The sequence below is a fragment of the Botryllus schlosseri genome, chromosome 4 (genome assembly GCF_051294905.1).
Source record: "Botryllus schlosseri isolate E-star chromosome 4, Bs_hap1, whole genome shotgun sequence".
Classification (NCBI taxonomy): domain Eukaryota; kingdom Metazoa; phylum Chordata; class Ascidiacea; order Stolidobranchia; family Styelidae; genus Botryllus; species Botryllus schlosseri.
This window is the reverse complement of record NC_137239.1, coordinates 13,996,509-14,140,687: the sequence shown is the minus strand read 5'-3', so window position 1 is coordinate 14,140,687 and position 144,179 is coordinate 13,996,509. Positions and strand designations below refer to the sequence as shown.

At 41.3% G+C, this 144,179-nt stretch overlaps 4 protein-coding genes, 3 long non-coding RNA genes, 2 other non-coding genes and 1 pseudogene across 12 annotated transcripts in view; 6 read left to right on the top strand and 4 right to left on the bottom strand.

The window, feature by feature from the left end:
* LOC145438179 (C-Maf-inducing protein-like) overlaps nucleotides 1-18,136 on the top strand; it is a 173,054-nt gene extending 154,918 nt beyond the window's left edge. For all 3 annotated transcript variants that reach the window (XM_080315543.1, XM_080315541.1, XM_080315544.1), the window contains 17 exons: nucleotides 43-168; nucleotides 1,039-1,089; nucleotides 1,948-2,019; nucleotides 2,697-2,786; nucleotides 2,848-2,892; nucleotides 3,319-3,381; nucleotides 4,014-4,094; nucleotides 5,239-5,441; nucleotides 7,594-7,884; nucleotides 10,635-10,700; nucleotides 12,009-12,035; nucleotides 12,101-12,257; nucleotides 12,320-12,445; nucleotides 13,650-13,826; nucleotides 14,765-14,911; nucleotides 14,973-15,075; nucleotides 16,095-18,136. In XM_080315543.1, the coding sequence (XP_080171669.1) occupies nucleotides 43-168; nucleotides 1,039-1,089; nucleotides 1,948-2,019; nucleotides 2,697-2,786; nucleotides 2,848-2,892; nucleotides 3,319-3,381; nucleotides 4,014-4,094; nucleotides 5,239-5,441; nucleotides 7,594-7,884; nucleotides 10,635-10,700; nucleotides 12,009-12,035; nucleotides 12,101-12,257; nucleotides 12,320-12,445; nucleotides 13,650-13,826; nucleotides 14,765-14,911; nucleotides 14,973-15,075; nucleotides 16,095-16,327 (2,058 nt within the window). In that variant the 3' untranslated portion in view covers nucleotides 16,328-18,136. The remainder of the gene's footprint in view (nucleotides 1-42; nucleotides 169-1,038; nucleotides 1,090-1,947; nucleotides 2,020-2,696; nucleotides 2,787-2,847; nucleotides 2,893-3,318; nucleotides 3,382-4,013; nucleotides 4,095-5,238; nucleotides 5,442-7,593; nucleotides 7,885-10,634; nucleotides 10,701-12,008; nucleotides 12,036-12,100; nucleotides 12,258-12,319; nucleotides 12,446-13,649; nucleotides 13,827-14,764; nucleotides 14,912-14,972; nucleotides 15,076-16,094) is intronic.
* A 21,640-nt stretch (nucleotides 18,137-39,776) lies between these two features.
* LOC145436801 (fibrinogen-like protein A) lies at nucleotides 39,777-41,543 on the top strand. The gene is made up of 5 exons (XM_080314025.1): nucleotides 39,777-40,107; nucleotides 40,161-40,219; nucleotides 40,281-40,370; nucleotides 40,526-40,622; nucleotides 41,389-41,543. Exons 1-5 carry the CDS (start codon nucleotides 40,047-40,049, stop codon nucleotides 41,532-41,534), a joined length of 453 nt encoding a protein of 150 aa, XP_080170151.1. The 5' UTR covers nucleotides 39,777-40,046; the 3' UTR covers nucleotides 41,535-41,543.
* A 7,047-nt stretch (nucleotides 41,544-48,590) lies between these two features.
* LOC145437091 (dysbindin-like) lies at nucleotides 48,591-67,591 on the bottom strand. Its single transcript, XM_080314263.1, has 5 exons — nucleotides 67,457-67,591; nucleotides 57,041-57,101; nucleotides 52,078-52,343; nucleotides 49,723-49,745; nucleotides 48,591-49,081 (listed from the first exon to the last, which is right to left on the bottom strand). The coding sequence occupies exons 1-5, from the start codon at nucleotides 67,504-67,506 to the stop codon at nucleotides 48,972-48,974; spliced, it is 510 nt and encodes a 169-aa protein (XP_080170389.1). The 5' UTR covers nucleotides 67,507-67,591; the 3' UTR covers nucleotides 48,591-48,971.
* Nucleotides 67,592-68,368: 777 nt separating this feature from the next.
* Nucleotides 68,369-74,605, bottom strand: LOC145437090 (patatin-like phospholipase domain-containing protein 6 pseudogene; annotated as a pseudogene).
* Nucleotides 74,606-75,212: 607 nt separating this feature from the next.
* LOC145438175 (uncharacterized) lies at nucleotides 75,213-104,798 on the top strand. Its single transcript, XM_080315537.1, has 19 exons — nucleotides 75,213-75,468; nucleotides 75,534-75,634; nucleotides 75,720-75,854; nucleotides 77,816-78,007; nucleotides 78,990-79,175; nucleotides 79,664-81,773; nucleotides 82,824-83,020; nucleotides 84,327-84,529; nucleotides 85,763-85,946; nucleotides 86,162-86,796; nucleotides 87,608-87,950; nucleotides 89,493-89,645; nucleotides 95,287-95,448; nucleotides 96,304-96,382; nucleotides 97,601-97,704; nucleotides 99,903-100,110; nucleotides 100,538-100,613; nucleotides 101,426-101,573; nucleotides 104,565-104,798. Exons 1-19 carry the CDS (start codon nucleotides 75,342-75,344, stop codon nucleotides 104,670-104,672), a joined length of 5,451 nt encoding a protein of 1,816 aa, XP_080171663.1. The 5' UTR covers nucleotides 75,213-75,341; the 3' UTR covers nucleotides 104,673-104,798.
* A 6,228-nt stretch (nucleotides 104,799-111,026) lies between these two features.
* Trnaf-gaa (transfer RNA phenylalanine (anticodon GAA)) lies at nucleotides 111,027-111,099 on the top strand. Its single transcript has one exon. It is a non-coding gene; the product is annotated as a tRNA-Phe (tRNA).
* Nucleotides 111,100-112,421: 1,322 nt separating this feature from the next.
* Nucleotides 112,422-113,053, top strand: LOC145438223 (uncharacterized). Its single transcript, XR_013914885.1, has 2 exons — nucleotides 112,422-112,638; nucleotides 112,960-113,053. It is a non-coding gene; the product is annotated as an uncharacterized LOC145438223 (long non-coding RNA).
* A 7-nt stretch (nucleotides 113,054-113,060) lies between these two features.
* LOC145438224 (uncharacterized) lies at nucleotides 113,061-116,019 on the bottom strand. Its single transcript, XR_013914886.1, has 3 exons — nucleotides 115,690-116,019; nucleotides 115,448-115,622; nucleotides 113,061-113,274 (listed from the first exon to the last, which is right to left on the bottom strand). It is a non-coding gene; the product is annotated as an uncharacterized LOC145438224 (long non-coding RNA).
* Nucleotides 116,020-122,028: 6,009 nt separating this feature from the next.
* LOC145437089 (uncharacterized) lies at nucleotides 122,029-127,074 on the bottom strand. 2 transcript variants are annotated; one of them, XR_013914573.1, is made up of 4 exons: nucleotides 126,116-127,074; nucleotides 124,994-125,071; nucleotides 124,707-124,813; nucleotides 122,029-122,944 (listed from the first exon to the last, which is right to left on the bottom strand). It is a non-coding gene; the product is annotated as an uncharacterized LOC145437089 (long non-coding RNA). The 2 variants fall into 2 exon arrangements; XR_013914572.1 differs by lacking the exon at nucleotides 122,029-122,944 and having other exon boundaries at nucleotides 122,957-124,813.
* A 14,887-nt stretch (nucleotides 127,075-141,961) lies between these two features.
* Nucleotides 141,962-142,034, top strand: Trnaf-gaa (transfer RNA phenylalanine (anticodon GAA)). Its single transcript has one exon. It is a non-coding gene; the product is annotated as a tRNA-Phe (tRNA).
* Nucleotides 142,035-144,179: the final 2,145 nt, after the last annotated feature.

The following is a 144,179-nucleotide window of genomic DNA, read 5'->3' as shown; positions in this document are numbered from 1 at the left end:
AGTTTATTCTAGCATTCTTATTCTTCAATACTTGTTATCTAGGAAATCGGAGCCTTTTCCGAACCAATCCAATATGTTGACATCAGCGTTTGGTCGGCAACTGTCGTACCTCATTTGCCGTTCAGTTACATCAAACTGGGAGTTGGTGATTTGACGTACTTGATCCAGGTGTGCTCTTTTTCTGCATAGTATATAAACTTACATCCGGCACCCGATTATCGCCATACTACGTGATGTGATGTTAGTCATCACATTTTGCAAAGGCAATGCCAATGGATGGCAAAAATACTAATTAAAAACTGACTCTTGATGTGAGAAATTCCCTGTGTCACGAAATACTACATTATTTGAGTACGGAGGTCGAAGAATGTTCAAGATTCGAAAATTGCTGATGCCTAATCATTAAAGACATATTGTACATGATCCTATATATAAGAAGCACTGTTGCTTGGCACATGACACAAAATTATTGTTTGATTATAGATTACTAACCTACGGATAGATACGCAACTCCCGCAAAACCCGTCGTTACACTCGGGCAAGCGGTCTCTCTTATCGCTGAGCAATCTAAAAGCAGTATAATTGGTAGTGCTATAGCCTGTGACCCGATAGCTGAAATTTGATAAAACTGGTCTTAATCAGAAGCTAGTGTCGAAGTGATTCCGACAATACAAATTAAAATCTTGTCAGGGAAATGGGACAACCACGAAACAACCCTCAAAGTCTGAAAATCGGCATTGTTCCGAACCGTTGCTTGATGAAATTGACCATTGTTATGCTCATTGTGTTGCGGCGGGGCCATTGTTGGAAAAATGCCGATTTTCAGACTTTGAAGGTTGTTTTGGGGTTGGTGCATTGCCCTGACAACAGTTCAATTGATATTTACGAAATCAGTGCGACACTAGCTTTCGATTTAAGTCCAATGATATTAAATTTAGGTGCTTAGGCTAGTGATCCATAGTTTTACACCAGGGACTAATCATGATTCAATGAATTAATTTGAGGAATCACTGTTATCTGTTCTTCTTCCATGCACAGGCACCAGATACGTACCAAAGGGATAGGATCTTGCATTCTGTACAGTGGAAGGTATGTAATGTGGGATTCATTATTGTTGAAAATCTGCAGTTTTCCGTCGAGATATCCCGCGAAACTATGAATATTTCATGCTGATGTAGTGATCGGTAATGCAGAGCATATACTTCAGGCGTGATGCTTTATCTGACAAATCACGGCCTTGTTAATCACACAGAGCTATGTGAGTGCATCTCTACGTATTCACGCCCATCCATTTTTAATACGCTCGAAGCGATGGTAGCTTATCTCGTCATTTATCTCAATCGGATCATCTCATTCTAAATATAGTCGCGAATCGGTTTATGGGAATTGATATAGCCTTGGTGAGCTGCAGCTGATTTTGGCTGCAAACAGATGTTGCCGGTTTCGAAGCAATTCAATATTTTCCGAACACTTGAACGGTTTGCTCAAAAACTTGCTTGCACCATTGTTATTTTTTGTGGAATTGCATGTTTCAGAAAACAAGTTAATATGCCCCCTGCCTGTATATGAAGACAGAGTATAATCTTGAATCTGATATATTGGTTGGCAGCAGCAGGAATGTGATTTTTAAACTCCTTGAAAACTATTTTGAAATGAAGTCTACCACTTCTTATCTAGATCTAGTAGGCCTTTGACAGCATCAATGTAGTCAGTTCTAGTTCTAGCTTCGAGTATTGATAAGTTAGTAGTTCTAGTTGTAACTCTGGATGCGAATGTTGAAAACCGAGTTGTTCTAGTTGCGCATTTTGAAAACGCAGTAATCTGTTCATGTCTGCGGATAGCTCTAGAGGTGAATGAGTTGCAGAGCAAATTTGAGATGATATGAATTCCGAAAACCCGCCGGCGTCTTGGTTCGAGTTGGCCAGCGTGTTTTCTATATTTTCACAGATTGACGTGAGGAAATATGAAAAAGATTTGAACGCAACGCACGATCCCGACGCTACCCTGTCGCTTTTGCAGGTACGAGAATCTTTAGGAGATATTCCACTCTAAATCAACCAACGTTTTCCAGCTAACAGCCGACGTAAATTTTAGTCTGCTTATTGTTACTGATATCATTGTGATTTCGAAGTTTTCTAACAAGTGAAAGTGGACAATAATCTCTCCTGATTGTAATTCTTGGGTCATTCATATATTCTGCTGTCACGTTTTGCTGGGATTGTGTTCTTGTACTTTGTCGTTTATGTAAAGTACACGGAGTTGTTGGGTTAATAGTAGAAAATTGGTGTTTGGAATGTATTTAGGCTTCGTTTTTGTATCTAGAACGTCATTATTGGTCCATTATTACGTTCCGAACACGATGTTTTTGATCCCCAAATTCTTTGTCTGATCATTTGAAATCGACACCGTGTTTTGTTACAGACAACGGTTGACCATTTGAACTCGTTCCTAGTAAACGTAAATAGCTTTTTAAGTCCGTAGAAGAATTTTGAAGTCGCTAATGTGATAGCAATGTGGGAATTTGACTTTTAAACGACCATCTTCTGAATATATTTAACTCTTGACTTCTGAGCTATGCAACACGCACTCAAGTGTGCTGTGTGGCGTTGTACGCGTGTTTTAGGGGCCTTGATTTACCCTGGCTTCCTCTGAAATCAGTCCTGCTTTAATAATTATGTTCCGAGGGCCTGTTTCAGGATCTTATCAAACTTACGTTGGACTCGCCTCTGTACGTGGATTTCACGATTCCGACGTTGCTGGATATCGTCGGGAATTTACTAAATCAGGTAATTTCTTTGTTATGCAAAAACACCTTTACGCATGAGTCAGATCTGATTGTTTCTTCAGAAAAAAGACGACATGACTCCGAAATTTACCGAGGCGTTGATAATGGTAAGGAAAACGAGCTGAGTTTTTTAATTATGGATAGATGGTTTACTGCAATGTAATGTAGATGCGCTATTCACTTTTTACTGGTACACTCTGCAAGTATAAGTTGTATTATTATACCATTGTAATTTACTTTCCTCATTATTCAAGATAGAATCTCGCTTTCAGTTGCTATTCTCCATTATTGCTTTTTTCATTCACGAAATCAAAGGTTCGTGTCACAGCACATAATTTTGAAACCGAAAACATTGCATTTTTGGGCTATCCACGCGTGATTGTTGCTATTTCGGAGCTTATTTTGTGTTTGTTACTCTTTCGGTCAAGTGCGCTAAAATTAGGCTGTCGGAGAGTTGCTGCTGGTGATAGCGGTTTATTTATACTGTTTACGTTACCTGTGTTAAGTCTGGGATTAATGCTTTCTTTTTTAAGACTGTGGCGCCGATACTGGAGGAAGACCAGCCCTCGGAGGAGATATGTAGTTTCTTTATCAAGGTAGGCTGCTAAATTACGAAAAAACCTGCTACAAAGGATACTCGATGAAATTTTTATATCTGAATGTTTTTGTATGCGTCATTTTTTGTTCTACGGATATTGATTCGAATTAGATCAATAGCGTTCTGGTTGCGCGTAAATATTTTGGTCGATTTGACGACTATGCGTTGAACAGTGTCCGTCTCTTATCTTGAATTACGGTACGTCAAATTTTTCTTTCTGAAAGTTCACGAAATCCTGTGTTACATACTTGTAGAAATGTGTATTAAAATATGATGCATGCCAAATATGACCAGGAAATGACCTCACAATCACAACCAAACTATGGCATCATAATCATGATAGTATATCTATTTTTAATGTGCATTAAAAAATGTATAGTTTGACGTTTTAAGTAGGCTGTGTGATTTTATATCGTCATCAAGTGATTACGATGTATTGAGTTATTGATTTCATAGCTAAGCTGTAACGCCACCCAAATAATTATGTATTGAGGAAGTGACGTCATGTCGAAATTGTGACATCATGATCACACTCGCGGTGCAATGTTAAAAATAGTGAAAACTCTACAGCGCTGAAAATTCTCAGTATAATAATTGAAAATTTAGTTGCGACATTTTTTTTTATTGCAGCATTGTCGATCCTGCCCGAGGTCGCGCGTCGTGATAGATATTTTCCTGCCTGTGGTTTTGAGGATTTTGAAGTACAACAACGTGAGTTATAGGCTTCTAGAACAGGGGTGGGCAAACTTTTGAGCTCGCGGGCCGCATTCAACATCTGAATCCAGTCGCGGGCCGCACTATGTAAAATTGGAATTATAAACCAAAACGCAATGTTGGTATTTGATTATATAGTGAGGACAAGGAGATAATATATATGCTTAAAGCAAACCAGACATTGCTTTGATGATATTGACACGCGCCAGAAACAGTGGCGAGATTTCATAGGCTGATCGACCCCGATAACCAATTTGTCAAAGCTATAAACATGAAAGTCGGCTGTCCTGATCTTAGAACAGGATTGAAATTTAAATCTGTGAGCGTTCATAGATTTACTAATTCCACTTTTGGTTCAGTTCCAGGACACACAATGCTGACAGCATCATAACCATGTTAGCTTCAAACACGCTTCCATAGTGTGTAGATAAATATAAATATCCTAATTCTACGTATACAGAGAACGAATTTACCTAAGACGCGCGCGAATCGTTGCATCACTGAAATAATCAAAACTGGAGTGGCCAATCTGAAATCACACTCCTGATCCGAAATATGTCAATGTCATTTAGGATTTCTGTGATGCTTAGCTGTTTAACCCTCTCAAACTGTGTGGGCCTTGAGATCGGGCTGCCGCGCCAAAAATTGAACAAACTTTGTAAGACCCCCCCCCCCCCCATATGATTGTGAAAGACTTCGCGCCCCCTTTAGCTAGCAAACCGAACGGAAATTTTAATGGCATGGAATGTTACGACTGTGGATGAGAGATTCTTAAATATGAAATTGAGGCTAAATAACGAGCAATAACTGCAAATAGGACAGAAATCGCGCTAAGCGCGAAAAAATGTTTTAGTTCAGCTTCGCTTCCCCCCCCCTTCGGATGCCTTTACGCCCTCCAGTTTGAGAACCACTGCTTTAGAATTATCATGGTGAAATGTACTAAGAATTCGATTTTTAGTACGCATTTCATCAATATTTTTATTAAGTTTCTTTAGACTCTCGCGGGCCGCACAGAACGGTGTTGCGGGCCGCATGCGGCCCGCGGGCCGTAGTTTGCCCACCCCTGTTCTAGAAGTACAGAACATCAACATCGCAACAAACGATATTGTATTCGGATTGCTAATTATAAATTTTGTCTCAGAATTACGGAAAAAACCTGCTGCTGCGCAATTTCGTCAAGGAATACGTTCTGGCTTTGAGCATTCAAAACGACGGGGAGCGCGCGGTCCGCGAGTTTGTGCGCACGGTCCACGGGCCGCTGAGCTTTTGCCCGCATAAGAGGATATTGAACAACCTGTTCTCCGTCTGCCTGTCGGGGGTCTACACGAGCTTCTCTCCTTTCGAGTGAGTGCCGCGATTCAAAAATGTGTCTATTTCCACCTAATATTTCTGAATCGTTTTTCTTTTCAAAGCAAAATTCTGTTCCATATCTGAGATTACGGACCGAATCTTAATCCGGAATTATTTTTTGTGTTGTATAAATCTGTTTATCGGTGATGGAAATATTAAATTGAAAATCTATTTTTGAGTCTAAATCCGAATCTGGCTTTGTTAAAAATCGTAATTCCAAATCCAGTGAAATTTTCCAACCAAGACTCTATTCTATTGAGACTGAATCTAAGGTCATATCCGTTGACGACACAAAATTTCTTTCGATAGCAGCATGAAAATTTTCGGTCATTAGAAACTCGATGTCAAGTCTGAAGTTGATGAGTTGAAATTTTTCTCTGAAATTGCTTGAAGAGGCTTTTTACTGGATATCGAGTGTATTCAAAGTCCGATTTTATTTGATGACACCGAAATTCATGTCACAGCCGCATACCGATTTTCAGTCATGTCCCGAATCTGTACTTTTTTCATATCGTGTTCAAGTTTGTGTCGGTTGATGTAGCGTAATTTTCCTCAAAAAGTCGGAAAAAGATTTTTAATTATTTTTCTCGTGTCAAAATGTCAATAAAAATCTGCGACTTTGCGTGACATACCACGTCTTCAAATTACTTTGATTCAATTCGATGCAATCCAATGCAAGAATGACCAGATTTTTATGGCAATAGAAACCGTCAGCTATGCACTATTTATACTTTGATTGATAAGTTGTAATTAGGTCATTCCCACAGAGGTTTTATGACAACCTCCTTTGCAATTTAATTGAGGTCATTTATTATGGTAGGTTTGTATATACTTGCACATAATTATTAGTGTCGATCTTTGTTTACTAATATAATAGCCCCTGTTAATGACAAAATACTTGTGGGAGAACACACAAGTAGCATTAACTTTTGCTTAGCCAGCCGAAGTAATTTACAAATCTTGGCTAAAATGAACTTTTGTTACATTTCGAAAAATACTTGAAAAATAATTGTAGAAATGAGTGTCGCTGCCTACCTAACTAATGTATAATGGCTATTGGGACTAAAAAGATGTGCATTGTGCATACCTCCATAGCAGTACATATTGTAAACGCACAGGCAAGATTATACTAACAGCAAAACCATCAAAGTTTGTCGAGATAAAATCCAGCGACTACGCAATGAGCCATATAACTTTCCTTTTGAGATGTTTAGCAAAGAAATTTGAAATCACGGCTCCAACTCGTTCAGATGTTAAGCCCCGTGTCTATAGAGGATTATGTCCTGACCGCAAGATTACATCCACAATGTCAATTGTTGATAATAGATATTAATCTATGCTGAAGGGCATGCATTGCAGCATGTGCGTGCGTTATGTAACAGAAATAATTATACACTCGGCTGCTCTTAGTTATCAATATTTTTAAATACTCTTCTCAAAGCCATTAGAGTAGAGTTATTAGTAATATTTTGCAGTGGAAAATAATAAATTACTAAACAGCTGGTTTAGCCAACTAGGTAGAGATGGCACAAATTTTAGATACACTTGTAAAAAATTGTAATGCACCACGTCTAAATTTTGTTAAATTGGTATATCAAGTCTACAAATGGTTAGAAGGCTTTCACGCCGATTCAGACACGTTCGGATTACAATCAAAATTTAGAGTGTCGGGAAAATATGAAATGAATCTGTCTTTCATACTAATAATGATATTCACATTGAAAATTAGTTTAGTGAGACACAGTCTGTATTATCTTGATTTGGATGGTTTCTATTCAATAAACACAGGCCTGCGTTTTGATATTGCCTTATCGAATCTTGGACACAGCAACATCGTCTGTATGCCAGAAGAGTCTTAGTGAGCATTTGTGTATTTTTATTCAGTTTAAGCATTCTCTTCGCCCAGATTATTCGAAATTTCATGCCGGTGAAGTCATATGCTGTGATACGGTTGTTGATATGCAATGTTCCTTCCAATTCTCTACTAGCTACTGGCGATTACCCCTAATATTCGGGTTCGTTTCAATATGAATATAGGCCTGCTATTCAAAATGTGTAGGCTATATATGTATATTTGTATTTGTGGTGGGAGTTAGCTTGATTGACTTGATCGTATCAAAATTATCGTGGATTCCTTCCGTGTCAGGGAGAAGATTGAAAAATACGGAAAATCCGAAAGCTCCGACACCGACTCTGTCGAGAGCATGAAGGAGAATAACTGCGTAAAAGCGACCAAGCTGGCAAAGTCAGACAACGTCGACAAGCAACTGTGGGACTCTTCCGTGGCCAGACTCGCGAAAAGCAACAACCTGATTCAAAATAGCACCGACGAGGTGTTTACGCCGGGCGACACAAAGGTCGGAGAAAAGATGGCGGAGCTGGACTGGGCACCAGACGCGGGAAGGGCGCTGGTTTTCGGATGGGTGTTGGATGAAATGTAAGCTTTCCGTCTTAGTGGTTCAGCGCGTAGTTGGACTAGAATATCTTCATCATTCTTGAATTAGATCAGAATTAGAATTGCTGTATTCGCGGACACTCGGAATTTGAAATACATTCCGAATTTTTTTTGCACGATACAGTTCTCCTGTAGTATTTTCGGGAAAAACAGAAAGTACGTTTGAATGAAAAGTATAGAATAAGAAATGTTTCCCAAATTGTATCAGCATGAAATTGCCGGCATTTCGATATAAATAGAATTGAGTGGTTCAGTGGTTCTCAACAGCCAGTCTGCCTCAACAAACATATTTCAACACTATTATGGTTGATAATATATATATTGTTCTCAATTGCAAAATGTAAGAGGCTGATGGCATGTCCAATAATTAGAGCATTGAAACACCAAATTTGATGCTTGTTTGGAAGTTTATAATGTAATTCAGAACGCTTTCTGACATGGTATCGAGGTTATGGTCTACTCGTGACTTCCCTAACCCGAGAAGACTTTTTGAACAAAATTTGATGAAATTCGACTGTTATTAAGCGACAGTTGACGGTATATGAATGTAACACACCGTGAGGTCGCTTTTCAAAGGAAACCAGCAGCCATAATTGAGTAGTATATAAATGAAGACAGCAGCAAATTCTTCATTAAATTAGTGTTCCGATGATTTGTTTTGAGTTGTATACTTGTGTAAAAATGACATCCCGGGTCGATTTTTATTTTTAAAAGTTTACGGCCTGCTAAATTTATTTTAGTACATATTTAAGTTTACGAGTATGTGAGAATAAGAATTATTTCCAGCATAGAACTTTGCTGTGCAGTCACCAATATCAAACTCAAGATGAACTTTTACATTGTCACACCCCGACAAACCCGTTGTTGCCTATCGATATGGTAATAATATACGCGCGTTTGCATTCTTATAGCATTATAATTTTATGATTGGACGGTCGGACTATGTAAACCTGTCATTACAGAACCGTAATTTCTTCTCTAGATCACTGCGGTGAACCCGTTTCCCATTGTGGCTTAATGTCAGGAATCAGAATGGCTTTTTGCTGTGGTAACGATCAGACGTGATTGATATGGCACAGGCTGATCGGTTATTGATTGTCACCATGTAAACTGACTTGAGATTGCTACACTATCTTGAGACAGGACATTGTGAAATCGCGTTGTGGATATCACGTTGATTTATAACTAACTGATGACGCGTCACTGTGATAATACAGATATGTGGAATTTTGTTCAGAATGGTAGGTAATTCATTGAATGCTAAAATTGATGATAAGTAGATGTGACGTCACTGCTGCAGCGCTGAGATCACGAAAGGCTCATAGCGGACTTTTTTTTATTCAAAATCGCTACTCCTATTTGCAGTTGAGTAGAAATTTATGACATCACTTAGACTACCTCTGGTCACCTGCATATTTAATCGGGACGAATATGTAATACACGAATGAGTTTTTTTAATACCCTCCCTTTCAAAATGATGCACCACCCCCTTATTTCGTGGCTAGGCACACCCCTGGTAATCACAGTCGTTATGTTTGGCGCTGTATTTTTCCAAATTACATTGACCTACCCAACATACGTCAAATATGCGTGTGGGTTTGATAGGCTTCTAATCCAAATTTAGGCTAAGCTATTGATTTTCAGGTGATATTGTTACCTGGTAAAAGAAAATTGTCTATAATGGCTCGGCTGGATGTAGTTTAAAGATTTCGATATTATTCGTTCCCATGTGCAAGTCTAGCTAAATACTTTAATATTTATTTCAATCCGTTTCCAATCTATCATCTCACACATGTTTCGTGTCCCAAACCTTTGAATCCTTAATTGCAGCTTTCCATACTCTTGAGAATATTATTATTTTGACAAGGGCTGTCATGCATTGAATGAAATATTCTGTAATATGGGGATTTATTTTCGCCATGGTGTGTTATTGGATTTTCTGTGTCAGGATGCTTACGTGAGGGGCCTTGCGTGAACTTGATAATTAACCTTAGCGCTTTTATCTGTGCGAGGTCGGCCTAGGGCGAACCGTGCGCATAGTGTGATACGGCATTGTCATTCTTGACACTATCAATCAAAATCAATTTGTTGACAACAACACCGCCAAACTTTATTCGTGATTAAAATCTGTATTCCGAAGTAATCCGTTTCAATTTTGCGATGTCCCATGATTTCATCGACACGTGTCGATGATAATACTAACTACCTGAGGTATAAATAGCATTCGCCTGATTACCTCGATCTGATAACCCTTGTGTTATCGAAGCGCGTCCAAATATAGTGTGTGACATTGTTGCTGCGATGAATCAGATGAAATCACTTGATCTATTTTGAAATTTTGTGGCTTTTTTGAGTTGAAATTGGCTCTGAACATGTCATGAACTTGGCAGACTATATTGGTACAGTACAATTGAGATATATCCAAAAAATTGTTCGGCTACATACAGGTTTAGTCCTGTGATGTAACACAATACCTGTCAGTTTTGAGATGTTTTGTGTAGCTTAAAGGATACTGGGGATGTTTGAATGTATTCAAAATCTCCTACAAGGCTGGATGCGGACACAATGCCACGGATATGTTCCCGATTAAAACAGGATTGTTCCTCGATAAATCATGGAATTTAGCAGTGGTACATGTTGATGGTTGGACTATTGATCTGCGCAATGCACTATCTGCCATTATTATCAACACAATTGACTGTAGTCTGACAAACTTGGTATTTGTTTTGCAGATCGAAAATGACAGATTGGTTGCCGGGCCTTGCAATACTTCTTCAACCGATACCATTTCAAACTGAGTGAGTCTGAAGATTTGTTGAGACCTGTCTAGACTGTTATCATTGCGTGTTGTTTACATTGATATCTGAAAAATCGTATGTTTGTTATTGGTTAAATAAGTTGCGCGAATGAGCCTAGGTTTGTCGTTATTGCCGTTATCGATATTAAAATTTACCAATGAAATATTCCTTGAGATTGTAATGCTGTAGTTTTAATAACTAGATGTCGTGAATAGCAACACATATTGATCCTATTTTGAGCTATGTGAAACAGTTCAATACATGAACCGTACTTGATCACTGTCATAAACACATTGTGTGATAAATCTTGTAATTAAGTTGAAACAGTGAGCTGGCAGCGGGATTGTTACGAAGTAAACTATTTTCGGCTATCAAATTTGAGTGATTATAGGTTCATTTTTATCTATTAAGAAGTAATTATTTCTGATTGTGGTTATCGTAAAATGCCAAAGTGATTCATTGCTATTCTGCTACTTCTGTGTAAAATGGATAATTTAAGATATAATGAAGGTTTTTTATATTTTACTTTCTTACAACAGAGATTTAACATGTAGCACTTGTGCAGCATTCTTCGTAACATAGTGATATTATGGGGCCAGTCAAGGCATGTCACAAGGCTTGCAACGTTACATACAGCCCATGATAAATTCAGACTTATGTTATACACAGATGCTGCACATTGCAGAGTCTCGGATAGTTTCGCACAAACAATAGCCATCTTATTGAATAAATTTGAGCATGGCTGTAGGGTAGTGATATTATAATGCCAACCAAGGCATGTTGCGAGACACACAATGTCACTTATAGCCGAAGATGCTGTTCAATGTAAAATATTCAATAGCTTGTGAATTGAAATCGAAAACCTGCCTCTGAGTAATTTTCTATTTGTCATGGTTGCCACTCCATTTAAACGACACTGAAAAACTACAGTTTAGCATGGGACTTTATATAACCTTAAAACTAACCGTAACACTCTGAGATTAACCCTATTCTAGCTCCAACCACATCCTAACACAGCCAAAACCCAAAATTGAACAACCCGTTTTTATGCTCAATTGACGCATGCTGAAGTGACACATGCTTATAAGGCCAAGAACAAACAAAAGATTCACCCTAAATCTAACCCGGCCCTAAGACTAACTATAACCCACATGATCAAGTGTCAAATGCTCATTTTTGTCCAAAGACCATTTCTCATACAGCAAGTTTGAGTCGGATTATTTTACGAGTCTCTTCAACACTGCTGGAGCCCTTTGCTGTTAATATATTATATAAATAAATAACAATACCCTTATTTTTCCATTGCAGACCTATGCAAAACGAAGAATTTTTAAAGTAAGCAAACCTTTCCATATATGTAATATGCAACTTTGATCCAACCTTCCGCTTTATTGTCGCAGGATAATCGTACAAATCCTAGAGCGGGCTATCGCGAACAAGAACGAGAAAGTGATCGAATGCTTGGCCGGTGTCCGGGACACGCGGGACGGCTGGCTGCAGATCTTCAGCCCGCACAAAAACGTTTGCAAAGACGACGGGGAGATGTTCGTGAAAATAGTGAGTCCCGACAGCGTGACGCACGTGTCGCGTGGCACTAAACGTGCGGTTTCGTTTCGCAGACTGAGGCTTTGCTCGGGTCGGCAAAGGAGACGCACAAGGTGAAGAGGCTTATGAAAACGGTGGTGCGCACTTGCTTCGACGCGGTGCTACTGCTGGCGTTACGGGAGAGCCAAGTCATGATCGAGGTGGGGCTTGTTTTCTTTTTAACGTCTCAGCATAGTGGCTTTGTGAACGAGGATAATGCAACTGATATCATAGCCTGGTGGATGTATGCCTTGCGTAAGTTGTTGTGAATCGCGACACTAACCTGAATCCTAAATGTATGATGAAGAAATATACTAACAATTTGTTTTTGTTACTCCCACATACAAGGAAAATATCACAAATTTCACGATTGGATAACCTAGAAATACAGTGACTCGTCCTAAGATGTGCCTGCCTTAATACGTCATTGCATATTACCAATCTTATCAACTGCAAACCACTGATATTGATAAGATCACAAAGTCTGGTTTACCGTTCTTTGCGATTTCAAAATCACATTTGGCAGGATCTACTGATTAGTTTGCAAGGCGTTTCTCCTTAAAATATGTGCCTTCGTTCGTGGCTTGGAAGCGGATATTCGGCAAAATGTATTTGCCATTTCTCTAATTCACATCAAAGTTGATCAATTCGTTCCATGCAGTCCGGACATTCCCAACGCTTGAACTTTGTGATTTGATTCCGTCGAGTCACACATTGATTTATCAAGGCTTATTCCAGGCGTCTGGACAGTCATGGTAATAAGAAACTTCATGTATTACTCACAGTTACAGTTCCAAGCATGACACACTTCTGGAAATCAGGAGCCAGGTCGGTTTGTCTTCTTAGGTGTCATGTAAAACTGGCTAGCTCCATCTACGACCAGCTGTTCAGCGTTAATGTAGAAGTAATCAAAGCCATAGCTACTATGGTGCAGAGATGATCGAAGTAATCAGCATTGAGACTCGGGTAGAAGTATAAGTATCGATTTCCAACATGCGTCAAAAGTCCTCTGGTAATTAGTTTCAAAAAGTGTTGGAGGCGGCTGCTTTCAAAAGTGCATGACGTATTTTCACGGCTTACACTTAAAGTGGCACGTTACAAGTTGGTGCAATCTTAAAAATGTATTCGGTTACCGGGATACACGGGCTAATTCCTGCTGTTTTTGCAATTTCACTCATAGGAGTGATCACAAACTTATCTCAAAACCAATTTCTATTTTTCAAAACCAAATTGTAAAAGTAAGTGGTTTCATGTGAAAACTGTTCAAGTAGAAGCGGAAATAGTCTAACAACTTAACTGCTGGAGTAAGTGCAAGTGCGAGCAATCTGAAATTTCGAAGTGCTTCATTACTGACCACTATTGCAGGTACTTTGTTATATCCTGGAGTATAAGCTGGCGGACGAGCGGAACGAGCAGCAAATCGTGTCGACGCTGTGCAGCACGCAGTCTGGGAACCGCAGTTACAACGAGCTTTGCGAGAAGGAAATGATATCGAGGCAGACCGTCGGGCCCGCATGTTTCTCCTTGCCGCCGAGGTCCAAGGTGGGTGTCGGAACCGGGGTAGTGAAGTGTTTCGATCGCCACAAACTAGAGTCGGAGTCGCGTAAATGTTGTACTACCCAGGCTTTGTTAATATGCTGTGATTCCCGCTCGGGCTAAATAGACTTCACCAGTGGTTCTCAACCTTTTTGACTTTGCAGACTGGTGAACCTTCAAAAATCAGTATTAAACCATAATTCAACAACCGTATCAAACTATAATGTAATATTGGTAACATAATTTGTTGCCGCCTTTTTGAAAGTAGATATTTATACTTTGCCATTTCAGAGATGAGCATGGATTAGGAGTAGTATTTGAGAACATCGGATTCGTTTTTTAGCTTCCGTGTGTAGCTTGTCTGGAACCAGTAGTAAGCTACTTTTAAACATTTTCGTACAGGGAGTATCTATCTCTTATCTATCTAGTTCTTAGATATCTACAACACTTGCGAAACGCTATGCAGGAAAATGCCTTCCAAACTTGAAATCAATACAAAATGTGGTGTTTTATATCTCCAACTGAAGGACAAGTGTCCAACTTCTTGCGTTTCGGAATTGAGATATGAAATTCTAATATATTTGACGTGCCCGCAGGAAAGTTGCCACAGATCGGCGGGTGAGAACCACTGCCCTACGATATCGCTAAAAGTGCTTATCGTAAAGAAAATTAGATAGCACTGTAGGTAGGTTAATTATGATAAAATTGATTTGCTTACACCGCGGAAGCGGTTAACGCTTTTCACTATCAGTAGTATCCTCATGAAGGAGGCTTGTACGTTATTTGTGATAACGGCGACATAAAAGGACAGCGTAAACGTTTAGTAGGTGTGCATTGTACAATGACGCAGGCAATAAAATTTATAGCACAAACACCGCCCGGTAAGCTTTGGCTATCAAATTAAATTTAGAAAAAACGGTCGGTGAATTTTAATATGATCGCAGGACGAAGACCTCCACAAAGTGCTGAGCAACGGGAAATGCGGCAATCTCCGCGAGCTCAACCTCTCGTGCACCCTGGTCACGTCAAACTCGGCCGAGCTGATCGCCAGCCTGCCCAGGCTGCGCACGCTCAACTTGTGGTCCACTCTGGTAAGTTAGCTTCTTGCAGACGCTTTTTCGCATATGGGCTGATTGCGTTTTTCTTGCGCAGTTTGACGACCAGGGTCTGCGTCGGCTTTGCGAGAATCTCAACTTGGAGTCTTTGAGCTTGTGCGAAGTCGCGGTCACTGATGAGTCCATCGCTTATCTCAAAGGTTTGTCGTTGTGAATTAAATTGTCTTATTTTCTATTTTTTTATTTCATTTTTCGAATTTTTAAAAATTTGTTTTGTTTGATTTTATCCATTATTAATTTTGTACAGCTTCTTGGAGGTACAGAACTTCAATATACAATTGAATAGTATACAAGTGTCAGCCAAAAATATTCGGGTCCATTTCAAATATGAATATACTATTCAATTTTTTTTCTAATATTAATATTTCAAACGGCGTGTTCCAGACTTCTACAAACTACCAAACGTGGTTAGTTTATAGTTAAGTGGCTGCCGTTTTTTGAGTAAATATAGTTCTAATTCTGCTAGCTCCGAGTAATCGCTTCTAAAGTGGCGTAGCCATGGAACGGGATTCGGGGCTCCTTCCATTTCAAACTGGTAGCCCCGATCTTTTGAATTTCCAATTATATCTCCAATATTTTTCGTCTTATTTGTCATTCAGTAAATTGTATTGTCAGTTATTAGTAGGGCAAGTTTTTGCGCCTTTTTTGACACCTTCCGGCAGCTTCCTAAATACTCAGAAGTTATGTAGTATGGTGTTTTAAACTGTTTGAAGTAATCTTATGTTGCAACTTTTTCCAATTTTTTCGATTTTTCATGCAATTTATTGCAACTTTTTTCGATTTTGTATGCAACTAACTTTTTACTGGAAATATTGGGCAGTGTATGTGAATAGATCGCTTGATTATTTCACTGTCGTTTAAATTTGAGGTCCTTTCTGATTTGACCTACATTCAGGCTTAGACCGCCGATAATTATATTTTCACTGTGTCAATTTTTTCAGGCTATTGATTTTGTTGAAGTCGCCAACATTGAGTTTTGCTACAGTGCCATGGATACGGAACGATTCTAGTATCTCATACCCTAATAATTTCAAGGAACTTGACGATAAATGCAACTTTCCACGTATTTGACTGCAACAAAAACCTGCCATAGTTATTGTCAGTGCTAGTTCTAGTTATGAGTTATGACCGCTCGCGTAAGTTTTGATCTCTTTTCCAGAAATGACAAACCTGACGTACGTGAACCTAAACAGCACCGCGGTGTCGTCTGCTTGTTTTCAAGATTTACGCGAAAAACTACCAAACCTGAAATCCTGGGACGTAGCTTACACGGACGCGTATCTGGAAGGCAGCGCGGTCACGCAACCCGCGAACACAGGTTGCTTCAACAACAAGACTGATAAGGCCGAGCGTGCCGTGCCCAAGAGATTGGAGTTCAAAAAGAACGTGTAAACGACGTCGTCTCACCTTCGAAATTTTTATTCTTCAATAATCTTGTCTCTCTGCGTGTTATGAACGTGGACAACGCCGGTATTTTTTACCCTTCACATTTAACGTGTATTTTTGTCGGCCCTTTCTCGTCGGTCTGAACATCATGTCGGCTCGATGAAACGGTTTTTAAAACGTTCGAATACCTTCATTATTAAAATTTCAGGCCTCAACCTTGAAATCTGAAGATTCGGTTCGAAAGATTCGCCATACAATAGTCGAAACTCCTGTGTCCAACTCTTTAGACTTGCACTGAAAATCTGGATCGTAAAATCTGAACGCGATAACCCCCCGTTCTTCGTAACGCATACCCGGAGGTGGTCAGTAGCAAAGTACTCAGCTTGAAAAGCTTTGGGATTTAATGTATTTTCTTTAGTAAAATGTAATTTAAAGCACTACCTTTATGGAAAACTCAAGCTTTGACTTGCACAACTGATGTTAGTATGTTTTTTGACAACTTCTATTCCTACTTTTTGACTAGCTTTGGGCCGCTTTTAGGAGGGAAATTGTCATGACAACCGTCCGAAAAGTACCATTGTCATGGTAGCTTCACATATTTTCTGCTTTGAAGAGCTTCTTTAAGGTACGCAACTTCAATATACAATCGAACGGTTTATTCATATTGAAACGAACCCGATTATTTTCGGCTGACACTCGTCAGGGGTAATCGTCAGCGACTAGTAGAGAATTGGAAAGAACATTGTGCATCAACGATTGTGTTTTCTTATTAGGCGCGATTTTTATCTTTTCATTTCAAAATCAGCCAGCCGCCAATTAATTTGTAAAAGTGTATGATGCCTTTACCAAATCTACAATTTGAAACTACATGATCGCTTTCAGATCTACTTCTGCCTGAAGCAGTTTTTACATATTATGTGAATCGCTATTTCTGCTCGTAATTGAGCAGAAATGTGCATCATTAATTGTAGTTTTACTAGCGTGACAACTTTGACCACCTCTGGATACTGGCACCAGGAACGATTGCGTTTCGGCGTAGTGCGAAAAATTCTCTACGCTCTATTCAGTGAAGTCCATGCGTATTCAGATGCCCTTTCGCATGTACCGCGTATGTCCGATCAACAGTATTTCTTTAAAGCTGTGATTCTTTTTCGCGTTCGCAAAGGCGTAGAATCCACATGATGTCAACATTCTTTTTGTAATGCTGACAGATTTGTCGTATCTCCAGATACTTATAAATCCGAATTCAATCGAACAAACTTTTTGAAGGCGCATTGCAGCCGTATCACCAACGTACACACAAAATTATCAGTGTCATCCCGTGTAAAACTATTTTCGGTCAAAAATGATGTTAAGATTGTCGTTATGAGGACTTCGTAATCCCGTGCGTCGCACGGCTTATCACTCTTACTGCATAACTCTGTCCTAATGGTCGATGCGAAGTTTTTTTCATCCTTACCGGTAGAGACGCATACTGTGAGCTTTTTTGAAAGCAGTAACTTTAGCCGCGCAACGTGGCATATTTTCTTTCTTTTTTACTTTGCCGCATACTCAAGAGAAGGACCTCTGCTGTACATAAATCATCTTGGCGTGTCGTGCCGGGGAAAACCTGATTGAGCCGTGATGGTCGGTGTTTTTCGGAAGAGTGTGGCGTGTCTCGGTCGTGTTCTCGACGAAATGATAAGCTGCCGTCTCACCCCGTGTCGTCAACCCCGTTTTATTTTGTTATTATGTCCCGGTATGAAGATTTATTTATTGGGAGTGACTCTGTTTCGCTGATAAACCTCTGTTGCAATAAAACTTTCTGTCCTGATGCGTTTTTGATTGCCTTCATTACGGCGTGTCCGTCAGCTCTTGATGATTAGTCGGAGTTAACCTAAGATCATATACAAGACAGTGGTCAAATCTAAAAAGGGCATGTACAGGATCTGCATATGCACCAGTAGTAGACCGAGTATCGACTTGGCCGATATCTCTGAAACTTTCCCGATTATCGATATCGGCCTATGATATCGCGGCCGATATTTTTTATGAAAAAAGTTCACAAATACCGGAAACTCAATGCTTCGTGTTCTCAATCTCAAAAAGTCGCTGACGCAAAGGGCGATAGGGTCAGGGTGACGAATTTACATTGTAGGACAGGTTTAACTAGGTGATTACGCAGCAGAGGAACTATGCTTCCTGCATTATAATCTACCTCCACTGGACTGATCCGCAATTCTGTATCACATTTTGCTTTTCGAGTTAGTCCAAATTTCAATGAATGTTCACAATTCAGCAACAATTCTTTCTAATTTCAGTTTGCTCGTTTGTTGTTCGGCTTTCTGTGGCATGTCTGAGTGCCACATTGCCTAATATACGATATTTTTGACGAAATGGCTCTCTGCATATTAATATCGACCTATGATATCGGTTATCGGCCTTGTGAGTGTGTCGGTATCGGCCTGCAAAAATCAATATCGGTCGACCTCTAATATGCACCTTGTGACAAATAAATAACCGAGGTTGTCTGGTACAATCAGAACAATATCGATAACGGCTATTCTAGAAAATGTCGTGAGTGTCGTCTCAATTATAAGAGCGATGATAGCCATTATTATCAACATTTCCAAAAACTACCTTAAGTAGAGGTGCGAAATGAAACGCATACAACGTCTGGCTTTCTGCAGTCGAGGGCAGGTCCGACAGAAGACTTGCTTTAAGAATACAATATGAAAGTCAAGTCAAGAAATTTTACTCGTAGTAATGCTAAGAAGCACGCCAAAACTACCTCACGCACGTAGTAGAATATACCCGCTGTGAAACTTCACAAGTAGTCTAGTTGTGACAAGCAGTCATAAGTACTATAAGCAGGGTTGCCATACCGTCCTTATTTCTAAGATTTGTCCTTATTTTGAAGGGCCAGGTCTTAGAAAACTCGACTGTCCTTATTTCTAAGAAATGTCCTTATTTTCGTCACGCGTCCTTATTTTGTCTTATTTTCAACAACTATAAAGAACTTCGATCGTTTTCCTCTGGTATCTGTGTTTCATAATATTCTAAAATATAGCTTTTACGTCGAGATTTTATGACATCATAAATGAAAGGAACTCGCGTGGCGTCATAGTGGTGAGATATCTAGGGCATAGTGGGTGGCATAGCAGTTTCGGCGGTACAAACTATCGCAGCGGACGTCATTTTAGCAGTAAACAGCAGTACCAGGTTTATTATATTGCACATAATAACGTTAGCTAATAATAACGCTAAATCTGATTATTTAAAATGTGAAAGCGTAAAAACATTTTTCGTGACGATAATGAGAGAGAATTGAAAGGCATCAAATGGAGCTTGAAGGGCGCGAGTATTTCGCACATTGCAATATCTGTTATTGTGACATTAACCTGGAGTAGGGTTACCATATTTTTGTGAAGCAAATTCCGGACACTTTTAGCGCCCACTAGCGGATTTTAAAATGAGGTGTAACTCATTGACCGTCAATATGACGTCACACTGGCAAAGCATTGCCCATCGACTGTATACACCAAGGGCGGGCAAGTTATCCAGTCGGCGGGCCGGATATAGGAAAATTAAGTACTTGGCGAGCCGGATTGCTGAATCAATACGTACATTATTCGCCCATTTATCCACATATACAAGGAATAAATCGTATTTAATGAATGTATTTTAACGTCAGCAATGTCACTTCAAAGCCATTTCTCGCTGATAATGACGAATACAATGTGGATTTGAGAATAGCATTTTCATACAGGCGCCGCCAGCATGTCTGCTTCTCTCTGATCAATCAACACACGGTGCAATCCTTGATTAAGATTTCAAGGCGTTCGATAAGCCCGGTACCCCAAATTTACCAAGATATCAATTCATTAGGATTGAGTAGGTGACGAGATAGCGTCGTTGTTCAACTGTAAGGCCTAATTAATCTCGATATTGAATTCAGGCGGCCCGCGTCCTCTAAAAAATTTGAAAAGTGGCCCGCGACCCGTTTTGAGTTGGCGACCCCTGGCATAAGCGGTACCTTACAGAAGCGTAGACGTGTGCCGTGCCACAAGTCGGCGGTTACGGAATCATAAATAATAAATATCAGCCTGGTAAAGGAACATTGTATTCGACAAACACCATGATTACCCCAAACGACATTAGGATACGAGTACATCGTAAATGCCGATAATGCTTCTCGCTTCGTAGAACTTACGAGTTAGCTCCACTCTCGCACGCTGCGCGTACACTAAAATTTGACGTGGTAAGCAAGTAGTGGGGAATCTTGGCAGACTGGGGCCGCGGGCCACATTATCATGTATCAGTAGCTTAGAATTTATTACAACTGATATTAATCGAATGTGACTGTCACACTGATTCCGAAAATCCAGGGGCGTAGATAATAAAGTCAGCTGATCCGGGAGAATGCTAAACATGTAATTGAAAACTGCTAATCGGGACGCATCTAATGCGGAGATAATAAAGTTAGCTGGTCCGGAATATTGCTAATCGTGTGATTGAATACTGCTAAACTCATCAAGATGGAAAGGTTACGCCCGATGGTTAGTCGAGGTGTCCCGAGTTTTCAATCAAGTGGCGTTATCTGTTACATCATAATGCGAAAACGCGTTAAAGCAATCAGTTGTCAATTTGTTGAATGAAACAGCTACGTCTCATGTTACATGAAAATCATCATTTTCAACGACGGCAGCCTGCTGACAGCGACGCTGCCACTGTAATATGTCGAATTATCATAATCGCGAAATTAAGGTCGTGTCCAATTCGTTCGGTTCAGCTAAGAAATGGATTATAGAATATTGGTATCGCTCTGCAATGGCGGGTACATAATTAGTGAAGCTATTACCTAAGAGACCATTGGCACGGTCATTATTGGAAATATTTGTGCGTAGGAATGGTAAGCAGTTTTTATCGATAAAAAGTTATCTATAGTTTGTTCCGGTTTGATAAATCAAGAGATTAACACTAACTTTATGCGCTGCGATCAACCGGTTTCCTTAATCCTGGGTTGCTTAATCCTGACGAAGGCGACAATCGACTTTTATTGCCAATCCAACTTTATTACCTCCGCCCTAAATACTTATCTATACTTCTCCATTCTCAAAGTATTCGGCGGTAACATAACGTTGCGCTACACGCATCAATTTTTTTACGACACAGAACGTAAAGAAAACGGAACGTGGATAGCTATGGCGTTGTTTGTAATTCGAGTTTGTAATTGTGAATGTCACATCCACAGCAGTTCATTTCGCGCCGTAGATCAGGAAGACAATGTGTATTTGAAAACTGCGTTTTGAAATGGGCGGCGCCATATCTACTGTGCTCTTCGACTGAACGTATCGCACAATTCATGATTTCGATTCGGATACATCGCCAGGAGGTTTGCGTCAGAAGTCATTTCGATGGGGTGGGTTCGAATCCCATCGCTGCCACCACGCCAGGATACAGAGCATGTACTCCCTGTTGCACCACGAAACGATGTTGCCACACGATAAACGTTTATTACAGAAGAGACATCTTGACAGTACGAAGTCGTTATGTCAGGCAACTAAATTAATGGCGCAATCAGAGAACTAATCATTAGCGTGCCAATTAACAAGTGCCGAGATTCGGCTCCGGTATATTACAAACAATACCGGCGCAGGGAATTTGCGAGTGATATTGGCCGCCGGCGTGATAGTAACTTATATTTGATGATTTTGAAGAGAGGGGGTCCGAGCCCCTAAACCTGAAGACGGCATTGTCTTTACCTCTCAAATGCATGTTTATACTGCCACGAGAATAGTTATTTTGGCCGTGATGAAAATTTAGCAACAAGTCGCTGCGATATTGATCAATTCACTACAAAAATAAATATTTGGCAAAGAGCCATATCTCATACCCAAACGAGCCATATATGGCTCGCGAGCCATAGGTTCCCGACCACTGTGCTAGGGTCTGCAATAGATTCCTCCACGGGCAGGATGAAATCATCTGGCCGGCCGTGTCTGGCCTGTCAGGATTGTGATTGGCAGTCCTGCTATACTGTTAGGTCGGTGGGCTATCGGTATATGTGTTTTAATCAGATCCGAAACAACATTTTTCTAGTCTCCCCCCCCCCTCCCGCCCAAAAATGCACTGATCTTGGGCCCACCATAGGATTGTCGATGTAACTTGTTGGGCACTTACTATATGCATTTGGCTGTTAAAATTTATGTATGAATTCTGTCAATAATATTGATTTTTCCATATATTAGACTACTATAAAATGCACCAGCAGGTTGCACATCCGGTGATTTCCAACCTTTTATGGACGCGACCTTATTTCCCACTTGAAAATGTTCCGTGGCAAAGCTCAAGATCATCGCGATCCCCAGATAAAGACGAAAGCCCCCAAAATTTGGAACCACTGTCTGTGATTGAAGCATCCAATTGGCCTTAACCAACTGTAGGAATATACCGTTAGCTTATAATGGCGATTACAATCAAATTTATTTCATTAAGTGATGGTTATTTATATTACTTTTGATTGCAATTTTTGGAGAGGGTGGTGCCTGGCGCCCATACTAATATCATTATACGTTGCATTAACTCGCGGGCTGCGCGAAGAACAATTTTGAATATCATAAATCAGCTTGAAAATAGTATTGTTTATGTTGATTTACGTAAAACTTTTGAGCCTGCTTCAAGCCTTCGAAATTCCGGACATTTAGGCATATTTTAGAAATTCCTCCCGGACGCAGATTTTTCAGTGAAATTCCGGACATGTCCGGGAAATTCCGGACGTATGGCAACCCTAACCTGGGGGCCATAAGAAAGACCGCTATTTCAACTCACATTGACACACAAAAACACAAGAAGTGTGTCATACTGATTAATTCGAGCAAGTCGATGAATAATTTTACACAAGTCGATCAGCACCAACGACCACAGACTACAAGGCAGCTGCCCTACTGAGGGTATCTGGGCATTCCATACAGTCAAACACCAGCAATCATTCCTCACCAACGATTGCACGTCGCAATTGTTCAAAACAATATTCTTGCTCCATATGCTCAAAAAATGATTTTGTCTGAACTTGGTGTACAGCCTTTTTCCATCTCTGTTGATGCCTCTAATCCTCTAATCACAACGAGGAGGAGAAGTTCGGTTTATCACCTTATGAGGGGGGGGGGGGTTCAGGACCAAAGTGTTTTTCGGGGGGTGGTGAGACTGATGAAGTGCCCCGAGTAAAGGTAAACCTAGACCTGAGCTGTCGTAAGATCCATGAAGCACTTTCTAATAACAAGGAGTTGCTGGAGCATATTATTTCTGGCGAAAAGTATGGAATGTGATAGGCCACGGCTCGTATAAGTAGGCTATGTAGAAAACGCTTTTTAATGCTAATCTAATTTTTCGACTGTCCTTATTTTTGGGTCTATGTCGATGGCAACCCTGACTATAGGGATGGTGTGAACCTCCGAAAGGTTCTGGTTCGTGTGAACGCGAACGTGGACCTCGTGACGTCATATTACATTTCACTGAAGTGATAGCCTGCCGTATTATTGTATACCAGGGGCGGGCAACTTCTCCAGTCGGCGGGCCGGATGTAGGAAAATTAAGTACTTGGCGGGCCGGATAGCTGAATCGATACATTATACGCCCATGTATCCACATATACAAGGAATAAATCGCCTGTAATGAATGTATTGTAACGGCAGCAATGTCATTTCAAAGCCATTTCTCGACGATAATGACGAAGACAATGTGGATTTGAGAACACCATTGTCATACATGCGCCGCTATGTCTGCTTCTCTAGTCAATTAACACATGGTGCAATACTTAATTAGGATTTCAAGGCGTTCGATAAGCCCGGTACTAGGGGTGTTCAAAAATGACTTTGTTCTGAAATTGTATTGGCTACATGATAAAATTGTTAGGTTACCTAATTTAAGCCTACACACCAAATTAGGTTCAATTCCAGCCAGTAGCCAGCGCCCCACCAGTTCTCGGCAAACTAGGGCCGCGGGGGTAATGGTTTTCTCGGTATTGGTATAGACCCCGCGGCCATAGTATGCCGAGAAGTGGTGGCGAATCTCGGCAGACTAGGGCCGAAATTTTACTTTTTTCAAAATTTTCAAACTGAGAATACCGGAGGAAAATCTTTAAAAATGGTAGATTTTCCCCACTTCGTAGTCAGTAGACCAAAAAAAGGTCAACTTTCCGGCTCAGCTCCCGTAATAGCCGCCGGAGCGTTCCTTCAGTGCTGATTTACTGTATCTCAGTCGAATTTTGACCTATATTAAACCAAGATTCTCAAAAAGGAGGACAAAATCTCAAAAAGGAAGCAGTGGCGTAGCAGCCACTTGGCGGTTCTGGCTCTGCGCCAGGGGCGGCAGGCTCCAAGGGGGCGGCAAAATGTGGCTGCACACTCTGCACAGTGTGAGAGAGAGATATGGTATTCTTTTTCGCCTGCACTATCGAGACGCTCTGACAACGGAGATGCGAGACGGACTTGTTTTTATAATAAGGTCATCTAATCTGCACCCCCGTTTTTCATTCCGTGGTTGCTGAGCGCCTAGCGGGATAACCGGGGATACCAGTTTTCGAGTCTTTGGTCTGATCCGCCGTGGATCGAACCCACGACTTACCGATCATTAAGCCGGACGCATCACCATTACACTATCTCGTTCGGCACAGTGTACACAGCCGGCTAAAAGAAGCGTTAATTGGTAGTGCTATAGCTGGCGTCCCGTGAGCTAAAATTTAATAAAACAGATCTCGATCGAAAGCTAGTGTCGCGCTGATTTCGAAAACACGAATTAATATGGCGATGGAACCACTCCGAAACAGCCGTCAATGCCGATTGTTAGGAGAGTTCACAGAAAAAGGAGAATGCCTGGCGAACAATCAGAAGATGCTGGCCTCAGTGTTGTTGAAGAAGTTAGACCAGTGGTTCTCAACCTTTTTCGCCTCGCGGACCGGTAAAATTTCAAAATATATTCGGCGGACCGGTTGACTTTCAAAAATTGAAGTCAACCAAAAGTGTAAAGTGTGCAACAGTTTTTTGAAAGTATGGTGGTGCTAGAGAGTGACATATTGAGCACGTGATCGTAATCAATGATGTTCATGATGAGATCCATCTGATTTTACTGTAGTGAGTCTGATGAGTCGACCGCCGAGAGTCGTTTACAGTATTTCACGCCGAAGACCGTGGATTTAACCGACTAAGCCAATTCGAATAATATTCGTCTCCACCACCACCAAACGTAGGCTACTATGGCTACTACGAATACAATGTACGACACGAAAACGACAGACAGCAGCTACACCTGGTCATCCACAAAATCAGCGCCGAAAAAGCACTTCGTCGGCCCACGTCCAAAAACGTTGATATCGCTGTTGGATGGATGTTTTCACCAGTATTTATGAGCACATTCATTCTAATCAGTGCAGGCAGAGAGTTAATGTGTCTTAATCGCGCCAAGCGCGAAAATATTCTATAATTCATTACTGAATCTGTGAAAAATATTGGTAATTGCATTTGCATATATATTGTTATAAATTTCTATCCTCTCTGAATTATCAGAGTCGTCTCGGACAGGGCACGTCATTATTTCGTGACCTCTACCTCTACTGTCTGTTAAATAGTGAATATAAATTGAAATCTCCTAAGCGTACTAAACCGAAAGACGCACACGATTCCAAAATGGCATTTCTTCAATGGCAATTCATTTTTTGTCTGTTGAATGGCATTTGTCTTGTGGAGTACAGATTGCAAGGACAGCGAGATTCGGCGCCAGCCATTTAGGCGTCTATGGACAATTAGACATTAGACATATATATTTTTATCGATGTTTTCGGTCAACAAATGCCAGTCCTTTTCGGCAAAGGTTTTCTCGCTGACGAAATTTTGGCACTTTTCGGAGTCTCATACGATAGCCTAAACTTCATTATGTATGGATGCGTCGCGGCGAGGTAATGGTTGACGGCAAAATGCCTATTGCAATAAATCATGCGTTTTTGTTGGAGGAAGGAAATAAGACATTTAGTGACACCAAATCGCGCCTACCGCGAAAGATTTTTTGAAAAAAGTTGAAAAAAAAGTTCTAGAATACTGAATAATTTATGCTCATTCACGAAATAATTTTGGGTCTCCTTGAAGATCGGCCACCATCAACAAGGGGGTTTGGGATGCGGCAGTTACGGTCCTGCACAAAATAAATGATTCGAAAATAAATGATCGTGCAAACTGCGCGGTTTAGCGAGTCTGCTAGCACTTGTCACTCGCATATCGGCAAATGACACGGCTTGAACTTCAAATGAAATGTTTCCGGACTTAATGTTATCTTACGAAGCTATGAATCTGTTTAAAATTTGATCTTTAATTTATACGCCTTCAACATATTGCATCTTGAAATTAAGGTATAAATTTATAAACTACCTGGCGGACCGGCAGGAAAGTCGTCGCGGACCGGCACCGGTCCGCGGACCGGCGGTTGAGAACCACTGAGTTAGACGATGTATGTTTCAAGCTTTGGACAGATTTAAACTTGAAGCTGAAACTAGGTTTACCGGCATACACCACTTAAATGATATGCTTGGATTTTTGAATTCCCACGCGCTGCTGCAAAGCGAAAGTCACAATTCATTCACCAGCGCTTTTAGAACCACTTATGACAACGAGGTGGACTTTTTGGAGTTCGCTGCGAAAATTGTCATGCCTTATACCTTCAATTTAGGGATCATATAAATCAGAAGATTGCTAGCTTTTCGTACAAACCAATATGAGGCCTCTAGGACGAACACAAATTAAGATATGATCAATGTTCCCTCTAATTTTACAAGAGTCTGCGCAAACACGCCAACTCACTGCGCAGGACCACGGACAACAGTGCGCAACCACCCTTCAATAGGGTGGTAAAACTAACTACTGGGGGGCTTCGCCCCCCAGACCCCCCTACGGCTCGAGGCTTCTTCCGGTACTTATCATGTGCATTGGGTGCCCATTTAGTAGTAGCGTCCCTAAACGCGCGAGGCGCGCAAAATTTCTATAATTCATGATTGCATCGGTCAATATGACCGGGAATTGCATATATATTGCTATCAATTTTTATCCTCTCCCTGCTCACATAATCAGATTTACCGGTAGAGCTGATCCAGTGAGGTGTGTTGGAATAGATAGGCCCTCTAAATACTAATAAAACATCTTCGGGCGTACCCGTTGATATAATGACTTCGTTACATGATGCTATTTCGTGACCCCCTATATCTGCTATGTCAAAAGATATTGAAATCGCCAAAACGTACTAAGTAAAAGACATACACGATTTCAAATTGGTATTTCTTAACTGGAAAATAATGTTCCCTCGATATGGCATTTGTCTTGTTGTGGGACTCGGATCGCCAGGACAGGAACATTCGGCGCCAGCTAGTTAGGCGCCCGATTACATGTATATAATATCGCAGTTTTCGGTCAGCACCAGGCAGTCTTTTTCGCCCAAGGTTTTCTCGCTGCTGATCGTTCTGGCGCACTTCTTCGATTCGCCTGTTACATAGCCTTTAACTTCATATGTCTTGGCGCGTCATCGTGCGGTAATGACCGACGCCCAACTGCCGATTTCTATAAATCATGCCTAATTTTTGTTGGGAATGGGTACCCAATAATCAGATATCTTACAATATTAAAACGCGCAGGGCGCGAAAAAAAATTCCTGAAAAATTTTAAAAAATACACCATGATTTATGTTAATTCTCGAAATAATTTTAGACCCCCTTCGAGCTCGGCCCCTCCAATTGGGGGGTTTGGGGTGCGAAAGTTACGATCCTGAGTAAATCTTGCGCAATGTTCATGCCACGCGGAGAAGACTATCATTCGTTAGTTTCTCGCAGATTAACTTCGAGCTAGCCCATTGTTATTTATAACTTTGTTAAACCATGTTATTTCGCCATTCCCAGAAAATAATGCACCATTGAAATGATATCAGTATCGCTCACGTGTACGAGGCCATACTAAAAAAATATCTTCCGTGAGGCGCAGGTGATCGTGAACTCTCATTTCTTCACGGAGCGCAATAGTTACCTTTGCGAGGCGCACTTGTACCTCGGTTTCAGACTTCAGTGAGGAGCGCAATAGTTACCTTTGCGAGGCGCACTTGTACCTCGATTTCAGACTTCAGTGAGGAGCGCAATAGTTACCTTTGCGAGGCGCACTTGTACCTCGGTTTCAGACTTCAGTGAGGAGCGCAATAGTTACCTTTGCGAGGCGCACTTGTACCTCGGTTTCAGACTTCAGTGATAACTGATAACACTATTTGGCCCTGGCAATGTTCCATCTTAATTTTCACGAATCCACGCGCCTGCGTGGTCCATTGGACAACAGTGCGCAACAACTTTAAAAAAACATCATTTCTGATTTTTTTGTGCGCAGCGTAGATTTTCTGTGCGCAGAGACTGTTTCAGCACTGCGCATTTGCGCACGTGCGTAGCTTAGAGGGAACATTGGATATGATCATATGAAGTTGTTCAACTTAAGATTTTAAAAGGGTTAAGAGGCTGGTGCGGAGCAGTGAAACCACGTTTGATCGTAGTGCAACAGCTTTTGATGTTTTACAGTGGTTAGTTACTGCAAAGCTACTTGATTCGATATACCATATTTCTGCTGGTGTCTGAAACTCTTTATCTGACCATTGGGGTTTCAATTGCGAGCTGTGTGAGGCGAGCTTCTCAAAGCTCGAACTGATTAAGTCTTATTTACGTTCTACCATGAATGATAGTCGGTTATCAGCTCTATCCATTCTGTTTATAAAAAGAGACTACGTTCAAAAACTTGAATTTGTGGATATTATCGCAGATTTTGCTTTAAGGCGGCTATAGATTTTCTATTCGCTATTTCTTGTCTTCATTATTTTTGGCCTTATTAACGTTGAGACGGTGAGGCTGAGACGCGGCATATTGTTTGTAATTATTTTTATTGACACGGTTGCTTGAACATGATTCTATGTCGAAATTTGCTGCGGTCTACTTAGGGGAGGGGGGCGGCAATTTAGGCGAGAGCCAGGGGCGGCAGCACATGCTGCTACGCCAGTGAAAGGAAGACATTTAGGCGTCCTCGGAGGACATTCTCAAAAACCTGAAAAAGGAGGACAAATCCTCCTAAAGGAGTACGTATGGTAACCCTACAAAAATCTAACTTAATGAGAAGGCGTTATCGAGAAATTTCTATCTTAGAATCGACACCGAATGTGACAAAGCCGCCATGCACATGCACACGACCTGCATATATGCATAACATGCCTGCATTGCATACATTGCATTCTCGGTGGTGTCCATTCTAGGTAATGGCTTTCTCGGTATTGACCGGACACCGGTCGACGGGCCAGATTATCAACTAAGACCAGAAACTGTCCGCGGGCCGGACAAAATCCCTTCGCACCGTTTTACTGAAAGTACGACATGTCACCGCAGCCAAGAGTAGCGATATATTTAAGCCACAATCACCGTAAACGTTAGGATTAACTCGAATCGGTCATATATAATAATTTTGAATACACATGCTAAGTAATGGCGTCACTGTTTAGTATACTTGATATGAAACACCTCTTCATCAGAGATCCCTATACCCACGGTAGTAGGCTAACACTATCACGCAAGAATTCGTGGGCGCATCATCGCCGCATATCTGAAAAGGGTACCGTCATCACCGCACAGGCACATCGTCACCGCAGCCTACACCCACAACGTTAGTACACTATCAGTATCACACAAGAATCCGCGGGCACATCATCACCACAAGCCTATATCTGATACCAACACACAATCTTCCTAAGGGTCACCTCATCAGAGATAGGGGTGTGAAAGGGTGCCATCACCAGAGATGGTCAGTAACGAAGTACTTCTACTTCTTTGAAGTACTCAAGTAGTTTTCCTCTACTTCTAGTACTTACTCAAGTTGATCTGATTTTCGCTACTTCTTCGTAATACTTTGTTATCTACTTACTTACTTTTCGCTATTTTCAGCTGTCAAGTAGAAGTAGTTTAATCCACCAATCAGGAAGATAGCCTGAGGAATTTCGGGGTTGTTTTCACCGAGTATCAACATTTAATTTTCATGAAAGTTGAGTAAAGCCCAAAATTTTCGTCGCGCTTCGCGCTCAGTGGATACGGAGTAGCCATCATCATTGGTTTATTAGCAATTTTATCAGTTCAATACACCACAAAATGCGATACAATGAAAAGACAGGAAGATGTCGAAGCGACAAGGAGTAGTCTATGGAATCTGACACCCACCTTGGCCTAGGCGATGTAAAGAGGAGGCATGCACACTGAATGAAAGTAAAGAAGATAGTATAGAAAAAGAATGCGACAAGAAATAGGGCGGCATGTCATGGGAAGCGAGATCGATAGGTCAGTCGTGGTCCGGTAATCTTGAGAATGGACTGTATTTATTTAGTAGTAATTGCTTGTATTTCGACTTGAATGTGGACATGCTCGTCGACTGTCGGATGGCCGGCGGAATACTGTTCCACACATCAGGTCCGGCATATTTGATGGAGCGATGATCTTTTCGGTCGATCATATGATATTTGGACGACGTGGACGCGCGTGTGTTGTACTTGTGCGCTTTTGATTCAGAGGTAAAGAAGTCATTGAAATATTCGGGGCAACGACCGCAGTGAAACTGATACATAAACTTAGCGATTTCTAGTTTCCGCATATCTTCTATGTTTAGGACGCCGAATCTCTTCAGCAGCCAGTATGATTTCACGAAAGTACCGGTAAATATAATTTAGGTAGCGGGTTGACGTGGTTACTTTCACACTGGATTGTCACCCTTTGCCGATATGAAATATTTCATCACAGTATATATGGCTCATCATCACGTTTGAAACCATAGTTTCGCTATCTAGCATTTACTTATCATATCGTAATCTAGCACACCATGGCGTGTCCAAATCTGGAAAAGTGGACTCTGACTTTTTTCTAGTTTTAGAGCTCGTTTTAGCATACCACCTTTGAAACTTTCTGGACTAAAGACATGAAATATATTTTCCGCTTTTAGGAGTACCATTTATATTTCACTTTCAATTCTCCCGTATTATATATACTTTGAGTTATATTTACTATCAGTTCTTTAGTCTGGATAACATACACGTTGAAGTATAAAAACTAGGGTACTGATGCTTTGAATTTCCGGAAATAAAGCTACAGTGATTCCCAAGCGCGGCCCCCAAAATATATTAAGAAATCGATTTATGACAAAAAATAAAATTTATATTTATAAAATACTCTTGCTTGGCTTGGCCTCTGTAGTTTTTATTTATAGAATTGCAGGACATTTGTGAGTATAGACTGCTAACGTTACGTCACTGCTGTTTCAATGCAATGTGCCCTAACTTTCCAGTTGAACGAGCAGTAGGTATATATATAAATAGGTATTGATAACTTTCAAAACCAGAGAAAAATCCTGAAAAAATGGTAAATTTTCCCCACTTCGTGGTCGCTTGACTAAATAAGAAAAAGAAGCCCAACTCTCGGAAAATACAGTTTTTCTTTTACATTAACAGGTGGTTGATTGAAAAAAAAGTCAACTTTCCGGTCCAGCTCCCAAAATAGCCGCCGTAGCGTTCCTACAGTGCTGACTTAATTTATATCTGTCGAATTTGGCCCTATATGTAACCATAATCCCCAAAAAAGAAGACATTTGGGCGTCCTCCGAGGACACTTTAAAAAATATCAAAAAAGAGGACAAATCATCTTAAGAGAGGACGTATGGTAACCCTGTGTTAACTAGATGTGCAACACGTGACTCACGGTTGAATACGCCTAGATGCAAACTGCTTAGCCGGCTAAAAGCAGCATAATTGGTAGTCCTATAGTCAGGGCCGTAACTGCCGCACCCCAAACCCCCCAATTAAGGGAGGCCGAGCACGAAGGGGGCCCAAAATTATTTCGTGAATTAGCATAAATTATAGAGTATTTTTTGAAAATTTGAGCGACTTTTCAAAAAATTTTCGCGCCTTGTGCGATTTCAATTCGCCGCATATGTGGATTATTGGGTACTCTTCCCCAAGAAAAAATACGCAAGATTTATAGAAATGGGCACATCAGCGTTGGCCATGACCACACCACAACGCACCAAGACATATAAAGTTTTAGGCCATGAAACATGTGACTCCAAGAAGTGTCTCAGAACGATCGGCAGCGAGAAAGCCTTGACCGTAAAGGACTGCTTTGATGCTGACCAAAAACTTCGTTATATTTACAAAATACATTTAGGTTTAATTGTCCATATAGGCGCCTAAATGACTGGCGCCGAATGTTCTTGTCTTGGCAATCTGAACCTCACAAGACAAATACCATCCCGCAGGAAAGAAAATTATATGCCAGTGAAGAAATACCAATCTGAAATCGTGTGATCTTTCAGTTTAGTAGGTTTGGGCAATTCTACATTTCTTGATATAGCAGACAGGAGGTCACGAAATAACATCATGTAAAGAAGTCATACCCAGGGGTCCGCCCGCCCGAAGATGCTTAATTTTACGGGGTCTGCAGTTTCAAAGACACCTCTCACTCATCTCTACCGGTAAATCTGATTACGTGGGCAAAGAGGACAACCATGCAATAGACCAGTGGTTCTCAACCTTTTTCACCTCGCGGACCAGTAAAATTAAAAAAAAATGTCTGGCGGACCGGTGCACTTCGAAAAATGAAATGAAGCCAAAATGTAAAGTATGCAACCGTTTTTTGCAATTATATGGTGCTAGAGAGTGACATTTAAAGGGTTTTGATCGTAATTAATTATCTTCATGATAACATCCATGTGATTTTGTGGTAGTCAGTCTGCAGACTCGGGGTAAAATTGTCTTATCCAGATAAACGTGCTACCGCCGAGAGTCGTTTACAGTCTTTCGCGCCGAAGGCCGTGGGTTTAACCGACCACGCCAACTCGAACCAAGCACCAAGTCGAACCAAGCACCTTGCCGTGCTACCTTACTCATTGCCCACTTCAGACGCATACGCTACTCTGGCAACTACGAATACAATGTGTGCCGGAGGAAAACACCTTACAGCAACTATACCGGCCATCCGAAAATCCGGGCCGCAAAAGCACTTCGTTAGCCCACCCCAAAAACGTTGGTGTTGAACCCCCACATGGAGATAAGCTAAACTTCCGGGGGATTCACCCCCAGACCCTACAGTTCGGTGAATGTTTTCACCTGTACTTGTGAGCACATTCATTCTACTCGGCGTAAGCAGAGAGTTTATGTAGCTTAATCGCGGCAATACCGAATATTATCGATCATTCATGACTGAATCGGTTTTCTCGCTGCCGAATTTTTGGCACACCCTTCGGAGTTCCATGTTAGCCTATACTTCATTAGGGGTTGGTACGTCGTGGCGCGGTAATGGCTGACGCTGAAATGCCTATTTCTATAAATCATGCGTACATCTCGGAGAAGGGCACCTAATAAGCAAGACATTTCGTGACACTAAATCGCGCAAAGCGCGAAAAGAAATCGAAAAATGTTGGAAAAGGTTTCAGAAAAATACGCAACGATTTAGGTTCATTTGCAAAATAATTTTGGGCACTTTCAAGCTCGACCGCTCTCCAAGTGGATGGTTTTGGGTGCCCCAGATACGGTCCTACACAAAATGAATGAATCGAAAATGAATGATCGCGCAAACTGCGCTGTATAGCGATGAGTCAGCTCGTACCTGTTCTGTACTTGACGCTCGCCAAATAACACGTCTTGAACGTCAAGTTAAATCGAACATGTTTCAAGCCCTAATGTTACCTCACGAACTTCTGAATTATTTTAAAAATTGATGTTTTATTTATTCTATCAATGGACAAGCTGTCAACATTTCATCTTGAAATTGAAGTATAAAATTGTATTATACCTCGCGGACCGGCAGGAATGCCGTCGCGGACCGGCACCGGTCCGCGGACCGGCGGTTGAGAACCACTGCAATAGACACTTACGTGACCTTTGACGCGAACCAATCAGGTTGCAGTAGGATGTAAACAAAGAACAAGTCCGGGCAAGCTTACTAAGAGCTCTTATGGAAAAGGGTTGAAAAATATAGGTTTTTAGCAAAATTACATTGAATTGGGAATAGCTGGCTTTGATGAATGGTAATAACGTAGAGCTAGTATGTATTTGCAGTGTTCTAACCTACAATAAGCATGAATGGTGGCAAGCACGCATCAGCATGGTATGTCCAAAAGAATGAATTTCTGAAAACTTTTCAGAGGAATCAACTATTGCTGTATTATCCTTAGTGGTATACTATAGGATTGTCGTACCGAATAGCATGTATTAGTGGAATCTTGAGTCAAGATATGTGTGGTTGGTATCCAATATGTGGGCTTGGCGTTATATGTGTTCTATTTATGGAATCGACATTCGTATATAGTACAGTCTGTATCATTATCTAGCAAATTACTGTTACACTGGACACTTGTCTGCATATTCAATGATCATATTAATATGATATATGTTAGGCAACATGATCTGTTCCCAGCTGAAATCGTCATTTTTTTGTTCTAGCTCGTGTATTGAATCTATCAGGATAAACACTGTGCTAATAGCCAGTGTAACATGGAGATGGCTACCCAGACCGTTCCTGGTGTGCGCTTTTACCCTTCCCAGAGCCAATAACATGCATGGAAGAATGCAAAATCTGGATAAAGGCATGTGGACTTCCTTGTTGTCATCTGAATTCTCATTTTATTAATATTAATTAATATTAATAAAATAACATATCTATTATTGTACAAAAATTTTGAATCGTGACATAATCTAGATGAAACAATTTTGTGTTTCAAAATGAGTCCAATCTGAAATGCAGTCACACTTGATGCCACAATCGACTTGGTGTGTGTCTCGTTTTATTCCACTCCAGTTTTGCTGCTTGATGGTGTGTAATGGATTGAAATTGTTGAGAGCAATATATTCAATAATGAGATGAATAGTTGAAATTGGTAGCGCTCGGTGATACGTTGCATGAGTCGGACAAGTACGCCTTGATAGGTTTGCTGCACAGCAGTGTTGGTCTGTAAAATAAACATATTATACATTTTGTGTAGGCTTGATGGATATCTTTAATGAAGCTGCAGAAAGAGGAAGTCGATGGATAAAACGCAAGAAAATCAAATATCTGGAAGAAGTAGAAGCACAAAACAGGAAACTGGTCCAGGAAAATTACAAATTGACGGACAATTATTGCTAGTGAAGTTCAGTTCTCAGAGGAGCATCATAATGTCAAAAGATGCGGAGAAGCTGAAATTTTATGCTAGACTACAATAAATTCTTTCTGAATTGCCCGACATATCCTACTGATGTCAAATTTATAGTATTGCTGTAAGCATTAAACCATTGGGTCAACCGTATGTAACTGCTTCATTAAATTTCGATTTGGCCATGTAGATATGTGGTTCTTAAAAATGCACCATTTGCATTCATTCATGATTTCTCAAAACTATAATGATTATTGACTGTCAATAAATCACATACAACTTTGAAAGGATTGATGGATTGTGGTGCACTTACTTTTGTGCAGGAACTGTTCACAGGGACCATTTCAGATCGAAATATTAGTGAAATATGTGGATTTGACAAGAAATGCGAGAAAATGATGGAGTTCAGCTATGGTGAACCAGGAAATGCTATCATGGCAGAAAAGGGATTCACCATTGAGTCTGAAATCAAGAAATTGAATCTAGATTTAAATATTCCTGCACATGATTTGGCACACCGTCAAATGCATGAGCCAGACTGTTCCACAACAAGAAAGATGGCGAGACAACGTATTCATATTGAACAACTGATCGGAAGAATCAAGGAGTATAAAATTTTGTCTGGTGTCATACTATGCAGCATTGTGTATCAACTAACCAAATATGGACTAATTGCTTACTCTAATTGAAGATTGAAAATTAAAAATGAATGATGCAACATATTCAGCAATTGTGAAAATTCAGTTCCATTGTGAATATCGTAATGCCTAATAGCATGTTACGGATCGTAATTGCGCGGTGCCATGGTCAATGTGTACCAACAGTGCATGTCTATTCATACTAGCCTATATTCCAGTGGTGTGCATTGAAGCTCATTTAGATGCCCAATTTCTTGAATGAACAATTCTCCAGGTGAAAATGTTCTAGGATTATTTGTGTTTGGTGGAATGTCATAAAACTGAAGACACCAGATACACCAAAATCTACCTTGAGGCAGGAGTTGATCGGTTGCGAGTACAGTCGAGAGATTGCTTGTCAATAACGATCGAGCTCACTGATGCTGATGCAAATCACAATGTAGTCCTTGTAGCTTCAGGTGCTGGATTGTCTTAATCAATGCATATGCATGAGAGCATATATCAGAACCTAATGTGAAAATAAATCATGGTTACAATATCTATTGCAGGAGTCTCTGACAAAATGTTTTTTTCCTTACTTACCATGTCTTACAAGTGCAAGACGAACCAATAATGGATTTTTTGAGAATGTGTATTTCCATTGAGTGTGATATCTCACTTTTCCGCAAGTTGTCATAACATTGGCTGTTCACTAGAATATTGCTTCCACAAAGAGTGGATTGTCTCCTCAATCTTTGTCCCTAAGTCATGTAGGCCTACGTAGCGCTCTATGAAATATTTCGTAGCTTTCTCCGCGGTGTTAGAAGAAGATGCTGTTCCACTCAAATCCAGAAATTCGATAGAATCTCCATAGCTTTCAAGTTTCATAATCAATACACCAAAATTGTGGTGTGTGGCAGCAGCTGTATTTTATAGCATATCTTTCTGAACATGAGACATGCTTGAAAATTTCGCTTGAGACCGGAACCTATGAAATCGTCAAAATATGCATTACCACAATCCTATAGTATAGTATACAAGTTACAACAATCGTCGCTTAATCCGAAAAGTTGTCAAAAATCCATGCATTTGGACACAGCACGCTGATGTGTACTTGCCACCATTCATGTTCATCCTAGACTAAAAGCTGCAACTACATGCTAGCTCTACGCTATTACTATTCATTAAGGCCATTCATCTCCAATTCAACGTAATTTTGCTTAAAACCTTCATTTTTCAACCTTTTTCCATAAGAGCTCATAGTAAGCTTGCCCGGCGTTGTTCTTTGTTTACATCCTGCTACAACCTGATTGGTTCGTGTCAAAGGTCACGTAAGTGTCTATTCTCGATCTTATTCACCGATTTTATCATGAATCATCGAAATATTCGCGCGTCGCGTTGTCTCACTAAACAGTACAACTTTAATTTCGTGGCAAAAGCAAACAACGTGATGCGGGGTCAGTTTATCACCCTATGGGAACCCGGGGTCCTGACGAAGTGCTGTTACGTTCCTGCCAACGGGTATACCCCCGGATATGTTTAATTACTATTGAGGGGGCCTATACCTTTTCAAACACACCTCACTCAGCTCTACCGGTAAATCGGATTACGAGCGCAGAGACAGGATGAAAATTGATAGCAATAGAGAGAGAGAGAGAGTCTTTATTTTCATCGAACCAAAATACATAACAAACGGCAGTGATGGTGGTACAGAAAATATGCGTGCACAGTATTCGGTATTAGATAGGAATGATCGATAAGACCGTGAAGGTCATCTAGTCTGATCACACCAGCATCAAACAGGTACACTTGCCTCTGAACAGTCTGGCTGTAAAAAAATGTTTAGTTAACAAAGGAAAATAGAACAAAAATTAAACAATGGTAGCAAATGATCAATGAAGCAATGTCTGGGCGAGGTAGGGCAACATGCAGTGTTAGTGTAACGACAAGAGGTGATCATACTGATCAAGTAGGGCTTTTTTGAATCTATTATAAGGCAATTCACGGATATGTGGTGGTAATGCATTCCAGATGATAGGTCCCGAGTAGTCGATAGATCTCTTAGTTAGGTTGCTATTGGGTGGGGGTAAGTATATGTTTCCTTTAGACAAGGATCTCGTGTAATGGGAATGGACATGTTTAGCAGGTATGAAAAAGTCTTCAAACAAACTATTGGAAAAATATTTGTGAACAACTTTTGATACTTCGAAGCGATATAGTTCATCAACTCGCAAAATTCGATGCTTACGGTAGTAAGGCGATAAATTGGTACGTAAAGGTACAGATGAGATCAGCCGTATCGCACGGTTTTGCAGGGTTCGAATTCTGCACAAAAATGTTGTGCATACATTTCCCCATACTACGATTCCATATTGCATATGAGAGTGGAAAAGAGAGAAGTAGATGGTTCGTAGTACTGATCTGGAAACCAAAGATTGGAGACGGGTCATTATTCCCATACATCGAGCTAGTTGCAATACATGCTAATACATGCAATTCCCGATCATATTGACCGATTCAGTCATGAAACTAACGAAATTTCTCGCGCCTCACGCGTTTAGGCGAGAAAAGCTGATTCACTCAACGGACACCCAATACAGCAGATAAGTAGCGGTAAACAGTGTACAGTTTTGAAATCTCGCCAGAGCAATAAAACAACTCCGAAATAGCCATGATGACTGTTTGGGTCCGTTTCATAGCCGTAGTACTCGAGCGGCCCCGACCGTACTCTGAAATTCTAAATTTGGCCCTCACAGCGAAAAAGTTTGGGAACCACTGATTTAGATGGTACACGAACTCCTTTAGTTAACACAGCCTTGAAATCTTGCTGTGTTGACTCGTGTTCATGTATTTTCACAACATTTGGTGTCGCGTCCAGATACGATGACACGGAAGCTTGGTTGTTTCAGATATATAGTTTGCCAACGGACTGCATATTGTCTGAACTGAAATATAGCAACGCTGCGCAATTCTCTGTTCCCGCAGCAATATCGCAAAGTTCAGTGGCATAGGCATGGTCGAAAAATTCAGGTTAGTTCAGTGCGCAAATGCCGATCGTGACGTGACGCGCATGCGTAACTTCCGTGTTCCTGGTGAGGACAAATTCCTGGAACTAACGCTGTTTTTACAGCCGTTGATCCTGATTCATATCACTGTGGTACGTTAGAGCTTTCCTGGCACTCTGACAATGTTCCGTAACAGAGATTCTAATATTCATGCGACATGCCAGAAAGACGCGTAGACTTTACCAAACAGGGTTTATCAAAAGAAACGTCATGATTTTACAATGCAGTGTAACTTCATGCGCATCATTGTAGCCTACATTAATTGGAGTGAATTTCTATTTCTCTCTACTACCGCGATGATGAAAGTTACTGCATAGTCTACTGTAGATCGTTGATTAGTTCTAACAGAGCCATAGTGGCATATGCTTATTATGAAGGCCATTTGAAAATCGCTATTGCGATTATTCTTATGTATGATGAAAAGCAGTCAAGAGTTTATCTGGCTGTTCTAGTGTGGTAAAGTCATATCCAGCATGTTCGGAGAGTCTTTCGCACCTCCCCTCCACTTACAGTTGTGCGGGTTTGCGATGGTCGTGAGTCATCATAGTTTTTTTTCGAAATTCAACGTTTCCTTAGGACCGGATGCTTCATCGAGTGAGTTTCCTATTACAATCGATTCCACGTATTTCATACACGATGAAGTTGATGTTTGTGTAGAAAAAATGGTATTGGTGATGAATCGGTGCGCACGCAACTAATAAATGCATTGGCGGCTGAGGCTCAGTTGAAGTTTGTGGCATATTCTACATCTATACATTGATCTATCCAACAAACGCCTATCTTATTGAGATTAGTAGGAATATGCAACCTCGCGGCATCTGAATTAAATATCAGATTGCTTCCGAAAATGTCGCTCAAGATTTGTCTTCTTTTCATGTATGGATTCGTGATCTACCTTAGTTCATCAGGTACGAAGAATTTGTGTTCCAATTCGGAGCGGACCATATTTTCTCTTTTCCAGCGAAATTCTGCGTGAGAAGATACGTCAACGGTAAATGGATCTCGAAGGGGGACTGTGGGGTTGGTATACGAGTAGATGGACGTCACCACTTAGGTTCTATTCTGTGTGCGTTTCATGAAGGGTCCGGAAAGAATGTCGGAGATGGAGAAGGAACTTCAGCGCAAAATTGAAGATGAAAAGAAAAAATGCATTGCAGGCAAGGGATGGACCGTGAGTAGCATTTCAAATCTTTCTTTTGCAACCCCATCAGGCAACTTGCTCTGTGGTGAACAGAACTTCAAAATAAGGTTTGAAGCACAATCATAAAGACAATCAAGAATAGGATGTATACCATTTCTGAAACTTTATTATTTGTACCGCTGCAGGTCTTCCAGCGCAGAATAAACGGAGATGTGGATTTTTACCGAGGTTGGGATGATTACAAAAAAGGATTCGGTAATTGTGAAGGAGATTTGTGGCTCGGTAGGAAGATTCTGATTAGATTTCTTCGATCTTATCATGGTTACGACCACTGTTCCCTCAAAGCTGCGCGCACTGCATACACGATCTGCGCGCATGGAAAATCTGTGCCTCGCGCAACAAAAATCAATTTGTGGTTCGAAAAAAAATTGATCACTACGTCTTTCGCATAATGCACTGGTGCTCGTCTGACGCAACTGACGACCCTTTTAGAAGTACAAATGTACCTCACTTATCTGTAATCGTGAGTAATTCGTAATCAGACGAAGCGAAGGTTGTGGGGTCAGACCAATAGTCGGTCATCCTGCTACGCGCGCTCAGCAGCCACGAATAGCATGGGGGAGAAATAAAACGGGGGGTGTAAGATGGGAAAGAAATCTACTCTCGTTTTCATCGACGATATTCTCCAAGTTATGAACACTTATTCATCACTGTTGCAGTTTCTCAACGCGACCACAATCTAATAGTCCCATTTCTTAAGATTTAGCTTGCAAAACATATGGCACGTCACTAATAACTTAATTCGCTTCCACATTATGCAACAGCACGACTGCACGCAGTCGCGAATACGGCGGCTTTCTGAATAAAATGACTTCAATGGCTTAAATCCAAGTGGAGACCACATCATGAGATCGCAGGTGTGTTTGCGCAGACTTGTGAAAAATTAGAGGTAACATTGGTTATGACCGTTGAAATATAAAGCTTATTCTTGCAAAATAACTTTATTCAAAGCCAACGCATTCTAACAGTTCGTAATGTTTGTCTCCAGGTCTCGAGAAATTGCACAACAGCACAAAGGAAGGAGACATGGAATTGGAAATCAAGATGATCACAAAAGATAAAGGAATTCATTGGGTGGCTAAATACAGGCAAGTTCGAAGCAACGGTTCTCGTGACCCAATATATCTGTTTTAAAAACATGTTTTAAACCGGTGGTTTTCAAACTTATTTGTCCGCCAAGGACGTCTCATACTTTAGTTTCAACACAATTATCCGCAGAGCTAGCGTAGTGGCATAATCTGCGGCTGCAACACCAATGGGTTGCAGGTGCAAGCCCAAACGAGGTCGACTCCAGAAGTCCCACCTAAGTGTTGGAAGTTATCCAGGCTCCTCTTCGCCATTTCATTCGCGTGGGTGGTGGCTTATAAAAGCCTAAAATTGGACCGTGCTTCAAGTCGGAAGCAAAATAAAGAATGTCGACCTCATGCAAATGGCCATTGTAGTCGAGAAACACCGTGAATGCCACAAACAACAACGCCAATTATCCTGCAACCGTTTTCTGCGCAATACTGTGAATATCGCCAAGATGCTTGTTGCCAGTTTTGAAATAGCCTCGTAATATTACGCGTCAGATCCACTACCCATTCTCGAAGCAGTTTCAACCTGTCTTGGCAAATCGTCCATAAGCCATTTTGAAAACCACTAGCAGCCGCTAATGAGCATCCGTATATTCCTAGCAACTTCAGCATCGGCCCCGGATCCGACAACTACACTCTGCACGTATCCGGATACTCCGGGAATGCGACCGGAGATGCTCTCTTCTTTCACAACAACCACCAATTCTCAACGTACGACGCGGATCACGATGCTGATCCAGGAAGGAATTGCGCTTCTCTCTGGGAAGGAGGCTGGTGGTATCATAAAGGATGCGCCAACAGCAATCTGAACGGAAACTTCCTCAGAACAGGCAGGAAGGGAATCTTCTGGCGTGGTTACTCCAACCTCCTGCGATTCTCGGAGATGAGGATGCGTAAGAGAAGAGCGTGACGTCACGACTCCCGAAATTCCTGCTCGGAAAAACTTTTATTTTCATCATTCTTTATCTCCAATCCTTTCTATTGGGTGAGACGGATTTATTTCAATATATTATTATGGAATCGTAGTATGGGGAAGTGCATGCACAACATTTTTGTGCAGAATGGCATCCTCTGTTGAGGGGCTGCCAGAAAAACTGCACTCGAACCACTGCAAAAACTACAACATAAAGTACTCCGAATCATAGCTAGGGCCCCAAAGGGGCTTGGCTGCCCATCCAACAAGTCGCTGCTGAAGAGATTCGGCGTCCTAAACATAGAAGATATGCGGAAACTAGAAATCGCCAAGTTTATGTATCGGTTCCACTGCGGTCGTTGCCCCGAATATCTCAATGACTTCTTTACCTCGGAATCAAAAGCGCACAAGTACAACACACGCGCGTCCACGTCGTCCAAATATCATATGATCGACCGAAAAGATCATCGCTCTATCAAATATGCCGGACCTGATGTGTGGAACAGTATCCCGCCGACCATCCGACAGTCGACGAGCATGTCCACATTCAAGTCGAAATACAAGCAACTACTACTAAATAAATACAGTCCATCCTCAAGATTACCGGACCACGACTGACCTATCGATCTCGCTTCCCATGACATGCCGCCCTAATTCTTGTCGCTTTCTTTTTCTATACTATCTTCTTTACTTTCAGACTAGACTACTCCTTGTCGCTTCGACATCTTCCTGTCTCTTCATTGTATCGCATTTTTTGTGGTGTATTGAACTGATAAAATTGCTAATAAACCAATGATGATGATGATGATGATGAATTTGAACCCTGCAAAACCGTGCGATACGGCTGATCTCATCTGTACCTTTACGTACCAAACTATCGCCTTACTACCGTGAGCACCGAATTTTGCAAGTTGACAAACTATATCGCTGCGAAGTATCAAAAGTCATTCACAAATATTTTTCCAATAGTTTGCCTACTGTGTTTGATGACTTTTTCATGCCTGCTAAAAATGTCCACTCCCATTACACGAGATCCTCGTCTAAAGGAAACATCTACTTACCCCCACCCAATAGCAACCTAACTAAGAGATCTATCGACTACTCGGGACCTATCATCTGGAATGCATTACCACCACATATCCGTGAATTGCCTTATAATAGATTCAAAAAAGCCCTACTTGATCAGTATGATCACCTCTTGTCGTTACACTAACACTGCATGTTGCCCTACCTCGCCCAGACATTGCTTCATTGATCATTTGCTACCAAGTGCAGCACACGCGCGTCAACGAAGAACAACTACCATATGATCAGGACTGAATACAAGAAAACATATTGCTATATCAAGTATGCCGGACCCCAATTGTGGAACAGCATCTCGCCGGCTATCCGACAGTCGTCGAGCATGTCCGCATTCAAGTCGAAATACAAGCAATTTCTTCTAAATCAATACTAGCCAGTCTTCAGGATTACCAGACCACGACCCAACATCGACCTCGCCCTCCGCCACATGCCACCTCATTTTGTCGCTTGCGTCTTATATTCTCTGCTGCATTACTTTTCATTCAGTGTGCATGCCTCTTATTTACTTCGCCTAGGCTAAGGTGGGTGTCTGATCTTAAAGGCTACTCCAAGTTGTTTCGTCACCTTCCAATCTTTTCCTTGTATCGCAGTCTTGTAATGTTTTGAAACGATGAAAATAATAATAAACCTGATTGATTGATGGACCATCGTTTAATTTTTCTTCTATTTTTTTTAACTACTGTAACATTTTTTACAACCAGACTGTTTAGAGTCAAGTGTACCTGTTTGATGATGGTGTGATCAGACTAGATGACTATCACGGTCTTATCGATCACTCCTATCTAATAGCGAATACTGTGCATGCACATTTTCTGTACCACCACTACTGCCATGAGTTATGTATTTTGGTTGGATGAAAATAAAGACTCTCTCTCTCTCTCCCCTATTAAAAAATATCAGTCGGCAAACACAACTATCTAGCCTTTTAATATCAGTCTGGCTGTTGAAAGTCATCTGATTTCATGCATGCATGTTAGCATGTATAGCACATGCTGACATGCACGGTGGTGAAAGTAGTCACAGTCGGTACCCAAGTAGTGGCTATTTACGAGTGAAAAATTGAGTATTCCAGGCCTAGTTTTGTCTAAAAAACTGAAGTAGCTTACAATAACATCCACTTGGGTAAATATGCATGTATGGTTGTGTATAATATTATCTTATTTTATGCTTGACAAAATAACGTGTAGCGCAGGTAGGGGAGACCGGGGACAAATGTAACACGGAGCAAATGTAACAATCGACCTCACCGCTAGTAGGATGCAGAAATCGCCTTCATATTTTGAGTGCACATGTGATAGTTATGTCTTCTAATATAACTGAAGTTACGTTGGCCTACGACGCGAAACCCCGGACCAATTTCAAAAAAACGAAATTTTGGACCCTTGAGTAAATATTTTCTGTTCTGGAATAATTTGTTCTGAAGAATAAAACCTCAAGTGGTTACAATGCAATATATGTAGCTAGAACCAGCGTGTACTCAAAGGTGGTGTGGACACTGGACAGTGGACACTAGGAAAATCACGTGACTGTCACACCCTGATACCTTTGACGAGATTATTATTGTCGATCCGTCTGCAACGGTAATTGAAGGCAAAGTCGCTATTGCTATTCGTTGATTTTAACTATGTTCCATATCGAGTTGGGTGACAGAATTGCGTATGGTATATTTTGATGCTGTCATCTTGCGCTGTACCAAGTTTCAAGACTATGGCTTTATGACTAGCGTAGTAATTTCGCTGTCGAAGTCGAGTATCTAGTAAATCAGCGCGCACCGATATATTGTCGACTTTGATAACGGAATTACTAAGCTAATCATTGATTGACGATACTGAAACTTACTGCGAAGCTGCATAACACAACCAAGATATACCATGCCAAATTTCGTCATCCATCTCGGTATGAAACACTTTCAAAACTCACATATACCAATATCAAATTTTGCGAATATTCCATTAAGCGGTATAGGTTCATTACTAGAGCCCGACCGATTATCGGTTCACCGATAATATCGAGTCTATAATACACTTTGAAAGAATTATCGGTATCGGCGATTGGAGATGAAAAAATATCAGCTATTTTCGTGACGTCACAACATAATGGTAGAAAGTCGGTGAACTATAATTCTAGACCGCTGGACTGGGAATATTGCTATATTTCGTAAAGCTTACACTTTCAAAGTGCCCATATGTATCTCTCTAGTCTATTTCATGTTCAAGTATGACTATGGCTGTAAAATTGTTGACATAAATTCTCTGAAGTTTTAAAAACGCGCCCTTTGAAGTAGAGTCCCCCTTATTTGAATATCGGCTTAAAATATCGGTGTTATCGGTGAAGATGTTAGATATCGGTTTTATCGGTGTCGGCCCAAAAATCCAATATCGGTCGAGCTCTATACATTACGACATCATCGCACGCGGACCCTTGATACTCGACTTTGACAACGTACTTACTACTGTAATTATTGGGTCACAGCCTTAAAACTTCGTGCAGTGTTAGATGCCATCATGAAGATATGTAGTATGAAATGTTGCTATCCATCGCCGTATATAGGACACAATCAAAATCTACACATACCAATACTGTTTTTTGTGAAAAATCAGTTATGCGGTAGGCTGAAGGTCAGATGATTGCATCTTACACTGAACCAGTTTTTCAGGGTGTGACTCGGTGATCAGGATAGTAATTTTGTTATCATAGTACAGTATATCAAGTACATCGCTGACCTGCCATCTAGCCTACTGCATGACAGATTTTTCACAAAAGCCGAAATTGCTATAATGCTATATGTAGGTTTTGAATGTGTTTTATTCCGCGGTGGATAACAAAATATCGTATTATGTATTCTGATGGAGACATCTAGCACTGTATCGAGTTTTAAGGTTGTGACTCAATTATTACGGTAGCAATTTCGTTATCAAAGTCGCGTATGTCAGGGTGCGCGCTGATTTGGCATTCAGCCTGCCGCATAGCAGATTTTATTGCAAAAGCCAGTATTGGTATGTGTACAATTTAAAGGTATTTTATTCGGCTATGGATAATAAAATTTCGTTTTGTATATCTTGATGAAGGAATCTAACACTGTACCAAGTTTCAAGGGTGTGACTCTATAATTAAAGTAGTAAGTACGTTATCAAATTCGAGTAGCCAGGGTCTGCGACTACCTGCGTGCGCTGGTTTGACATTGCGCCTACCGCATAAATTAATTTTCGCAAAATTTGATATTGATATATGTGAATTTTGAAATCGTTCCATACCGAGATGGATGACGAAATTTGGCATGGTATATCTTGGTTGTGTTATGCAGCTTCGCAGTAGGTTTTATTATCGTCACTCAATGATTAGCATAGTAATTTTGTTATCAAAGTCGACAATATATCGGTGCTCGCTGATTTACTCGATACTCGACTTCGACAGCGAAATTACTACGCTAGTCATAAAGCCATAGTCTTGAAACTTGGTACAGCGCAAGATGACAGCATCAAAATATACCATACGCAATTCTGTCACCCAACTCGATATGGAACATAGTTGAAATCAACGAAGAGCACTAGCGACTTTGCCTTCAATTACTGTTGCAGACGGATCGACAATAACAAAGTCGTCAAAGGTATCTGGGCGTGACAGTCACGTGATTTTCCTAGTGTCCACACCACCTTTGAGTACACGCTGGTATCAGGCTGATCAGTGCGATTTAATTCAGGTTTCCCCTTGATTCAGGTGTTTTCCCATGTTCAAATTGTTCAAGTTCATGCATAACGCGCTAAACATGGGCGGGCGAGATATGCAAGTCTGGTTCCTTCTGATACTCTTAAATATTATTCTAATCAAAGTTACAATATGACATCATATGTTGCGGTCTGCCAGTGATAGCGCACTGAAACCACTGCAAAAACCACAACATCAGGTCCGCCGTATCATAGCCGGGGCCCCATGGGGCCACGTTATGTGTCCAACAAATCAGTGCTCAAAAGATTCGGTGTCCTAAACATAAAAGATATGCGGAAAATAGAAATTGCCAAGTTTATGTATCAGTTCCATTGTGGTCACCGAAAACTTCTTTACCTCTGTATCAAAAGTGCATATGCATAAGTACGACACACGTGCATCCACGTCTTCCAACTACCATATGGTTGACAAATAAGATTATCGCTCCATCAAATTTGCCGAACCTGAATTGTGGAACAGTAGCTCGCCGGCTATCCGACAGTCATCGAGCATGCCCTGTCCACATTCAGGTCGAAGTATAAACAATTTATACTGAACCAATACTATAGTTAGCCATCTATTTCACCAGACCACGACCTGACATTTTGATCTCGCCTTCCGACACATGCCAGCTTTTTTGTCACCTGCCCTTTTATGTCATCTCTTTTACTTTTCATTCAGTGTGCATGCCTCCTTTGTACATCGCCTAGGCCCGGTGGGTGTCTGATTTCGAAGATTGCTCCAAGTCGTTTCGACAACTTCCTATTATTCATTGTATCGGAGTTACGTGGTGTTTTGAAATGATGAAAATATTAATGAACTATTAGATACTGACATTGCCGTGCATACTTCGTAATTACTGTATTGTTGGACGTGTGTATTCGTCATACCCGCAATTTCGTCATCGGCACAACATTGATGGTGATTGCGGTGACTGATGCGGTTCGAAAAATATCGATCACTGTATATTTCACAAAATGGGACTTGCGCTTCTGTGGGCAGAGAAAATCACATATAATGGCATATCATTGAGAGAAATCTGCACCGACTACGATGAGTGTCAATGTGAGTGACCATGATGTGCTATAGTCCGACCTACTTTAACGCAGACAGATTAGACAAGTAGCTATTGGCTATACGCAGTGCGCATATAGTCTATACATGAGCACAGAAGTGCTATCGTGACATTAAAAAGCAATTTTCAGCAGAGAGATAGTGAGCTTCATAAGTTATATGGAAACTAAATATACCAAAGAGCAGCGGTTCTCAAAGGGGGCCCGCAGATCCCTTGGGGGTACCAAGCACCAAGTAGGGGGTGCGACATGTACGTAGTGCGCTATTATACGCTATTTAATTACCTCGATACTACTTTGCAAATTTAACATAAAGATAAATATTATTGGTCGGATTGGTCGGCGAATAACATTTGGACCTTAAAATTGCACCACAACGGCAAAACCGTCGATATCAATATCTCCAGTCGCTGAATTGTCTCCCGCCCCTGAAATACACATATAAGTTGTGTTGAAAATCCTATGGGGGCCCAAAACCAGCCTTTGAGAGTGGGCTGACAAAGTTCATTTTCGATCCCGAATAGGTGGTATGAGAAACATTTCCTGACAGCTCAAGGGATACGGGCGGGCGCTAAAAAGTTTAAGAAACACTGCAAAGAGAGTGGTAGTGAAAATCGAAAATCTAGGGCCGCTTTACGGACGAGGTCGCGTAATTAGATAACTAACCGTAACCTACGGTGAGTTATCTATAGTGTAATTGCCAATGTTCAGTTCGCACGGTTTATGATTCCCAAATGGCGCTGTGTATCGCTTTCTCGGTTATCTGCTTTCTTTCGACTCTTTCTCTCTCCAGATTTTCCAAATATGCGGCATGATCTTTCGCGAGAGAAACTGTTTAAATACCAACATTGATGCGGTAGCCTACAGTAAGTGTAGCTTACAGGTGTCTAAAAAGTTGTAAAGTCACGATATCTAATTCTATAGTACACGATTAGTACGAATTACTGTTCAGTGAATATACGGACGAAACAATCACGATTTCTTCGATACTGCTTCATTACTTATGTACGATAACTCCAATTTGTGTTGTCCAGGAAACTACCAGCAGGGAACAGACTATACCAAAATTAATGTGCAATCTGTTAGCTTTAACTAATCCACCCCGACACTCTTCCAACCCACATGATAACAAGTGCCTATAGGAATTAATGCAAGGCCTAGTGGCTGGATGATTATGAAGACTAAAACATGAGTTTACCGGAACATAATTTGTTTCCGATGTTCGCTAGGGCAAGGACGAGCTTCGTCAAATTCCGACTAAGTTATTGTGACTTTTGAGTGGCTGGGATCACCACCGCGATACAGCAACGAGGTTGTCCAGTTCGATAAACCCGGCCTATACTATGTATTTTTACCACTGTTGGTTTCAAAGTTCAAATGATATTTGCCAATCATGAACCGATGGTGTAGGCCTATGTATGTAGGCTACTCTTGAACTGTTGGCGCAGTGTAACTTATCAGATTGCACGAACCTTTCAAGTCTTCGATTTCCTTTCTGCAATAAAAATGGGGTTACTAAACAATGTTTCGATCCGAGACTATACAAATTAGATTCGGAAACCATCAGTGGCGGCTCGTGACAATATCGGGTGGTGGGGCAAGGGCTGCAAGCGACTTTTAATCAAGATGACGTCACAATCGCGTTTTCCAACGTAAACAAGTAACTTAATGATGGTACGGTAACATGAAGTATGGTAACTGCGTAAACGGCGTACGGAAAAAAGATTCAACACGGTTCATGTTCGCACTAGGCCTGACTAATTATCTGCAGAAATGGAAATGACTATAACTCGAGAGTTAGCGTAAGCGTAATTGGAAAGGTCAACGAGTTCGGACAGATACGCAATTGTTATCTCATAACGATAACTCGAGCCTAACTGGAAAGGTCAACGAGTTCGGACTCATACGCACACACGCAATTGTTATCTCATAGATTGGGCCTGTCATATTGAATCCAAAACATCATTCTGAAGAACTAAGAATAGCAGCCTCGGAAATTCGGTCTCGGTACAGCATAGAAGATTTTGGCCTTGAAACTGGAGACTGTAACACGACACATACGGCTTTATTACTGTCTATAGGTCTGCTGCGAAATCGCCTTTGGAATATATATTACCGAATAAATACGTGGATGAAAGCCTTAAACTTAGTACACTGTTACATGACATCATCGAGAAGTGTCCTCATGGCCCTTTTCGGTATGGCACACTGTCAAAATTAATGCGAACAGACCAACACCGAATTTTGCGTAAAATTTACTGAGGAATAGGCTGATCAAGTGATCAGCTGTTAGCCGCCATCGAAAACTAAATAGCTATCGCGCTTGAGAGGGTTGTAAGCAAATGGCTTGACGGCCACAATTTCTTGGTGAAATTGACATTGGAGGATATAATATCAAAGTAAATATTTGAATGGAATCTGAGAATGATATCATCATCTCAGTTAACGTTACCGCAGATACAACGGCTTTTGCGTGATATCCGCAATGCGTTGAAGGCTAAAGTGTCAGATCGGAGCGCATCTCTACCATGCTCGACCTTGATAACGAAATTACTGCCCTAATCATTGAGTGTCAACCTTGAGACTTGGCATAGCGTTCGATATAAAAATCAAGACATACTGTATAACAGCTTATGACGGATCTAGGTAAGGAGCATCGTTAAAATCAATAGAGACCAATACCGGCTTTGCGTATAATCTGTTAGCGATAAATGAGAGTCAGCTCTCACTCGAATTAGGAAACGAAATTACCACTAGCACAGTTCAGTGACAAACTTTACACTTGGTACAGCGTTGGATACTAACGTTAAGACTTACCGTGCCAAATGTCATAACCGATCTCAGTATTGAACATCGTCAAAATCAATGGATACCAATACCAGCTTTTGAGTAAAATCTGTTTGCGATACATGAAGGATCAGCACACACTCGACTTCGGAAACGAAATTACTACCCTAAACTTTAAGTAAAAACCCTGAAACTTGGGGCAGTGTTAAATACCACCATCACGACATGACATACCAAGTTTCAAGAGTTTTCATGGTGTGAAACACCATCAAAATCGACCTATACCACCAAAGGTCGACTAAACGCATATGACGGTAACCGAGTTCAGCTATAGATACGATTGTTACATCACACCTTAAGGGCACAGAGCTAATTTGCCCCGGTTGCTCGGTCATTTTATGAATAGGAGAGAGTAAATTACCGTTTCTTTATTGTGCGCGGCTTTGAGAGAATAGACAGTGAAAGCTTGTTATGAGCGCTACCGGGGCATGCCGCGGCTAGGCATTCGCAAAGCAAAAACACAGAAGAGAATTCGATTTTCGTAGAGACTTCGCTATATATGGGCATTTACAAGCGGAAGGACAAGAAGAATACGATTTTCGCTGTGGTTTCGGTATATATAGATTGGTGTGCGTCTATTAATGGTAAAGAATTGTTATTGAAGAGAATTTTAGGTGGGACAATGCCCCAGTTGCCCTATAGGACGAGCCGCCACTGGAAACCATGCATATTGGAAATGATGTTATCGCTATATGGCACTAACTAGAATCGATTACCAAATCCAGCTTCGTCAAATTGTTTTCGTTGATAAAGCAATTCGTTAGGAATTCTGCGAACTATTGGTAGTTCGTAGTTTGTTGCATTCCTGCAAGTGACGCAGGCCAACATATTGTAAAAGCGGTGTGCAGTAGCCTATTACATCCAGTATTCCACCCATTCCCTATGTATTTTATGTGGGTTCACGCAGGACTTCTCAAACTGTGGTTAGCGATAGCGATCACAGGTCAAATAGCAATTAAATTACTTTGATATCAACTTACTGTCTCATCACTCTCAGGGAATGATTTTCATCATTGGCTCGTAGTATCCTCTCCACCTGTTCCTCTTCGTCGCATACCGACTCTAGCAACAGAAGGATTTCTTCGAGATCCTTAAATTCATCCAACAGCCTGCCGAGATCCCCGGCGAGTATGTTGAGGGTTTCTGCCACCGTGTGAAGGGTGATGAGGTGATCAAAGAATTGGTCGCACTTGCTGCTCAATTTCGAATATTTACTATCCAACGCTTCCAAAACGGTTTGCAATCGCTGAAAAGTGGACAATGTAAGACTGTATAAAGTGCATATTCTCTACCGCTCATGTAGCCTATACAAGACAAAAGTTGCTCTCAACATTTGTGACCCCGCGACACCCTCTGAAAGGGGTGTTTGTGGCACCCTATAATTGATTCTTATGGCGGTGACTAAAAAAAGGTTCATCAACTAGGGCGATTTTTTTCGACGAGTCAAAAAAAGTCAAAATTAAGTCAAAATTGTAGCGTTATGTCAAAAAATGTCAAAATGTTCTACTAAGTTAAACTTTTTTGCAACCTACATTTCGTTTGCATCGTAGATTTTGCACTGTCGGTGAACTTATCGTCTCACATTTTACAGCTTGTAGCCTACTTTATAGGCCTACCGTTGTAGACGGCCCATTGTCTGCTCATTGTGAATCATAAACATTCAAATGAAAAAAAAATAGGTTGACATGGTGTTATGCTCAACGTACCGCAATATCCCAACTGAAGCAAGACTGCGTGGGCATTGCATGGTTCTGATATTAAGATGCACATGATGTAAAATTGTGATGTAGACACCATTGCCTGAATGAGGCAACACGGTTTGCCACCAGCAGTGAGCGCACAACTTCAGTGTTGTCTTTCTCCATTCTTGGCAAGCTACTTAGTAAGGATAGACACTTTCTACCCGATAATGTATGAAAGTATCTTTCGTTGAGCTACAATTTTTTTAAAATTATTTCCACCATAATGCGTAATGTAACTACTGGAATTCTTCATAGGACCAGATTTCGTAAAAATAAAGTTTTTTTCATGACAAAATTTGTCAGTTGTTGAGGCAAAAAAGTTGTTTTTCGGCCAAACATACTTCGTAAGGACAGACAATTCCAACTATAATTGAAGATAAGTAGTACAATTCTAACATTACGTGGCAAAACACCTAATTTGCGTACGTTAGGTCAAATTTGGTAAAAATTAAGACTTTTAAGATTAAAAAATGTCAAAATTTTGATTTTTAGGTCAAAATCTTCCGTTTTTTAGGTAAATAAAAATGGATTTAGTCATCACTTTCGGCCAAGCTTCAATATCACCTCGTCAATGCTGGTGATGACAACCGTCAAAATATTGTAGTGAAAAGTGCTATGACGTCAGTTGAGGGCACTTTTTATAGTCACCATTAGCTTCCGAAATCTCCCACCCAGGGTACTCGTAGTGCTAGGGTACCACGAGCAAATTTTCAATTTGAGAGGGTGCAGCAATGTCAAAAGGATCCAGAACCATTGCGTTATGTCTATAAACATGTTTGCCATCGACGTGGATCAAAATCTAAGGTTAGATAAAAACTCTGAGTAATCTAACCGATGAATTTATTCATTTTTAAACAGATTACTAAAGAAGTCTTTACAGCATTTTCTCGAGTCCCAAACCTTTTCACGGCCTTTTTCGTAAGCTTTGCACAGCCCTATCACGTCCTCAATGCCCAAAATAACACAAACTATGGAGACAAGTCAAAAATAAGGACCGTATGGTAGCATTGTCTAAATCTCAACGGTCGAATTAAGTCCGCTACTTTGAGATTTTCTTGCGACACATATTTCACGTCGCCTCAATTGAGGTAGCTGCCAGTAGGGGAAACCGGGGACAAATGTAACACGTGGCAAATGTAACAATCGACCTCACCGCTAGTAGGATGAAGAAATTGCCTTCATATTTTAAGTGCACATGCGGCAGTTATGTCTTCTAATATACCTGAAGTTACGTTGAGCTACGACGCGAAACCCCGGAATAATTTTAAAAAAACGAAATTTTGGACCCTTGAGTAAATATTTTCTGATCTGGAATAATTTGTTCTGAAGAATAAAACCTCAAGTAGTTACAATGAAATATATGTAGCTGGAACAATGTTACAATAGTCTACCGTGATGATAGGGAAACTAGGACTCGCGTCGCCCGAAGGCACCATCCTGAGACATTAATCATGGGCGAGCGTGTCAGGGGCAATTGTAACACTCTGTTACTTTTGCCCCGTTACAATATATTTTCAATGCTGAATATATATGTGTTCATACGTGGGTATAACCAGCTATCTACTGCAGATGAATCTTGCAACAGCCAGGAGTTAAATACCAGAACAGACTCTACCTGCTCATACCAATTCTACCATGATACTCTGTCGGAACGGCCATACAGAAGTCGTGATGTGAATCTGAGGGTCTGGTTTTTTCCGTGATTCTACTCGTGTTGATCGACTTTTGTTGTGTCGACCCTCAATGGTCACTATATTATAAGGACTTGCCCATGACTGAATCCTCATCTCTTGACTTTGAGCATGGACCACTTAGATTTTGCCATCTGGTGTGAACAATTTATTTTAATTTTGTACGGAACAGAAGAATACCATTAGCTTTGATGCCACACAATGCTGTGTCCTCGCTTTGCTACACTATCATCGGCCCATTCAATAAAGATATTTTAGCTCGGTTTCGCACCTTCGCAGATGACCGAATGTCCAACCCATTATGCACGCTGAATTATAGCACCTTGTCAGAAGAGGCCGCGAATATGTGTAGTAGGGCTCTTCAAAAATGACTTTTTTTCTCAAATCGTACTGGCTACTTGATAAAATTGTTAGGTTACCTAATTTAAGCCTACACACAAAATTTGGTTCATTCCAGCCAGTAACCGCTTTGCTACAGGAGAAGTAAGTTTCCATTTATTATATAGAAATAACTGATAAAAAATTTGAAAATTTTCTGTTCACCCCATGAAAGTGTTAGGCTGTCTATAGAAACGATGCTCACCAAATTTGGTTTAATTCCAACCAGTGGAAGCGGAGTTATTGCCGTCGAAAAATTTGGATTTGAATAAAATAGTATTTACGGTGAGCACAACTATAATAAATAAACAAAGAATCGGTCACCGTAAATACTATTTTATATGTTCGAAAATACAAAAACTGTTACAATTGTCCCCGGTCTCCCTTACATATGATCCCAAGATTCCACTTTTATGTTGGTTGGTTGTTTCCCAAACTGTAAATAGGAATACTTCTTTCATTAATAGCCTCTCAAAGCTACCAAGAAATTGGATGTCCGCCATCTTTGTTAACTGTCGACGGCAACCCTATAATTATAAGCTCATTTTCTGGCGGCACCGCCGAGCAGTCTGATCGGAACCCCGGTTGAGAACCATTGCAATACGGTAGAGGTCCAGGGCCTATAGGTCTACGATAATAATTCCTAGTATATTGTCGTAGGACTCGATAAATTCCAAGTATTATTAACAGGTTTGCCATGCCTCCTTAAAAGATATAGCCTCCGTTTTGAAGGACATATAAAACTATAAAACTGCATAGTCCTCATTTTAAAGTTTTTCCTGATTTTGATCAAAGTCTATATTCAAGCCTACTATTCTCAATTAATGCTCAATTGTTCATCATAGGCCACAAGTGCTACGCAGACACTAAGACAATCAATATACCTAAGCTGGCGATGGGGCAGTGAATATTGCTGGTCGCAGTGTGATGACTGTTGATACTGTTCAACACCATAATCCTATCAAAGTTACAATACGGAATTAGTTTCTGGGGAGCTGCCAGCAAGAATACGATTGATCCACTCCCAAAAACTACAACATAGGATCATCCGTATTATTGCCAAATCCTCACGGGGGGCTGAACTTGCAACTGATAAATCGCCACTCAAAGGATTTGGTGTTCTAAATACAGAAGACATGAGGAAGCTAGAAATTGCCAAGTTTATGTATCAGTTCCATTGCGGTCACTGTCCCTCGAATTTTAATGACTACTTGACCTCGGAGTCAAAAGCGCACAAGTAAGGCACATGCACGATTGCACGTGTGCGTCAACGAAGAACAACTACCATACGATCAGGAAGAAATACAAAAAAACGCATCGCTCTATCAAGTATGCCGGAACCCATTCGTGGAACAGCACCTCGGCGGCTATCCGACCTTCGTCGAGCATGTCCGCATTCAAGTCGAAATATACAAGCGATTTCTTCTAGCCTACAGGATTAACCACGACCTAACATATCGATTTCGCCTTCCGCCACATGCCACCTCATTTTTCGCTTGCCTTTTATGTTATCTGCTTTATTTAGTGTGCAATGTGAAAGCTTCTTCTCTACTTCGCCTAGGCCAAGGTTGGTGTCTTATTTCAGAGGTTATAAGCTACTCCAAAAGTCGTTTTGACACCTTCCTAATTCCTATCTCTTTTCCTTGTATCGCAGTCTTGTGGTATTTTAAAATGATGAAAATAATAATGAACCGATACTGACCTTTCCTCTCTGCGGCTGCCAAAATTTATCCTGACGACTACTTCCATTCATAACCACCTAGAGGCCTATACCCAGAATTTTCGGCTTTCCTTAGTTTTGGATCCATATTGGTGGCAACCCTGATTACACCTACGCTACAATTTAAGGGTTGACGTAAAAAGACCGTCCGAACACTTTTACTGGTATGATGAACGATCGTTCACCTGTAGGGTGAGGTTCGTGGGCTGTCAGCTAATTGGTAATTTCGATAGCCCCATCTGCTCATTAGTCTACATATCGCATTGTACATTTTTGTGTTGTGACTAAATCTGTCGCTAGTTGCATTTTCGGACGAACCGTTAAAAGGTGACGCAAAACAAACACTGAAAAATAATATGAATGCAACAAAGCATAGAATTCGGTGTCTGGACAGCGACATAAATATACTAACCTTCACAGCACGGGCAGAATCATGTCCCTCTTTGCGTATTTCCGCCCACGACTGTTGAAATCTACATGAATCATAGCATCAAGATTGTCCTGCAGTTCATTGAGAAGTCTTTGATCACAATCAAACACATGGAAGTTTATTTGATTTTGGATTTCCCTTCACGCAAAACTGGTAGGCTTTGAAGCTTCGGCAAATATGCAGCTGTACTGTACACAAGTATCTGGTCCGTGTTGTATAGTAATCTGATTGACCATGTGAGATCTCGAAATTATATTGCGGTCGCATCTTCGAATGCAAGGATAGGTCGTAAATCAAATTGTATATGTATACGGAATCACGTGACGGTCAGTTTACAGCTGGGCTGCACACAATCGCTCGAGTACTTGAATATGAATCAAATATAGTGAGAGATGATTTTTCGAGCACTGAAATAGGATCTCATTGCCAATAAGAGTGAATTGAAAAACGGGAATAACAGTGTCGATACTATTACCAAAGTGGTATTGGCAATAAACGAGACACGCAGAAAACGTTTACGACAATATGACTTCTGGCTTGATATCATAAGACTTGCCCGACACTCTCTGGAATACTCTGACTTGCGCGGGTAATACTCTCGCAGGGTAGAGGAAGGGGAAGAGCTGATGGGCCGTAACTACCGCACCCAATGTTATTTTAGAATACGAATAATTCACAAAAATCAATCTAACTGCATCCGCAATGGTGAAATAAGGGTAGGCTATATTCCAAGCAGACTGCAGCGTTGGGTTGCTTTAGTGTAGGGTAGCGCAACTTGCGGGACCGTTAGCCACAGGAATTTCGGGACCGACTCTTTCAGCGCCGGGACACAAGACATGAGGCTTTGAACAACATTTAACTGGGCAAAGTGCGCCGACAAAAATCGGCGACGATGAAACCTTGGTCCAAAAACGAAACCACGATATTGATATGTGCGGTCGTCGAAATGGTTGGTTACACTTACAAATAGTTTCGTCCTTGTAATGCGAGCCACACATAGTAGGCCTACAAACAGGGCCGCAACAGCACTTCGTCAGCCCCCCCCCAAAAAAACGTTGGATATAACTCGAACTTCTGGGGGTTTCGCTGACCCTGTTTAACGCTACTTATCTTCCACATTGGGTGTCAGTTTGGTGAGTCAGCTTCTTTCGCCTAAACGCGCGAGAAATTTCTATAATTCATGACTGAATCGGTCAATATGATCGGGAATTGCATAGCCTATTTATTGCTATCAATTTTTACCCTCTCTCTGCTCACGTAATCTGATTTACCGGTAGAGCTGAGTGAGGTGTGTTTGAAAAGGTAGGACACCTCAATGTAATCCCCGGGTGTATACCAGTTGGCAACAACAAAACAGCACTTTGGTTGTTTGCTTTGGGGTAATCATGGTGATTGTCGACTGCTATGGTCATTTATATCGGGCCGATATTCTTCTTATTTTCCGTAACTGCCAACTTAGCACGGCCCCCCTCTAGGCTTTTGTAAGACATCGATGACGCGGATGAGGTGGCGAGGAGGTCAGCACTCCGTCTTGGGCTCCCTTAGGGTTATTAACCGTCCCCCATCAAGTTGTTCGCTTTTGCCACGAATTATAGGTGTAGGGGAGACCGGGGACAAATGTAACAATCGACCTCAGCGCTAGTAGGGTATGGATATTTTGAGTGCGGATCCGGTAGTTATGTCTCCTACCATATCTGAAGTTACGTTGAGGACGTGAAACCCCAGAACAATTTGAAAAAAACTAAATTTTTTACCCTTGAGTAAATATTTTTTGGTCTGCAATAATTTGTTCAGAAGAAGAATAGCTCAAGTGCTTACAACGTAATAAATGTAGCTGGAACAATGTTACCACAGTCTACTCTGGTGATAGGAAAACTAGGACTTGTGTCGCCTGAAGGTACCGGACTGAGACACTAATCATGACCGAGCGTGTCAGGGATAATTGTAACACCCCGTTACTTTTTCCCCGTTACAATATCTTTTCAAGGCTGAACATCTTTGCTCATATGTTGGTATAACCCAGTGGTTCTCAACCGGGGGTCCGCGAGACCTCTAAATTTACAAAATGATTGATAACCTAATTTTCACTTCGTTTTTAAATTAGAGAAAGCATAAGGCAGTTTTCCTCCACAACTGGTAAAACCTCGATCATTACTCGCATCATCAGAATAATCTTCTGACATGAAATATCTTACTATGAACATTCATTTTTATTGCCAAATCGCCAATACTGATACAAACATATTGCTGTTTAGAGACGTTTTGTTGGGCATTGTGGAAAAAAATAAAAATAGGGAGATAGTAATGTCAACCAGGTTGACTTCGTAAATGTTTGAGATTTATTTTTGATTTAAAGTTGTCGGTGTCATCAAATTAGTGAACAGTAGTGTGAAATAAAAACTCCTGAAGTAGTTTTCCTATATTTTTTCCAAAAAAGAGATTGAAACCTCGCCACGAAATCCATTTATCCTGTGATATACATAACCACTTGCAGTGACTTAAAAAGCCCAGAAATGACAGTGGGTCGAGCTGAAATTTTACGGCAAAAGAACTGATGAAAGCCTGGAAGATAAATAGACTTTGAGAGTGTAAAAGAAAAATTGACCATGAAGAAAGACATCGAACTGCGTGAAATATATCCTGTCGTGGAGCACAAAGCCCTAAAATAGGCTATAAGCACCAACGTCGTGTGTTGTAATAATAATAATATTACTAACATAATTACTGTTCCAGAATAACTTCAAGATGAAATGCTAGATCAAAATGAGTAAGCTGGACGCAGGGTTGTAATGACTCGAGTCATGACTCGACTCGAGTCAGACTCGAGTCACGTTTTTTTTGTGACTCGACTTGACTCGAGTCATTTTCTTGAAATGGGAAAATGACTCGACTCGACTCGAGTCAATATTTGGATTGACTCGACTTGTACTCGAGTCATTACGCATGACTCGACCCAAGTCAATGACTCGGCTTATTTTATATGACTTGAAGATGAATAAATTTGCGAATCGTAATGGCTAGTTCAACACATCTGACGAATTCTGCCGACATCGCTATTTGTCACCACTGCTTTCGTTGCACTCGTCTGATATCAGATATGCCGCCGCAAAAACAACAGACAATGGTACCATAGTGTCCTATATGGTGTCGACACAACCAAATCTCAAGCCTCAGAAATTGATTCACGTCACAATTTCGATTTGGCTACAGGCAATTTGAAGGTCATTTTTGACTGGCTTGGCGAGCATTAAATTTGGTAAGACGGGTATCAATCGAAAGCTGACTCTGCACTGATTACGAAAATATAAATGTTATTCCGCTCGTGGCCCTGGAACCCCCACAATCAGCCTCGAATTTTTCATTGTTATGGAGATCGGCATTGGGAAGCAATAATGCTGTCTGGCTCTTTTGCTCTTGAGCTACTCTCTCGTTTCGCCAGACAGCATTGTTGCGTCCCAATGCCAATCAGGGTAGTACCTACTACCAACCCTGCTCTCCCTCTCACTCTACAACCATGCAATTAGGCACACTATCACTGTCAATTACTTCCGCGCATTAGTGGAAGCATTGAAAAATTCTATTTTGAAGCGTTTTGCAGGAGTGTTTGTAAATGTGAACATGATCACAACTGATGAGTCTTTGGATTGGCCTATCGGTAATCCCAAACCGTTTGGTGAAACCATCTTCTTCACATGCGTGTTCGATCCGAAATTTGCTTTCCATTAGCTTATGGATCTAAGTTGCTCAGAACAATCCCGAATTGCACTGCGGCAGAAAATAATCGAGTTGATGATGACTGAGCCTGACGCTCATTCATGCAGGATCACCAGCCAAGGTACAAAATCATCTGACGAAGAGGTACTAGATCCTCCGCAATCAAAGTATTTAAGACTTTTCAATTATACAAGCAAACAATCGAAGCAAAGTTCAATTAGAGCCAACGCAATCACTCAGATAGTCAAGTACTTGGAAGAGACTGATAAGCTCATAAAGCGATGATTCTTTGCATTTTTGGGCGACTCGAAAGAATGAGTATCATATGCTTTTCAGTGTGGTTCAAAAATGCTTATCAATTCCTGCATCTAGTGCACCAGTGGAACGTGTATTCAGTAGAGGTGGATTTATTCTAAGGCCATGCCGCTCTAATATATCTGAGGATCTCATTTCCACTTTGGTATTTTAAAGTGTAACTCATCATTGATGTGATCTGCTGTCTGTGAAAACACACAATACCCGCTGTCTATTTGAGGTTTTGTTAGGTATGTGCATTGTGCACGTGAGTAATAATGAATGGCTAATGCTGCGTGATGTTTGTAGAATAGGACTGTTCAAAAGTAACTTCTTTTTTATTTTACTCAGTGGCTACTTGATGAAATTGTTACGTTGCATAAAAAGAACATTGAATCTGGCTCAATTTTGAAAAGTAGAATCAATGATATGATAGGAGAAAATTTTGGATTTGAAAATAAATGAAGTATACACAATGTAACAATATCATGAGATAGCCGGTAAAATTCGAAAATCTCTATTTGTAATTAATCTAAAATTTTCTTTCATAGCATTGCTTTGTTCTACTGGTTGGAATTGAGCCAAATTTGATTTTTTAGACAATCTAAGAATTTTAAGAAGTAGCCGGAAAACTTGAAAAAATGTTTTTGAACAGCCCCATTGTACAATTATTTCTCCAATGCTGTAACTGCGATGTAGTCTGTAATGCAATTGGGAAAACCTTAAGTAATAACAAAAGGTATCTGTTTTTTGTCACTGCACAGTGCACAATGCACATAGCTGCATGCACGCTTTTACAGCATGCTGGCTTGGTGTAAATACCTCTACATAAACACGCATCTGTTGATTCTCTATCAGCTGGTATCTTGACGTGAACTCGTTGGTTCTCTATCAGCAATTTATGAGCTATCGTCGATGTGCTTATCATAAAAACTGAATGCTTGAATTGGTGATGTATCAGACTGACAAGACAGATATTTGATTTTACGTTCTAACTTAGTGAAGTTCTGTAGTATCGGTAATTGAGGCCAGGACCTGTCCGTTAACTGCATAAATAAACACGTGTCAAAACTATGATAGGGACAAAATGAGCATGTTTGGCAAGCTAGGATTTCGATATCACCCAAGCAGGAGAGAAAACATGATCTGAACATGACTTCAATACTGTGACTTGGACTCGACTCGAGTCATAACACCATGACTCGGACTTGACCCTTTGAACGGTGACTTGGACTCGGACTCGAGTCGGTGATGAATTGAAAATGACTCGACTTGACTCGAGTCAAAACCACAAAAGTAAGATTGACTCGTGACTCGGAACCATGCGACTTGGTTACAACCCTGCCTGGACGTGATATGTTCATTAAAAATATGTTTCTTCATCATGGTGCGATAAATGTTGCGAGCACACCAAGTGTCGTCTGAAGCGTTACTGGTTAATACATTAGCCTCCATCCATCTTTGTGGAAAGGGATTCTCGGCACTCGTTCATATCACCACTTACTTCAAGAAATATCGCTGCAAAATTAGCTAAATAATAAAAGTCTACCCAATCTACATAAATAGTATGGTGTTATTTTCAAGAAGAGTCATTTTAATTGCTGTTTATCACAAGCCTACAGTTTATATTTGCACAAGACAGATGACGGTCGCACCATAATTGTGCCAAATTTGAACTAAAACTTTAGGGGGTCCGCGAAGGTCCGGTACGGTGAAAAGGGGTCCGCGAAGCCAAAAAGGTTGAGAACCACTGGTATAACCATTGATCTTCTGCAGACGAATCCTGCAACAGCCGGAATTTCAATACTAGAACAGATACTACCTTGCCATACAATTTCTAACATGATCATTTGTACGGACGGCCATGCAGAAGTGGTGATGTGAATCTTAGGTTTCGGCGTTTCTGTGATTCTACCACCCATTCTCATGTTGATCGACCTTCAATGGTCACTTGGAGAACTTCCCTATGACAGAATTGTCACCGCTGACTTTGAGCATGACCCACTTAAATTTTGTAATTTGGTGAGAACAATTCATTTTCATTTTGTACAGAACAGAGGAATGCCATTAGCTTTGACGCGTTTTGCTACACCAGCATCGACCCATTCAACCAAGATATTTTAGCCAGGTCGGTTTCGCACCTTCGCAGGTGACCGAATGTCCAACCCAGTATGCACGCTGAACAACAGCAGCTTGGTAGAAGAGTCCGCATCCGCATTTGAGTAGGGAGATGATGGAATGAATGTCTATGTTGTACACTTTGAGCTCATGAAGAAGGCACGAAGGGTGATACTGTATTCAGATGCAAAAAATGCGATGGGCGTAGCCTCGGAGCGTTATAACTTCTGTTTCTTTAGTTTAATGCAATATTACAATTAGTGCTCCCGTTTTCGTTGTTCATCTCGTTTATTTTTAGGTATAAATAACATTGTTATAATTGCCCCGCATCGTTGGTATAATCGCCCCTGGGTACGGGGCGATAGTAACATTTGAGCGGCGATTTTCGCGATCCAGAATTACCATGTTAGATTGTTGATTGAGTTCCATTTTAGTTTTTATATCAACTATCGAGTTGTTGGCTTCTTCATCTAAAACTTTGGAAATGAATTTTCCAAAAGAAACACACGTAGGCTAATGTTAGAAAATCCAAAAATTGACTTCGTTACATGATGTTATTTCGTGACCTCCTGTTTGCTATATTAAAATATATAGAATCGCCCAAGTACTAAACTAAAAGATCACACGATTTCAAATTGGTATTGCTTCACTGCCATATATTTTTTCCCTGCGGGATGGTATTTGTCCTGTGAGGTTCAGATTACCAAGACAGGAACATTCGGCGCCAGTCATTTAGGCGCATGTATGGACAATTGAATCTATGTGAATTTTGTAGGGGAGATGTGGTACCGATGGATCAAACATTGGAAAATATTCGCTGGCCCCAAAATGTTCAGCCGAAAACAGCAGATCTTTTGCTGGCTCAGCACTTTGATACAAGCTCTACCTATCGCGCACATATACATGAATATCCGTCTTTTCAAAAAATATTTATGGACGTTTAAAATTTGTTGCTCGAACGTGTCATCGGTCCCCACCCGGTGGGTCCAATGGCACACGACCCGGGGACCTATGACACATATAGCCTAAAAAACTCAGATGTGACAACTTTTCTTGCTCATTATTATAATCTAAGCTACAGCAAGCCAAAGAAGAATTTTCGGTCGCAACCGTCAAAAAATAGATTAAATATTGACTCAAATGTTGTCATAAAATCACGTTTCGATTTACGCTCGGACTTATAAATTTGAGGGTACATACATATTGCCCGAAAATCGACAGTGTGACTTCCAAAGACCTCGTTATAGCGATAAAACATCATATTCAATTATTAAATAAAGATTTTCCGTACGTAGTCATGTTTCATTTGTTTCATGATTAGTATGCTTGATTATTTTGCTTGATTTGGCTATTGTATCATCGGTCCCCACCCTAATAATTTTGTACATGAATCGAAAAAAATTCCACTCAAGGAAAGAACTGGAAAAAGTAATAGGTGCCATTATATAGCCTGATACAAGCCCTACACTTCACAATGAAAATGATTGCTGGTTTGTTCGTGTTGAAGGTTACAAAGAAAAATGTATATGTCGATCTAAATTTAGTTTACACCCCCCAAAACAAAAAACATCTGTGAGAGACCCCATAGTTCGCGCACGTCGAATTTTTTTGTATGTGAGGAAAGATGTTGCCAGCATGCAATTGTAGAAAAATGCACGGAGTGTAATCATGGAATTATCATAGAGAATTTTCAAAGTATTTTCGGTCCCAGTGATCCATCGGTACCACATCTCCCCTATATATAACGAAGTTTTCGGTCAGAAGAAGGGCATTCCTTTTCGGCCAAGGTTTTCTTGCTGCCGATCGTTCTGGCACACTTCTTGGAATCGCATGTTACCAGGCCTAAAACTTTATACGTACTGATGCGCCGTGGCGCGGAACGGCCAACGCCGATGTGCCTATTTCTATAAATCTTGCGCATATTTTCTTGGGGAAGAGTAAAGATGTTTGGAAACTTGAAATCGCTCGCTGCGCGAAAAAAAATATGAAAAAGTTGCATAAATTTTCAAAAAATACGCTATAAATTATGCTAATCCACGAAATAATTTTGGGCCCATTTCGAGCTCGCCCCCCCGCCCAATTGGGGGGTTTGGGCTGTGGAAGTTACGGCCCTGCCCACAAATGTGACCCAATTTGAAATGGCGTGCGTCTACACCAGTGATTCTCAACCGGTGTGCCGCGGCACACTAGTGTGCCAATTGGACTGCTCAGGTGTGCCGCGAGCAAATGTGGTAAATTATGTCGAAGTTTAACAAAAATCCCAATTTTTAGTGTGTCATTGTTGGTTTTTCTATTGAATTTACCCGATCAAGACACGCGATGCACAATCCGATGCAGTAAACAGATATAAGGATGCCGAGGCGACCGTAGTCACGGTATCTCAATCTAGTATTTCAATCTGGCATCCCATTAGGTCATGGATTGGGTCTTTCTCTGGGCTTTTTATTGTAAAGACGCTCTGAGCACAGCAACGTATAGGGGCGGATAATCTAATAAATCTGCAACGCTTTGTATCTTACTACTGCACTGCCATGAATCAAACTGGGACCTCCACCGTCAATGGGTGTGATATGCTAGTTTCCCACATAGTAGCATCAGTAGCATTTAGGACGGTGATAACTAAACTCTGGTAATTGGATATTATAGATTACTAACCTACGACGACCTACGACGTAACTTAGTATTACTGATATTGAGGTGTGGCCGAAGTGACTCCCATCAGAACCGTAGGCAGAACAGGGACATGACGCAGGTTGATTACCTTTTATGTTTCTATTTGTAGTCGTATTCTTGCCATGACTTCGTCATCGATTATCATTTTACACCATGCCGATATTACATATTTTGATTCCTGAGATGCCAACTTATAGCACGGCTCACTTTTTGTAAGACACTTTGCAGATCGGAGGACGAGCAGGAGCCTACATAAACCTCCAACACCTAGGAAGGCATTCTCACCATCGAGAAAGTAACTCATATGAAAGTGATGTTCACGTTTAAAAATTAGAATTTCCAACATAGCCATTCACATAAGTAAAGTTTATCAAATTATATCAGTTACAAATTTCCCCGCCGCTGAGGTTTATTATTCCGGTTTGTTGGAATTACAGGTGAACTGCGGGTGGCGGCCAGTAAGATTATTGAGGTATACTATCCTCACATGTGCTATTACACGATCTGCGTGGAATTGCGTTTGGCATCCATGTATATTGTATAAACACCTCTGTATTTGTTAGTGGCGATCGTGATGGACTCTTCGATGCGATGGTTAATAACATCGACAATGCGGTAGTGGGCAGACTTTTATTGTCAAGTCAATCTTATGAAATTAAGTTGAACCTAAAGTTTAAACGAGATCTCAGCAGGCCAGTTATGTGGTAACAGAGGTAATAGCTGATAATTCAAAACCTCACACGTAAACGGAGAAAGCTCTTCTTCCGGCCCGCAATAAAATTGTAAAAAAAATGTTTGGGAAGATTTGAAAACGATTCCCATGTCAAATGATACCATTCGTAGATGCATTTGTGAGATGTCCGCAGAGATAAAAGAAAACTCAAGCAGAGAAACGCCTACTTGAGTGCTCCGAAAAGGTAGCAGTACTTCGTCAGTGACCACCTCTGTAAAACGATGGTTGCTGCTATACGCATTCTGGTAGTTTGCCTGTGTCATAAGCCAAAAGAGTTCGGAACCACTATGCTAGTGTGCCGCAAACTATTTTCAATTTTCAAAGTGTGCCGCGAGGTCAAAAAGGTTGAGAACCACTGGTCTACACCTTCACCATTTCATATATAGGCTACCCGTCGAAACATAGACATAGCATCCTAACTCTTAACATTAAATATGCTGTGCGATGCACGGGATGCCAAAAAAGCTCATATTTGAGTCCCAGTGTAAATAGTTTAGGAATCACCGGCACTGCCGTATAATATAATCCATCTGTAAGGCTCATGTACACGCCTATTTCAGGGCCAAGCTTTCGTCATCGTTATTAAAGCTACTTCATTCCCTATATTGTCGCAATCTCGAAATGTCATGCAGCCAATCAACGGCGCCACTGAAATTACAAATCAACGAACATTCACTTATCGACTGGACTAGATTGTTTGGAGACTCATTTAATGATTAAATAGAATACCCATCATTTTGATTGCTGAAATTTCATAATCAAATCAACTCAATTTTGATTTAAATGCTGAATTGACATAATTGATGTCGATAGTTTCATCGCTCGAGAAGGCGATTAGTGTCAAAACGGAATCATCCCAGGCTCACTTTTCCAGAATATCAAATCCCGCGTAGTCGCTAATATCCAATGAAACCATTTCATCCACCGGCTCCCGCACAAGACTTTATTTCACCAGCTTTCAGTAGGATAAGCAGGTAGATAAAACAAAAAGAATGAAATCTGTAGTAGACAAACGAGTGCCTGAGACTAGTATATACCCGGTTCGCAATATGCTAGTACCAATCTGTTTTAAGCAACGGACACAGTATATGCGTATTGCGTAGTATAGCCTACATCACATTCAACCAATGTTCCCTGTAAGCTGCGCGCGTGCGCAATAGCGCGCAGTGCTGAAACAATATCTGTGCACAGAATCTCTAGGCTGCGCAGTGCGCACACAAAATCCGTAGTGATGACCTTTTTTATCGTCGTTACGCACTGTTGCGCAAGGGACCACGCAGTGAGTCGGTGAGTGCGCGCAGACTCAGCATTAGAGGAAACATTGCATACAACCATGGCGAGAAAGAATGTATTGATGAGGGTTCGGTCAACAACTGTATCGTCGTTAAGAATGACTATAAATAAAGTCCGATCATTATAACATATCTGACGCTATCTCACTGATCATGACGCACAAACAAGCGAATGCAAGTCATGAATAACGGATTTGCAGATATACCGCTACCAATGCCAATGAATATACTATTCAATAGTACACTGAAGTTCTGTACCTACAAGAAGCGCTAACAATGTCCAATACATACTTTTATCGAGGGTTATCATATTTTGAGATCCGGAGAAGAGGGCAATTTTTACAAATCACAAAACTCATAAAATCGGACGTATGGTGACCTCACTATTAACGCAACGATATCGCTCATGTACAAGATAATTTACGTTAATAATCTGGCAACGAAGCTCGTTTCCGAAGATGTCACCGCACATAAACACTAAACAGGTGACTGCGAAAACATTTTTTTTCCGTTCATGACTACAATGGTAAACAAATTGCACAAAACATTCGAGAACAATAATAGAGAGAAAAAGGAGACACGTCGGTACGTAGTTCAGACACAGCTTCCACTATTCGCAATTCGTGTACCTGGAGCTTTCCTTATAACAAAAACAAGAGATTGTGTCGTACTTCAACTTCGAGAATGTAACAACTCTCAGACCAAGATGAGGAATCATTTTCGGCATATTTTGACTTATGAAACAGAAAGAATCTTCACTTCAAAGTTCGAACCAAGGTGCAATGACCCTGTACGCATCAAAACTATATAACTCGCGGGAGTTCGCAACAAGTTCACAAATCTCTTTGGAAAACACGATACAACTCGCAAGGATTCGACCAGTTGAAATTAACGACAACATGACATTAATTTTCCATATATCATGGAATAAGACAAGACAGTTACACCCATCAGACTACAGTGTTCATTCTTTGACAGCGAGGTAACATGATCTCTCTTTTATACATCAATCACCATGCCGGTACTGTAAGCTGATAGAGTACACCGATTGTGCTAGAGAGATATTTACACTGAACCCAATCTAAATTGAGTAGCAGATACATAGAGTTAGTCGCTGTGGTTTTGCACTGCTACAGTGGATCTGTTATCGGACTACTTCCACATCTACTCGAATAGTTTTATAGGCAAAATGACCTTTCCACACTTTGGGTTTTGAGAACTAAAAAGTAGTTTGCATCAATTTTATGAGTCAAATTGTTCTAATAATCGCGTGAGATGAATATATTTTCAAAGAATATACATATTCGCAGTGTCATTAGTAATTTTGCGTTAGTCGTGAAGAGAGATCTTTTCCCCCATCGTCAAACTAGTCATCGTTGGTCCTCAAGAAGTAATGTCGTAAATTTCTGCTCGAGCACAAGTAGCGATTATCAAGAAAGTAAAAAGTTAGTATTCTAGGCCAAGTAATGCCAAAAAATGAAAATTGTGAAGTAGAAGTTGTCAAAAATCATAACCGCCCGGGTATGCAGTACAGGTAGGCAAACCCACCGAGTTCTCTGAAAACATACACGCACTTTTTAACTCCCGCGCCAAATATTCGAGCCTGCCGACCCAAAACAGCAACACATCCATCTCCGCCCATGATTCAAAGTACGACGTCTGGCACTGGCATACACTCACCTATTTAGCATGCGTTTCCACGAGACCGACACAAATCACAATGAGGAACTCAAAGTATCCGCCAATTGGTCACCGTCTACTTCCTCAAATGACACCCTTTCGCTCAAAGACCTAAACGGCCGCATGCCCGCAGTATCGTATGGCTCGTCGGTTTCGGATAGACTGTTCAGAAAACCAGAATTCGGCGACGCATTAAACTCGGGAGAAGACTCATAACCCAATTCGTACTCTACGTCAGAGTATTCCACGGATCCAGACACGCGGTTGTTAAGCAGCTCGGATAAATCCGTGAACGAAGCGTTCCCTTTCAGAGTAGCCATCGAGTATTTCCGCCGAGCGTCGGTCACAGACAAATCCCGTCCATCGGAAGTGTCCGAAAATCGGTCGTGACCCGATTTTTGCAGATCTTTCAAGAACGTCTTGATCCAATCCTCGCTGAAGAACTCCTTCGCGTAATCATACCCGACGTCCAAGATTTCGGCCCACTTCCCAAACTCCAAAGTGCCGTATTTGGTAACGGGCGGTCTCATGTAAGTGCAGTAATCGCTGTTTATCACCAGGTCCATCAAATAGTAACAGGAAATATACGAAAGACGGCTTTGTATCTCGTTCATGTCGGGTACGCGAATCGCGCCCGTCCACCTGCCGGTCCATTTTTTGTACAGCAGCCACCACCCTGACAAATGATCGCCGTAATTCGTGAACTCGCTGTCCCAATCGGCACCCACATCAACAGCGATCACCCTACAAGCACCCCTTGATCTTGCGACATCGCCTGGTAAATTATTGATGTATCCACCATCCATTAACAAGTGCCCGTCTTTTGGGTCGCAAATCGGTGGTAAATACCCGGACAGTGTCATACTGCCGCGTACGTATCTCCACAGAGAGCCGTCTGTGTGTACTCTCATTTTTGGGTTCGTAATGTCTGTAGTCACGACAAAGTAAGGCAACCACATGTCTTCAATTTGTGTATCCTTTAATATACCGTGAATGATACGGTTAAAACCACAACCATTGAACATAGACGTGAGAGGGTAGGTCAAGTCAAACACTTGGCCTGCCATAGACCCGATTTGCGCGCAAAACGTTACCAAAAGAGATCTTGATATGTTTAAATCCCTGTGCGAAGCCCATAACGCACCGAAAAAAGCGCCAAACGAAGTGCCCCCGATTTCATCGATAGGTATCCCGCCTTCGATTAAAGACTTGATAACACCAAACTGCGCAATGCCTCTAGCGCCACCACCACCTAGCACAAGCGCTACCGTTCTGCCAGTCAGAAATCTAGACAGACGACTGAAATCGCTGAAACAATCGAATTCTTTACGCGACAATTTTTCACGGTATTCGTTCAACTTTGATTTTCTAGTCTGCGTGAAAAGCCTCTTTGGCGCTTTCACATGCAAGTGTTCGGTAAGCCAGGTACGCATGTTGAGCCATTCCGCTGTCCTGCTAGGCTGGGACACGTCAGGCCTGTGTAGCATGACCAAAACTTTCAAGGCGCGCACCGAGTAGTTTTCCAATTCCTGCTCGAGATGACCAATTTTTGGTTCCCCTTCGCCTAACGCGACTATCAATACCGCGTCGGACTGGCGGATACATCTTTGAGTCCAATCGGACATGTGATCGTCAGTTTGGTAAAGCACGATTCTGTGTAAGTCTTCTTGTTGTGCGAGCCATCCAGACAAACGATACTCTTGAGCTTGTTCAAACGCGTTTTGTCCGAGACGTTTTTTGATGTTATCGCTGTTCAAATGTAGCACATCTCCGCAAACTCCTTTCAGAGCGTGCTCTAATTCAAGACAGAACTTATTCAACGGTACGTTACGATCTACAGGCAGTATCGCAACAGTGGATAAGTTTTCGAGATGATTAGATACATCGCCATAAGCAAATTTTGTTTCTTCTGCCATGTTGTGTTTGTGTGATAGTACCTCACCCGGGTGTCTCCGGTAAGCTTTATTATTCGATAACCTGCTACCCAATAATTTATCTGACATTAAAGACATGAGACGCGATACAACACCGGGGTGACGTCGACGAATGTGTTTTAACAATCCTTCCGGTATTTTCGCCATCTCAGTATCACGTACTGCAAGGACAGACGAATTTCTTTTCGTGCCACGCAAAGCTTCGGTGATACCGACAACTTCGCCACGTCCGTATTCGGCCATCAATTCCTTCTTCCCATCATACGTCTCACGTACAGACCTTAAACGTCCGTTCAATATGATGTATGTGCTATCGCTCACAGAGTCCTGACTGTACAAGGCTTTTCCTGCTTCAACCCGCGTCCAATCGAGAGCGAAATCGATTTGCCTCGTGAATTTGCTGAGTCTTTGAACTACAGTGTGTGATACGTTGAGTACCATTCTCGGATAGTGCCTCATCATTGAGTAAAAATGTTTCCTCTCTAACTTTGCTACGACGGAATCTTTCGTGGCACGTACAGAGAAAAATGAAGGTTCTCCAGTTAGCACAGCTAACTGTCCAGCTAAATGGCCTGGGAGCGTGTAAAACAAAGTCATATCGTGATTTTCGCCTGTGTGTTCTAGTTCCACCACTGATTGCGAGACACACAGTACCCCGGTCACAACAAAATACAAAGAAACATCCTGGTCGCCCTCTTTAATCATGCTGGTACCTTGCGGTACTCTCAGTAGAGTCACGTTTTCTTGCAGCATATTCTTATCGTTCATCCCGAAAAGAGTCAGCATATCTTGCACGACGAGATCTAATATGTCAGGCTCGTCTAATTCGACAACGCAGTTGTCGTCAATGCTGTCTTGATTGGGTAGGCTTTCTTTATCGCTGTTCGATAGCTTTTCATCTCGTGGACTCAGTGTGTCTGTGATTCTTCTGTTATCTACTGGGGAAGGTGTTTTGAGAGGTTTTTTATCATCTTGGCTGGTTATTCTGTTCTGGCGTACCATTTTCGTCCCGGAAACAGTACTTTGTCTGTGAAACACATTATCATCATCGTATACGACTGTGTCGTATTCTCCGAATCTTAAAATCTTGGATTTATCAACGTCCGTCTTGCCTTTTGAAAGTATCGGTATTGGTGCTGTCGGCGGTATTATGACCGCTGAATCAGGCTCGTCAAAAGACACATTCGCTTCATCCCCCGAATTCGAATCTCGACTGTGAGATTTAGATAGTGAATGCACCGACAACCTCTGCGACCCAGTCAGGCTTTTAGCTTGACTCAACAGCTGATACGAAAAGCCGAGGTAGTTATGAAGCGCCAGGAAAGTGACTCGCTGCATTCTCGTCATCACGACTTGCACGACCTGCACCAAAGCTTGCTCGTTATTTTCGAAAGCCGCGTTAAAAGCATGCACCGGTAATCGTATGACAGTAGAGTCTTTAATAGCGCGTGCATACACTGTTTTGTACGGAGACGCGTGTCCCGTTAGTACGTCTAAAATGCTGATGAGACTATGCAAGCTCTCGCCAGGAGTAAATTCGCTCAACTTAATCTCCTGACCGTCCTCGGATATGAATAAATTGATTTGACCTTCTTGTACGACGTAAATGTACTCGTCAGCATCACCAATACGGAACAAGTACTTATCTTTTTCGACAGTTAAAACTTCAAGATGACTGCACAGTTGGAGAAATACACCTTTTTCAAAGTGACCGAAGACTTTAACGCTCTGTAAAAGGTACATGATTTCTTCGGGGAGGTTTAATTTTTGGTCGTCCGGCAATTTCGCTTCCAACAATAACGACGGCAGTTCTTTTTTTTTCAACATAGGCGGATCTCGCTTCACTCGGAACACTCGTTTTGCAAGAATATACATCCGTTCCCGTTTACGCAACCGCCTGCCCGATCGGCTGTACTTTGGGATGGACACTCCTTCTTTGATAGCAGAGGCTTGACGTTGCAAACGGCTGGCCGCGTCCTTGCCCTTTCTCAGTACTTTTCTGGCGAAAAACTGCACTTTGTCGCGATTCCGAAATCCTGTCTTGCTGCTGCTGTCCAACTCTGGCACTCTGACAACGATCGGGGCTTTAATATTTTTGTACCAGTGATGAAACAGCGCTATCAAGATCACGGCGATGGTGGATATGACAGTCACGATGTGGGTGGGGTCGGAAATGTCAAAATTAGCCACTTTATCGTAATATGATAATGCGGCGCCGCTTACAAAATTCCAACACCACTGCATGGTCGCTTCACTAGAATATTACTATTTGAATTTCATACCTTGGTAGAAAGAAACGTATGTAAATTGTGTCTTTATATAGGCGAGGGCTACTTCAAATGCAACAAGGGATGGTAGGAAGAATGTGCTGACGCTCACTTAACAACAAATGTTCTTCTGTGTCTATATACACAATTATAAAATTTATCATGCATTATAATCAAATTCAGCCATACGCACCCCGAAAAACTGACCACAAAAAGCCAAGGTAAAAATCATTGAAGTACATCCAATCCAATTCCATTTCAATTCCATTTATTGTTAACAATTTCATCATCTCAATATACCACAAGACTTCAATACAATGAAAGATAGGAAGGCGTCAAAACGACTTGGAGTAGTCTTCAAAATCAGACACCCGACTAGTCCATGACTCCATGTCATCAACTCATCATCATCATCTTATTAAAATTCTCATCAATTCAATACACCACAAGATTGCGATAAAATGAAGAGATAGGAGGGTGCCAAAACAACTTGAAGTATAGTCTTTCAATTAGACACTCACCTTCTACAGCATGTAAATAAGAGGCATGCACACTGGATAAAAGGAAGGATAACACAAAAATAAGCGACAAAAGCGATTTGAATGTCCTGTCCTCGTGTCCTGTAGTGTATGTTTCTCTCAAATTGAGTTTTGCCCACTCTTTATTTCTATTTTAGCTATGAAAATGATCGAATTAAACCTGACACAGAGCTCGCAAACTCTCCACGCGTGGCCCACAGAAATATGCGAACCCGCAAATATGACAATATTGCTTCAATGCCCGTTGCCGCTCCGAAGTTATGGTAAGAGTAAGGCATGTTCAGTTAATCAGTTTCTTGTCCCTGTATTATGCAAACTTACAAAATATCATGCTACCGCGAAACATGCAACGAACATAAAGCCCGAAAACCTGCTATGCCACCTGCAAAACTTGCAAAGCCGCAACATTTGCTAAGCGCGGCACCGGCAACATCTTCCTTGATCAATCACAGGTCACAGCTGGACCAGTCACATCCGAATGATGACGCTAAAGAACAATGTGCTTGGGTGCTTTACTGCTTTGTGCTTTATAAACTTGGGGAGGGTATGCTTGAGATGTTGATAGTTGAGCTGTTCTTGACTTACTATAAGCGTGAGAACATAGTGGCATTACGCAAAATATAGAGACGGTTGATATTGGAATAATTCATTGCATCTCGTCCCGCATAGGATTTCTAATAATTCAACATTTCGAGATTTCGATAATCACAAGATTGACGCAAGAATAAAGAGACAAGTTCTGCGTAAGAATATATGTTTTTGTTTGTCCCGTTGTGTTGCAGTGAAGAATGGTCAAATTCTGATTAGGAAACTTTGTGGCTCATTGAAATGTTCTTGTTTACGTTCGTGTCCTAGCAACGTGGTGCGAAGCACTCATGCGTGATGAACATGTTTTGAGATTTCAACGGCGGGGAAAGTAACGAAAGCATTACTAAATTTAACTTTATTCAAGTCACGTCTAGGTTTATAAGTTATCTGTATCAAGTGTCCGATGAACTATTCTATGATGAAAAACTGCTAGTGATTTTTTAACGGTATAATGGAAGAATCTATTGAAGCTCAAGTCCAAAAGGAACTCGACGCAATATCTCTATCGAGTCTCGACGCGGATGACAATGATTACGAGACCATTGAACACAGCCAATCTATCGGAGAAAAATTTCCAGGTAACAAACAACCATTTACAATGAATTGCTGCAATATATTAATCCGTGGTGATCTGTGTCGACAGATGGAATCAACTCCATGCCTATACTCTATCTTGAAAAATCGTCTGCCCGAAACAAATTCTCCCAAGAAATACTAGCGGAAGCAGAGGAACTACTCTCCAAGGTATCCAAGATTAGTTTTTTCCAAATTTGATGATAAATAGCATGCCCTTCTCACCTTTCTTTCTTATCCTCATTCTAATTTTCAGTGTGCGGAAGCAAGCCAAATCTCTCCAAAAGTGGAAAGCACTCCCGGAGACGATTTTCAGGATGCATTCGATGCTTACAGTTACCCGTTAATGAACACTAATACAGAGCTAGTCTCCGTCAAGACAATCGAAGAGGTATTGCGACTTGTATAGTAGGGTGGTTCAAAATTAACTTATTTTGCCGGATTCCGGGGATTCACTGAATAGATTGTTAGTTTGCCTAAAGAAATGCTGCACATCAGATTTAGCTCAATTCAAACCAGTAGAAGCCGGCGCAGTGTCAATTGAAATTGTTGAATTTATTCTAAAAAATAAAACTAATAGTTTTCAAATTTTACTGTCAAGTGTCAACCCCATATAATTGTTAATTATCCTGAAAGAACGATGTGTAACAATTTTTTCTCACTTCCAACTGGTAGAAGAGAAGTTATTGTGAATGAAAGTTTTGGATTTGCAAAAATATTATATCATATTTGATGTCACTGAGTGTCAAAATTTACTGTTGTATAGGCTAATTGACAATGTATGTGAATGATTGATCATTTGTTAGCAACACTTGGAAATAGGCACCATAATTTCTGTTGTTGTTTAAGATTCGCCAATGTCAATGATAATGTTGCATTTAACTAGAAATACCGATATGATGTGTCATATAAACCCAGCACTTATTTTTGGGTGGTAAAGACATGATGCCAGGGCTGTCATGACTCGAGTCATGGAACTGTGTAAAGTGAGAAAAATTACTGCCGTAATTTCCCATGTATAATGCGCCGCCATGTATAATATGCACCCTGAAAATGGTATGTAGATTCTGGGGAAAAAACCTGTACCCATGTATAGTACGCACCCTGCACAAGCAGTACATGCACAGTACATGCGTAAAGGCCGATTATACAAGCTTCTCGTGTTGACAAACTTGCGCGTATGATAAGTTACCAACGATGGTTATGTTTTAGTATTAACGAAAATCGATTACGCAGGTTGAAGTTTGCTCGAGGCGGTCATTCTGTTTGCAATGTCACTGTTATACCATGATGATATAGCGATCGCTAATCATTATACACTTAATGGCATTGTCTCTAAGTGATTGTAGATAGCCAAAGACGCGATAATTCAGGCCAGCGACGATATCTTGCGCACCAAGCCGATTGCAGATGCACTTGCTCAGGCCAACGTTTATATCGTGCGCACCAGGCCTATTGTAGATGCGATCGGTCAGGCCAGCGTAACCAGGCATGTTGCAAATGTGACTGTTTAGGCCAGCGATGTTATGTTGCGCACTTGGCCTGTTGTAGATGCGATTGTTCAGGCCTGTTGTGGACACGATAAATCAGGTTGGCAAGGATCGCGTGCGTGTGCAGCAATCAATGACTTAATTTCTCTCGCGTAAAATGGCAATCCAACTCAGCTGAAGATCGCGTGCTGTGCAGACGAATCTCACTAATTGGCAACAGCTTCTCACTGATAATACGAACTACTGGGCAGGATGGCTGAATGTGATGCGCGATTGTCAACACACAAGTAGGTGTGTTTTCAAGTTTTATTTCAAGGGAGATTATGTTTAGGAATTGTTGTACCCATGCATAATGCGCACTCCTCGGTTTTAGGACGAAAAATCGGTAAAATTTTGCACATTATACATGGAAAATTACGGTATATTATGAATGAGAGGCATTCAATATCACCCAAACAGGGTTGTAAAACCACTCAGAACCTTTGAACCCTGCCTAGGACTTGACTCAGTTGTGAACTGAAAATGACTCGACTTGATTCGAGTAAAAACTAAAAAATTGGAATTATCTTGTGACTCAGGACTTGGTTACAACATTGCATAATGCCTTTCATTTTATGTACACTGTACAGGCACATGTTATAAATAGGTGAGTACAATATGCAAAGGTACAAAAGATGTTAGCTGGAAATATGTTTCTATTTATGAATCAATTATATCAAGGATAATACTAAAGTCAGGTTGCGTTCAAATTCTTATAGTCAACTCACTCACTATTTTTATAATTCATTGAACCAATAGCAGACGATATAGATAATGATAAGATCTTGGTTGCTTTCACACCTTATTTATTCACTATTGTTAGCTAGAAGAAGATAATAGAATCAGAGAAGAAGAACTTGAGCTTCAACTCAAGTCAGACTTGGAGAGAGAGAACATTGAATTACAAGTCGCGAAGAATGCCGAAGCCGAGGAATTGAGGCACTGGGAAGAAATGGAAGAGAAAACGAAGAAATCTGTGAAAATAATGCTGGACAAAGCTGACTATTGGGAGAAGGTATGTCGGTCGAGTATGCTTGAACATAATTTAATCGCTTATGAAGAGCTACTCTTAATATACTATGTGAAGAATGTGATTGAAATTTGTAACTCGTAATAAGGAATCAATACCACTTGAGATTTCTGTCTTTCGGGTATAGACTAGTGATCCATATGGCAGTACTACATTATATTTTCCTGAATCAGAGTTCATTGCTCCATTTTCAAAAACTAGAAACTTTGTCTACACTTAGTTTTGCCATCAGATGAAATTTTATGGAGTTTTTCAGGCAATGGCTAACTAAACTAATTCCCATTTGGCTGAGGTGTGTAAGTGTATTTTTTTAATTAATTAATGACGGACCTAGTCGATGATTACCCGAAAAAGGTCACCTGTCGAAAGGTCATCATATTATGTCCTCGGTATTCATGAAATCGAAAATGTCCTCCGAGGACGCCAAAATGTCCTCTTTTTTGGAAATTCGTCCTCCTTCATAGCTTCGACAGCCACGGCAATGGACAGGCTGAACTAATAAAACGCCATAAATGACGCAAGATATGCAATGTGGACTTTCAGGCGGGTCTTTTGAGAGTAGGACTAGAAAAAACACCTTTTTTTGCTGGAGTTTTATTGTAAACGAATGAAGTTCATTTTTAGAATTATCTGTGTTTCTAGCGTTTTATTTGTTCCCCGGAGTGCATCATGAAGTTTGATCTTGCTTTGACAGTGACTGTTTTGACAACTTCGGGGTTTGGATTTGAAGATTTTCGCCGATTTTCTATCGAAGTCGCGATGGGTCTACTTTGAAATTAAATGATTTCCATTCCATTTCCAATTGATTTCTCGAACAATGTATAGTTGTTACTGGATTAGAACTTGGATTCGGACATGATTCGATAGCCTACCAATTTTCTATCTCAAATCTGTAACAGGATTCGGATTCAAACATATCATATCCAATCACCTCTGACTGTTCTGATTTGTCTCGTCTTTTTGCTAGACTTACACGGATGTGGCTGCAGACGAATTCGCTGCGCAGGAGAAAGAGCTGGAACGAGAATATCTCGATTCTCAAAATCGGATCAGAGAATTCGAAGAAGAGCAGAGAACATTACTTGAAAATCTGAAACGCGAACAACTATCGCTCAACGCCGCAAAAAGGGATAAGGCGGCGTTGCAAATTCAGGTTTGCGGACAGTGCATTGCTGTTGTAAATTATATAGGCAATGTTTCGTCTGTGCACTGCATATTGTGTACTATATTGTATACTAGTATATGTATACTAATGCATATTTCACTGGTTACTCAATAATATTGTTAGATTGCCTGAAAACGCTGCACACCAATTTTGGCTAAATTTCAACTTATATTGCTATAAGACAAAAAAAGTTTGGATTTATTTAATGGAAATGAAATTTTTCAGATTTTGCTGGCTGCCCCATGGAATTGTTAGGTTGCCTAAAAAACGCTGCACACCAAATTTTGCGCAGTTTCACCCACTAGAAGTTATTGCAGTAGAAAATTATGGATTTGAAAAAATTAGTATTTATTAAGGGGGTAATACTATAATAAGTTATTATTATAATCAAGGAATTTGCAACTGTAAATGCTATATCTTCCAATTTCTAAATTTCCAAGTGTATACCTAAATATTTGTATGTTTTTCTTTTGCAGAGACATTTCAAAGGATACTCAGCCCGTAAAGAGTTTGGCGCCGAAGTGCAGTCAAGAATGAGAGATGCTCGAGAACTGGTAACGCAGAAGAAAATTGCCGCAATCGAAAAGGAGAGAGTGGAATCGAAAGAAAGGGAGAGAAAGCAAATGGAACGAGAGAGGAAAGAGGCGAAAGAAAACGAGAGAATTCAGCGTGAAGAAAACGAAAGGAAGTTAATGATGGAAAAGGAAAAGAAAAAGGACGAAGGGAAGAAGAAGAAGAAAGAGAACCAAGCAAAGAAAGGCAAACAAGAAAAACAAGTTGAAAAAGAAGAGAGGATTGAAAACGAAAAAATGAATACAAATATGAAAGATGCCTCGGATGACAATTCCCAAACCACCCAAATTGACTGTAATGATAGTAACACAAATGAGAATGGCCATAGTAAACCAACTACCACCGTATATGATGACAAAATCCACCAAAAATTCGTAAGCAACACTTTGGCAAATAAAGTCTCCAATCATGACAAGGGCGATATGATTCAAATTACTTCTGCTGGTGATTCTGATCCGCAAATGCCAGTGAAAGAGCAAGGGACAGCATGCTATGACGAGCCTGATGCTTTGAAAAACCACCGCGTTGAACAATATGTTATTCATGGCGACGGGTATGTTTCTGTGTCAGATTCCACAGCTGTCGTACCTAATCCCTTATTGCCTAACTATGATCGTAAAAAAATGAGTGTTGAAGATGAAACACATGTTGATATTGAAGATCATATATCAATTTCAGGCGCACCAGGCTCAGTGGTCGATTTAAACAAGAGTGCGGAACCATCGGCCTTATTAAATCAGGGGTTGAACCAAAAACAAAATTCTTCTATCGACAATGTGCAAAAGTTATCAAACCTAGAATACGGGGTCCAGTCTAACGGCAATAGCGTAATAACAGAATCTCCTTGCATTAAAAAACAATCAGGACTCCAAGTTTTATCGGAAAACAAATCAAAAATAGCATCTGCTCCTACCATCTCAACAAAAAATGAAAGCCAGACATCGCCGTCTACTACTTTGAAGGATCCTCACGTTCAAGATTGTTCTAAAGAGGGTATTGAAACTTCATCAACGTCTCATGCTAACTTAATCCCGTTGAGTTATCCTAGCAAGAGAAATGAGCAGTCCACCGATGACTTTTCACCATCATTGCCCAAGTCAAATCTAGTACTGCAAGACAATGGATTACAATCAAAATGCGTGAACGAGCCTACTTCCGATTTAGAATCAATCGAAGATTTGGGTATTGATAATAAAATCTCCGGTATTGTAAATGAAAGCAGATCGGTAAGCAAAGAATTTGACAACCATCTACCTGTTAATGATGCTTCTAGAGCTGGAAAAATGCTGGAAAAGTGTGAAAATGTGGATAATGTCGCAAATTCCGAAATTTCGACACCAAAAAGGTACGAAAAAGACAGTAAAAACACTCCAAAAATTGATTCAGTATCAGAAATCGCATCAAACTCCCAGGCCGCACTTGAAGCTGACGTTGCACAACACCAAAACTTACTCAATCAAACCAACATTCAACAAGGTGGTGGAGATGTGCAGAGTACTAGCCACTCTTTAGAAACTCATGTCGATACGGTGGTATCGTTGTCTACTAGCAATGAAAAGGATGTCGGCGCTTCAAAATACGACGGGACTGACAATCCGGAAAATATGTGTGATGGAATCGAACGAAACGTGCGCCAAGAAGATTTAAAAGCCAAATCAAGTAGGGATGATTGCAAAATTGTTGAAACCTCGACAGAAGACAAATGTGATCTCCAATACGCGGTCAACTCATCTGTTCAAAATAGCATCAACACATTGGAAGGTGTGGAGGGGGAAGAGACCAAAAGTGATAGTCGCCTTGAAGACCAAAGCTTCCAGCGTACTCCGTTTGACACCGATTCATACGAATTGAACCTCGAGAAACGACAGCAAGCTTGGTCTCGGAGAGTTCATGAGGCCGGGAAGTATACGCAGTCAAAATCGCTCTCAGGCAAGCCGAGAAGACGGAGGATTATCCGGGCGTCTTCTGCTGCGAAAAGGTTGTCCACATTTTCAGACACTGAGATTTTGGAAGGTAAGGCTTTTATCGTTAGGTTTGCAAATGTCTCTATTAAAAGTCTGTCAATCTCGGAGACAGACCGGCAGACAGGTACCGCGGTATTATGCTTGCATACGTTATCCTCTGGGTCGCGTTCAAAATAGCGAGTACGAAATATCGTGAGCCATTATATCAAAGCATTCAATATAGAAAGTGTGATGATTGCACGTTATTCAATTTCACCAAAGCTAACCCTAACCTTATACCTATCCCTAACACAAATTAACATGACCGTAGCTTAGCCCAACCCTAACTCAAACTCTACCCTATATCCATAACCCTCAGCCTTATCCCTACCACTAATGGTAGCACAAGCCAACTACAGATTACTAACTACTGACGTTACACTTGGTCAAGCAGTGTCTTTTAATGCTGAGCAATCTAAAAGAAGCATACTCATTACTGCTATAGCTGGCTATCCGAACCCTACAAGTTAATATAATAATAAAAATAGAAAATACAAATTAGAATCTGGTCAGGGCAATGAAACCACCCCGAGACAGCCCTGAAAATCTGCATTGTCCCGAAAATTCGGAACAAGGACAGAAACATACCACTTCCTATTCCTAATTGCTCAACAAAATTGGCTATTATCATGGTCATTGTGTTGCGGCGTTCTCATTGTTGGAACCATGCTGATTTTGTTACTTTGAGTGCTGTTTCGGGGTAGTTCCATTGGTCTGACCAGATTTCAATATGTATTTTCGGAATGTAAATCGGTGCGAAACTGGCTTTCGATTAACACCAGTTATGTTAACTTCTAGCACTCGGGTCACCAGCTATACTGCTACCAATTATGCTGCTTTTAGATTGCTCAGCAGTAAAGTACCAAGTGTTACAACGAGAGTTTCGTATCTCTCCGTAAGTTAGTCATCTATAAGCTAACTTAACCCCAACACTAACTCACTATTTTCAATACCTCGCTCTTATGACACTTGCTATTTGGTCGCTCAGGTTGCCATATTATTGACGAGGTTGGTTGTCCAAAGTCTGAGCTTTTCCTCACCCAGGATTCTGACGTTCCAGGCGCTTATCCTTCCGCGGATTGCAGCAATCTCGGCGAAGCTCTCTACACCGATCAAGCCAAATGTGTCGTCATGAAAAATATCGGCGGCGGTCGGAACATGACGTGTTTTCAACAGTACAGGAATCTGACGCATCTTGTGTTGCAAAATTGCGGTTTGCTGTCATTGGAAAGTCTGCAGTATTGCGATAAATTGAAGGTAAGACTCAAGTCCCTGTTTGGACTATATTGGTAATTTTGTCAGTATCAATCTGAAATTTGAGCAGAAGTGGCCAAAGTAGTCACCTATACTACTCGAGTAGAAGTAAAAATTATAAATTTCTACTCAATTACAACTAGAAGTATCAATTTGCGAGACATGTCAAAATTACTTAACATGGAAGTTAGAAAATGAAAGGTCTGAGAACTCAAGTAAGTAGTTTCAAATCAATTTCAATTGATACAAGTAATTGAAATGTATTGCAAAACTACATTCAACTTTTTAGAATCCATGTTGTGTAGTTAAGTAGTCTCACTAAAATACTATTCGAGTAGAATCTGAAGAAGTCTGAAAGTAGGTGGTGCAAGTCAGGGAGGTAATGGCTCGAGTCACAAATTGAAATTGGAAAATGACTCGTCTAGAGTCAATTTGTGTATTGACTCGACTTGTGCATGGCCTGCATGTTCTGTATGACTTTGCCAAGTCTCCTAAATCAGGACGGATTATTGAAAGGTAAGCCCAGAAATTGTCCTTTATCAGCTTATATAAACATATTCATTATAGAGCTTCTTGGAGGTAAAGAACTTCAATATACAGTTGAATAGTGTATTCATATTGAAATGAACCCGAATATTTTCGGCTGACACTCGTCAGTGGTCATCGTCAGCAACTAGTAGAGAATTGGAAAGAGCATTGTGTATCAACAATCGTATATTTTGTCATGTTTTGTGACACGACTGTTGATATACAATGTTCTTTCCAATTCTCTACTAGTTGCTGACGATTACCCCTGACGAGTGTCAGCGGAAAATACCCGGGTTCGTTTCAAAATCAAAATACCATTCTATTATATAAACATGCTTAGAGTGAGAAAAATTATCCGAGACCGTTGATATCATCATAGCGTTTCACAAAAGTGAGTTGAACGTGACTTGAACTCGATACTGAGCAGTAAACATTATCACTTGGGCTCGTACTGAAGTCACAACACTATGACTCGAACTTGACCCTCTACTCACTGACTTCAACTCGGACTTGACTCGGTGGTGAATTGAAAACGACTCGACATGACTCGAGTCAAAACCATAAAAGCGAATTTGACTTGTGACTCGGAACATCATGACTTGAATTCAACCCTGGTGCACGTAGGCAAAACCTGCTTGGTTTCATTGAAAAATTAGAAGTAGTCTACTTTGTTACGAACTACCTCTGAATTTTAGTACTCATAGACAGCTAGTTTATGTCGCTTTATATGCCAAGTTATTATATTGTTTGACCACCCCCACTTTATATCTGCCATTTACAGTACATCAGCGCTCCACACAATAGCATAAGTCTCATTTCGTGCTCCGGAATGAAAAGCTTGGAATATGTCGACCTGTCCCACAATCGTCTTACGTCGATTCACGGACTGGAAGAATGCGAAAACCTGCTGTTCCTGGACCTTTCTCACAATACAATCACAAAAGTCACCGGCCTGGAGGACGCCCGTAACTTGTCGCACATCAGGCGAGATTTTTAACTGTCCTACCCAACTCTCGTTTGTACCCCGAGCATTGACTGATAGAGCTAGGTACAACGATTCCAGTACTCGAATTGAGCACAGTCTCCATTTTAATGATTCGACCCGATTACTTGGTGCCAATATTTTTATAGTACCAGAATTATACACCTTCATGTAGGCCTGCCATATTTTCAGAATTCAAAAAACGGATATTTTGTTTCCCGGCAATTGAAACGATAGTAGCATTGTCAGGTTTGAGCTTGATGAAGTTTTCCATTTCTTTGGTAGTTACGGGCAAAAAAGTTTGAGTAATAGACACAGAATATATGTCCACGAGTAGATTGTGCGGAGTTGATCATTTTTTTAGTAACTAATGACTTGCAAAAAAAGAGGACAAATACTCCTAAAATAGAATGTATGACACCCCCACCTTCATATCAAGAACAATATTTTTATCAACGATAAATATAGTTTCACTACGTGTCTCCAAAATTAGAGCCTTAAAAACGTCAGCTAGTTGTAGTTTAGCATCAATATAATATGCATATATATGGATATAATATGGGTAATATATATTCAGTTACCAATATACAGAGTTTGTTTCACACAGTTCCCATGGCAATTTCACTCGTAATAGTGACACAAAACCACTTTTGCCTAACAACTGTACCAAGTAGAAGTGGCAGTAGCATAAAAACATAACTTCTTATGTGAGTAGCGCAAATAAGCAATAGGTACTTTAGTACTTCCTCAGTGCCTCATTCCTGATCACCTCTCCCTGTTTCTCGATAACCGCATAGGCCTACCACTTTTGATATACATCTTTTGAATTGTCTGTTAGTTGTTGACAATTACCTCTGACGAGTGTCAGCCATAAGCATTTGGATTTTACTCCAGCATGAATAAATTGTCGCTGGAAAACCAAACTGTGTTATGTCCACTTTTCGTTCCTCGATTTTTTCTTCTATCACTATTTGGACATAGATCTTTCATTTTAACCGGGTTCCAAGCTCCTAAGTAGCCTGAATTTCTAGTGAAGTGGACATATGAACTTGAATTTTCAAGGTAAATTGAAAACAAAACTGGTTTATGTCCAAATTATATGATCAGAGTCTAAATTTCTAAAAATGGACATGAGGCTGTATGGTTTCCAGCGACGATATTATTCAATTGTCCGTTTAAGTTCTGTTCCTTCAAGAGCATTTTCCAGCCTAATAACAGTTTTTTACACTTTGCAGGCTCAATGAGAACCAACTGCTGTCTTTGTCAGGCTTGAGCGCTTGCGAAAGTCTGCTGTATTTAGACGTTTCCAACAATCATCTCACGAATCTGGACGATCTCTCCGATAACAGATATCTCATCTCTGTCGAAGCTGCCGGGAACTACATCGAATGCATCGGGGAACGGTTCGTGGATAACTCGGTACTGAATTCAAGTTTCTGTTTTTTCCGACAGCGGTTGTATTCCTACATTTTTACATAGGTGCCAGCAGTAGGTCAATAGTAAATTAGTTCCTTTTTTTGGCCTGCAAGTAGGCTACTACTTACTCATGTGGCTATGTTTTTCTACTTGGGAGTTGTTCAATCAAGGCTACCTACTTTTTGCACTAGATTTAGACAAACCCTTTCTTTCAACAGGTTCTACTGGTGCAGCTCGACTTGTCAAGGAACAGCCTGACACGTTTGGGATTATCAGACGCCGCCTGGCTTCCTTCTCTCGTACAAATTCAAGCTGCCAGCAACAGAATCGGACAGGAACCTACCGATTTCCTTCCAGATTTTGCCGTAGTTACTCCGTTTTTAAGCGAATTAGATTTGAGAGGAAATCTAATTCCCGATGTGCACCACCTAAAAACTTTGCGTCATTGTCGATGTCTGGAAAGAGTTGAGGTTATGGAAAATCCATTGCTTGCTTCGAGTACAGAAGACTTTGATTTCTTGAAATCGATGCCCGAAATTACGACCGTAGATCGCGTGGACAAAAATATGTTCGCAAACCCAAAATTTTGCGTCCTAAAAGCGATCGTGAGCAGTTTCGCTAATCTCCTCGCGAACGAGGACGCGGAATACGATTTCGGGAATATCGTAGGCGTATCATCCGCGTATCTTAGCGAGGTGCAGACGGAGGGCAAAAGACATTTGCGCGCCGTTCAAAAGAAGTTTTACAGACAAAAGAACGCACACGCAGATTTCAAAACAACGGGCTACCCTGCGGTGTTTACGATGCACGCGAATCACCTGAAAAAGATGAGAGACATCGCTGCTCGATTCAGGTACGTAAATTTAAACGTTATTGTATACTTGTTATCAAATGGTGTTTGGACCAGTGGTTTTCAGCCATCGGCCGGCGTCAACTTTCCGGTTGATATGCCAAATTCCTTGTCATTTTATTCTCAATCGTAAAATCCAAGAGGTTGAAGGCATCTCGGATACAAACATATTTTTAAGTGATTTAGAAATTTGGAACATAATTTAAAACGCTTTTTGATGTGATGCAGAGTTGATGGTTGCTTTCAAATTGTCCTACATCGCAATGCCGCGATCGTTGTCCCAAACTGTTTAAAAGTAGCCTACAACTTATTTAATGCCTGTGAAGTTATGACGACTTTTCAAACTAAATTTGACAAAGTTTGACAGTCCAATTTAGCGACATTTGACGGTATAATAGAATCTAGGAATAAGTAAAGTCGCATTTCTTCAAAAGAAACCCAGCAATCCAAATAGATCTGGCGCCTTGCAGAAATTTCAACTGAACCATGAGTAACAGTCGCAATATCAGAAAAGACAGCTGCATATCTCATTTGCCGAGCTCACATTCTTTAAATGTCGATAATTTCTATTTCAATAAATGAACTAAAATTTTCAGAAATTAGCCGCCGATCGTATCCGGTTCATTGGCATTTTCGTAATAATCATTGGTATTTAATTTTTGTGTCTGAAACCCGCAGAGAATAAGCAAATGATCCCATGGGGTCGCGACCCCTAGATGGGAATCCCTGGAGTAGACCATACTGCCTGACTAGTATCAAATAAAGTTGATGCATCTACCACTGTTGCCATAATCGGAAAACCTTATGTTAACAGAGCACTTCACGATTGTTACGGCGTAGTCGAAAACGATGCATCATCATCCCAGTCCGACTTTGAACACCATGATAATATCATAACTCCATCGGGGCATCCTCGTATAAGCCCCAAAACCTCCGAAGAAAGTATCCGCGATGCAACGTACGAAAAATCAACTCCAAGCCAGAGGGATTCTACTGTCTGTATCGAGTCAGAAACTCATTCATTTGCTCCGTCTCCCGCTCGACCATCCCCTCCTCTTCGATCGCCCAATCGGATTTCGAGGAATTTCTCCGTTTATGAGAAATTGAAAAGAACGGATTCCGGCGCGTTGGAGAAAGTGGCCGCCAAGAAAATACAGGTCCGGCAATATTCACGATCATGTATTTTATTGTAGTAGCACTGAAATTTAACATTAGCACACACGAAAGTAGCAGGCGAAAATTCAAAAGCAAGCTGAATTAAATAGGATAGTTGGAGTTCAAAAGTTCTCGGCTAGCCTCCTTAAAGAAGTAATTTAGCATTGGCTTTGGCATTGGGACAGCCAATAGTCGACAAAAATGTGATATGGCTACATATTCACCCTTATCATGGTTTGAAACCAGTAATACTGTGTGTGTTAGTGTGGTTTTGACCATTCGACTCAGATAAGTGGAATTGATTGCTTGATCTACTTCAGGAAATTGTAAATTAGAGAATTCTGGACCCGGTTCAAGTATGGTAGAGGTTTCATATCAAGGGTAGCCTACACCTTTAGAAGATGAAAACTAGACAAAGAACCTGAATCCTCGATTCAAAAAATAGTTCACGAATGGCTGCGATAGAATAATTGCTTCACTAACTTTAGATATTTGAGTATCATTCTACATCAGGGCTGGCCAACCTTTTCAGCCAAAGGGCCACATTCGATTGACGAACGATTGCGCGGGCCACTATCCGCGCGAAGCGCGAAAGTTTTTTGAAGTTCGTAGGTCAATAATATTGTCACTTGACTATATAGCGGGCCTGCTGTATATCGTTGAGATAAGATTGCGAGGGCTGGGCTATTCGGCGCATGGACATGGACATATCGATATCGAAAGCTGCGACCAACATGCGTTAATCATTTCGTGCCTAGGTTTCATAGTCGACGGTCTTGCTGCGAGCGCAAACACAAGGTCGCATATGTTGAACGACACTTTGTCTCGTAATCGCGAATATAGTTAGACTCAATCTGATACATTGGGTGTTCTTCAATTTTCACTTAAGGGCAACAATTTTAAAAACAAGAAATCGAGGGACAACATATTGCGCTAAGCTTGTAGAATTTTTTTACCTTTGATAAATCTATCGCAAATTATTCTACTTTACTGTAGTGTACGAAGATATAGGCTACCAATATGTGCGAATGGTTGATGGATCTGTCAATGAGTCGAAACTGATTTTTTATTCATCACATCTCAAATGTTGCGGCCAGACTAATAAAATTTTTGGTAGGCCTTGCAAGTTCACAATCTGTGCAATCCATTTTTGATGATATTAGAAATTTCGGAAATTACCTCGCGGGCCACTCAAAACCTTCTCGCGGGCCACATGTGGCCCGCGGGCCACGGGTTGGCCGGCCCTGTTCTACATCAAAGATTCGTATTCAAGAATCAGATATCATGTCTATTTTCAGTTTCTTTTTAGCAAGGAATTTCGTGTTGATTCAAAATTAAATGTCAAAAGAGTTACGAGCAATTATGATTTGACATCGACATTTTTTGGGTTTGATGCCACGATATAATCATACTTGCTACTCTGGCATCCCTCTGTCGCTACAGAAGTATACAGTCACCATTTTATTGTCTTTCCCTTCTAATATACTTTTTTTATTAACGATAAACAGTGGGTGTCGAGTAAAATGGATATATTTCCTTTACAGACGTTCTGGCGTGGTTACAGAGTGAGGAAGCGTTACAGACTGATCAGAAGCGCGCGGAAATCCGCCGCCATTTTGATCCAAGCCACCTGGCGCGGATATATCACAAGACGCAAAATAAGACAGGCCATCAACTCTCTGGAAAAGCAGAACAAAGTGAGATATTCAGATTTCCGGCATGCCCTAAACACGATGTTTGGCGAAGTTAGGAGATTTGTAAATACTGTTATTTTAGAAAATGTTGAAATTTCAAGTTCTAGTAACTTCACGTCTACTGGTTGGGATTGAGCCCAATTTGGTATATGGGCAATTCCATTCATAGACAAACGATGTTCACATCACTACCTCTTCAAATCTCCTGAAATTTGGTACACGCAGAGATGAGCTTATTCTAAACAGGATGAACTTTATTTTATGAAAATTGGACTTTGGGGTCAAAAGTTACGTCATTTTGAAAATTGACAATTTTCTGCTCATTTCGGGTCTGCACATCTCAGGTTTTTTTAATGAAATATTCAAGAAGGTGTAGCTAGATTGGGGACGACAGTTGGGATACGGCACTTGGATTTATCTAAAGCTTGTCTGATCGTCTATATTTCCAAGTGAAATTTAATACTCTGGAGTTTAGAGTCAAAGGTTAAATTGAGGGGGGAATCTAAAATCAGTCAGGCGTTACACGATTTAGACAGCGGATTGCTCAAAAACATATTAAAATATTTTGGAAAAAACGATCTTAAATGAAAGTTTGCTTCAAGGAGAATTCGCTCATAGCTGTTTGATTTTGGTTTTGAAACTGTAAAGTGATGAAATTGCAGTTTTAAGAGCACACTTCATTTGTACATGGAAATGCAGTACTAGTAGGGCGTGCTCGGACATCGAGTCTGGTGTGTGTGCGGGCGACATGTCTGGGGTGTTTTAGGACTGTGTTGCCATTCGGACATCGTATCTGGGGTGAGTTCGGATTGTTTTTCCCGTCGGACATCGTGTCTGGGGTGTGTTCGGGACATCGTGTCTTGGGTGTGTTTGAACAGTTTTGCAACTCGGATATCATGCCTAGGCTGTGTTCGTAATGTGTTGCCATTCGGGCATCGTGTCTAGGGCGTATTCGGACATCATGTCTGGGGATTACGACTGTGCTGCCACTCGGACATCGTGTCTAGGGCGTATTCGGACATCATGTCTGGGGATTACGACTGTGCTGCCACTCGGACATCGTGTCTAGGGCGTATTCGGACATCATGTCTGGGGATTACGACTGTGCTGCCACTCGGACATCGTGTCTGGGGGTGTTCGGATATAATGCCTGCGGTGTGTTCGGATTGTATTGTCACTTGGACATCGTGTCAGGGGTGTTCGGACATCATGCCTGGGGTGTGTTTGGAATGTGTTGCCATTCAGATATTATGTCTGGGGTGAGTTCGGACTGTTTTGCAACTCGGACATCGTGCCTAGGGTGTGTTCGGACCTGATTTTTGCGCACTCTTTTTATCCGGACATGCTCCGGTGCTGATACATGTGCTCTAAATACCCCCAGGCATGGTCCGAACCGGATATATGAACGATTAATGGACACAGACATGCGTCGGACGTGATACCTGCGTCCTAAACGACGCATGACCTATATATGACGTATGTCTGCAGTTTTTGCTGATATCTGCGATAGCTGGGTATATCCACAGTAGTGATAGGGTATATCTACTGTGGATGTGGAATTGTGGATATACTCAGCAATCGCTACAGTGGATATACTCAGCTATCGAAGATATCACCAAACACCGCAAACATAGAGGTCATATATAGGTCACGCGGGTATCACGTCTGAAGCATGTCTGTGTCCATTCAGCGCGCAGATATCATCATCATTGGTTTATTAGCAATTTTATCAGTTCAATACACCACAAAAATGCGATACAATGAAAAGACAGGAAGATGTCGAAGCGACAAGGAGTAGTCTATGGAATCTGACACCCACCTTGGCCTAGGCCAGTGGTTCCCAACCTTTTTGACCTCGCGGCACACTTTGAAAACGAAAAAGAGTTCGCGGCACACTAGCACAGTGGTTTTGAACTCTTTTGGCTTACGGCAAAAGGAAGCTACCAGAATGCGTATTGCAGCAACCACAGTCTTATATAGGTGGTTACTGGTCAGTGGTCACTGACGAAGTATTTCTACCTTTTCGGTGTACTCAAGTAGGCTTTTCACTGCTTCAAAGAAGAAATTAGGTTTTCTTTTATCTCTGCGGCCATTTCACAAATACGTCTACGAATGGTATAATTTGACATGGGGATCGTTTGCAATTCGTCTTTTTTTACAATTTTATTGCAGGCAGGAATAAGGACTTTCTCTCAATCCGTGTGAGGTTTTGAATTATCAACCATTACCTCTGTTGCCACATAGCTTGCCTGCTGAGATCTCGGTCAAACTTCAGGCTGAGGTTAATTTCATAAGATTGGCTTGACAACAAAGTCCGCCCACTACCTCGTTGACGATGTAATTAACCGTCGCATGGAAGAGTCCAATCGCGATCGTCACTAACAAATATAGACGCGTATAGAGGTGTCTATATTTGGAAGCCAAACGCGTTTCCATGCAGATCGTGTAATAGCTTCTGTGAGGATAGCAATACCTGAGTCAAGAGTCTTACTGGCAGACAGCTGCTGTTCAATTGCAGTTCCAACAAACCGGGATGACAAACTTCAGGACCGGTGAAATTTGTTAACTGATATAATTTGATCAACATTACTTCTCAATTCTCAAATTTGTCGCCTGCATCATTACCTTGTGCCCTGGGCCTACAATTTACCTGCAATGCTGGCACGCTACCTAACAATCGCAATGTGAATGGCTATGCGGCCAATTCTAATTTGTAAAAGTGAACATCACTTCCAAATGAGTATACATTTCTCGATGGTGGGAATGGGTGTTGGAGGTTTATATTGGCTCCTACTCGTCCTCGGATCTGCAAACGCAGTATCTTACAAAAAGTGGACTGTGCTATAAGTTGGCATCTCATGAATCAAAATATGTTATATCGGCATGGTATAAAATTATCATCGATAACGAAGACATAGCCAGAATACGACTACAAATAGAAACATAAAAAGGTCATCAACTACGTCACGTCCCTGTTCTGCCGTCGGTTCTGATGGGGTGACAAGTAAAAGGTCACCTTCGGCCACACCTCAACATCACGGTCCAATAGCCCGAGTCTAGTTATCTATCTATCACCGTCCTAAATACTACTATATGTGGGCAAACTAGCGTATCACACCCATTGACGGTATGGAGGCCCCAGTTTCATTCGTGGCAGTGCAGTAGCAAGTTACGAAGCGTCGCAGATTTATGAGATTCTTCAACCCTATACGTTGCTGTGCTCAGAGCGTCTTTACAATAAAAAGCCAGAAAAAGACCCAATCCATGACCTGATGGGGATGCCTGATTGAGATAACGTTACTATGGCCGTCGCGACATCCTTGCATCTGTTCACTGCATCGGATTGTACATCGCGCGTCTTGATATAGTAAATTCAATAGAAAATCCAACAATGACACACTCAAAATTTGGATTTTGGTTATACTTCGACCCAGTTTAGCGCATTTGCTCGCGGCACACCTGAGCAGTCCAATCGGCACACTCGTGTGCCGCGGCACACCGGTTGGGAACCACTGGCCTAGGCGATGTAAAGAGGAGGCATGCACACTGAATGAAAGTAAAGAAGATAGTATAGAAAAAGAATGCGACAAGAAATAGGGCGGCATGTCATGGGAAGCGAGATCGATAGGTCAGTCGTGGTCCGGTAATCTTGAGGATGGACTGTATTTATTTAGTAGTAATTGCTTGTATTTCGACTTGAATGTGGACATGCTCGTCGACTGTCGGATGGCCGGCGGGACACTGTTCCACACATCAGGTCCAGCATATTTGATGGAGCGATGATCTTTTCGGTCGATCATATGATATTTGGACGACGTGGACGCGCGTGTGTTGTACTTGTGCGCTTTTGATTCAGAGGTAAAGAAGTCATTGAAATATTCGGGGCAACGACCGCAGTGAAACTGATACATAAACTTGGCGATTTCTAGTTTCCGCATATCTTCTATGTTTAGGACGCCGAATCTCTTCAGCAGCGACTTATTGGATGGGCAGCCAGGCCCCTTTGGGGCCCTAGCTATGATTCGGAGTACTTTATGCTGTAGTTTCTGCAATGGCTTGAGTGCCTGGAGGTATTAGTGCGCAGATATCAGCACCGAAGCATATGTCCGGATAAAAATAGTGCGCGGATATCAGGTCTGGGGCATGTCTGGCGCAGCACGAACATATCCCAGACACGATGTCCGAATGGCAACACAGTCCGAACACATACCAGGCATGATGTCCGAACGCACCCAAGACACGATGTCCGAGTCACAATACATCCGAACAGACCCCAGGCATGTTGTCCGAACACCCCCAGACACGATGGCCGAGTGGCAGCACAGTCCTAACACCCCAGACATGATGTCCGAACACTCCCTAGACACGATGTCCGAATGGCAACACAGTCCGAACACATCCCAGGCATGATGTCCGAGCACCCCCCAGACAAGATGTCCGAGTCCCAATACAACCCGAACACACCCCAGTCATGATGTCCGAACACGCCCTAGACACGATATCCGAATGGCAACACATTACGAACACAGCCTAGGCACGATATCCGAGTTGCAAAACTGTCCATACGCAGTTTACGCTCCCAAGACATGATGTCCCGAACACACCCCAGACACGATGTCCGAGGGGCAAAACAGTCCGAACTCACCCCAGATACGATGTCCGAATGGCAACACAGTCCGAAAACACCCCAGACATGTTTTCCGCACACACACCAGACTCGATGTCCGAGCACGCCCTACTAGTACTGCATTTCCATGTACAAATGAAGTGTACTCTTAAAACTGCAATTTCATCACTTTACAGTTTCAAAACCAAAATCAAACAGCTATGAGCGAATTCTCCTTGAAGCAAACTTTCATTTAAGATCGTTTTTTCCAAAATATTTTAATATGTTTTTGAGCAATCCGCTGTCTAAATCGTGTAACGCCTGACTGATTTTAGATTCCCCCCTCAATTTAACCTTTGACTCTAAACTCCAGAGTATTAAATTTCACTTGGAAATATAGACGATCAGACAAGCTTTAGATAAATCCAAGTGCCGTATCCCAACTGTCGTCCCCAATCTAGCTACACCTTCTTGAATATTTCATTAAAAAAACCTGAGATGTGCAGACCCGAAATGAGCAGAAAATTGTCAATTTTCAAAATGACGTAACTTTTGACCCCAAAGTCCAATTTTCATAAAATAAAGGTCATCCTGTTTGGAATAAGCTCATCTCTGCGTGTACCAAATTTCAGGAGATTTGAAGAGGTAGTGATGTGAACATCGTTTGTCTGTGAATGGAATGGCCCATATAGCTTTTTTAGGCAACCCAACAATTTAATCAAATTTCACAGTACTCGTCTACTAGGATACTGTTCAATTGTCTCTTGTGTCAGGGCGGAGAACATAGAGTTAGCTTAACTGGGATAATGCTAATGGTCCGATTAAAACTGTTAATCATGGTGCAAAAAGTAGGATAAGATTTCGCATGAGGATTATCCCTCGTTGTCTTGTAAAAGTTTTAATTCAAACAAGTAGGTTGCCAAGATTAACAGTGTTAATCAGATGATTATCATCCTCTCGAATAATCTAACCAAGATATCAGCCCTCAATCTATAGTCTTTAGACTTGGCTCTACTCTCTATTGCTCTGTTTCTCTAGTTTGACATAGAAGACGAGGATGAGGAAGATTTCGACCTTGACGGGTTTAACTTCGACGAAGAATCATTCGAGCAGCAATGGGCCTACAAAGTAACGGCCGACCCCAGTAGGGAGTTCATAAGGAAAGTGCCGCATAACAGTCCGCAAATGGAACCCGACATGGTCAGATTCTAACTCAATTTGATCAATTTTGACGGCTTCAAGTGTTGCAATTTTCCATCTATTCAACTCGACATTTTTCTGAAGTTTCAAGAACTGAAAGTGAACAGGCATGTGTCAGAGTAGCCATATGTCATATTGTGGGTATGTAATCTGAAGGTGGTGTTGTAACCAAGTCGTAAGTCAATCTCACTTAATAGTTTTGACTCGAATCAAGTCGAGTCGTTTTCAATTCACCACCGAGTTAAGTCCAACTCCAAGTCGTTGAGCAGAGGGTCGAGTCCGAGTCCAAGTGATTGTGTTGAATGTTCAGTTTCTAGTTAAAGTCTTGTTAAACCCACTTTATACAACACTTGGTGATATCGAATTTTACGCATTTGTATATTATAATATACAAATTTTTCTCACTTTTAACAGTTTCTGGTAGCATTTTCAAGTACCAGTACTCATCGACGAAATACCAGTGGTGTAGTAACTTTACTATTCTTCGAAATTACAATGAAATGTCAATCTTGGCTGTCCCAGCCTTGAGTCATATGACTTGGTCCAAGTCATGCTCAATGACTCGAGTACAAGTCAATTTAACACAAGATTGACTCATGTTAAGTCAATTCTTTTTCCGTATTTTGAGAAAAGGACTCGAGTCAAGTCGATATACCAAAAAATCGTGACTCGAGTCATTACAACCCTGTCTGATGGTGCTAAGCCATACATTTTGGCATCATTCAGCTGTCCAGCCCACACTGGAGCAAAAAGTCTACATAAGGCCTGCTGCCCCAGTCGCGTTTGATACGCCCGTTACATACCTACTATATAGTGGCGAAGAAGGTTGTGTGAAAACTTTCCCGTCTTTTCCAGGCTTATCGCAGGCCTGACAATCCCGATGCAATGTCTTTCGCCTTTGCCAAGCCTCCTCTACCACCGATATCGCCGCACAGTGAGTACTTTTAAAGGACTTTTGCTCAGAGGTGGTTAAAATAGTCATTGTTGGTGCTCAGTAGCATTAGAAGTAACAGTCAAAATTTTCTACCCAATACAAATGGAAATAATGATTTCCAAGACACGTTAAACTAGTCTGAGTGGAAGCAGAAAATGAAACTGAAAGTAAGCTGGAAAGTAGTTTCAAAAAGTGATTTATTCGAAGCCACAAACTTTTAAGAATAAATCAGATTTGGCTATTTTCGAAATTGCAGGTCACATATTTGCGACCAACGTGAAATGACTGTTGACACGACACAACAAACCGAATACATATTTAATTACCGTCATATAGGGTGTATTTCACCCAGTCATTTGGACTATTTCACTCGAAAACGTGATGAAAACATATCCCAAGATGCGACAAGGTAGCGTAATGGTGGGGCGTCCGGCTTCTTGATCGGTAGGTGTGGGTTCAATCCTCGGCCGGGTAAGTGATTAGTAACACTGGTATTCGTGGCTGCCCCGCTAGGCGCTTAGTATTACTTGATAGCTTGGAGGGGTGGTGCAAGACTTGGAAAGCCTAACAAGGCTATATCTGCACCTTCCTTGTCCAGCGGCATATCACTCATGGTATGTCAGTATAAGCTAGGTTTACCATATTTTGGAAATCTGAAAAGAGATCATTTTTTCAATTTTAAAACTTGTAAAACCGGAGGAAAATCCTGAAAAATTGGTAAATTTTTCCCAACTCGTGGTTGGTTGACTAAAAAATGGCCAACTTTCCGGCCCAGCTCCCGCTATAGCCGCCGGAGCGTTACTTCAGTGCAGATTTCATGTATCTCAGTCGAATTTCGCCCTATAGTTAACCAAAATTCTCAAAAAAGAGGACAAAATCTCAAAAAAGAGGACATTTGGGCGTCCTCCAAGGACACTTTCATAAAAGTCAAAAAAGAGGACAACTCCTCTTGCAAAGAGGACGTATGGTAACCCTAGTATATGCACAGATTGTGTGTATGTATATCATAGGTTGGTGTATATGCTGCAAAAGTATCAAGGACAAAAATATACGGCAACCTGTTCTATTCCAATCTTTATAATATTTCATTCTTTACAAGATCCAAGGTGTAAAAAGTAAGTGTTCTTGCCTGAAAAAGCAAAACCTAGGAGTATTACCAACTAACTCCACTTTTACCATTTTATCGCTCGCTGTGTATCGTGTGATTTGATTTGACAGAACCGCGAACGGCTGATTCTAGAGCAAGCGTAACGCCAACACCTTCGGAAACCCGTGGAAAATACAATCTGGATACGAGTAGGTCTGCAAGCTCGTCTAAACAGGTAAGAAATGACGGGTATCGATTTTGGACTGAAAATATTGTCGAATAAAAGCCATACTTAAGCACTTATTCGAACTATCGTTGTAAATTTATTGAAGCTTTCAGATCTTAATAATATTCAAAAATAGTTTATTGTTGCAGTTTAAGCAGTGTCCTTTTCACGTGCCTCAGTTTGCCCGAGGGGTCCTTGGATCCCAGTTTAAGAACCCTGTTATAAAGGATTCAGTCTAACTACTATTGCAAGATATAAGACAACACATATTTAGGGAAGGGCTCAATGATTTGAGTTTTCGAATTAGAATTTAATATTAACTCATATGATTCGAGTTGCATAATGAAATTATACACTCCTTGCCACTAAAAGGTAATTTAGATACAATTATAGTCTCAGTATTATTTTCCACTGTGGAAGCCTTGGACCCTCGATTGGCTGTGTCGCGGCAGGGTTGTAATGACTTGAGTCGAGTCACGATTTTCTGACGACTTGACTTGACTCGAGTCATTTTTTCAAATGCGTAAATGGCTTGATTTGACTCGATTCAATTTGTGTTTGAGTCATTGTGCATGACTCGAACCAACTGATACGACTCTAGACTAGGACGGCCAAGACAGACATTTCTTTGTAACTTCGAAGAACAGTAAAGTCACCACATGATTGGTATTTCGTCTATCAGTCCTGATAATTGGAAAATAGGGCCAGAAACTGTTTGGACTGAAGAAAATGACGACATTATGAGTGCGAGTCATTCTTTATTGCTCGAGCAGAGTTGAAAAAAGTGGGTTGAACCAGATTGAACTCAAAACTGAACAGTGAACACAAAGACTTGGACTCGAACTCGAGTCACAAGACTATTACTCGGACTCGACCTTCTGCTTGTCGACTTGGTCTCGGACTTGACTCGGTGGTGAATTGAAAATGACTCGACTTGACTCGAGTCAAAACTATAAAAGTTAGATCGACTTGTGACTCGGAACCTTGTGACTTGGTTTCAACCCAGCTATAAACCTTTTATGATCTCGGCAGGAATACCAGGAGGTATTCACTTTTCGACAGCATAAGCATTCGTCCGCATCATGGAATGAAAATGATAGTATTGTTATGGTAATGCGATACTAATCCTCTGTTTAATCGAACAGCATGATTTACAAAATATCATGGTATGGCATACTCCCCCATATTGTAACCGTAGTTTAGTCGAAGAGCAATACGGAGAAGTTGTATAGGATACAGTGTAAAGACTTTGCGCGATTAGTAAACGTTAATAAAAAATATGGTGGATCGTAAAAATGCCATATTGTATAGCTTTATTTCCGGAAATGAAAGGCATTACTACACTTGCTTCCATACTTCAACATGTATGTAATCCAGACAAAAGAACTGATATTAATTAGAACTCAAAGTATAAGATACTGTGAATTGAAAGTGAAATATTAATACTATACTTCTAAACGCGGAACATGTATTTCATGTCTTTAGACCAGAAAGTATTAAAGGTGGTATGCTAAAACAGCTCTAAAACTAAAAAAAAGTCAGAGTCCACTTTTCCAGATTAGGACGGGCCATAGACTGCGAGATTACGATATGATAAGTAAATGCTAGATTGTGAAACATCAGTTTCAAACGTTATGATGGACCATATAAGGTGATCAAATATTTCATATGGGTGACAATGTGGTGTGAACGGAACCACGCCAACCCACTACCTAAATTATATTCACCGATACTTTCGTGAAATCGTACTGGTTACTCCGTATCCACTGAGCGCGAAGCTCGACGAAAATTCTGGGTTTTGCTCAACTTTTATGAAAATTAAATGTTGATACTCCTTGAAAACAGCCCCGAAATTCCTTAGGCTATCTTCCTGATTGGAGGATTAAACTATTTCTACTTGACAGATTGAAAATAACGAAAAGCAAGTAAGTAGATCGCAAAATATTACGAAATAGAAGTAGAAGTAGCAAAAATCAGATCTACTTGAGTAAGTACTAGAAGTAGAGGAAAACTACTTGAGTACTTCGAAAAAGTAGAAGTACTTCGTTACTGACCACCTCTGGTTACAACCCTGTGTCGCGGCGTATGAGAAATGTAGTACAAAGCACATTAATGGAAATGACGTATATGTCGCTTCCCAGCAATTCACAATACTTTGACCACCCCAGCAACATAGGGGTTAACCATCCTTTCCTTCTCTCTGTCAGGATCTGCTTTCGAACGAGTGGGGCATCAAATCTTCGAGCACCGCAGATCTGATGATGAAGAGAGCCAGGCGGATGAAGGGAACAAAGAAAAAGACTCGTACGGCCGACGAAAAGCTTCGGAAATTTCAGGAGAAGACGTTCCATTTTCAAGGCGCCGATGTTCCGGCGGCGAAACGTCAAGCTCCGGACAAGATCGACTACTTCAAAGGTGCCTGTCTGAATTGGCGTCGTGCAAACTATTTCTAGGCTAATTTTCAGTGAGATCCCTGCAGAAAATATCCAGAAATGGTCAATGTTCATTGGTCAATAAAGAAATACTTCAACTTTTTCGGAGTACTAAAGAACTATACCTTCTTGTACTTCCCATTTATCTTTTTTTGCTACTTCCACTTTTTGCGTGAATAGTTTTCAGGTGGTTCTGCTGCATAAAGGGATTGACATTAATACAGTAATCAGTAAAGCTGACTGGTTCGATCTCATAAAATTTCGTGAGACAGTTCTATAGAACATGTTTAATCCGGCTGAATCAGTCCACTTGTTGTAACCAATGAGCTATGGTGGCTCATTTTCAATGCTGTGTCAATTCGACAACTATTATCGTAATACTAGGTAACGTTTTGTTGTTTACCGAATAGCGCGTGAACAAGGATTTCGTCAAGAAGATAAAGTTTCAAAAGCCGAAGACGAACAAAAGATGAAATACACTTACGAGTAAGTAGGCTGTTACCGCAAAAGCTTGCCACTTTTTTAGTTCATTAAGATTGAAAAATATCTAACTCTGGATAGCACCTTTTGCCCGGTTATGATATGGGATTAAGATGGGTAAAATCCCTGTCAAGAACCACTGTGTTTGAGAGTGCCAGCTTATTTTAATAATCCCCTCTTATGACGCCGCTGGCCTTCACTGACCAGACTTGGACATTGCATAATTGTAGTTGTATAATTAGACTGATTAGAACGAAATACGAGTAACCTAATTCTAATCTAATTTCCGCTTTTCATTAAAATGCTACAGGAAAACGGTATAGTGAGAACCATTCCAAGTTTGCTGTACATTTGCCATTCTCATGGAAACAAACTCTAATGTGATATGAACTGAATTTTTGCTGTATTTCTGTCTAATTTTTGCGAATTGAGTAATTCTCAATCTAATTTAATTTCGAAAAGCTGAAAATTTTCCAATTGTCCAACTCTTACCCAGCGAGATAGTGTAATGGTTATGCGTCCGGCTTCTCGAGCGGTAGGTCGTGGGTTCGATCCCTGGCCGGGTCATACCAAAGACTCGAAAAATGGTATCCGCAGCTATCCTGCTAGGCGCTCAGCAATCACGGATAGCATGGAGGAGAAAAAAAACGGGGGCGCAGACTAGATGACCTCATGGGGCCGTATCGCAACTCCGTCGCCAAAGCATCTCGATGGTGCAGGCGAGAAAGAATATCATATCTCTCTCTCTCTCTCTCTCTTCCGCCGACACTACTTGGTCGGGCGTGATGCAGATTTTTAACGCGACATCACGTTCACAGATGGCTGCATAAGCAAGTCGGTACTCTCGAGGGCAGGAGAGACTCTCCCGGTTCAAGAAAGACTAATTCCGACTCGGGCAATACTCGTTCTGCTCTCTTTCCGGCGATATCTCGTACCCCGTCTCTCGTCGGCTCTCAAGACCTCGAAGTCAGTACCAGCGTTGCAATGACTAGAGTCATTACTAGGGCCATTTAAAGTCATTAAAGTCATATTTTTTTCTATGCATCAGTAAGTCGTGAAATCAATTTTAACGCAAAAACCGCATCCATATAGGGTATATTAAGAAAGTTATAAAGTCATATTTTCCTGGTTAGGTCATATTTGAGTTATAAAGTCATATTGTTGTATACTTTAAATAAAAAGTGCCAATTGAAGCAATTACGCACTAAGAAAGTAAGGCAATTTCTGATTGAACGAAGGCAAACTGTAAGGTTAGCGTACATAACATTACAGTCGCAGACCTATGAGGTCACACATTGCATTATGAGGTCACACATTGCATTATGAGGTCACACATTGCATTGTGTTGCTACACAATCTGTTTTACTTCTGTGCACTGAAGTGGGGCGTCATTTGAAGTTCAGAGACTTCCACAAGTAGCCAACGCATGGGAAGCTGAAGGAGTTATTGTAAAGAGCGTCAAAGATTCAGTGAACCATCCAACGTTGACGAGTCAGTTAACAGAAATATGCCTCCACTACAACAATATTTCAAACTTGATACTGAAAATGGAAAGTTGTACGTACACGATCAAAGAGGCTCATGCTGATCTAAATGCCCTCGATTTCGGAAGAGATCCGCTTGAGCTCAAAAATTACTTTAAGAACCGATTGGACAAAAACGATGTGAAACAAATCATGGAGCTACAAAGACAAGACATTTCACTAGCGCTGTATGCAAAACTGCAGAAGCGTCAACCAACATCAGCGCCTAGGGAGCGCTCATTTTCCTTGCTAAAGTCATTTTTACGTCCAAATCGTAACTTTAAAGACTCCAACATTCCACACTACACGAAACTGTACTACAAAAGGGGCTTAAACTAAAAATAGATGTGTATTACTGTTATGTTGTTCATGTTTTATTCGTCAGTTCCATGAGTGACGTTGGTTATGAAAAAATACACGATTTTCGCATAAAGTCATATAAAGTCATATTTTCCCAAAAATAAAGTCATATAATTGATTTTTTAATGTCATATAAAAATGGCCCTAGTCATTACTTGACTCGAGTCACTATCTTAATCATGGAAAGTGACTCAACTCCACTTGAGTCACTTTGTGTATAAACTCAATTTGTACTCAAGTCATTGCGTATGATTAACTTAAGTCATGTTACTTGATACATTCTATATGACTTGATTCAAAACTTGACTATCAGTTGTTGTTGTTGCTGTTTATGGTATTCATGGTGTTTGTCGACTACTATGGTCATTTACACATAGCCAATTTTCTTCATTTTTATCCCGTAGCTGTCGACTTGTTACTCGGTCCTTATCTAAGCTTTTATAAGACACTACTTCAAAGTCATTGCCTGTACTCAAGTAGAAGACCTAACAACTTGCATTTCTACTACAGTAAAAGTAGAAATAGGGAATTTTAAGCAAGTAAAAAGTAAGTGTCCCAGGCCTGGTTTTGGCCAAATAACTGAAAACAGTCAAGTAGATTCAGTCTAAATCATACTGCAAGCAGGCAAAACAACTTGTGTTCTTTGTAAAAATAGAAGTACTTCTTTACTGACCACCGATGACACTCATCAGTGGTTACTGTCGGCAACTGTTCGAACATCTGGAAACCTTGTTTAATACCAATCGGTATCACTAGTAGGGCTGGGCACAAGGATTCGAGTACTCGAATCTGAATCGAGTATTAATTTTAATGATTCGAGTCGAGTAGTAAAAGACGATTTTTTCGAGTACTGAAATTATACGCTCCTCGCCACTGAAAGTAAATTTACTAACGAGAATTATAGTTTTGATACTATTTTCCACTGAAGAAGCCTTGAAACCTTGATTTGCTCTGTCGCAGCATAAGAGACATATCACAGAGCTACGAACGTTACAGGAAATAACACATCTCCGAAGTAATGATCATTCCACAACATTGTCTAGAGGTGCAATGAAATCGGTATGGTCGAAAAAATACCAAAGTACCTGTAATGTGACGGATAGCAGGCATTGCGTTCTTTGTTGCGCGGCATAAAAGGTACATATTTGAACTTGACATAGTACATTCTGTTGTGACGTCATAACGAGTGATACTCGAATACTCGACTCGACTCGAAGCGTGATACATGATTCAGAATCGAATCACTCAGGTACTCGATTTTGCCCAGCCCTAATCACTAGTAAATAATAGCGCAATTTTTTTTACCTAAAAAACCGAAGATTTTGACTTAAAAAATCAAAATTTGGATATTTTTTGTTCTTTAAAATCGTAATTTTGACCTAAGGTATACAAATCAGGTGTTTTCCCACATAATGTTAGAATTGTACTACTCATCTTCATTTCTGTTCGAACTGCCTGTCTTTACGGAGTAGTTCGGCCTGAAAAAGCTTGTTTGAATCAAAAAGTGACAAATTTTTTCATGAAAGAAATTGATTGTCACGAAATCTGACGCTATGAAGAATTCCAGTAGTTACATCGCGTATTATGGTAGAAATGATTGAAATCTGTTGTAGTAAAACGAAAGATACTTTCCTACATTCTCGGGTAGATAGTGTCTGTCCTTACTAAGTAGCTTGCCAAGAATGGAGAAAGAACGTTGGCAGTTGTTGGCTGACAACACTGAAGTTATTCGTACACTGCTGATGACACACCGTGTTGCTTCATTCTGACAATATTGTCTACATCACAATTTTTCATCATGCGCTTCTTGATATGAGAACCATGCAATGTCCACGCAGTCTTGCTTCAGTAAGGATTTTGCTCTACGTTGAGCATAATACCATGTCAAGCTATTTGTTTTTGACTTTTTTTGACATATAAAAGAAAATGCCCTAGTAGTGAAGTCCCACAGAGTAAAGTTTCAAATTCAAAATGCAAGAGATATAATATATGTGCACACAACAGTACAAGTTGCCTCCACCCTTTTCAATATTTTGAGACTTTGTCGGTTTTATATTTTGTGTGTATGTTTCAGTTGCTTTCGCTGACTAGCGGGTCCAGTTACGCGGAAAAGAGCAAAGATCGTTTGAGGGACATAGCACGGCGACATAATCCGAGTTGTAACCGGCGCGGGAAGCGATAGGACATGACCTCTCCACTCCTACATCCATCCATATATTCTCTTTTTTGTCTCCCAGAGTTTATATAATAAATATGTTTTATGAAGATGTAATATTCATTGCTTAAACACGAGATTATTTTTGTCATATTATACGATGTGATATTTCAGGATGGGAGGGGTTGTTGTCACATTGACCAGGCTCGTAGATAGGGCGTGGGAGACAGTCAACATGGTGGCTAGTTTCACGGCAGGGTTATGAACTTCTAGTCATGTCGACACTCACTGATGGTCTCAGACATTCGACACCGAGCACGAATCCACGAATGTAAGTACTCATGGCAAATGATAGAGAAGAATAAATGGAATTTTCTTCATGATAATCGCACTCTTCGAAATTTGTAAACTTAAACTTTCATGAGCTCATGAAAAGTTACCTCACTGGACGCCAACAAATGGTTGCGATCTCAAACACCTTGTCCTCTCCTCAGCTGGTGACCTGTGGTGTACCCCAAGGCTCAGTACTTGGACCGGTCCTCTTCACCTTATACGTCAACGACATTTTTGAAACCTCATTGAACACCACACTGTTCGCTGATGATACTCACCTCCTTTCTTCCGCATCTTCGACGGCAGAGCTGGATGCCCTGACTAGTGACCAAATGCCGAAAGTCCATGAGTGGACGGCCAAGAACAACCTTTGCATAAACGCTTCGAAATTCCAATTGCTGACAGTGAATTCAAAAAATAACCTAACCGATAATATCGCTGGTCAGCCCGTTTCCAACACAGATAATGCCAAATATCTCGGGGTTTTACTGGTCTCGAACATGTCCTGGAAGAGTCATATTCAGTCCCTAGACACTAAATTATCACTGAAGTGCGGCCTGTTCTACAGCCTTAGGCGCTTCATGCCAGCATGGGTTCTTCTGATACTCTTTAAATCCTTAATCCAATCGAAGTTACATTATATGGCATCCTCTGGTGGGGGGCTGCCAGTAAAACTGCACTCAAGCCAATTCAAAAACTACAGCATAAAGTACTCCGAATCATACCGAGCGAGATAGTGTAATGGTTATGCGTCCAGCTTCTCGATCGGTAGGTCGTGGGTTCAATCCCCGGCCGGGTCAGACCAAAGACTCTAAAACTGGTATCCGCGGCTATCCTGCTAGGCGCTCAGCATCCATGGATAGCGTGGAGGAGAAAAATACGGTGGTGCAGACTAGATGACCTTGCTTAAAGGTCGTATCGCATCTCCATCGTCAAAAGCATCTCGATGGTGCCGGCGAAAATAAATCTGATCTCTCTCTCTCTCTCTCTCTCATAGCTAGGGCCCCAAAGGGGCCTGGTTGCCCATCCAACAAGTCGCTGCTGAAGAGATTCGGCGACCTAAACATAGAAGATATGCGGAAACTAGAAATTGCCAAGTTTATGTATCAGTTCCACTGCGGTCGTTGCCCCGAATATTTCAATGACTTCTTTACCTCTGAATCAAAAGCGCACAAGTACAACACACGCGCGTCCACGTCGTCCAAATAGCATATGATCGACCGAAAAGATCATCGCTCCATAAAGTATGCCGGACCTGATGTGTGGAACAGTATCCCGCCGGCCATCCGACAGTCGACGAGCATGTCCACATTCAAGTCGAAATACAAGCATAAATAAATACAGTCCATCCTCAAGAATACCAGACCACAACTGACCTATCGATCTGGCTTCCCATGACATGCCGCCCTATTCATGTCGCTTTCTTTTTCTATACTGTCTTATTTACTTTTATTCAGTGTGCATGCCTATCCTCTTTAAATCGCTTAGGTCAAGGTGGGTGTCTGATTCCATAGACTAATCCAAGTCGCTTCGACATCTTCCTGTCTATTCATTGTATCGCATTTTTATGGTGTATTGTACTGATAAAACTGCTAATAAACCAATGATGATTGTAATATAGTTCAATGTATTTAGAACGTTCCAGTAAAAACCGCACAACCAGTCCTCTCGCCCTCGAGTCCGTTCTGTCGATCGCGTGACCGGAGCATCGGGAGCACACATCATCTAATAATTACCTTATTCACAATCACACTTCCCCTTGATCTAGAGATCACAAGGGAAACCAACACATAACGCAACGATGTAACTTCAAACGTGGAAATCAAGTAAACAATTCTAACGCAGTGTATATATGAAACGGCAAACTTCCCCTTGGTCCAGATCGCACGGGAAGCCAATTAAGTCAACGTGATAAGTGTGGAAACGAAAACACTAATACGTACCGTACACATATCGATAGGCTACATCAAACTGCAAGTAAATTTTGACATATATGGCTGTGATTTATTAACGGGGAAGGGGAATCGTTTATTGGTCTATCATTTATTGGTCTTCCTACCCCCGTGATCAATTGATCACTTAACCAAATTCAAAGCTTTCGAGTGTAACCCCGCAGTGTATCGTATATAAGACTGTCCGGACTAATTGTGAATAAATAGCACGAGTCGATTGATATTAGAAGCACACAAAGTGAAGCCCAAAACTAAAACATACTGGCGTACAATAAAACAAACAACTGCGGTGTAGGTGTGACTCAAACGATGGACGAAAGCGATGGTGACTGGAATTTGTCGCATACAGAATTCGCATTTGAAGGCTAAAACTAGTAAGGTACATGGAATCACCACAAGGCATGCCTTACATAAGCATTACGTACGAACAAATCAAATGTGAAAGATCACTTATTCTTAGCACAGATAATATAACCAAAATCTAGCCTACATAAAAATCAGCCAGCCATTGATGCGGCGCTCGATCCCGATTTGGTCGCGAATGTTCAGAGTTATTTCTCTCTATCTCTTGAACGACATTATCGTCACCAGGTTGATCCAGATTATTAAAGTTATTCCCGTCGGTGATATTCTCTTCTGTACCGACTGGACCATTTGCTTCAACCGAGTTGCCGCTGTTTTCCGCCACATCGATGGCATCATCTCCTCTACTACAATTCAGGTCGATTTCGCGCGTCGTAACACTTCCTGGTGGGTTAGGTAGATCCCCGACGGCATGTCTATCGTCAGAAAGATGTCGATTCATCCCGTCAACCTCGACCACCACGTCGGCGACAACTCTGGTAACGACACCTCTATTCCATGGAGTAGTATATCGAGCATTTGGTGGCTTCACGAACACTACATCGCCGACTTGGTATGGGTTGGAACGATTTCGTCGGTCCCATCTCTTTCGGCTTGCGCGGATCATTGAAGATGGCAAACCAGATTCATAGCGGAACACCTTATCCGCAGGTACAATATCTTCTGAATTCGGGGTGTGATTGTACCAATACACCAAGGTCCGTTATCACTCAGTATTTCACTCGGTGCACCTCTTTCCGTGAAGACTTGTTCAAGGATCTGGGTGATTTGATCGGCCGTTTCATTTCGCACCGCCCGCCATATCGCAAATCGACCAGGCCCGCAGTCAATCAAACTCAGGTATGGTCGGGTGTTGACGTAAGTAATGTCAAGTGCCAGACGCTCCCAGACAACGGGAACGGAAAGCTGTCCGTATTCCCACCTCACAGGACTCGGATCGATCCGGCGACATATGTTGCACTCATTGATTACTCGTTGAACAACATCACGAGTAACAGCTTCGCCAATGCTTCTTGTTTGGCTGCTTGACCGCCAACAGCGGAATTATTCCGCCGTGGGAACCGTGACGGGCAGGATCGTACTCCACCAACCATCCGTCTCTGATGCACTGGCTGAGTTCATCATCAAACGATGTACGACACTCCGACGGCATCTGATATTCCCCACATTGATTCGTCAACTCAGGCTCGCCATTTTCCCATCTCCACTCCATAGTCCACTTCGCTCCATCAAAATTTGCAATGAAATCTTTATCGTCAATTTGCAACCGTTTATTCGTCCCGGCCACCGCACTTGCTACACACACCTTTGCACCAAACCACACGTCAAGATTTGAATCAACGAATACTCCGTCAAATTGCTGGATAACATCAATACCGAGAATCACGCCAGCAGCGCATACGAGCTCCGAGGCTACCAAGCATTGCACACTGACGTTGGTCTCGCCTACAGCCATCATTACCACGGTCTCTCCGTAACAACTAGTGCTTTCCCCGTTCAGCATCTCCACAATCCTTCTAGGACCCGAAACGGTATGTCCCATACGACGACACACGTCTTCAAGAACAACAGATAGCTGGCACCCAGTGTCCACCAGAGCCTTGAGAGGTTTTCCACCAATTGAAACCACAACAAACGGTAGCACCTTTTTTGCAACTTGTGAATACGGGAGAACGCGTCCGGTGCTGACGGTTCTCCTTGGTAATTGTCCTTCTGCAATCTTGTGACGTTCATCGGCCCTGCATTGTCGAGCTATATGACCAAGCTTACCACAGGAAAAACATCTTGGTTGTCTCCAGGCCGTTTCATTACTTTCATTTCTTGGCTCTTTAATAGGACATTCTTTAGCAAAGTGACCCCGCTTCCCGCAGAAAAAACAGTTGTCCTTCCGCTGACGCGAACCGACCGCGCACGATACATTGAAGCTGTTCCTGACCGACATTATTACTCGCGCCCGCGCGACGAGATCACTTAAATTCATCTTGTCCACTTCTGCTACAGACTTTAACTGACATGAAACCTCCCGAGGGGAGACCATTTACAAACGCGCACCGAAGTAACGCCTCGGATGCATCCACTCTCATCCCAATCAATAGCGCAAGCCTTTTTAGGTCGGAAAGGTACACATCGACAGGTTCCTCATCCAGCAGTATTCTTCGCTGGAATTCGCTATACGCGTCATAGCAATTCACTCCAAACGCGTTCAAAATAGCTTGTTTCGACTTCTTGTAATCCTTCCTGTCCCCTTCTGGCAACTGCTTGAACACTGCAAATGCAGAGCCATCCAACAGCAATTGGAAAATAGTTGGCAGTTTGTCCGTCAGTTCTTGCAGCTCGGCGACCAATTCCAATTTTTCAACCCACTTTGCAAAATCACCAGATGTTGTTGTCCAAATATCATATGATCGACCGAAAAGATCATCGCTCTATCAAATATGCCGGACCTGATGTGTGGAACAGTATCCCGCCGGCCATCCGGCAGTCGACGAGCATGTCCACATTCAAGTCGAAATATAAGCAATTACTTCTAAATAAATACAGTCCATCCTCAAGATTACCGGACCACGACTGACCTATCGATCTCGCTTCCCATGACATGCCGCCCTATTTCTTGTCGCTTCATTTTTCTATACTATCTTCTTTACTTTCATTCAGTGTGCATGCCTCCTCTTTACATCGCCTAGGCCAAGGTGGGTGTCCGATTCCATCATCATCATCATCATCATTGGTTTATTAGCAATTTTATCAGTTCAATACACCACAAAAAATGCGATACAATGAAAAGACAGGAAGGTGTCGAAGCGACAAGGAGCAGTCTATGGAATCTGACACCCACCTTGGCCTAGGCGATATAAAGAGGAGGCATGCACACTGAATGAAAGTAAAGAAGATAGTATAGAAAAAGAAAGCGACAATAAATAGGGCGGCATGTCATGGGAAGCGAGATCGATAGGTCAGTCGTGGTCCGGTAATCTTGAGGATGGACTGTATTTATTTAGTAGTAATTGCTTGTATTTCGACTTGAATGTGGACATGCTCGTCGACTGTCGGATGGACAACTCCTAGTCGCTTCGACATCTTCCTTTCTTTTCATTGTATCGCATTTTGTGGTGTATTGAACTGATAAAATTGCTAATAAACCAATGATGATGATGATCTTCATAACTCCTCACAATATCAGTTAACTTTATGTTCGCCATTGTGCCGCGATAGCTTAATTGTAATATAGTTCAATGTATTTAAAACGTTCCAGTAAAAACCGCACAACCAGTCCTCTCGCCCTCGAGCCCGTTCTGTCGATCGCGTGACCGGAGCATCGGGACCACACATCTAATAATTACCTTAATCACAATCACAATGATGATGATGATGATAAAGAGCAAACCCAAAGAACAATATTTTGAGCGGCCCACAAAAGCCTCAGGAAATGTGGCATAAAATATTGATAAAATGCTTCGTAAAATTCTAATAATTGCAGCGACTTGATTAAATTTTTTTTAAATATAAATCACCATGAAATTGATAATTGAAATTGATTCGATCATTCATTCAACAAATGAGACTGTGATCATTGTGAAGTCACGGGGCAGCCGTCGACAACTCGCTATCTGATCGCACTGTTCTTCGTAATCTTCCGCATTGTGAACCGTCGGCCGGTTAGCTCAGTTGGTCAGAGCGTCGTGCTAATAACGCGAATGTCGCGGGTTCGAGCCCCGTACTGGCCACCGCACCAGCCGCGATAGCTCAGTCGGGAGAGCGTCAGACTGAAGATCTGAAGGTCCCTGGTTCAATCCCGGGTCGCGGCATTTTTGTCGTTGGAAATTTTAAAGTATGACGCGGCACGTCATGTCGAAAAGGCTGACTTTCAGACCGACGATGAAACTAACAAATTTTATCCTTACCATTTTATGGATCAACTGCAGTGCCACGTCGTTGAATTAAGACACATCATCATCATCATCATCATTGGTTTATTAGCAATTTTATCAGTTCAATACACCACAAAAATGCGATACAATGAAAAGACAGGAAGATGTCGAAGCGACAAGGAGTAGTCTATGGAATCTGACACCCACCTTGGCCTAGGCGATGTAAAGAGGAGGCATGCACACTGAATGAAAGTAAAGAAAATAGTATAGAAGAAGAATGCGACAAGAAATAGGGCGGCATGTCATGGGAAGCGAGATCGATAGGTCAGTCGTGGTCCGGTAATCTTGAGGATGGACTGTATTTATTTAGTAGTAGTTGCTTGTATTTCGACTTGAATGTGGACATGCTCGTCGACTGTCGGATGGCCGGCGGGATACTGTTCCACACATCAGGTCCGGCATATTTGATGGAGCGATGATCTTTTCACACACTGATGGCATCAGAAATTCCTCATATAGGCTACTGAGCAAACACCACCGCGAACATACGTATCTCATGAAAAATGATGGAGAAGATTAATTGGATTTTCCTTCATGATAATAACACTCCTTGAAATTTGTCAACCTAAAGAACAAACGTAAAGGGCAATATTTTGATCGGTCCACGAAAGCCTCAGGAAATGTGGTATAAAAATATTAATATAATGCATAGTAAAATTTTAAATACTGCACGGGCTTGATTGAACTTTTTCCTAATATATTCCCCCATGAAATTGGGATACGTTATTGTATTCTGCCATACATTAGCGTTACCATACGTGTCATCCTTTTGGTAATTTGTCCTCCTTTATAGCTTTGCCTACCGTAAACATCAAATTTGGCAAGTCGACGAACTATATCGCTTCGAAGTATCAAAAGTTACACACAAATATTTTTCGAATAGTTTGCACCATGAGTTTGATGACTTTTTCAAAAATGTCCACTCCCATTACACGAGATCCTCGTCAAAGGGTAATATCTATACTTTTGCCGCCATCCAATAACAACTTAACTAAGGCCCTTTTCATACCGGGGTTCCGGGAATAACATTTCCCGAAAATGTTTACCGGAACCTCTCTATGTGAACATAACACTGGTTTTTCGGGGCGGTATGAACGCGCTTATTTTCGGAGATTTTTACGGGACCGACTGAGTATGAACACGAATGGCGCAGCTGGGTTCCCGGAACGCTGTCAATCAAACTTTTAGTTACGGTAACGCGCTGTTCATTCAGGCTGCTTGTATTTCGAGGTCAGCTACTTGCGGCATTTTGATCTTCTTGTGTAATGGTGTTGGGAATGCATTATTCTTGGATTTATATTCTGTATGCTCACAATACGTAGTCACTGACTACTATTCAGCTTCTTTTTTCTGTGGTTTTGTAAACAGAGCACGGCTAAAAAGGTAGAACACCATCTCCAAATGATGCAACATTGGGTGAGTTGCCTGAAAACTTAAGGACTTCAACACTAATTTGATAGGTGATCTTGACCCTTACCATATGTTGTGCGTAGGTTAGTCACCGTCATATACGCCTACTGAAAAGGGGATTTAGTAACATCTGCTTTGATAGTTGTCAGCACAGCAGAGAATGATGTCCTTAGCTCTGAATCACGAACCAAAATTGAACCAACGGGCTGGTAAATCATCGTACATCATCCAAGCCATAATTTGGTTTTCACCTATGCCTTCATTTTCTTGTTACAACCAAGTAATTCCTTTGTTATGCAAGTGTCACTTAATCTGATCTTTTCGCAGGTCTAGATGGAGGATACTGATGAAAAAGGTGGAACTGTGCAAGTGTGCATGAAGTTATAGTTTCTCTCATGAATAAAATGAAACAGCACAAACACATCTGGTTAAGCAAGAGCATTGTTTATTGAGAAAGTCACACAAGGCATTTCCGACGTCTGGGCCAGCGATACTTGGATCACCACCACGTCTTGTCTTCATTGCGTATACCATCCTCTGTATTATTCTGGCCTTACCGGATTGCAGTTTCTGAGCAAAGCCGAACACCGCGCCTTCAGTCGACCAAAATCTTTCAACCTTCATGTATGCTTTGCTAAGTTTCTGAAAAAGCAATTGTGAATTTTAAGGGCAGCAGAAAGGAAATTTATATTACATATTTGAAATTAGCTTTAGCTCCTGCTCTGTTTGTTTTTCAGGGAAAAGGCTTTATGAGCCGGGGCTGAAAGGGATAGGCTGCCTCATCAGTTATGTAGGCTAGTACGGAACCCTCTGGCTCCCAATCTGAAAACTTGAATGCAGCAAATGCATGTTTGGTACAAATGTTGCTGTGGTAATTTTTTATCCCTCCACAACACTCAGACTTGTGCAAAGTACTGGAATTTCAAAATGCGCAACTTCAACTAGAACTACTCAATTTTTCAAACTAGCAACTAGAACAGGGGTGGCCAACCTTTTCAGCCAAGGGCCACATTCGATTGACGAACTATTCTGCGGGCCACTAGCCGCGGCAAGTGTGAAAAATTTTTGAAGTTGATAAATTAATAATATTGTCACTTGACTTTATTGCAAGCCTGCTGTATATCGCTAGGCTCAGTTTGCAAGGACTGGACTATTCGGCACCTGGACATATCGGTATCGAAAGCTTCGTCCAACATGCGTCAATCATTTTGTGCCTAGGTTTCATAGTCGAGGGTCTTTCTGCGAGCACAAACAGGAGGTCGCAAATATATATAGTTAGACTCAATCTGATACATTAGGCGTTCTTTCATTTTCACAAAGGGGTAACAATATAAAAAGCAAGAAATCGAGTGACAAGATGTTGCGCTAAGCGTGTAGAAAATTTTTACTTTTGATAAATCTATCGCAAAGTATTCTGCTTTATTGTAGTGTACGAAGATCTACCAAAATGTGACTGGCCCATATATCTACCAATGCGTCGGAACTGACATTTCAGTCATCACATCTCAAGTGTTACGGCCAGACTAATCAAATTTTTGCTTGGCCTTGCAAGTTCACCATCTGTGCAATCCATTTTTGATAATACTACTAATTTCGGAAATTAACTCTCGGGCTACATGTGGGCCACGGGTTGGCCGGCCCTGAACTAGAACTGTCAACTTTTCAAAATCTGCAATTAGAACTAGAACTACTCACTTTCAAATATCCCCAACTACAACCAGAAACTATTCACTTTTTTAAATCCACAACTAGAACTACTTAGTTTTAGTAACTAAAACTAACTAAATGAGTAGGTTGATGTACATTGTACATGCCTGACTACACTACAAAAAATATACAAATTTGGTCTCATTTTCAGCAATTTCAGTCTTAATAAGTAAGCAGGGTCGTAACCAAGTCACAAGTCGATCCCACTTTGAAAGTTTTGACTAGATTCAAGTCGAGTCATTTTCAATTCACCACCGAGTCCAAATCATCGAGCAGAGCGTCGAGTTCGAGTCATGGTTTTATGACTCGAGTCCGAGTCCAAGTCATTGTGTTGACTGCTCAGTTTCCAGAAGTCTATTTTCCATCAATTTGGGTCTTATTTCTGAGACAGAAAGTAGCCTACTTGGCAAGAACAATTGGTCTTCCAGACTTCTTTTTCGAACATAATGATTCATGACCAAATTTGTCTGACCTTTTTGTAGTGGTATGCTACGCAAAAACTGGCTGACATTCCGCCATGACAAATATAGAAATATTACTATGCACTAGGGCTGGGCAAAATCGAGTACCTGAGTGATTCGATTCTGAATCACTTATTACGCTTCGAGTCAAGTATCATCATGATGACATCACAACACAATGTACTATGCCAAAATCCAAATGTGTAGGCTACCTTTTATGCCACCACAAAGAACATAACGCCTATTGTCCGTCACATTAAAGATATTTTGGTGTTTTTTCGACCATACCGTTTTCATTGCACTGCTTGATAGTGTTATGGGATGGTCATGACTTCGGAAATGTTTTATTTCCAGCAACGTTCATAGCTTTGTACTATATCTCGTATGTTGCGACACGGCCAATCAAGGCTTCCTCAGTAGAAAATAGTATCAAAACTGCGGTATAATTCTCGTTAGTAAATCAACTTTCAGTATAATTTCAGTACTCGAAAAAAGTATTTTACTACTCGACTCAAATCATTAAAGTTAATACTCGATTCAGATTCGAGTACTCGAATCATTGTGGCTAGCCCTGCTAGGCACCAGCAATTATTTTTATTAAAATCAACTTGTGACAGTTGCCTTCTTAAAATACATCTGATGTTTACCTGGATCTATAAACGATTGGCTTCATTGGCTAGCCTCCAAAGAGCGACAGCTACTCAGCAATCAAGAGAAATTGAGTTCGTATAATTTGCTGGCTGCTTTTCGTTATGGTCTCGAAGCTCGTCGCAGAGTATACCAAATGTTTCTTTCACGGATTTCTAGAATTCCTTGGTTTCTCTGTACAGTGTACATAAGATTAGATTTACCCAAACCATTATACAAGCAATCACAAAGATAAACTGACTTTGTCGTACGCAGATGTGATCAGTGGTTCTTTTCATTCCAGGACTTTATCCTCATTGCTGGCTTTCAGTTTCTGCTCTCAGCTTCGGTTGATAATATACAAGCCAGGAACATGCTCGGGCTCTATTACTGATACAGGTATATTGAGTATAGAGCCCCATACACATCGAGAAGGCATATCCGCAACATCCCATAGCTAAAAGTTGGAGCCAACTTCTCCGCATCTCACGAATATGCCTCTCCCACATCGTTTTCCACAAGCATATTACAACTGGAACACCCCACAGACATGGTTTCGTAACTATCAACACTTACGGGGAATCGCGTTCATACTGGCCATAATTTCCCGCGAATTTACCGAAAAAACGACCTGTGTGAACATAAGTTCGCGGTAACTCTAAATAGGTATGAACGCGCTCTTTTCCCGGAACTGTTTCGGTAATTTTTTCTCTATGTGAACATCGCCTGTTTCGGAACTTGTTCCCGAAAGAGTTTCGTAAATCCGGTATGAAAAGGGCCTAAGAGATCTATCGACTTCTCAGGACCTATCATCTGGAATGGATTACCACAACATATCCGTGAATTGCCTTATAACTAGAGCCCGACCGATTATCGGCTCGCCGATAATATCGAGTCGATATCACGCTTGCAGAGAAATATCGGTATCGGCCGTTAAGGGTAAAAAAATATCGGCCATTTTCGTGACGTCACAACATGGTGGCAGGGAGTTAGAGAAGTCGATAGAAGACGTGAGGACGGTAAATTATAAAAAATAAATGGCCATGCTGCACATAGTGCATACCTAATACAGGCAGTAGGCGTGCCTATCTGAAAAATATTATGGATTACTAACCCCTGTTATGCCCCACTGACTTTGTGGGAATCCCCCTTCAGTAATCGATCACCAAAGACAGAGAGCAGCTGGGTGGATTGGATAGTTGTCTGCAGAATATTTCAATAAGTGAGAGAAATGAGAACATCAATCATGCTGGACTGACCCTCGTGATGATAGAGAAAAACGTCTCGTCGAAACATTTCTCGGAAGATAGTGCTATTGGTTCGGTACCAACAGAGCTACCAGTAATGTATGAAGTCGTCTGACTGAGGCCTTCGGGGCCACCATGATAGGAAATATGCGAGCATAGAGGGCAAGAAAATCAAGCAAACGTGGAGTAAAGCCAATAATTGATACGAAAATTTTTAATTCCATGATGACATATGCCAATTCTGACAAAAGAGCGTAAAATATTGATCAATTGATTGTTTGAATGCTGGGCGCTTCTTCGATATACGCCCCAGATCGAAACAGTGCTTCACATGTAACCAGCAAGTGTTTCCCATGAACACGATCAAATTTTATAAACGTCAAAATAAATTGTTTTTTTGCCTGTGGAGAGACGGATATTAGGGTTGGATGTGGTCAAATTGGGGATAGGGATATCAGGGTTGGGGGAGATTATGGTTGGGGGTAGGTGGATATTAGGGTTGTGTTAGGGTATTCCAGGATTAGAGCTGGGGAAGGTGGATACTAGGGTTGCAGGTGGGTTAGGGTCAAAGTTGGTGTTAGGTATCCCAAGATTAGGGTTGGGGATATTAAGGTCGGGAGAGTGTGGAATATCATGTCCCGCAGTCCAAACCTATTCTTGGGTTACCCTAACCCTAACACAGCTCTAACCCAAACCCAGCTCTAACCCTAACCCTAAACCCATCCTCTAACCCTAATATCCCCCCTCCCCAACCCTAATATCCCCCTCTCCTCCAACCATAATATCCCCCTCTCCTCCAACCATAATATCCCCCTCTCCTCCAACCCTAATATCCCCATTTCCTAACCCAGCTCCAACCCTAACTCTAAACCCATCCCCTAACCCTAATATCTCCCCTCCCCAACCCTAATATCCCCTCTCCTCCAACCCTAATATCCCCCTCCCCAACCCTAATATCCCCCTCTCCTCCAACCCTAATATCCCCATTTCCTAACCCTAACCCAGCTCTAACCCTAACCCTAATATCCCCCTCCCCAACCCTAATATCCCCCTCTCCTCCAACCCTAATATCCCCATTTCCTAACCCAGCTCTAACCCTAACCCTAATATCCCCCTCCCCAACCCTAATATCCCCCTCTCCTCCAACCATAATATTCCCCTTCCACAACAAAGGCAAAAAACAATTTATTTTGACGTTTATAAATTTTATTGTGTTCATGTGAAACATTTGTTGGTGTCATGGGTAGCACTGTTTCGATCTGGGGCGTATATCGAAGAAGCGCCGAATGCTGGTCATGGTCAAGGCCCAAGGGGGATAGGTGGAGCAGTAGCAGACGTGGACAATTTCAGTTGTTTTGCACATTCTCTTCATCTATTTGTTAACGATGTGCTGAAGGCTCCAGGTGCACTGCCAGAAGAATATCAATAATAATATCAATATTTGGTGAAACCATGAAGGAAAGATCCCCTGCAAGGTAGCGGTGGAACCGAAATGAAGAAAGATTTCCAATTCTTGCTGTGCCACTAACTATGGTACCAAGTGAAAGACTGCTCACTATGTTTAGTACTTTATACATCATTTATGGAAGACCACAGAAGTTCATTCCTTGGAGAAAGAGCCGAGAAATTGTGCTTCGTGAACTGTAATCTGCAACTGCTGGATTGGTGCTTTTGATATATTTTCATAGCCCCTAGATCATTTATTTCATGTTCAAGCATATCAATGGCTGTAAAGTTGTTGAAATAAATGCTCCTGAGTTGTTAAAATTGGTCCTTGAGCTAGATTCCATATCTTTTGAATATCGGCTGAATATATCGGGGTTATCGGTGGAGGTACTGGATATCGGTCTTATCGGTATCGGCTCAGAAATCCAATATCGGTCGGGCTCTACTTATAACAGATTCAAAAAAGACATAGGAGGCTACTTAATCACCTCTTGTCGTAATATTAACACTGTTCTCCTACCTTGTCCAGACGTTGCTTCATTGATCATTTGCGGGGGACGGGGGATAGCGTAGTGGTTACGATAAGCGCCCACCAATCTGAAGGATCCAGTTCGATTCCCGTCGGAGGTTTATCTGGGCTCCTCTTCCGCCGCGGTTGCCGTTCTTACGGCGACAAAAAAGCCCAGAAAAAGATCCGACGCAAGAAAGCACTCACAAGGAACGGAAAGAACTAGTAGAAAGGGCCGCAGCTTCAAAAAGATCAACATCGAAAAGAACTGTGACATCGGTGCAGCAATTGTAGCTTAATGTCTCTGTCCATCTGTATTAGAAGCGTAGCTAACCAAATATCTTGGTATTTCGGCTATACTTGAATACTTAACTCGAGAAGCCTGTTGCCTTGGTGAAGTTCTTCGTAACAGATATATATTCTCCAGTGGCGGCTCGTGACAATATCGGGTGGTGGGGCAAGGGCTGCGAGCGACTTTTATCAACATGACGTCACAATGGCGTTTTCCAACGTAAAAAAGTAACTTTATGATGGTCACATGAATTTCCCGACAACAGTGATTTTAACGTAGGTGCCGCGAGAGGTTTGCCGGTGAGCCGTGACTTGAAGTGTGGTAACATGTTTTATTCATTTATTTTTAATCAAAGGATTATTTTACAAAATGTACGTGAACTAAGAATCGTCCCTATGCCACGAATCAAGTATCAGGTCATCCTTAGTAGCATGCGTTTTGATTTCATGGTAGAGTTATAGATTACGCAAATCGATAGACCCTAAAATCCGACCGTCACCCCAAATTCGAAATCCGGATCCAGTCCGGCCAGGTAAAAAAACATTGAAATCCTGCTCCTGCTCCTGAACCGGACTGTGGCCATCTCTGGTTACGACCAGGTGATAATAGGCAACCAAAGCGGAGGCACCCGGCGTACGATTGGATCAATAGACTGGACAACTTCTAGACCTCTCATTTTCGCTCTAAAGGCAACTGCATAAACTACGTACGGAATAAAGATTCAATACGATTCATGTTCGCACTTGACTTGACCTGACTAATTCCAATGACTAGAACTCGAGAGATTGCGTAAGCCTAACTGGAAAGGTCAACGAGTTCGGACACATACGCAATTGTTATCTCATAGATTGGGCCTGTCATATTGATCCAGAACATCAATTTGAATGGTCTTTGAAGAACTAAGGACAGCAGCCTCGGAACTTCGGTCTCGGAACAACGTAGGACATTTTGGCCTTGAAACTGGAGACTGTGACACAACACATACGGCTTACTGTCTATAAGTCTGCTGCGAAATCGCCGTTGGAAAATATATTAATATATAAATACATGAATAAAAGCCGTAACTTAGTATACTGTTACAAGAAATCATCGAGAAGTAGCATACGCAATCTCATAACCCATTCCGGTATGGTACACTGTCAAAATCAATGCAAACAGACGAACACCGAACTTTGAGTAAAATAGATCGAGGAATAGGCTGATCGAATGATCAGCTGTTAGCCGACATCGAAAATGAAATAGCTATCGCAACCCAGCAAACACATTACGGCAAGCGGATATCCGTCGGATAACTTGTCATTTGGCCCAGATTCAACCTAGTGCCATCCGGTTGCACCGAGCGTGTCGACTCCTGGTGTTATCCAGTGGGTGACCACTGACCATCCATCAAGTCATTTCTGAGTCACTTCCTGGCCACTGTAGGGACAAATTCCGGTTGGGACCGATATCCATAGACTATCCACTGATCAACCCTCTGAATACTAGCTAGCTCCTGGACCTGCATATTTCCTTACCACAGGTTAGGCGACGCACAAATACACTTACACAAGATTGATTTTCAGGCAAAAAGCTTATATTATCGAATTGTCAACAAGAAAAACTAAGCAGCAACGAGTAAAATTAACAACGGCTCTAAATCACGTCAAAATCAATCACTCACTCAAGTTCAAGACATACAATAAAGCAACAGGTGGACTCAAAACTATCACAAGCAGTCGATCAATTAATCAATCAGGCTAAAAATATGATGACTACGAAGTATGTACACTGGGAGGATTACAGAATACCACACATACACAACTTATCAGAAATACCAGAGGTTGGCAAGTTTTGAAAATCATTATAGGCAATAATAAAATCTGCAGCAAAGTAAAGCACAGCATTGAGTCAAAGCAACAATAATTGTCAATCAATCAAGGTAAAGAAGCATGCACACTGGAAGGATTACAGAATACGACACACGGACAAGTGTTGAAAAATTATGATAGGTCGAAGCAATTACCTAGAATTCTGCCTATGAGAATAAAACAAGACACGCACTGCATTACACATGCACATTAGGGCTCTTCAAAAATGACTTTTTTTCTCAATCCGTACTGGCTACTTGATAAAATTGTTAGGTTACCTAATTTAAGCCTACACACAAAATTTGGTTCAATTCCAGCCAGTAACCGCTTTGCTACAGGAGAAGAAAGTTTCTATTTATTATATAAAAATAAATAATGAAAAATTTGAAAATTTTCTGTTCACCCCATGAAAGTGTTAGGCTGTCTATAGAAACGATGCTCACCAAATTTGGTTTAATTCCAACCAGTGGAAGTTGAGTTATTGCCGTCGAAGAATTTGGATTTGAATAAATAGTATTTACGGTGAGCACAACTATAATAAATATACAAAGAATCGGTCACCGTAATCACTATTTTATTCAAACCCAAATTTTTCGACGGCAGTAACTCCGCTTCCACTGGTTGGAATTGAACCAAATTTGGTGAGCATCGTTTCTATAGACAGCCTAACACTTTCATGGGGTGAACAGAAAATTTTCAAATTTTTCATTATTTATTTTTATATAATAAATAGAAACTTTCTTCTCCTGTAGCAAAGCGGTTACTGGCTGGAATTGAACCAAATTTTGTGTGTAGGCTTAAATTAGGTAACCTAACAATTTTATCAAGTAGCCAGTACGATTTGAGAAAAAAAAGCCATTTTTGAAGAGCCCTAATGCACATACACAAATGTATCAGAAAAACAGAGGCTGGCAAGTTTTGAAAATCATTATGCCAACAAGACATAGCGATACATTAAAAATTGCAGTGCAGTAAAAAAAGCACAGCATCGAGTCGAAGCAACAACTGTCAAATCAAGTTGCAAAATTACGTTCACTATATGAGAATACCATAGGAAAAAAATTCGAAAGTGGCAGGTTGAAGTTCTTCAATGACAGTAAAAAGACATGCACCGTTGCACACTAGGGAAATATCCGACGTTGATATTCAAGAATTAAGATGGCAAGTTTTGAAGGTGAAGATGTAATACGAATAGAGATACAATAAAAAACAAGAAGTTTTATTCTGGTCAATTGCTCGTTATGACATCCTCTATGTGCAGATCTGTCACACGGTCCGTGGACATATGAGCATGCGACATTACAGCATGCGACACTTCGGCATGCGACAATTTGGCATGCGACACATGAGCATGTGGGTTAAATTACGGGTTAGGGGTAGGTTAGGTTAGGTTTATGGTTGGGTTAGGGTTAGGGTTTAGGTTAGGTTAGGCTAGGTTAGGTTAGGTTAGTCTATGTTTCGGGTTAGGGTAAGTTTTGGGGTTATACAGTCACATGCTGAAGTGACGCATGCTGATGTGTTCCATGCTGAACTGTCGTTTTCCATTGTGTCGCATGCTCATATGTCGGGCAACCCTGTCACACATTGAGCAAGGTGCAGTATAACAAACAAAGCACTTCTACTCGGGTTTCGCCTACTTGTACTGCATGTTTTTTTACTACTTCTACTTAGGTTTTCCAGACATAACCAGTTAGATAGCCCTTATAATGTAGTAAATAGTGAATGCAATTTAGAAATCGCACTATAATTGGAGTGCCATCATATATTTTTCGCGTACATCCTGCAATTTTGAAAGCGGCCTCTACCAACTGCAGTAACCTGCAAGTGTGCGACTCGTTCTACTTTTGGAAAATACTCAAGTAGTCTCAATTTCAGATCCACCTTTACTTGAGCAGCAAGGATGACTCACTTTCACCCCTTTTTGATCGTATATACCGTGTCTAGAGCGGATGAAAATAATAATCAGCAGATTCAACTGTAACTTGTAAAAAATTCCACAGCAAGAAATGCACACTTGCAACCAACAATCTCTCTAGCTGGAAATATCTTCAATCTTCATACAGGTTCAACTTGCAACGAGGTCAAAAGTTGGTATGAGGGAAATGACTTTATACTGCATCCTCTTCCTTGTCTGCGAAAGACTGAGACAGGATATGGACTTGTTCTGCATTCTTGTCCTAAAATAATTAGCAAGAAAATCATTACAAGCGAACATGAAACGATCCTTCAAAATGCTACCAATTCCAAACGCCTTGCAAAATTCATTCAAACACTGATAAAGTACAGCATACTATGCATAAACGCACAAATCATGAATATTAAAATTTATGATCATTATGGAACAGTGGACACTAGGGGTGTTCAAAAAAAACTTTTTTCAAATTTGATTGGCTTAGCTGGCAAATCATTAGGTTACCTAAAATACCTTGCACAAAAAATTTGACTCATTTCAATTCGCAGATGCTGAGGTCATCCAATTAGAAATTTCCATCATTTTTCAAATAATAGTATTTACGGTGGAAAATTTCACCACTACGACATGATCAAAAATGCCTAAGATGTAGGAATGCTTTTTCCCACGCATTTCCATCTTTACAGGGGCCTATGGTAGAGTTTGGATGAAGACATCGCCAGTTGACGAATAAAAGATGTGACACGGATTAGCTGGAAATTAGTAGACTTCATTGAAATAGCTAATAGACACGTTCAAATGATGGTGATATACTTTGCAAATAAACTACTTTTCACACTAATATTAACGACAACGAAAATGAAAAAAAAAACTGACATATAGGTAAAACAAGGGTAAATATATGAGTATGGTCATGGTCATAGGCGCCGAGTTACGGGGTGGCACCCCATTCAATATGCTGAAACGCCCGCCGTCTGCGATTTCAAATTTTCGTATGTCTCTATTGTCTAGTCATTTCGATACGACATCAGCGCTGTCAATGAGCAAATCCGTGATATCGCGTAAATGCCAACTATTTACCATTAACCGATACACACGCAAATAATTGAATACGCAGCTTCGTAGGCGGCGACAAACTAATGCTTGAAACGCCCCAATAAATTGTAACCCGGGATTTCGACAGGCATTTGTCGTGTTGTCAGACTAGGTTCCGACCCATTGTGCTGTATTCAAGTTGGTGAATTACTGATTAGATGCGCCAGGCGAGGCCTACAATATTCGTATCATAGGCCTCGGATGCGTGCTTTTTCGTCTGCTATCATCTGTACGCTACTAATTCTTGTCTGGTTTATACACTCGCATTTCCTCGATGTCACTTGTCGGTGTTTGATTCGTTGATAATACTGCGCATTGTGCAGTGCACGGCGTTGAATTACGTTGTCAAATAGTGATGCAACACAAGGTTTTCTGTGGCGTAAATTCTGAATTTATTCGATTAGTTCGAACGGGAACCTTCTATTTTCCAATACAATAAACTTCATTGCTGGACGGACTCGAGCTCAACCATATCGCGGATCGAATTTCAAACCATGCCTGATATCGCTACCAGCCTGATTTATCGAGTCTACAGCAGGACTGGCGCATGTGATAACATCGCTGGCCTAAACTATAGCGTCTGCTACAGGCATCATATGATTTGCCTGCTATCTCTACTTGTTTGATTGTTATGTTATACTGGCTTAAGACTGACAGCGTCAAATTGAATAAACCTGAATCTGCGCAATTGGCCACGAACAGACGCGAACTAACGTAATTGATTCGCGCTAATACTGAAACATCAGAAGATGCATGTACTTAACCGTAATAAATGATGCTAACTTGGTAAATTTGAAGTAATTTCAAACCCCTCCCTTGTTTCATCTGGTCACCCTATGTAGAAATAGAAGTCGGCGCCTATGAGTATGGTTATGCAATAAAACCATTATCCCCTCTGCGCAATATATTTAGACAATCAATATTGCATCTACCTCGTATTGCTGATTTCTGTTTTTGGATGGTGCATGGCGCAACCCCGATCTGACTTCAATCTCGTAGTCCTTTTCCGGAACAGTCGTAGGAATATTGCAACAAGCACCTAAACAGGAAGATTATAGTAAACAATTTATAGAGACGACAACTAGTTCAACCTACGATATATAATATCTTGTATAAACTCAGTGCACACAGAGCTTTCTTCCCAGTTCTGCCCAACTTTATCAGTTGCCACTCTATTGGGAAACTCAGCGCTAATCAATTAAATATACCAGATACTCACCATTTCCAGTAGGAAATTCCCAGCAGAATGAACCTAGACGACTCTCTGTAGGAAGGGCTACTTGCTGAGACAACGTATCTGAACAGATAAATAACAGTCAGTGGCACCTCAAACACGCAATAACGGGCATGGGTTGATTAAACGCAGTCAAATAATGGTAATCTTATAGCTGGCGAACAGAGCGCAAAATTTAATAAAACAGGTCTCAATATAAAGCTACTTTCGCACTGATTCAGAAAATATAAATTAAAATCTGGTCCGGGCACTAAAACCCCCAAAAATTGCCTTTAAAATCCGAAATCGGCATTGTTTCTAACAAAGTAGCGGCAGTAGACAATGACAAATCAAATGTCTAGAACTGATTGTGACATCATTGAGCGCCTTGGCAAAGTCGTGCTGAATATATATTACAATGAAATTCATGAACCGCTGTGCCCAATGGAACAAACTGTTTTGTAGATCGGCCTGTTGCGTACCAAGAAATACGCGTTGATAGTAAATTCTACGATATGGTATATGTTCAGGCTTTTGTGCTATAAGTTATATTTATCCAAATTTTTGAATGCGCGACGACGCATAAAATACACAAACTATTCACATTACGACTTATTCGCGCTACAGCGATTGATACGACGCGCTATACTCTGAGTCTGAGAATCACGGGGAACACGGCAAGCGACTTCGCCAGGGCGCCCAATGATGTCACAATCAGTACGAGACATTGAACGGTCATTGTCTACCAACGTTACCATTGATAGAAACAATACCGACTTTGACCCTTCGAGGGCGATTTCCGGGGCGTTCCAGTGCGCGGACCAGATTTTAATTTCATTTTTCGGAGTCAGTGCGAAAGTAGCTTTCGATTGAGACCCGTGTAATTTAATTGTTCGTTCTGGTCGCCTGCTCTAACATTAATGTTGAGTTATCAAATTGGAAGTTTCTACAGTCATCATTGCATGAGCTGAGCATAGTAAATTTCAAATAATTCATAACTTACATACGGTATACCCAGCTCAGCTTTCTAGACTATATATAAGAGTTAAATAATTTTTAACAAATCAAACGGTCATAACTGCAGATTTCTTGCTGTTTTGATACCACATGGAGGAATTAAGCTCTAACCTGCATTTGGTAAATTGGTGATGCACTGTCCGTAAAATCACGACATTACTGGCAGATTTCTTCCTTCATTTTTCTTCAAGATGCTGAGATTTCTTTTCGAACTGTTTCGCCTGAGCTTCAGCAAGATCAGTATCACTGGTTTCAGTGGAACATGTGCGTTTTCTTCGAATCTTCTCGTGACCACCCGAATCAGACCTTGAATCGGAATCATATTTGGTAGATCTTCGTATCCGTCGTCTTTTCCCCGCATCCGATGCCGAGCTATCCAAGTTAGTATTGCAATATAGTACTCAAACCATATATATATAGGGCTGGGTAGAATTGAATATCGGTACTTCAATAATACAATTTGGAAGCCAAGCATTAATATCATGATTGAAATACCAGCAACCACGACTCTTGAGTAGGGATGTCTATCACTCAATTTGGGTTACGGGTCTAATTCAAAAATTCTGATAGCTTGCGGTCAGTCAAATGTTTCTGTACCTTCCAATCCATTTCCAGTCATAAATCACAAAACAGTAACTCTTACCTTATGTTGATCAAGAAATCAGGTTTGGTTACAATAAAAGGACGTACTATAAAAGTATCAACTCTAAACCTACCTACCTACCTATACCGAACATCCGTCATAATAGCTCTTTAATACTATATAGGGATTCAATAACCAAGCGCATTTTCGTTGTGCACATACGCCACTTCTGACTATAACCGTATCATTATCATTGACTGACTACACTGCTACAACCAGTGGTTACGGTTAGGTAATCACCGAGCTAAGTGGCACACAGCAAATGTCGAAAATGCTTCTCGCCGCTGACAACAATTCACTTCAAAGAATCACGGTTCAAACTTCCCAGACGAAAATTTGAATCACGTGAACTGGGCTCGCTGCGCAATGCGCCACTGCGCATATGGATGAAAAAGGCTAATGATCTCATTCACTTCAGGCATGGCGCGACGCACGACGCACGACGCACGAGGAAAGCTCGTCAATCGTTGAGTGGTATTCAGTGGGGTAACATCACTTAGCTATATAACATCGGTAAAACATTATGAGGTACAAAAATTGTAATTGTCAAATTGTAAAGTTTATTACATGCTCGAAATAAAAGTACGAAAGAGAATGTACGATTATCGAAGTCGATAATAGAGTATACCATTAACTATTCAATATACCAGCATATAATCCCTGTAAATTATATGGCGATCAAGTCAGATTCACTGTGCGCAGTCGCCATTTCTGCCGACCCATTGAACGCATTCAAGTGAAAAACGCTAAACATCTCACGGCATGACGCACGCGAAAAGTTCGTAACATCTTTCGGAATTGCGAATGTTCACCGCAGGAACAAACAGCAACACGACAGCTAAAATGGCACAGAAATGGCAATGTTTAAAAGCTTGAAATGTAGGCCCGACAGTGAATATTGACCGTTCAATGCCAGCATGCATAATCCGGTTACGTGACGTCGCTATGAAGAATCACGTCCAGTGACGATTTTCCTTCAAATTCTATTGAAATATTTTGAAATACTGAATGTGTGCAATTTGTGCATATCAGCGTCGGGAGTTAATGAGAGGTTGACTTTATAGCTGAAACAAAATGGAGCTATCCTCACACTGTCCGAATATGATATCCATTGGAATTCTGATTCGCGCTTTCAGTGGACTATCCCGAATATCGGTGTGTAAATGTGCGATTTTCTTTCGAACTGTACTCTTGAAACATTTTGAAAGGATGAAATATGTGCCCTTATCAGCAAGAACTTGAGTGGTTGACTTTTTAGCTGATACAACATCTTGATATCCGCACACTGTCAGATTATGATATCCATTGGAAATTTAATTGGGACTTTTAGTGGACTATCCGAAATGATTTTCTGTATGTATGTCCTAGGATATCCGAACCGGACATTTTCCAACGTGGATAGCCAAGTATTAGCCAACGTCTGTCCAACCGGACACTGGGACACTCGGACACTGCTTGGATAGCCCTAGGCAATTATGTGTTAGCTGGGAATTGACAGGGGATTGTAAGCAAATGGTTTGAAGGCCACAATTTCACAGTGAAATGGACATTGGCGAACATAAAATTATGCGAATACTTGAATGCAAACCGAGAATCTTGGTTAGCTGTTTCATGCGATCATCGAGATATACCATTGGAAATATCATCACCGATCTCGTTATGGAACGCAGACTATAGATTAGCACAGACCGACACCGGCTTTTGCGTCAGATCCGCAATGACGTAGGTAGGCTAAGTATCAGATCAGCGCGCATCTCTACCATACTCGACCTCGAAAACGAAATAACTGCCTCAATCATTGAGTGTCAACTTTAAGACTTGGCACCGCGTTCGATACTAAAATCAAGACATACCGTGTGAAAGCTCATGACAGATCTAGGTATGGAACATCGTTAAAATCAATAGAGACCAATAACGGTTTTTGCGTAAATTTGTTGGCGATAAATGAAGAGTCAGCTCTTACTCGACTTTGGAAACGAAATTACCACCCACATAGTTCAGTGACAAACTTAAAACTTGTTACATCGGTCGATACTAACACTTACCGTGCCAAATGTCATGACCGATCTCGGTATAGAACATCGTCAAAATCAATGGAGACCAATACCGGCTTTTGAGTAAAATCCGTTTGCTGTACTATGTACATGATAGATCAGCACACACTGAACTTCGGAAACGGAATTACTACCATTATCTTTAAGTAGCAAGCCTGAAACTTGGAGCAGTGTTAAATACTACCTTCACGACATATCATACCAAGTTTCAAGAATTATCATGGTGCGAAACACCGTCAAAATCGACCTATACCAGCAAAGGTCGACTTAACGCATATTACGGTAACCGAGTTCAGATATAGATACGATTGTTACATCACACCTTCGGGGCGAGTAGGCATATTTGCCCCGGTTGCTCGGCCATTTTACGAATAGGAGAGAGTAAATCACCGTTTCTTTATTGTGCGCGGCTTTGAGAGAATAGATAGTGAAAGCTTGTTATGAGCGCTACCGGGGCAAGCCCCGGCTAGGCATTCACAAAGCGAAAACACAGAAGATAATTCGATTTTCGCAGAGACTTCGCTATGTATGGGCGTTTGCAAGCGAAAGCACAAGAAGAACGCGGGTTTCGCTGTGATCTCGGTATATATTGATTGCTGTGCGTCTATAAATGGTTAAATTGTTATTGAACAGAATTTTAGGTGGGGCAATGCCCCAGTTGCCCTATAGGACGAGCCGCCACTGATATTCTCAATACAGTGGTTTATTCAAACGTTATATAGTATAGTAGCGTATAGAGCAGAGGCGGGCAACTTCTCCAGTCGGCGGGCCGGATATAGGAAAATTAAGTACTTGGCGGGCCGGATTGCTGAATCGATACATTATTGGCCCATTTATCCACATATACAAGGAATAAATCGTATTTAATGAATGTATTTTAACGACAGCAATGTCAGTTCAAAGCCATTTCTCGGCCGATAATGGCGAAGACAATGTGGATTTGAGAATAACATTGTCATACTGGCGCCGCCATGTCCTATTCTCTCTGATCAATCAACACGCGGTGCAATCCCTAATTAAGATTTCAAGGCGTTCGATAAGCCCGGTAACCCTAATTTACCAAGATATCAATTCATTAGGGTTGAGTAGGTGACGAGATAGCGTCGTTGTTCAACTGTGTGGCCTAATTAATCTCGATGTTGAATTCATGCGGCCCGCGCGCGTCCTCTACAAATTTGAAAAGTAGCCTGTGACCCGTTTTGAGTTGGCGACCCCTGACATAAGCGGTGCCTTACAAAAGCACAAAAGTGTGCCATGCGGTTACGGAATAAAAAATAAAATCAGCCTGGTGTAAATGACCATTGTATAGTCGACAAAAATCATGATTACCACAGACGACATTAGGGTTGAGTGCATCGTATATGCCGATAACGCAAGTTTTCTCGCTTCGACGAACTTACGCATAAGCTGCACTCTCGCAACGCTGCGCATAAACGTATCTATAATAACATACAGTCACTAAAATTTGACGTAGTCAGCAAGTAGTGGAGAGTCTCGGCAGACTGGGGCCGCGAGCCACATTATCATGTAAGACGGAAAACTGTCCGCGGGCCGGACAAAATCCCTTCGCGGGCCGTATGTTGCCCGCCCCTGGTATAGAGTCTCATAATCAAAGTAATCTCTAGCACGTGTTACCTACACTTATATAGAAGTCTCGACTCTCGAGTAATCACAGCAAGAAGTAGTTTCTTATCCGAGACATAGCGAAATATCATGGGCGAGTGATCACAGCGGGATAGCTGCATTATCTCCACTTGAAAAGGGAATTAATTAGGAATAATTAAGGGAAAAGCCATTAAATTATACGACCATGAATGACAATATTAATTTACTATGTCGAGTACAAATTTGGTACAGAAAGGTCACCACGTCCCCCATTAAAAAGGACATCGGTTAGTAACAATTACGAGTAAAGATCGACTTTAAATTTCAACGACCCTCAAAGTAATTACATGAAATGCTATCAAACAAACTACAATGAATTAGGCCTATACAGTTTCAGTTTTAGTATGAGATTTGCAAGAGTAAGGTTTTATACTGCTTTTCTAGTATACAAGTTATCCGGAATTGGAATAACACAAAACAATTTAATCCTAAGCAAAAAGTAAGCCTAAACAAATACAAATTCATCCACGTGACAGCCCAAATCATCAATCAGAGGGGTAACGTCGCTGTTCACGTGAAGGCAAAATTAACTTCAGTGTGTGGCCGGTATATAGGCTATACAATATAGTGGCCGGTTCAACATTGAGAGAGAGAGAGAGAGAGAGTCTTTATTTTCATCAGACCAAAATACATAACACACGGCAGTGGTGGTGGTACAGAAAATATGCATGCACATGCACAGTATTCGGTATTAGATAGGAATGATCGATAAGACCGTGAAGGTCATCTAGTCTGATCACACCAGCATCAAACAGGTACACTTGACTCTAAACCAGTGGTTCCCAAACGGTGGGGAATTTCGGGATTTCTGGTGGGGAATAGACTCACTTTTGCAAAAATCTTAACAGTAATATTCGCCTTTATTCAATGTCGTTTTGAAATGCCGATCGTATCTCGAATATTTCTTAGCTCATTCGCAATTCAGCGATTCATAATATCAGTGCCTCCAATTAGCGAGAAGCGCCTGGATAGCGCAGATGTTTTTATTCATTTGCACACCATCATCGGTCACGAAACATAGTGATAGAAAAATTCTGCTTCGTTGTAATAAGTGCTCGTATTGCTGAACTTGTCTTCAAGGGAGATCATGGACTTGCTAATTGACAGCACATCCCAGACTCGTTACAAATGAAATGACAAATTTATGTTATTTCAAGTTTTTTTAGTACTGTGCGAAAGTGTAGTTTATGGCGACTTATATATATATCGCACGCATGAGTTCGTCAACATCAGGAAGTTTATCTGAACCATGTATTATTCGGCATTTACGTATGTAAATTGATGCTACCCGCGCATTTGGAAAATTTTCCAACCCCTCCTATTTTTCTGTTGGCTGCGCGTCGTGGTATAGATACATATTTACGGGGGTGCGTTTACGGTTACCAATTCACCGCTATGTTAATTTTATTGTATGCTGATCATTTCCGGGGATCTTAGTGTGGCATCCCTGGGTTTGTAGAATGTTCTGTATTTGCCGTTTAGAAATTACGTTGCGCGTGGCATGGCTTGAGACCGCGTGGGGACTTGGTTGATTAGGGAGTTGGCTGAGAGCGTGGCTGGAGCTGGATGTGAGTGAGTATGTCTCTGTGTTTGGTAGCGTGAAGTATCAGTAGTCGGGAACAGCAGCAGGAAGTAGTTGTAGTATTAGACAGTTAGGGTGTGAAGTAGCAGGTAGTTGGCATTGTATTTGTAGGCTTGAGGTGGATGTATCCTGTCGGAATCTATGTTCAGATAGATTGACTGGGGCATGGAAAGATCACGGACGATGCTGCGCTAGCATCTGGGGAGTGATATTGTCCCGTAGTTAGTCCCTCGCCTGTAGATGGAAACGCTGCTGCTGGTGTAGGTTTAGGCCTAGCTGTTGGAATACGGTTTGTGTGCATTTGTGTGCTGTGTAGGCCTGTGTCTCGTCTTGTTAGGTCGCATGTTCCGTTATCAGTTTGTATGTATCGCTGTGTATATTGTGTAATATGAGTCTAGTGTGAAACGCTGTTTTAAGTGTTGTGTCGTGGAATATAGTCTTATTGTATCCGTATGGACTGGTGTAGTGTTAGGCGTTTCGTGTAACGAGCGCGCAGCAGACGGCGATCGCAGAGGGACGAGGTCCGGAGCCCAGGAACACACCGGCTTCCCTGTTAGGTACGTGACGCCGTATCAGGGTCGCTACATTAGCAATCACCAATATCACGTACTATTAACTAAACAAAGTCTTGCAAAATTTTATTGGAGATAGCATTTCAAAGGGTGGATATAGATATAAAGATTTTAGGTGGGGAATGAAGGCTTGGAATAATTCCGAAGTGGGGAATTAGCATAAGAAGGTTGGGAACAACTGCTCTAGGCTCCTCCTCGCCACCTCATCAGCGTCAGCGGTGTCTTACAAAAGCCTAGAGGTGGGCCGTGCTATAAGTCGGCAGTTACGGAAAATAAGAAGAATATCGGCCTGGTATAATTGACCATAGTAGTCGACAAACACCATGAATACCCCAAAAACAAACAAACAACTGCTCTAAACAGTCTGGCTGTAAAAAATGTTACGGTTATAGTTAAAGAAATAAAATTGAAGAAAAATTAAACGATGGTAGCAAATGATCTCGGTCGATATTGTACTATGACTTAGGGTAACCGACATACCCAAGTCCGCGTGAACTTCAGCTTCGGGCCGTGGCCCATATGCACAAGTGTGTTCCTGGTCAGTGAAATTCGTACAAAATCTCGATCGATAATGTACAGGTGTTTCCGGCGTACAACTTGTTACTCAACTCATATGTACAGTGGCGGCTCGTCCTATAGGGCAACTGGGGCATTGCCCCACCTAAAATTCTGTTCAATAACAATTTAACCATTTATAGACGCACAGCGCTCAATATATATCGAGATCACAGCGAAACCCGCGTTCTTCTTGTGCTTTCGCTTGCAAATGCCCATACATAGCGAAGTCTCCGCGAAAATCGAATTCTCTTCTGTGTTTTCGCTTTGTGAATGCCTAGCCGGGGCTTGCCCCGGTAGCGCTCATAACAAGCTTTCACTATCTATTCTCTCAAAGCTGCGCACAATTAAGAAACGTTGCTTTACTCTCTCCTATTCGTAAAATGGCCGAGCAACCGGGGCAAATATGCTTGCTCGCCCCTAAGGTGTGATGTAACAATCGTATCTATATCTGAACTCGGATACCGTGATATGCGTTGAGTCGACCGTTGCTGGTACAGGTCGATTTTGATGGTGTTTCACACCATGATAATTCTTGAAACTTGGTATGTCATGTTGTGATCGTGGTATTTAACACTGTCCTAAGTTTCAGGGTTTCTACTCAAAGTTTAGGGTAGTAATTCCGTTTCCAAAGTCGAGTGTGTGCTGATCGGTCATGTATCGCAAACATATTTCACGCAAAGCCGGTATTGGTCTCCATTGATTTTAACGATGCTCCTTAGCTAGATCCGTCATGAACTTTTACATGGTATGTCTTGATTTTAGTATCGAACGCTGTGCCAAGTCTCAAGGTTGACACTCAATGATTAGGGCATCAATTTCGTTATTAAGTTCGAGTATGGTAGAGATGTGCGCTGATCTGACACTTAGCCTACCTAACGCATTGCGGATTTCACGCAAAAGCCGGTGTATCTGTGTTCCATACTGAGATAGGTGATGAGATGATGATATCATGAAACAGTTTACTAACATCCTCGGTTTGCATTCAAATATTTAGTTTTATTTTCTATTCTCCAATGTCAATTTCACCGTGGAATGGTGGCCTTCGGGCCATTTGCTCACAATTACAACCCCTGTCAAGTGTCAAGCGCGATAGCTGTTTCGTTTTCGATGGCGGCTAACAGCTGATCGCTTGATCAGCCGATTCCTCAGTAAATATTACGCAAAATTCGGCGTTGATCTGTTCGTATTAATTTTGACAGTGTACCATACCGAAAACGGTCATGAGGCTATACTTCTCGATGATTTCATGTAACAGTGTACCAAGTTTTCGGCTTTCATCCACGTATTTATTCGGTAATATATTTTCCGAAGGCGATTTTGCAGCAGACATATAGACACTATAGACCGTAAGCCGTATGTGTCGTGTGACAGTCTCCAGCCTCAAGGCCAGAATCTCCCAAGCTGTACCGGGACCGAATTTCCGAGGCTGCTATCCGTAGTTCTTCAGAATGATGTTTTGGATTCAATATGACATTTCCCTGTCCAATCTATGAGATAACAATTGCGTATGTGTCCGAACTCGTTGACCTTTCCAGTTAGGCATACGCAATCTCTCGATTTATAGTCATTTCCATTTCTGCAGATAAGTAGCCAGGTCAAGTGCGAACATGAATCGTGTTGAATCTTTGCTCCGTACGCCGTTTAGCCAGCTGCCTTTAGAGCAAAAATTAGAGGTAAAGCGACTAGGTCCGTATCAGCCTAGAAATTGCCCATTGATCCAATCGTACGCCGGAGGAAAACGCACTCGTGCCTTTTCTTCAGCGCATTTCGATAAAAATAAATGGCTTACTTATGGCGAGGATAAAAACGCCTTGTTTTGCTTTTACTGTCTTTTATTCGACAGTGCCGGTACCGGAAGCAGTGGCTCTTGTTGGAACAAAATTGGTTATCGCGATCTGAAGCATTTGTCAGAGCGTCTGAAAACGCACCAAAAATCCCAAGTGCACATGGCTAGTGCAGTTAAATATAAATTGTTTGGCAGAGTAAGTGTAATGTCGCAGCTCAATGAAAGTTATCGCGTATCAGTCTGCAAGCACAATGAGCTTGTAGATAAGAATAGGCATGTTCTCTCTCGGGTGATTGATGCCATTAAATTTATTGGAGTTCATGAATTGCCCCTTCGAGGCCACGATGAGAAGGAATGCTCTCTCAATAGGGGGGTATTTTTGGATCTAATTAAATACACGGCTTCCATTGATAGCATTTTGCGCGAACATCTCGACACCGCGACAGTAGCTAAGGGTACCTCAAAGACTATTCAAAATGATGTGCTTGATTCGATATATCACATCTATCTACAGCATTTGTTTACCGAGATTGTTGACGCTGAATTTCTATCTATTCAGTCTGACGAAACAACTGACATTACGTGTTTGTCACAACTAGTCGTGATTTTTCGGTTCACGAAATTTGGTATGCCAGTCGAACGATTCCACAGCTTTGTGGCTGTTGACGATCGCACTGCTGTCGGAATTTCTTACGTATTAAAAAAAACATTACAGCCCTATTCAGTTGAGTCGAAACTTATTGCGCAAACCTACGACGGCGCAGCAGTCATGAGCGGATCGCGACATAGCGTACAAGTTTTAATGAAAGAAGTTTACCCGCATGCGCATTTTTTGCATTGCTACGCGCATCAGCTCAATCTTGTGAAAAAAATGTGCTTAGGAATATCTTCTGTCAAGATATTCTTTGCAAATCTTTCAGGGTTCTCCTCCTTTTTCTCTGTTTCGCCAAAGCGATCTGATCTATTGCGCGACATATGCAAGCACCGGTTACCTAGATGCGTATCAACACGGTGGAACTTCCAATCCAGAGTTGTGCAACGAGTGTCAGAGAGTAGGGTGGAGCTTCTGGAATGCTTCTCAGTGATTGCGAGCTCTCCTGTCTGGGATGATACTTCCATACGTGAAGCGGCGGGGCTTAAACGACTCCTGGAAGACGAAGAATTTTTGTTCTTTTTGAAGCTTTTTTGTGACATCTTCATGCACGTCGATACACTGTACAGCACTTTTCAGTCGCGTATGGCCGATGGTTCTACTGCGCAATTGTGTATTGCACATTTTTGTGAGGCAATTTCGCATATCCGGGCGAATGTACACTTCGCTGGTGACACAGCGCTTTTACGTCGTGGGATAAGTGTGCAAAACCTGCTTGTTGCGGCTTACGAATGTTGCGATATACTGATGTCCCAAATCCAACATCGTCTGAATAGTGACCAGTTGGTTACTTTCGCCCTGTTAAATCCGGGAAATTTCCCTGCCTAAAAAATTCATTTTCCTTCTGGACTACTGCGCAGCGTGCCTCGTTATTACCCGATGATCGACATTGCTCGGTTGGAGAGCGAGTTGACTTGTTTGTATTCTAACACATCCTTTTCGGAAATTAAAACCACTAGTGAACTTTCACAATTCCTAGTTGAAAATTCGCTTTCGATCAACTTTGCTACAGTAACTAGCTTTCTGAATATCATTTTGACCACCCCGATTTCATCCGCGGAATCCGAGCGCAGTTTCAGCACATTGAAACGTATCAAGACCTTTCTCAGAAACAGGATGGGCCAAGATAGGCTTAATGCGTTGGCTGTTCTCTCGATTCACAACGACGTGGTTCTGGGAATTCCAGATTTCAATAAACTCGTTATTGAACATTTTGCTAATAAGAAATCACGTCGCGCACAATACTTATACAAGACATAAATTAATGCTGGTGGGCGGACGACTGTACACATCATGTTCTTTCCGAATAATTTCAATCAAGTGAGCCCAGGTAACTCAACCATGTCTATGGCTAAGGAAAAGTGAGTGGTTTTCATCCTTATTACTCGAGGCACACTGACAGTTAATTTACCGATATATTTTGTTATGGCTATGGAAAAAAAGTGAAAAATTCATCAAGATGAAATAATTTATTCATGAAATTGTTTAATGCGATATGTGCTCGCATTTCAATTTAACACAATGCTTTGATTCCTGCTTGAATGATGGCAGGCAGACTCGTAATTAATATTCCATGGATAACAGCTGGCTTTTTATAATGTTTTACGTTTATGGGTGCCACCGCTTTGATTGCCTATCCCCTGGTCGTAACGCATCAGGATCGTGTACCAAACACTTTCGGACGAGGGCAAATCGATTTGACTCGCTTTCGGGACGAGAATCCATATACAAATCGGGTCGGAGGCGCTGCAGCACTTTACAGAATTGCTGAGCATGGAACGATTAAAACACCACAAGGTGTCATGCGAATGCTCTTTGTAGGTAGTTGGTCTGTGTATTTTTGGTATAGTCTTACTCGGCGCTTGCGTAATCTCTACCACGAAATCATAACGCATGCTACTAAGGATAACCTGATGATTGATTCGTGGCATGGGAACGATTCTTAGTTCGCGTACATTTTGTAAAATAATCATTTGAATAAAAAACAATGAATAAAACATTTGTTACCGCACTTCAAGTCACGCCACCGGCAAACCTCTCGCGGCACCTACGTTAAATATCATTGTTTACGGGAAATTCATGTGGCCATCATGAACGTTGAAGAACGCTACTGTGACGTCATATTGATAACAAGTCGCTTGCGGCCCTTGCTAGTGCGGGGCGGATCGACAAATTCTTTGGTCCGACTCCGATCCTGTTCCACAATTCTCTGGTCCGACTCCACTCCGACTCCGAGGCCGGATACTTGAAATGAGCGATATCCGATCCAAAAAACTCCGATAATATTCATGTACGACTAGCTATTTCCAGTTAACTACAAATGCAGTAGATCATAGGCAATGGGTTCAGGTTATATTGAAACAAAAACTTACAGGTTTATATGGGATATGAAAACTACACTCACAGGCTGGTATCGAATTAAAAATGACAAGGTAGACTATACGCGGTCAAAGACTTGCAACGAGATATTGTATCAGAAACTTTTTCTATACTATCTTCTTTACTTTCATTCAGTGTGCATGCCTTCTCTTTACATCGCCTAGGCCAAGGTGGGTGTCTGATTCCATAGACAACTCCAAGTCGCTTCGACATCTTCCTTTCTTTTCATTGTATCGCATTTTTTGTGGTGTATTGAACTGATAAAATTGCTAGTAAACCAATGATGATGATGATGATGTCACTATCAGACACAACTATAGGGCAGTGACTATGCACGGACATCGAGGGCTGTAACGTGTGGTGCAGGACAGTCGACAACATGTGGCAAGCACATGTCAGTCTCTGATGTGCTGTCAGTGCAGATCTTATATTGCTTGCGTCATCCTTTACAAAATAACAGCAGTCTAGCATAGAGCTAGATAGTCCAATCTCAGTGCAACATTCATGGATTTTATTTAGCAGATTTACACCTGATTTCTGCTCCTCAAACTTTGTTGCAGATATTGCTACAGAGCGCAACTTATCCTCGCGAATGTAATGGGCTGTCAGTGACATGTAATGTCTGCTTTTGACATCAGTCCACATATCAGTGGTGAGCCCAATCATCCCATATTCGCCAATAGTCGCTTTCACAATGATAGAAATATTTTCCTTCTCGAGTGCAGCACGGCTTAGAACTTCCCTTTTAACGGTATGACTGGATGGGTATTTCTTCTGCATTCATTCGACCATACACCGACCCTATATCCATAAATGTTTGAGCAAGTTCGACAAAACCATCACCTTTAACGATGGGAATGGTCTCAAATCCTTACAATGAATGGTGTGGCTGCTTTGAGCAATTGTACCTTGGCCTTAGTCGGAAGCGTAGCAGATTTTTTTTTGTCAGAAAGGATGACATTGAACGTTGGCCCGGTGATGGCATGACTTTCGATACACTGCATCTGGTTTTGATATGAGTGGCTAAATGTGTTGTGCCACTGTTCTTTCTGTCATGCTTGAATATCAAACCACAATGCCGACAGAGAACAAATCCTGAGTAGTCACCGCCGTCCTCACCGGTGCCAGGGCCAGTTAGCAAGGCAAAACTCTTCCACACCTCACTTTTATTTCCCTTCACATCAACCGCGTTTAGTTTCCCTTCTTCATACAGAGCTTTTGCTATTTTCGATGATCTTATAATACTAGGATTACTAGCCATCTCACTGCACGCTAAGGAGACCCCGCATCGACCACAAACAATGTAAACAAGGATGTTGGAGGTAATAAATGCTTAGTCATATAATAAATGCTGCGATTGAATGAGTTTCCATAAATTTGGGTCATGGCTCAGTGATTTTACAAATATGGCTCGGTTATTTTCTCACTGTGGTCGGAAGTTACTATAGTCATGCTGTGGCCGGATCAAAAATATACTGATCCGGCTCCGATCCGGCTCCGGCCGTATCAGAGAAAATACTGATCCGGCTCCGATCCGGTCCGACCAAAATTGAAAAAATCCGGCCGGATATCCGATCCGGCTCCGGTCCATGCCCCGCACTAGCCCTTGCCCCACCACCCGATATTGTCACGAGCCGCCACTGCATATGTACCTGCACTGTCGCGCACGTGCAGGTTTCCTGTGGCGTCTGGCATCGTCTCGGGTTGTAAGAACTGCGTAATTTTCGTCTGCGATTCATGGTTTGTCTGATTGACACAGACTTCAGCGTATATAGAGCTCACTTAGACGCTGTGCGGGGTTGAAGATTCGACGTGGCTACGTACGCGTGTTGGCGCTGTCGGTCGGCTGATTGGTGGATGTTAGAGTAAAGGATCGCTACTGATGCGTGTCATTCGACATCCTCCTATCTGTTCATGACATCGTGTTGGGTCTTATCGCATTGTACATTGTGTGTGACTTGTTCAGATGAAAAATATAACCCAACGATATTATTAATATTGCTACCATCGTTTACTTTTCTTTTTATTTTCCTTTTTTAACTAACATTTTTATACAGCCAGACTGTATAGAGTCAAGTGTACCTGTTTGATGCGGGTGTAATCAGACTAGTCGACCTTCACGGTCGTATCGATCAATCCTATCAGATATCGAATACTGTGCATGCATATTTTCTGTACCAGTATCATGCCGTCTGTTTTTTATGTATTTTGGTTGGATGAAAATAAAGAATCTCTCTCTCTCTCTTTGAGAGTCAGGCTATTGTACACGGTTAACTTGAAAAAGTCATAAATGACGCGAAATCTGGATTTCCTCGGCAGGGACGGCAAGGTTGACTAAAATACAAAGCCTATGCCAACCGATTTCACGTGGGAGCGGGTGATTCGGGAGTATAATTGGAAAAACGATTTTTTTTTGGTAAACCCATTGATTTCCCGTAAAAATTATAAAATTGACGGTTTTCACGTACGCTATAATTTCTTTTCTAACCAGTAAAAAGTGTCTTCGGTTTTGGATTTCAAAACATGCTAACCCCAATATTGGGGTTATTCAAAAAAAAAATTCTTCGGATTTCACTGGCTACTTGATAATATTCTCAGATTGATGAAAACAACGCTGCAACCAACTTTGGCTCAATTGCAACCATTTCTTCCGGTGGAAAGCTTTTTATCATTAAAAAACCAAAACAAAATAAGCGAAGAAGCGAAGTTATTGCAGTAGAAAAATGTCCAATTCCATGAGTTTATAATAAATAATTAAAGAGTTATAGTTAGTCACTGTAAATACTATTTTATTCTAATCCAAATTTTGCTACTGCACTAACTTCTCTTCTAGTGGTCGGAATTGAGTCAAATTTGTTGTACATCACTCTCTACTGTCGGCCTAGCAATTTTTATTTGTTTTACAGAATTTTTTTTTAAATTTATTCGTTTGTTTTTTAATGATAAATTTAAAACTTTCTACTACAAGAAAATCGCTTCTACTGGTTGGAATTGAGCCAAAGTTGGTGTGCCGCGTTGTTTTCACTATGGGAGGTGTGTCGTCTGATAACCTGCTAGAGTTGTAACCTGAGTCCCACGTAATGTGTGGCTGGGTAGTACTTAGCTCGTGGGTAGTAAGACGCACGTTTCTGCGTTAAGTCCTTGATCTGACAACTTCAACGTGAATGCAACGACAGGATTGCCTCAGATAGATATATTGGTCGGATATGCATGGAATATACAGTAGGATATCGCAGATGAGTCTGGTTTGTAATTGAAATGCTTGGGCTGATAAATGCATGGTCAGTCACGTAGCACGAGAAGAAAGACATAAGTCACGTGATATACAGATATGAGAGAGAGACAGGGGCTCTACATCACCAACCTGACAATTCTATCAAGTATAGCCAGTGAAATCTGAAAAATAAGTTGTTGTTTTTTGAACAGCCCTACCCACCATACAGAAAAAAGAAGTGATTGGTGTTGTGGATGCAAAACATGCCGACTTTTTATACATCGATGAATAAGGCGGCCTTCCGGGAAGTCTCGTAGTGTAAAGGTTATCACGTCTGCTTAACACGCAGACGGTCCTGGGTCCAAGCCCCAGCGGAGCTAATCTTTCTAATTCTTCCTGTTTTATGCACCACCATTACTTAAATTTAAATTAAATATTCGCTTTGGATGGGGGTATACCACGCGAAATGGAATCACTTTCCTTATATCCCAGCGATTGATGCCAATTGTTGCAGGGATGTGTTGTAATGTTGCACAAAGTCATGGCGGGACGGTCATATGAAGCAGACGCTATAACCACTACACTAAGGAACAATGCACGTACATGAAATTATTTCGTACCGTCCAATGATGCCGGTAATTTAACAAACGAGACTGTGTTCTGTAAGCAGTGTGCATGTGCATTGTGCATGCGTGAAGTCACGAGGCAGCCGTTGACAACACGCTATCTAATGGCAATGGTACTCGGCATCTTCCGCGATGAAAATCATCGGCCGGTTAGCTCAGTTGGTCAGAGCGTCGTGCTAATAACGCGAATGTCGCGGGTTCGAGCCCCGTACTGGCCAACGCATTCGCCGCGATAGCTCAGTCGGGAGAGCGTCAGACTGAAGATCTGAAGGTCCCTGGTTCAATCCCGGGTCGCGGCAGTTTTGTCGTTGGAAATTTTCAGTTTTTACGCGGCACGTCATGCCGAAAGAGCTGCCATTCAGACCGGCAGCGAAGCTAACAAATTTTACCATTTTATGGACGAACTGCGGTACCGCGTCGTTGAATATGGCTTGAAACACACACTAATGGCCTTATTCGTCATTTATCGAGTAAACACCACACGAATGTATGTATCTCATTACAAATGATAGAGAAGATTAAATGGTTTTTTCTTCATGATAATCGCACTCCTTGAAATTTGTTAACTTAAAGAGCAATAAACCTAAGGACAATATTTTGAGCGGCCCACAAAAGCCTCAGTAACTGTGGTTTAAAAATATTATTGTGATTATTCGGGATGGTGCGAACTGCTGAGACGTTCGCTGCAGCTGACTAGATGGTCCCTAAGGAACCGTATCGCTGCAACATGTATTTTGTTTTTGAATGTATTTTTTTGCTCAATAAAAACTGTCTCTCTTCTGATTCGTGTGAACACGAATTTTTACGAAAGGTTTGTTGTGAACGTGAACGTGCACACAAAGCTCTGACGTCACGTGGGGTCACAATTATGATATCAAACACGACAGTTGCATAAGGATCAGAGGTGGTCAGTAACGAAGTACTTCTACTTTTTTGAAGTACTCAAGTAGATATACTCTACTTCTGGCACTTACTTTAGTAGATATGATTTTCGTTACTCCTAATTCCACTTCGAAATATTTTGTAATCTACTTACTTAATTTTCGCTATTTCAAGTTTGTCAAGTAGAAGTAGTTTAATCCTCCAATCAGGAAAATAGCTTGAAGCATTTCTGGGCTGTTTTCACGGAGTATCAACATTTAATTTTCATAAAAGTTGGGTAAGGCCCAGCATTTTCGTCGCGCTTCGCGCGCAGTGGATACGGAGTAACCAGTATGATTTCACGAAAGTATCGGTGAGTATAATTTAGGTAGCGGGTTGGCGTGGTTTCGTTCACACCGCATTGTCGCCCTTCGTCCATATGAAATATTTCATCTCAGTATAGATGGTTCATCATAACGTTTGAAACTGATGTTTCGCAATAGCATTTACTTATCATATCGTAATGAAGCGGTTCATGGCGTGTCCTAATCTGTAAAAGTGGACTCTGACTTTTTGTTTTAGTTTTAGAGCTGTTTTAGCATACCAACCTTCGAAACTTTCTGGACTATACTGACATGAAATACATGTTCCGCTTTTAGAAGTAGTATTGATATTTCACTTTCAATTCCCAGTATCATATGCTTTGAATTCTAATTGATATCAGTTCTTTTGTTTAGATAACATACGTGTTGAAGTATAAAAGCAAATGCAGTAATGCCTTTAATTTCCGGAAATAAAGCTGCAGAATATGACATCTCTACGAGCCACCATATTTTTATCAACGTTTACTAATCGCGCAAAGTGTTTAAAGTTTATACCATGTCCTATACAGCTTCTCCGCATTGCTCTTCGACTAAACTACGGGCCTTATAATATGGGTGAGGGCGCCATGCCATAATATTTTGTAAAACGTGCTGTTCGAGTAAAGAGAGGATTAGCATCGCATTTCTACGTAAATACCATTATTTTCATCCCATGATGCGGACGAATGCTTATGCTGTCGAAAATTGGATACCTCCTGGTACGCATCAATATGAATCAAGCTCGGCACCTTTCGCATAGCTCAATTTGCACCTTTTGACAATTCACGTGAACGAATTACGATCGTTTTTACAACTACTTACTTACTTGGGTAGATTTAAAGTAAGCAACTCGACTTCTACTTCAAGTAGTTTTCGGTTGCTTATGGAAGAAGTACTTCTACTCGTAATTGAGTAGATTTTTTTCGTCGCTACTCCTACTTCTACTTGAGTAGCTTTCTTGACTACTTTGACCACCTATGGGGTAAGGGGTTATCTGGGTGCAATTTCATTTTCGCATGCTCCATCAGAATAGGGTTGGCATACATCCGGACATGTCTGGGATTTTAGTGTTTACACTGCGTCCGGGGGGAATGTTAAAATAAGCTTAATGTAGGGGATTTTGAAGGCCCGACGAAAGATCAATGTTTTTATTAAATCAACATCACAACTTATTTTGGGGCTGATTTATGCTAATTGAAATTTCTCTTTGTGCTGCGTTCG

What these genes read in the sequence shown, in the direction of transcription:
- LOC145436801 (XM_080314025.1), top strand. Translation starts at nt 40,047, where the DNA reads ATGTCGCTCAAGATTTGTCTTCTTTTCATGTATGGATTCGTGATCTAC. An exon ending in GATCTACCTTAGTTCATCAG is followed by an intron (nt 40,108 to 40,160) that starts GTACGAAGAATT and finishes TCTCTTTTCCAG; the next exon opens with CGAAATTCTGCGTGAGAAGA. An exon ending in TCTCGAAGGGGGACTGTGGG is followed by an intron (nt 40,220 to 40,280) that starts GTTGGTATACGA and finishes CGTTTCATGAAG; the next exon opens with GGTCCGGAAAGAATGTCGGA.
- LOC145437091 (XM_080314263.1), bottom strand. Translation starts at nt 67,506, where the DNA reads ATGGTTTCATTGGATATTAGCGACTACGCGGGATTTGATATTCTGGAA. An exon ending in ATTCTGCCCGTGCTGTGAAG is followed by an intron (nt 52,344 to 57,040) that starts GTTAGTATATTT and finishes TCCACTTTTCAG; the next exon opens with CGATTGCAAACCGTTTTGGA. An exon ending in TCCCTGAGAGTGATGAGACA is followed by an intron (nt 49,746 to 52,077) that starts GTAAGTTGATAT and finishes TTTTTATTGCAG; the next exon opens with AAAGGAAATCGAAGACTTGA.
- LOC145438175 (XM_080315537.1), top strand. Translation starts at nt 75,342, where the DNA reads ATGGAAGAATCTATTGAAGCTCAAGTCCAAAAGGAACTCGACGCAATA. An exon ending in AGTATTGCGATAAATTGAAG is followed by an intron (nt 83,021 to 84,326) that starts GTAAGACTCAAG and finishes TGCCATTTACAG; the next exon opens with TACATCAGCGCTCCACACAA. An exon ending in TGGCCGCCAAGAAAATACAG is followed by an intron (nt 87,951 to 89,492) that starts GTCCGGCAATAT and finishes TTTCCTTTACAG; the next exon opens with ACGTTCTGGCGTGGTTACAG.